Below are 128,594 nucleotides of genomic sequence, written 5' to 3' on the forward strand. Positions count from 1 at the left end.
TTTATTAAAGAACAAACAGCTATACTAAGCAACACCGCCATATGTAAAAAACAAAAACAAGCAAGCGCCTTGTTAAATCTATCTATGCTTGCTAGACACGCTGTGGGATCATCAACCTTGTTGCCTAGAGAGGTCAGAGGCTGGTTAAACAGCTCAAACTCTTTTGGCTCATTCTTTTTGGCTGCTCTTTGGAGGTCATCCGCTGACTTGATGCGTTTCTTATTTCATGAGTGTGATTAGTCATTAAGATCATTTTTATTTAGGTAACATTGGTCAAAAACAAAACACGTGAGTGATAGGCTGTAGGTTTTAACATGTTTAACGTCTGTATAACTCAACCTGACAGTGGTCATAGTTTTATGCCTAATTTGTGGATAGGAAACATGCAATCCCTCCATGTGTCTGTTGTAACCCATGCCAGAAATATATTAGGTCAGTGCCCGTTGAGGATGTTTAATTGTTAAGCAGTTTATGCTTAAGCACAATTTTTAAGGAAAGCAAAATAATAATGGAGGCAATGGGATATCTACTGCCATTAGCCCTCTAATCTGGCACAACCTTACTGTAAGGGTTTACTGAAGACCAAGTTGATTGTTTCTTCACATTCCAGCAAAGGCAGCAGCTCTGGTAAAATGGCATCGTGGGATAATCAGTTGTTAACACCGCCCACAGACTGAGGGCCCTGCTCCTTTTTTTTCTCTGTCTTCTCCAAACCTCCTCAGTCTCCTTAGTGTGGATGCTACCACTGAGTCCTGTCAGATGTGACCTGTTTTAGTAAAAACAATGACAGCCACTGGAGAGGGTGAAGATGAGGTTCAATTTTTACGAACGGTGAGTGACAAACCCTATCACATTTAGTGGAAGCTAACTGCTAATATTAAATAAAGTCAAAGATTAAAGTTAGCAAGTTCAATTATTGAATAGATCTATTAATAGTGAAATAAAGTTATGTATATGTATGTGTTCTGATATTTTAACCTCAGAGCAACATACACAGTTTATTTAAGGTCAAGATGTAGCCTTTTAATTTATTTCCAGGGCTAACAGTTGAAAATTTTCTTTTTTTATAAAAATGGCAATGTTTTCTCCAGTTGTACGTACAAATGATCCCGAATCATCTTGTTTTTTACTGAATGTAAAAATGAAAAAGAAAAGCTTTTTTCTTGGTTGTCCACATAATGGTTGTCCTCTCACACTTCGTAATCTTTACCTGCTGATAATGGCATGTCACAGTGGAAGTGCGGCAAAAACAAATGCAGATAAACTGGAGTAAATTAGTTAAACTGATACTTACTTTTGCTGTCATACAATGACCCTATTCTCAACGAATCTCATCATAAGTTTAGTTTGTAGATATCAATAGAAATCTATTCTGTTGAATTTATGAAATATATTGCTTGGTTAAATATAGGAGCAGAATTGCTGTTTTACTACAGTAAAAATACATTTTTTCATTTCACTTCATGTAAAAAATGTATTTTAGGGTACATGCTATCTTCTTTCATTTTTATCAGAGTAACGTTTTTTTTATTTTTTATTACAAAGTGCCTTATTACAGCATTCCCTGCGATGTGTTCACTGAGCTGTCTTGCCTAATTAATTTTTTGCGACAAAACTTCCAGTTTGGAAAACTTTTCACATTCGATTGAAGCCCTGCTGCATGGTACAGCTGAGCTAAGTCTTCAAGCCATCAGAATGCCCCTTGCCGCCTCAGCTTTGGGCAGTGTGTTCGACTGATTGCAGGCTCCTGCTGATATGAGGAGTGGAAAGATGGTTGAATCATGGGTCAGATAGAGCAGTGCCTTCCTGATATGGTAGTCTGGACCAAGGGTACAGAGAGGTGTTGGTATTCCTGGTCATCTGTGGTGCTTTTCTTGCACTTCTTTAAATAGATAGTAAACTCTAATTGGGTTGACGTGGTGCATGTGGCTATTAAACAGAGATAAGATGAAGGGAAAGCGGTTGAGATTTACTGTACATGCTGTTTCAATTTTATTTATTAATGTTATGACTGTATTACTTTGACATAAAAATAAAACGCATCACCCACATCCATGATCTTTACAGCCTATTTCTTTCAAGTTTTTTTGCTTCTTGTTAGTTGCACACACAGTCATCTGTGTGTGCGTGTGTTTCTGATCTTCATTTTTCTTTCTCAGGGAGATGAGGTGGTTTTGCAGAGCACCTTCACCTCCCATGATGGACATTTGAAGCTCTGTCTTGCTGCTGAAGGATTTGGCAGCAGGCTTTGCAGGCTTGAGCCCACTTCAAACTGCAAGGTATAAAGCTGTACCTCAGTAATTTCCCTTTTCCTCCTCACTGCCAGCGTGCTGCCATTTATCAGCCTTTGTGACACCAGTGGACATGACTGAAATAATGCAAATAGTTTTCTGAAGACCCACAATAAAATGCTGTATACATTTATATGATATAAAATGATTTGGCATTTACTTATAATTTTGAAGCAATATTCCTTTAAAAAAACAGAAGCATAATAAACTGATTTCGATCAGAGGATATTCACATGTCGGACTGGCCTCTGTGAAGTTAAGAACCAAATCCAATTGAAAGAATGTGGTAAGACTAATTAATTTCTGTTCATAGATTCAGCTTAAGCTAGTTTGCAAAAATAAAAGGGGAAAAAAACAAATCTCTATGTGTGGACTGGCAGCTGTAATTGCAGTGAAAGATGTTTCTTCAAAGAATTTACTCTGGTTGGCTGAATACAAATGCACGCCACAATTTTTATATTCTTGTTTGTAGACATTTTTAAAACCATGTATTATTTTGCTTCTACTTCAAAATTATGCCCCACTTTGTGTTGTTTTATTACATAAAATCATTAAAATACAGAGAAGGTCTGTGGGCTTTCATGGCAAAACGTGAAAAGGTAAAATAATATATTTGCAACACACTATCTGTACCTATAGCATCTGTCTGATCATTTACAACAAAATAACAATATATGTACTTCTAAATTATAGATTAATCAGTTTTTGGTATGCACAGAAATAAGTCATTTTTTATTTGATTTGTTGGTACTAATTGTATCGTTGGTCTGTAAAAGTAACAGGCACACATGAAAGTAGCTCAGCAACTCAAAGTTTTGTGTTCTTTAATTTTCTGCCAGAATGTTCCTCCAGACTTGTCTGTATGTGGCTTTGTCCTGGCTCAGTGTCTCTCAGTTCGAGCGCTGCAGGAGATGTTGGCCCACAGTGAACAATTGGCAGCAGAGGTGAGAATCTCCTCAGTGCATCTTAATGAATGGATTTGCTGGCTTACGCTGTTGTGTCATTTTGGTGTCATAATTTACTGTAACTCTAAATGATATAATCAATGTTCAATATAAAATGGAATTAAACCCACCTTTCACGTCATATAAGGAGACATTTCAACTCAGCCTTCAAACGTTTTCACGGCAGTACCTTATACTGAAAGATTTGCACATAAACCATAGAAATTTTATTATTAAATTTAAAGTCAATGAATTTGTTCCAAATGCCTGACTCTATGGTTCAACGTGACAGTCATAGACCAGTGATGACCTTTAGTCTTTTAACATTAACAAATCTGATCAGAACCACCAACAATCATAGTCACCCTTGACACAAAAAGCAGAAAATATCTATATCTTTTATTGATGCAGCATCATCTAACACTGTTTTAGAGAAAAACGAGTAAAATTCCATGTTTTAGAAATAATTAATACATTTTATAATTATCTTTTGCCAAAAGAACAGCACCTGGTCATCTCCTGTTATATTTTAAGGTTCAGTCAAAGAGGGCGATGTTTTGCTGAAATACCCTCTGATGCCTCATTTTCAGTACTGTCACACAGTCAACCAGAAGTTATTTAAAAACTCTTTTTTTTATCATTGGGAAATTTCATGACACCATACACATCATCATAGATCCTCCACCACATTTAACAGCAGGATGAGGCACTTTTTTACAAATCCATTTTTTATTTTACACCAGACCCACTTGGAGTGTTTGTTTCTTTAAAGCTCAGTTTTAGTCTGGTCTGACCAAAGCACTCCTTGTCCATCCTTGCTCGTCAAAGTTCCAGTTGCTTTAAGCATTCTAATTATTGCTGTTATTGAAGATTTGGGCAAGTTTAGACAATTAGCTATTTTCTTGTAGCTATTTTTGGGCCTATTAAAACTAAACATGTGGCTTCCTTGATTTGTATGTTGTCTTCTCTTTCCTATTTTGAAGATAGGCTTGTTGAGCTTTGTATAACTGTATCTTTCTACCCAAGGAACACAGAAAGTCAGGACTTAGACACTGTGATCTATGCTAGGTTTCAATTTAAAGTATAAATAACAAAGCTGGAATTCTTGGAGTTGCCACTAATTACTGTATAGCAATTGTAGTTGTGTTAAAAACAATCCGAGTGAATAAGTATGCTCTAATTAAAGTCAGATTCCTTACATTTGCAGGGTGACATTACGCTACCGCAATAAAATATTTTTTAAAGCTTTTTACACATCTAAGGAGTACATAGATTTCCATCAAAACATGGTAACTTCAGTTCCCAAAAGACAAAACAGAAAAAAAGTCAAAAGATTCAAGACTGTAAAGTTGCAGTAAGTGCCTGACATGGACTTTGTATATGGACTTTGTCTTGTTATTTTAGAGGAATAATGTTAATGTACCAAGCAAAACATATGTTTTAAACAACATTGTAGGCTGAAAGCTTATTTTTTTATTTTCAATACTTTTCAGTGTTTTACCCATTAAATGGATATATTTTTTTAACTTAAGTTGAATATTGTGGATTTACAGCCAGGAGCTGGAGTTGCCCATCGGACTCTACTGTATGGCCAGGCAGTGATGTTCTTACACTCCCTCAGTGGCATGGTGAGTTCAAAATGATCCTTTCAACACACAGTTGAAACCAGATATATACCCACTGTATAAAAATAGACCTTTTTATTACTCTCTAAAGACCCGGCTTTTCCTAAGGTCAGTTAGGGTTACCAAAATTATTTATATTTTCTAAATCCCTTACAATTTAAATGAATGTCTTTAATATGCTGATTTATTATAGTTTGTATTATTTTATTTCCCTTCCAGTATCTTAGCTGCTTGTCTTCATCTCAGACTTCACCTGACAAGCTTGCATTCGACGTGGGTCTGCAAGAGGATGAAGCGGGTAATTAATTAATTTATTTACTGTATTCACTATTTTCTGTTTTATATATTCTAATCCTTTTGTAGCTCTTAGCTGTGAGTGAACTGTTTTTGTTAGAAGTTTCCTCTCATCTAAATTCTGCCCATGGCCCAGGTGAGGCATGTTGGTGGACTGTCCATCCAGCTTCCAGGCAGAGGTCGGAGGGCGAGAAAGTGCGTATTGGAGATGACCTCATACTGGTTAGTGTGTCCTCTGAGAGATATCTGGTGAGTAAAGAAAAAAAAAGTGTTTTTTCCTTCTTGAAATAGGCCAAAGTCATACTGATGGAAATTAAGAATTATTTATATTTATCTTTTATTCTCAAACATTCAAAGAAAAGAAAATACAATAAAAGTATATAAACAGAAAAGAGGAAAAGTGAAAAAAAACACAATTTTAGGAAATGTAACTTTTCTGCAGCATGTCTAAAATAAGCAGAAAGAAAATCTCTTACAGAACTTCGAGAAGGAAACAAAAGCTTATTTGAATTGTACCCCTTCTACATATCAATCACTCTACAATACTGAACCTAAACACACATCAGTGTTCTCATTGTCATTCAACAACACATGGGATCGACAAAATCCAACAATCATTCTGTCTTATTAGTAGTTTTTTGTATTTATATTTTAATTCCTTTAAATTATTACATATTATTGGTTTCTAGTCAAGATTATTTTAAAGTTCTAACGCACTTACAGATGCACATGCTTTTTAAAGTAGTTTTAATGTAGGGTTGTTTGAGTATCAGTTCCCCTCTTAAAACATAAACCCCATCTCTGTTTGTGAACATCTTCTGTATGTTATCAGGTATGACTCTTATTACTCTTTTTTCATACATTTGTTGTAGATTGCCACTTGAGCATAAAATATTCGTGTCATCTGCAAACACAATCAATTTAAGTGTGTCAGACGCTATAACAATATTGTTAATATAAAGATTAAATAATATGGATCCTAAGACTGACGCCTGCGGGACACCACAGATAATGTTTATGCATTCTGATTTATAGTGAACCATCTGTTGTTAATATAGCTTTGATCAAGTTCAAGACTACATCTCAGATCTTGTGCTTGTCCAACCTTTTGAGTAATACATTATGATCTATAGTGTCTTTTTTGAGGTCTATAAAAATTCCTTTTGTGTTTTCCATTTTGTCTTTTCTTGAGGTGATTTCTTCCACAAGTTCCATGAGTGCCATAGAAGTAGATCTAGTGGACTGAAAGTCATACTGGCTGTTCATTACTAGTTTGTCTTTTTCAATAAAGTTATTAAGTCTCGCATTATTTCGTTTTTCAAGAATTTTGAGAACAGAGGCAGCAGAGATATTGGTCTATAGTTTTAGTGAATTGGTGTTTATCTTCATCTTTAAAATTATTGCAGAGAACTCTTGATTAAAAATATGAATTTGTGGCTTGGCAGTACTCTCTATTATGTTCTTTATGAGACACATGTCAAGATTACCCATATCAGTGGAGGTTTTACTCTTGCATTTATTAACAATATCTAATATTTCATGCATTTCATGTTTGTATAGTTTCTAAAATTATTGACTTTATATTTCTCACACCATAGTGGTCCTCCTCAAGTCCTATCTCAGTGTTTTTTATTCCATTTACTATTTGAGGTCCAACAGTCACAAAGAATTTATTAAACACCTTTTCCTGTCCTTGTCATAGAAATGATCTGGGTAATTTTCACTTCCTTTCTTATTCCTAATTAAACTATTTAATGTATTCCATATTTGTTTGATATTATGTGTATTCTTTTCAAATAACTTAGTAAAATAATCCCTTCTGCATGACCTTATGATACTTATTAGTTTATGTTTCCTATATTTTTGCACTGCTTCTTTTGTTTTAACCTGTTATGAATTGCCTATATAAGGTATTATTTTTTTATTTTATTTTAACAGTTATAAGAGTGTAACTGGGAATATGCCTGTTTTGAATGACACATTAAAAATATGACTTAAAGTTAAACATTTAATGTTTGTGTTTACATCTTTACTTTTCTTTTGTCTAACTTGCAGACTTTCTTCATCAGAAACTATAATATTTTAAATTTCCATTGATTTCAAGCAGGAGCTGCCTCACTGTTTTACTGATGAGGTGTTTTGCATAATTGCTTACGATAACAGTTATTTGGCAGAAAAACTTGTGTTTACTTCTGATGAGCCCATTTTTTGTATTTTTTCCCCAGCATCTGTCCTTTGGAACTGTATCTGACAACAAAAGCCTGAGCGACAGTCTGATTGTCAGCGCCTCCTTCCAGCAGACTCTGTGGAGTGTTGCTCCCATCTGCTCTGGAGGTGCCATTGCTCAAGGCAAGTTTCTTGTCTTTTTGCGATCTAAGCATGTCGATAAACAAACCATTCATTCCTTTTGAGTGAAGAAATTCAGCTGAGTGTGTTGAGTTTAAGGAATGCAATTGTTTCAGACTAAACATATAAAGTGCTTTACATTTTTGCAAGGCAAGGCAAGTTTCTTTGTACAACCTTCATAGACAATGTAAATCTTTAGAGAAAACAAAAGTAGTACCAAAAAAAAAAAAAAAAAAGAAATACTGCAGTAAGGGAAGAAATGTTTCTAAGAATTGCAATAAAATGTAAACTTTACATAAAATAAACATAAATATGCAAATTTAAAACAAGTACATTGGACAAAATGAAAACAAGATCATAAAATATTTTTGTCTTTTACTGGAAATTTGCAGTAAACAGTAATGTTTAAGAAGTTATTTTAAAGAAGCCAACATAACCTGCACATCTTAGATTTTAAGGACATTTGCTCCACAGCTGAAGAGCATAGAAACCAAATGTTTAAGATTTTAAAATCTCTCGTTTTACTAACAGGGAGCCAGTGCAGTAATTTAACGACTGGTTTAATATGATTAATTTTCTGGGTATTGGTCAGGAGTCTGGCATCCACATTTTAAATGAGCTGCAGCTGCCTGGTTGATTTTCTTCTTGAAATATAATAACCTACCAAATACTGCACCTAAGCATTCCCTTTTGATTACAGTTTTGCATACACTGATACTGTGATGTGGGCTGCATGGTGATGCAGTGGTTAGCTGTTAACTGTTGCCTTGCAGCAAGAAGATCCTAGGTTCGACTCCCGGCCAGGGGTCTTTCTGCATAGAGTTTGCATGTTCTTGCCGTGCATACGTGGGTTCTCTCTGGGTACTCCGGCTTCCTCCCACGTTCCAAAAACATGACTGTTAGATTAATTGGTGTGAGTGGGTGTCTGGATGGTTGTTTGTCCTGTGTGTCTCTGTGTTGCCCTGCGATGGCCTGGCGACCTGTCCAGGGTGGAACTGCCTCTCGCCCATAGACTGCTGGAGATAGGCACCAGCTCCCCCGTGACCCTGTACGAAAGAAGCGAGTATAGAAAAGGGATGCAATTCAATATATTGGGCTGTTCTAGTCTGAGTCCATAAATACCCACAGGTTTCTTGCATGTTCTGTGGTCTTTAGCCTCATTGAGTTTAGCTTAGAGCTGATCTCTAACCATGTTGATAGCCTCTTAACCCCTGACTGTTTAAGACCTTATTTCAGCTAAATAGAAACTCCAAGTTTAATATTAATGTGATAAATGTAGAAAGATAAAAAAAATAAATAAATCGGCTATTCTAATGTAAAGTATCTGACTCTGCTGTATGTGCCTATAGTGTTTTCTGCTATAAAATTATAACTCTTATAACAAATTCAAAAGAGAAGTTATAAATATGAGTCTAATGTCAATTGTTTAGATATGCTTAAAAGTACTAAAATAAATATTAAATAAAATAATAACTTTGTGAAAAATGCATTATTTGAACTTGTTTATTACATTTTCTCTACATTTCTCCTGTTATGTTAATAAAAAACGTAATCACACAAACTTTAGCTCTTGAGTATTAACTAAATGACCCTTGTTTGCTCAACCTCTCAGTCATTGGTATTTATTTGTTTACATAACCACTCCATCCTACCTGTCTTCTCTTTTAACAAAGAAAAATGGATGCCACAATCTCTGATCAATAGATGTTATACAGTTTGTTGTTCCCAAACTGAACTCAGCAAATAATCATTCCGGTTTCCAGCTCCCAATACTTGGAATCAACTACAAACTGATCTTCAACGTAAAGCTCTGGTGACACTGAATGAGTTTAGAGCTGTGTTGAAATCAGTGCAGTCTGCCACGTTTGTGACCAATGTTTTTGATGTGAATTGTATTTTTTTATCGTTTTTTAGTAATGTAACTGTGCTGCTGTCTTCTTGGTCAGGTCTCTCTTGTAAAATAAATATTTTTATCTCAGTGGAATTAACCTGGTTAAACAAAGGCTGAATACAATCTGATATTCTCATGAACTCAAATTTAACTGAAAATGTTGAAAGAATAACTTTGGTTCAGTCAGTTAATATTTAATGCTAGAGCTGTGTTTAAAAACACTTGCCCATAAACAGCAATTCCTGATACCCTGGTGGCGTAAAATATATATTTTTCTTTTTCCAGGGTATTTAAAGGGGGGTGAAACACTGCGTCTGCTCCACAGCCACAGTGATGCTTGTCTGACTGTTCCTCCTTCAGAGCAGGGAGAGGAGTTCCAAAGGTCTTTTAAAATGACTAAATTCTTCTTACATTAGCTAGACAAAAAACAAAACAATGTTTGCCTCTGACTGCGCCTGTTTTTTCTAATCTAGTGTAATGCATTATGAGATTGGATCAGTGTCTGGTCATGCACGGTCCCTCTGGAGGCTGGAAATTCTGCATGTTGTGTAAGTAAACAGAAGATTTTATAATGTTCCCCTCACCTTTAAAATGCACATTTTGGGGTTTTAATTGTGATGCTATGAGGAAATTGTGTCCATTCTTTATTAATATTCTATAGGTGGAGTAGGAGGCATACATGCTGGGGTGAGCCTTTTAGACTGTGTCATGTAACAACTGGAAGATACCTGGGTTTTACTGAGGGAAAAGGCTTGCACCTAGTAGATCGGGACAAGGCTGATATCAACACAACCTCCTTTTGCTTCAGATCATCAAAGGTCAGCATAATAATGAGAAACACATTGAATTTTTTCAGACTGTTTAATTAGTCTAATTGGTTTTATAACTTGAGTCCCTGCAGCAACCAGATTTTCAAAACACACAGCGTATGCCAGCTATATTTAAAGTGCATATAACTAAAAATTATGTTAATATAGAGCAACTTATATTATATGATTGATTCATTAAAAGGATATTTGCCAGAAGGAGAAACCTGATGCTGGCAAAAACACAAATACTGACGGCATGGGGATCCCAGAAATCAAGTATGGAGACTCCATGTGTTATGTTCAGCACCTAGACTCAGGACTGTGGCTCACCTATCAAGCTGCAGATGCCAAGTGCCACCTGGGTGGACATCTGCGCAAGGTAACATTTTTGATTTTTTAGATTCCTTTTGTTTTGTTTTTGGTGGAGACAGTACCTCTATAAACACCAAAATATAAGGCTAATTTTTTAATGGATTTTCAATGATTACAAAGATGTGTTTTCAGGCCATATTGCACAGCGAGGGTCACATGGACGATGGGCTGACGCTGTCTCGTTCTCAGAGAGAAGAATCTCACACTGCCAGACTCATCCGGCACGCTGTCTCATTGTTTACACACTTTATTAGGTAATTGATGCTTGCTTAAGACATTCAGTTGTTTGAGAATAGAGTATAGGCAGAGTTCTGCTTAAAGAGTCAGAGTTTACCATGTGGTTTACAGATTCAGTTGTTCTTCGAGGAATTTACTGCAGGTTTAGCCTTGAGCATGATTATGTGGTATGGAGATACAGACATGCGACTTGGACCATTTCATTCCTGTCTAAAAATAACTTAAATATATCTTGGAATGAGCATTATGCTATTTTCTGTCATGTCTTCCAACTGTGGCCAACCAAGTCAAAAATATGAGTAAAAAAAGTTTTAAATTTGTATCACCTCCGTATAGTGTTGGTATGTGGAAAACACACATAAAATGAACAGTCAATCGCAGCAATCAAAAAAAAAAATCTCCTACTATAACAAAAAACTTTCAGAAATTAACTTTTGGCTTAGAGACTATTTGGATTTATTTGTGTTTTATATGGCAAGAAGTTCTAACTGCAGAGGAGTCTATGTGCAGGAAAAAAGCAATGCCTCTTGTTAAATCAGGATTTAGCCCTACCAAGAGCCTGTTGAAAACTTACTTAGGAGGTCACAAAAGAACCGAAAACAAAATCTAAAACACTGTAAGCCTCACTTGCCTCCCTTAAGGATAATGACCAGGATACAACAATATGCAAAATAGTGGGAGGAAATGGCAGTTAAAACAAGAACACAAAGACCCGCCCTTACATTTGCCAAAAAACGTCCTGATAATCCTCAAGATTTTTGGGAAGATATTTTACTGACTAATGAGAAAAAATAAGAACTTATTAGATAATGGGTGTCCTATTACATCTGGCGTAAAACGGACAAAGCATTTCAAAAACACAGCATACCTACAGTCAGACATGGTGGTGGAAGTGTGCTGGTCTTGGGCTCCTGCGATTTGTTGAAGATGATGGATGCATGAATTCTGCTCCAGCAGAAATTATACAAGGAGAATGTTCAGGTTCTTAGCAGCAAGACAATGGTCTGACACACACCAGCAAGTTCACCTCTGAGTGGCTCAAACAACAAAATGAAGGTATTTTCGAGTGGCCTAGTTAAAGTCTAGACTTAAATCCAACTGAGATGTTGTTGCATGACCTTTTATGCTGAAAATCCTTCTAATGTGGTTGAATTAACGATTCTAGAAAGAATATTGGATCAGAATTCCTCTACAGGGATGTAAAAGACTGATCAACAGTCATTGTAAATGCTTAATGTTAAAAAAAGTAAAAGTAAAAAAAAACTCAGTTATTACATTTCTGAAGGATTCATTTTTCATATAGGCCCAGGTTGGTTAATTTGATGATCCAAAACATTTAAATGTGACAACAAAGTAAAAACAAACTTTTTTTCGGCACTGTACTTGTTACAGGAAAACATTGTGGGTCCTAAGGCCCTTCATTCAAAATATAGAAAATTAAATTGTGTTCCCTCATTTCTGTTAGTTTCAACCTTTTATTTGTTATAAGGTGGAAGGATGTATCTTTAAAAAACGATGTGTCTCTCCTTTAGGAAACTCGGTGGTTTTTGTCATGAAGGAAACCTCTCCTCAGGCAGCCTGTCAATGAAGACAGTAACAGGCAGCCTCCAGGATCTCATCAAATACTTCCAGGCTCCACTTGAGGGGCAAAGCCATGAAGGCAAACAGAAAAAGATGACTGCTCTTAAGAAATGCCAGAACATGTTTAAAGAAGAGGTAGAAATGGTAGCAATTAAAATGTTTTTGATGTTTTATTTATTTATCAGAAGAACCAAACAAACCTTCTTTGTTCTTCTCAGGGTGTGACGGATCTGATCTTAGATTGCATTGACCATCTGCACCATTACAGTAGTGATCCTGATTTTGCTGAGGCTGCTCAGCATGACGCCAGAGAACGGTGGGAGACCGTCGTCAACCTGTTCTACAAGTTACTGGGTAAGAATAAAAAAAAACAATAATAATAAACATGCAGCTGATCTGTTGTTAATTTTTCAAAGCCACCACCAGGCTCACATTTTTTTCTGCTCAGTACGTACTTATCTTTGAATAATTCATTCCAGTTGTCTGACTGTCTTTTCTTTTTTTAGCTGCTTTGATCCGTGGAAACCGCGTAAACTGTGCTCATTTCTCAAGCTCCGTAGACTGGCTGATAGGCAGACTAGACCATCTAGAAGCATCTTCTGGTTGGTTTGATTGGGGTGTTTTTAATTCTGACCAATTATTCTTATAATAATAATTACCTAATTGTTTTGGCCTTTCCAGCATTAAACTCTTGTCTTTTGTACATTGCTTTTTTCAACAAAGTACTGAAGTTAAAATGGCATTGCTGTTGCCATTACTTTTCATTCCCAGGAGTCTTGGAAGTTCTGCACTGTGTTCTTGTAGAGAGTCCCGAGGCAATTAATGCCATAAAAGATGGACACATTCAGTCTATTATCTCTTTTTTGGAAAAGCATGGACACAACCACAAGGTATAAACCTTTATTTTTTTGTTTGCTTTGAATTTAAGTCTTGAGAGAAACCATGAATGTTTTGGAATAGTCTTATAAAAAAGAACAGTTGTCATACCTTTAAAATCATGTTTTATTGAGGGAGTCTAATTTCGCATAAAAAAAATCCTTTCAGCTGCTATTTTAACCTTTATTTAAGTAAATTGATTTTGTTAGGCTATACATTTTTTCCCCAAAGGTCTGCAGTACACCAGTTAGCGGCAACCCCAACAATTCCTGCAAACTGAAGTAACTAAAGCATTTTTAAATTAAAACTTTGCTTGTTTAAGTCGTTCAGACGTTTAATTGGAAATTTGGCATTATACAGAGGTCTATTTCTCTTAGCTTCTGGCCACTAGGATGAACGATGAGAACGGTAAGGGAGGTAGAACAAGTTTAAACAGATTGTTATAGATCTGCAGCAGAGAATGGTCAACCTGTTGTTCAGGAGTGATACCAGAAAAAAAAAGCATTTTCTGTCTTCTTATAACAAGCATAAATAGTGTAGTTTACTACGCACTACTAAAACCTTAACTGGAAGGGTGTACTTTGGTTAGATGAGGCTAAAATTAAGCTTTTTGGAAACAAAAATTCCAGGTGGGTTTGGTGTAAAATAAAGGATGTGAGAAAAACGTCTCATGCCCACTGTTAAGTACAGTATACTGTTAAGCATGGCACGTCTGGTATACTGTGGGCCTGTTCCTGTTTCAAAAGCCCTGGAAACTCTCTCATCACTAACCTAGAGAGGTTAAATAGAAATTGACCTCTACCTGAAAAGTGAAAATGGATCATTATTGGGTCTTTCAACTTTTAGAATGCTCTAAAACAAAGGTCCAAATCTACCCAGAAGATATTAATAAGGCACAAACTCAACCTTCTCCTATGGCCATCACAGTACCTAGACCTGAATCCCAAAGAAAGCCTGTGGTCTGAGGAGATGAGCCAGGACTCTGGATGATCTACAGAGAATGTGCAAAGAGGAAGGATCAGAGATCCTTCTCCCTGTGAGGTCTAAACCTTTAAATTGTTATAGGAATGTTGTCCTTTTGACAATACAGAGTTTCACAAAAGCACTGGTGCCAAGCTTTGTGGCATCATACATTTTCTTAAAATATTCACTTATTCATGTAGGAGTTTTTTTCTGCACTGAGTAAATGTACTGAAATTGAAGGTTGGATTTTTCTGAAAGTTTTGTGTTATATTATTCTGCTGCAGCAATAGCTTTATTTTATTCTATTAATTTAGGGCTTTTTATAAATGTTTACCTGATGTGCCAATAAGTGTGGAGAGTACTGTGTGTATTGACTGAAGCAGAACAGGTAATCATAAGGTATAAAATGAAAAGAGCTTGTACTGTAATTGTACTGTAATTTCCCAAAGAACGTAAGAGAAAGTTAAAGTATTTGAAAGCAGCTTTAAGTAATGTTAGTGATCTTTGGCCTGAATCACATGTAGCTGTTGTTGGATGAAGTGCTGACGGGTTGTGTTGTAGGTGCTGGAGGTGCTGTGCTCGCTGTGTGTGTGCCATGGTGTGGCGGTGCGATCCAATCAGAACCTCATCTGTGACAGCTTGCTGCCAGACAGAGATTTGCTACTTCAAACACGACTGAATAATCAGGTCACCAGGTACTCCAGAAGGGTTTCCTTTAAATGAGACTTGATTTATTAATTTATTTATGGGTGTTATTTGTCTCTATTTACCCAGCACTTATCTGAATTCCTCTGCTTGTAGATTTAAATGGAGTTTAGTCAGTTTGTATCACTCACAACTCACAAACATGACAAAAAGAGGATGTTTGCTATAACAATTTGTCAGATAGAAATTGTTTTATTCAGAAAACTTTTATTAATAATAGTAATTTGTAGTCTTTAATCTTTTCTTGTTTTTCTCTCAGTAAACTTTAAAGATAATTATCTGTCATTGTGCTTCTTGGCCTTTGCTGAAGATTTCTTCTAATTTCTTTCAATAACTTTTTGTTTTTTGGCTTTATGTTCCACTTTTTTTTTCTGAAAATATCACACTTGGACTTTGAATTCTTTGAAATTTTATTTTAATTAGAATTTTAGCTCCAAACCATAATGAGAACAAGACCAAAAAACAAACATTTTGCTACATTTTGCTTTGCAAGCATACTCCTGTTTTGTTGATAGTGTAGAAAATGCAAATCAATCCCAGTTCAATGAGTAATTGTGTTTAACAGTTGTGACTGTGGTGATTTTTCTTTTATAATCAGGTAACCATAGAACAGTGGTGTTACAGGTGTTAATCCTAACCTATTTTAGTGGGACATTGGTGTTGGTATGTACTGCCTTAGGTGGGATGAATCATCCGGGTTAAACTTTGGACACTTTTTAATCAGTTTCATCATCTTTCATGCTCGTCTTCTTCTTCCTTTGAATTTGTGGCCTGTGCTGTGCCAGTCTGATCTTAAAGGCAGTTTCCATTTTGCAATTTTTTATCTTGCTACACTGGAAAAATGACTTTGCAAGGGAAGATATGTATGTTTGTATGAAAGATGATCTTGTGATTGTGCTTATAATTCTGTTTAGAAGATACCAATGTTGTCAGCTTTTCACCAATCATATTCTAAAAACCCTAATTAAATAAAAGTTTCTGAAATTTTTATAATTTGTTTAATGGATTGCAAATGAAACGAAATCAAACAGCTTTAACGGCCGCTCAGGCTTTTCTTTTTCACTAAATCTTCCACATTTTTTAATTGAAAACATTCTCTGCTTTTTCACCCAGTTTGGGGCAACATAGAGAATTTGAGGAGCAGAGATAGCAGCTTTTCAGAACATGGCTTCAAGCCATCATACATTTATACCGACATGGAGAACCGGCAGAACAAACAGGAACCAGGGTGTAACAAACTACAGAACAGGCAAATGAAAAAAATGTCTTTACATAGCAGCAGATAGTAGCCTCACAAAAAAGTGGTTGAAACAGATACAGTTAAAAGAAACTCTAGGAATATCCCTTTATTTATTTGAGAATATCACTCACTGATATATCCTATTCTGGATTTATTTCCTTTGTTACGAACTGATTTATTTAAGAATAGACATTTACTGATGAAATTTAGGTTCCAGTCCAGATGGCAAAAAATATAAGGAAGAACAATATACTTAAAAACAGCAAGATGCACTAACAATGGAACGTAACCACTCCAAGGTCACGCCAGCAGTATAAACCTAAATAATTATATGTTATGGAACAGGCAAGTGCTACTTATTAAATACGTTTGATTTATTCTTAAGTCGAAAGTGTGAGCACTTCTGCAAAAGACAACGTTTTGTGTGGTCTGGGGATTGCAATCTGTGCATAAGATGATTAAAAAAAAAAAGCTGTGCAAACTGCCCAGCGCCACTCACTGGGGTGAGGCTGGCTGTGCAGTGAAGGAATACTCATTACTCTTTTGTTTCCTTTTTATCACAGCATGAGGCCAAACATCTTCCTGGCCGTGGGAGAGGGCTCAGCTCAGCATCGGAAGTGGTACTACGAGTTGGTCGTTGATCACGTTGACCCGTTTCTCACAGCTGAACCGACACACCTGCGTGTTGGCTGGGCCTTCACCAAAGGCTATATGCTCAGGCCCACAGGAGGAGAAGGATGGGGGGGCAATGGAGTAGGAGATGACCTCTACTCGTTTGGCTTTGATGGGCTACACCTGTGGTCAGGTGAGGAGGAGATCAAACAAGGGACAAAAGTCTTTATGATACATTTGCGGGGAATTGCATAACTTTAGCATGGTTTTGTAATCCCAATTTAGAGTTAAGATTACTGTAGTAAGACTAGAAACTTCTGATCAATTTAGTTTTTCCTGAAAGTTTTATTTTGTGTGTATCTCAGTAGACTAGAATATCATTTGAAAGTTGATTTACTTTAGTAATTAAGTTAAAAGAATGAAATTCATAAATTGCTTCGCCTCACAGAGAAGGCTGTTTTTCATGTTTAAATTTGCTTTCATACTATCTGGGATCTGGATTTTTTAATAACATACTAAATTTACTTTAACTTGCAAAGAGTACTTAATACCTCTAAGCATCAATACAGTCTTTTTCCCTTTAGTCTAGGCAAGACACTTCTAACATTGTTAGTGGTTCAGATGTGGCTTAACACAATGAATGTGACAGTTCTAGCCCAGGTCCTGTGTCCTGTCTGGTGGCTCTTGAGGCACTGACTCCAGCTGCAGTCCACGTTTTGTGAATTTCCCCTCAGACTCTTAAATGGTCTTTGCTTCACAGTTGTCTAGACACAGGTTTCCCTGTTACTTAGACTTTTTTTCTACCAGACCTTTTCCTTCCAGTCAACTTTACATTAATATTCTTACAGCACCCGATACTGCACTCTGTACCCACCTTTTGTGGTTTACCCTCATTTTGGAGGTGTTAATGTCTGTCTGCTGGACCACTTTCCAGTCAGCAGTCTGATTGTGTATACCAAAAATGGTCATGACATGACATTTATCTAACAAAAATCCATTTTCAAAGATCTTATGCAATTTTCAAATTTTCAGAAACTTTTTATTTTGGGTTTTCTTTAGCTGGAACCCAATATCATCTAAATAAACAGAAAAAAACAAAACATTTGAAACATATTACTGTACTCAATTAACTTATGTAAGTTTCACTTTTTAAACTGAATTACTGAAATAATTACCTTTTTAATGACATTCTAATTTATGGAGTTGCACATATAAATCCTAGAATGCAGATGAGGTATAAATGAACAGAAAATGTTAGATTTCAGGATTTCCTAACAAGAAGTGAAACACTTTCCAAAGTGGTAATTGTTAAATTTTTAATGCTAGATGCCTCACTGTGAGAAATTAGAAGTGATTCGAGTAAATTAGGATTCTGAGTACAACTGTGAGGTTTATTCAGAAATGAGGTTTGTTTATGAAACATAATTTGGTCAGGAAATTGAAACTGTGGTGTACTAATGTTCACTGCAAATTCTCATTAATGCTAATGGCACATTAATGGTGTTGCATTTTTAATAAACTGATGTTCTACGTGTCTATATCAGGAGTATGAGAGAAATGCTACATCTTAATTAGCATTTATTTTTTAATCTGGTAATCACTTTTCAATGCAGCTTATTCCTGCCTCTCCTAAATTTCAGGTTGTGTGGGTCGTAAAGTAAGTTCCCCCTTCCCCCACCTGCTGAAAGACAATGATGTAGTTAGTTGCTGTCTCGATCTTATGGTTCCATGCATATCCTTCCGAGTCAACGGTCTGCCGGTGCAAGGCATGTTTGAGAACTTCAGTGCTAATGGACTTCTGTATCCTGTGGTCAGCTTCTCAGCTGGAGTCAGGTCAGCAGTGTTAAAATCCTTTAACTCCTTGCCTGCATTTTGGTTTTAGTTAACATTATGTGTTTTCACTTTGTTTTCATTTTAGCATTCTTCCTTTATAATAATAACAAATAATTTTAAACCTACTTGTAATAAGACATATTTTTGTTTTCTTGAAAACCATAACTGCCTTTTTCGTCCTTTCCCTGAAAATCAGAGTTCGTTTTCTGTTTGGAGGGGGACACGGGGAGTTTCGCTTCCTGCCCCCACCAGGCTATGCTTCATGCTCTGAGGCTCTTCTCCCAAAAGTCAAACTGAAAGTAGAGCCGTGTCAGAAATACATCTCGGACTGTGAAGAGGGGAAAAAGGAGCTCACTGGCCCCTCAGTGCCAGTCACTCCAGTTACTTTCACCCCCACACTAGTAGACATAAGCAAGGTACATTTCAGCACCCACAAGCAGATGTATATCCAGATAAAGCCATAGTTTGCATGTTTTTTTAGTAAAAATGTCATATAAAAAAATAATATTCACACCTAATGTGAAATTGCTAATTTGTGCAGACAGACAGAGCTGGACCATGGGGTTTAACAATACATTTGAGCAGTTCTTTTTTAAGGTGGACTAATTGTATGACATACAACTTCAGCAGTAACTTTTACTTTCAAGGATTGGGTGAATATGTACAGATTTATGTTGGACTTTCCTAAATCCACAGAGGGTCAAAATTATACGTACAGGTTCAAATATATTGAAACACAACTTGCAACCCAATCACATTCTTTGTGTCTTCATCAACAATGTTGTGGCGCAATTCTGGCTGGATATTTGACCTCTCTTCTTATAAGAAAGGGTAGGGTGCATTTTAATTGATTATCCTGGCTTTTAAGCATAGCCCCTAACCTTTGAGGATAATTTAGATCAAAGCAGGTACAAATTTAAGTCATGTGGATTTTGAAGCAAGCACCTTTCAGTCTGTGTTGATGTTAAACTGGCTTCAATGTGAACAGTGACAGTGGTGTCCCAGCATCTTCGGGAATGAACGTGGTCCATGCCAGAAAACCCGTTTAAAGGATTAAATCTGTTTCCGATTAGTACAGTGTTCAAATATCCACCTAGGATTATGCAACGACCTTGTAAAAAAGAACCAGTTAAAGGAGATTTATAGAAAGGTTGGAGGGAATATATGTACAGGGTTTGGACAATGAAACTGAAACACCTGGTTTTAGACCACAATAATTTATTAGTATGGTGTAGGGCCTCCTTTTGCGGCCAGTACAGCGTCAATTCGTCTTGGGAATGACATATTCAAGTCCTGCACAGTGGTCAGAGGGATTTTAAACCATTGTTCTTGCAGGATAGTGGCCAGGTCACTACGTGATACTGGTGGAGGAAAACGTTTCCTGACTCGCTCCTCCAAAACACCCCAAAGTGGCTCAATAATATTTAGATCTGGTGACTGTGCAGGCCATGGGAGATGTTCAACTTCACTTTCATGTTCATCAAACCAATCTTTCACCAGTCTTGCTGTGTGTATGGGTGCATTGTCATCCTGATACACGGCACCGCCTTCAGGATACAATGTTTGAACCGTTGGATGCACATGATCCTCAGGAATGGTTCGGTAGTCCTTGGCAGTGACGCGCCCATCTAGCACAAGTATTGGGCCAAGGGAATGCCATGACATGGCAGCCCAAACCATCCCTGATCCACCCCCATGCTTCACTCTGGGCATGCAACAGTCTGGGTGGTACGCTTCTTTGGGGCTTCTCCACACCGTAACTCTCCTGGATGTGGGGAAAACAGTAAAGGTGGACTCATCAGAGAGCAATACATGTTTCACATTGTCCACAGCCCAAGATTTGCACTCCTTGCACCATTGAAACCGACGTTTGGCATTGGCATGAGTGACCAAAGGTTTGACTATAGCAGCCCGGCCGTGTATATTGACCCTGTGGAGCTCCTGATGGACAGTTCTGGTGGAAACAGGAGAGTTGAGGTGCACATTTAATTCTGCCGTGATTTGGGCAGCCGTGGTTTTGTTTTTTGGATACAATCCGGGTTAGCACCTGAACATCCCTTTCAGAAATCTTCCTCTTGCGTCCACAGTTAATCCTGTTGGATGTGGTTCGTCCTTCTTGGTGGTATGCTGGCATTACCCTGGATATCGTGGCTCTTGATACGTCACAAAGACTTGCTGTCTTGGTCACAGATGCGCCAGCAAGACGTGCACCAACAATTTGTCCTCTTTTGAACTCTGGTATGTCACCCATAATGTTGTGTGCATTTCAATATTTTGAGCAAAACTGTGCTCTTACCCTGCTAATTGAACCTTAACACTCTGCTCTTACTGGTGCAATGTGCAATCAATGAAGACTGGCTACCAGGCTGGTCCAATTTAGCCATGAAACCTCCCACACTAAAATGACAGGTGTTTCAGTTTCATTGTCCAACCCCTGTACATATTTGAAGCTGAATATGTAATATCTACCCTGTATGGAATCAATTAAATTCACAATGTTTTAAAAAAAATTTAAGTCATATTTTTTATTATTAGTTTAGCCTCAAAAAGGACCGTTCAAATAGCTTATTAAAAGCCTGGGATTGATTTGGCATTTATGCCCAGGACAAGTGTATGTGAATTTCTGAATTCTTCTGCAATACTGCATTGACAGACATTGCGTTTATAGGTTGCATTACCTCCACAACTTGAAGACATCCGAGAAAAAATGGCAGAAAATTTACATGAGCTCTGGGTAAAGAACAGAATTGACTTCGGTTGGACAAATGGACCAGTAAGAAAAGTAGTTTTTAGAGTTTAATTAATTAGTCTTTGTGCTTCAGTTCTGTTTGTAGAATGAAAAAAAAAAAAACAGCTGTTTTTATTAATCAGGTAAAAGATGAAGGTAAGCAACACGACCCTTGTCTAGTGGAGTTCTCCAAGCTTCCAGAGCAGGAGAGACACCAGAACCTCCAGATGGCTGAGGACACACTTAAGTGAGCTGCAACAAATGAAACATAATATTATGAACTAAAGCTAAATCAAAGCCTCGCTGAGATTTATCATTGAAATTTTAAATTAAGAATTTGGGCCTGCTCTATTTCTGTGTTTCTGTTCTTAAATTGAAGGACCCTGCTTGCCCTTGGTTTCCACATTGCTTTAGCAGATGACCAGGCTGAGGAACGTATAAAATACATGAGACTACACACAAAGTAATCATTTCAATGTTGTCTTTCATTGTATTTTGAAAGGGACTTACAATATTCTGGTGTCATAACAGTGGAATTAGATTTTTTATAAAACAAGTCTTGATGAAAAATCTTTTTAGATGTGATCTTGATAAACAAATGTTTTTTTTCCTCTATCATTTCAGGTACGAGCTGCCCTGTGGCTACAGGCCTACACCAATAGATTTAAGCCAAATTATTCTCAGTTCAGCAGATGAGGATGTGGTTGCCTTGTTGGCAGAAAATCAACATAATGTATGGGCCAGAGAGCGTATAAAACAGGGATGGACCTATGGATCTCAGCAGGTGTTCTTTTGTGTGGTCTTTTTGCACTGGTTGTATACTGGTTCATCTCAACAGATTATAATGCCATAAAAAATTATATATTTCACAAATTCTATTCAAAAAGTCAAAATCATATTAAAGATAATCATTACATACAGAGGGATATATAGTATTTTAGGGTTAATTTCAGTTGACAATGATGATTATGACTTTCAGCTAATAAAAGTCAAGGGTTCAGTTTCGCAATAAATTGCAAAATTGCATAAGACCAACAAAAAATATTAATAAAGAAATGTAATCAAATGAAGAAGAATATCTATGTACTGTAAAGTATATGCAATGCACTGTCCAGGCTCCTTTAACACATATTACTGTGTCAGTGAGGTCTACGTACATCTGCAGCGTTTCCTCTTGATAAAACCCACAGATTCTCTGTGGGTTTTAGTTTAGTTTTGACACTTGATTCATTACGCAAGACTTCAGTGACACCATGCTTGAGCAGGACATCTATTGATCAATAAAATGAAATGCATTTGAGACATGATGATCAGCACTAAAGAGCGATATCTTACTCTGACACACTCATGCTTACACGTTAAAATTATTTACCTGGCAACCATTGGAATATTGTAGAACCAATTAGATGGTTTGTATAAAATACAAAGCAGTTGAGTACTTCAGACACCACCCAGGTGCTTCAAACCACACACTTATGCACTGTTTTCTGACAGATTTTTTTCTTTCACGTAACTTTCCAATAATACACATTGATACAGCACTCTAACAGCTAGCTTCTTTGACTTTCAAATCAGCAGTCTTCCCTATGATTTTGTAGGCCATAGCATACTGTACCATTTGTGTTTTAAAAATACAAGTAGTCCAGTCTGAGAAACAATTCTGGGTTTTCATCAGTTGTAACCAATAAAATGAACAGAAACTAACTCTTGAAACATACAGTGTCACCTGGCGTGTTTTGAACAATAGTTTTACTTTTTGAATTATTTACTAAAATAAATGTATTTTTCAATGATATTATAATTTCAATGATTACTGTTCTGCAGCGAAACAAGTATAATTTAAAGTTTAAAGTGTGTTTTTATTAAACTCAGATTGTTATGTTAAAAGGATTTCAAGCAAGTCTGTGCAAAGAAGGTATGCATTTTCTCAAGGCTAACATTCTCAAAGATTTTTAGACAACGTTTAGTTACCTGTTTTGTTCTTTCAAATTTGTATTTTCAGGATACAAAAGGGAAGCGGAGCCCTCACCTCGTGCCTTACAGCCTTGTTGATGAAAGGATGAGGAAAGCAAACATAGAGAGTGTGAGAGAGGACATCTGTATCCTGCTGGCATTTGGCTACAGCCTAGAGTCCCAAAGCCAGGAACAGAGTATGAATCAAAGCCCTATTGTTTATCTTGAATGTTTTAGTTTTATTTATTGCACTGCTGTCTATTGTAGACTTCATAAACAATATAGGTGTTGTCAAGGAATAGTTAACTTATAATACCAAATAAAAACTATAAGTTTGAATTTTTAAACTAGGGTTTATTGCTGTGCCATCTGTCAGGGTTAATCTATCTATTTATCTGCAAAAAAACCCAAAAAACAAGAGATTTTTATTTTTTGAGATAACCACATTTGCTCTGTTTATTTTGACTGACAGCTGCTCTATCAAAGCCATGCCTCTTTTCTGTGGAGAAGAGCAGAGTGCTCAGACCAGATAAATCCTATGCGGTGACCATGGGGAAGTGGTATTTTGAATTTGAAGTAGTGACAGCCGGGAATATGAAAGTGGGCTGGGCCCGACCAGGCTGTACTCCAGATAAAGAGCTCGGCTCAGATGACCAGGCTTATGTCTTTGATGGATTTGAGGTGAGGCATTCCAGGTTAACAACGTGTGATTTTTCCAAAGAAACCAAAATCCCATCCGGAAAACACATACTGTGGACTTTGATGTGTCTTGTTTTTTAATCTAATATATGTTTAATGTAAGAACTTGTTCAAGGTTTACCTTTTCTTTCAGTTTTTAAAAATACTTGCACAGCATTAACAAACTATTTATCTGATCTCTAGTAAACACCTGTTTTTCAATCTCGTTTGATTTGTGCAAACATCAGTAATTAGATATGTTTTCCCTTAATGCTCACAAACTAATTTGACAAAATCATTTGCTTTCATATTTCAAGGCTGTTTGTGCTGATTGAATGCAAGCCTCCCTTAAAGAGATACTCTATGTTTTCAAATTATGATCAACAAGACCTTTTATAGCTAAGAAGACCCTGATCTGCAAAGAGTAAAAATCAATGTTATAATTATGTTTATTACTCTTTGGGTGTTGAATTCAGTTTGGTAATTGCTAACCCTTGAGTTATAAATACATGTCAGATCAATCAGTGCCATCCCCATCTTTCACTAGCTTCAATCTAACACAACCTGACATTCAGGTTACAAACATAGCTCTTACCTTGAATTTTCTCACCAGTAAAGGGTTAATGTTTTAGGCACATACCTTCATCTTCTTACTACTTACACATAATCAGAGATAAACAGATTTCCAACATAGGTCTTAAATTCAAAACAAATTACCTTACGCTTTTGTGTTGGATCATTAATTGCTTCTATTGTTATTTTTTATTTATTTATTGTTTTAAGAATTGCATCAGCAGCATTTACTTGTTTCAGAATTTGTGGTTCTGGCTTAGCGATTCATGTCTCTTCAGGCTGTGATAATATTATAAACCTTGTGATGCAAGGATGCAATGAGCCCTGTCGAAACAACTTTATTTCTAGACTTTAAATTTCTAGACTGTTAAAATATAGACAATTAAAATCAAAACCTTCTTGTTCCTATTTCAGCTTCCAGCTCCTTCATTGTGGGAAAACAGTATATTTCATGAAGCTTGGCTTAAACACAAAGCTAGCTGACTACATACTTTTGGAAGGGATTGAAGTCAAGTAACCTTTGTGTAAATGCCCTTAAATTAAATACCACAGCTAAAAAAGTCAATTTAAGATAGAATGGTTTTATTTTACTTGTTTAAGCTTTCAAGTCAATTAAATATAATTTAAGCAAATATATATTATTATTGCAATTTGTATAGTTATAGGTCTTTAATTAAAACCACAATAGTAATAAAAAGTATTAAAGGTTTACACCACTGCTTAACCCACATGGTTTTAATTACGCGTTTGACTTTGTGTTTAATCATTTTAGTCTCAGTGGTTATTTTTGGCATTTACTCCTTTCCCTCAGTACCTCAGCTCCCGGCTCTCCCACAGCTGTTCCTGATCTGGTCAATTAGTCACCTGGTTAACATTCAATTTTCTAAACTACCGCAACATAACAACTCATTGGTTCTCATTCCATTGTCAGATTCTCTGTTACTGCTGTCTGCTGCCAGTCATGTTTTTCTAAGTTGTGTCATTAATAAAATCTTTGTTGATCATGCCCCTCCTGGCCTCATCCCTGAATATGGGTCAACAACTTGTCATGTCAGCAATTTACTAATCAAATCTGTGTCCTTTCGTGTAAGCTTAACTACAAAACAAAGCACTCATAGTGCATCATTTCAGTAAATGAGTAGCATGTAATATACCTGGCACTGCGCTGCTCAATTTGTAAAGCAGGTAAGCCATATGTGGAGGCTATAGTCCTTAGCAAAACTGTTCCAGGGTCCACTGCCAACCCCAATCTGTATCTTCTCCCTTATAATCTGCCACCTTTTCTGTCATTTAAATGTGAAATAAAGTCCCACAAAGTAGCAAAAAAGTGAAATCATCCACAATATTCAAAGAAAACCTAAATCAATAAAACTATTCTTAAATTAAAAGCAGATAATCCCAAATTAATAATAATTTATGTGGTGTCTCAACAAAATAAATTGGTTTTAAGTGAATATTTCAATTAGATTGAAACAGTGTTCACTATGTTTCATTTTTGACAGTAATTATCTAACATGTTACATTAAGTATACAAAAGTTATATAATACACACACAAACTAACTATTTAACTTCAGTACTAAACGTTAATTATTTGTATCATTTGTATGGCTGCTGCATTGGCTTTCCATGTTGCTAGTTAATGTTAAACCAGGTGAATATGGAATGTACAAGTGGTGATTATTTGCAAAAATCAATCAAACAAACTTCAATACAGAACACGACAGAGTTCTGAAGATGGTTATTATCCTTGTCACCATTCACTTCAGCGTCAGCATTAGCATTTGCAACCATCATGGCTTGTGCATTGTTATTTATAGGCAGCATAAAATATATAAGATTGAACCCTTTGCAGCAATCCCTTCACCTGACCTTAATCATATTTGACTCTGGCCATTCATCAGAGTAGATGAAAATGCTTTAGAAACCACCTTGGAATCTGTAGTGTTTACTAAAGCCAACAAATCACCCTGACTCTCAATTCTTTGTGTTGGTATTCACAACTGTTCTCGCTGTCTAGTGTCAGTCCTTGAAATTTGGATTTTTACTATGCAGAAATATTTTAAAAGTATTGTTTACAAATTTGTATTTTGTGTCAAATCCTAGAGTGAAAATTCTGAATGTTTTATCCTGATGTGTTCTTACATTTGTTCATTTGCAGAGAAGTAAATGCACCTCAGGCTATTTGCTTTAAATGCTATTTACCTGTTTGTTTACTTTTACAAATGTCGGGATTTCTGCTTTTATTTATTACTTTGATCCTTCCCTTTTTCTAGGACTTTGATGTTGTATTTCTGAATGTCTATACCTGCTCAAATAATAAAAAGTCTTATTATTTCTTCCAATGCTGTTGCTTTCAGGCTCAGTGGTGCCATCAGGGTTGTGAGCCCTTGGGACGTCCCTGGCTCAGAGGCGATGTGGTGGGTTGCTTGGTGGACATGTTTGAAGGCACCATGATGGTCACACTCAATGGAGAGCTGCTGTTTAATGACAGAGGATCAGAGCTGGCTGCCAAGGATTTGGATATAAGAGATGGTGTGGAAAACTCCCTTGCTGGAGTTTGTATACTGAACACCGATATTGTCTATGGAGAAAATATAGATTATCTGCTGGTAAAAAGTATTTGCCCCCTTACAGGTCCCTTCTTTTTTGCTTTTTTGTTACACTTTTTCCGATCATCAGACACATTTTGATGTTTGGAAAAGATAAACTGAGAAAGTGCAGGTTAAATTATGATTCAAATGATAATTTCATTTATTCAATGGAAAAAAGCTAACAACCAATCTGGTCTTATGTTAAATACCTAATAACTGGTTGTTTCAGCAAGAGCTGGCTATAGGCTTTTGCAGTAACTGGTAATGAGCCATTTACATTATTGTGGATATTTTGGCCCACTCTTCTTTGTAGAATTGTTTTAATTCATCCACATTGGAGAGATTGTCTGTTTAAGGACATGCCAAAGTATCTTGATTAGATTTAAGTTCAGGGCTTTGACTAGACCACACCAAAATCGTCCGTTCAGTGCCTATTCAGAGGTGTTGTTGGTAAGTGTGCTTTTGGCCATCATGGAGCAGCATAACCCAAGTTTGCTTGACCTTATGGTCAGAAACTGATGACCTGCAATTCTCCTTCAGGATTTTCTGGTTCAGAGCACAATTAAGGGTTTCTATCATTTATGGCTGTCATGTTCAAGCTTTGCCTTTTGACCCACCTCCAGAACACCACTCAAAGATGGAACTCGCAAATGACTTCCAGGTGGTTTTGATCTTGAAACTCTCCTTTGGAGGATATGTTTGACCACACACGTTCTGTTTCTTGTATGTAAAGCCTGCACTGCCTCAGATGTTGTTCTGGGTTATTTTGTGACCTTCTGATGGAGTTGTTGATCCGGTCTTAAAATAACTTTGGTACCCTGGCTATTTCCGTGATAATTCATCACTATTTTCTCCATTTCTGCATAATGGCTCTCACTGTGGTTGGTTGGATATCCAAAGCCTTAGAAATGGCTTTGTTACAATTTACAATTGTTCAATTGTTCATCAACTTTGTGTCTACTATGTCCTAGAATTTCTTTAGCTTGAGGTGTTACTTTCTGAGATCTTTTAGCCTACCTCCTGTTGTCAGACAGGTGCTACTTAAGTGAGTTCTTGATTCTACAGTTCTAGCAGTAATCAGGCTTAGGTGTGGCTTGTTACATTTAATTGAAAAAAGTTTTTTTTCTATCACAGTTTATTCCGGATTTAACACGAGGGCAGTAACATTTTAAACAAGGACAGTGTACTTTGTATAAATTTTCCCTTGTTAAATGAAATCATCATTTGAAAATTTAATTCAAGTGTCACATAAAAAAGAAAGAACTGAGGAAATCTGTTAGAGAGTAAACACCACTGTACACAGCACTGTAAATGTTTTAATTCTTGCCTATCTTTCCTATTTTGATGAAGTCCACTCTTGAATAGACATGACTGAATGAAGATTTTTTTTAATCTGTTTTGTTTTAGGCCTGTTGCCTGTGGTCAGTGTTGGCATGAACCAGGTGGGGAGGCTAAATCTCGGCCGCCAGGTGAAATCTCTGCAGTACTTTAATGTGTGTGGTCAGCAAGAGGGTTATAAACCTTTTGCTTTCAATATGACCAGAGACCCATCTCTGTGGATGAGTTGGAAACTGCCCCAGTTTACTTCCATACTGCCTGATGATCACAACCTGCAGGTTAGTGCAATAGTGGAGGCATCCATTTTCACAGCAGCTTAGTTGCTATGCCTTTTCAAGGACATTGGTATCGTACAATAACTTTTGGATAGTTAATATGCAGCCATCTTTGGGACCTAGCATTATATATAGTTCTTTTGATGTTTTGATGCACAGCTTTGATCCCAAAAACAATGTGCAAATCTCATTCAAGGTTACTCGGCTCAGAGGCTCAATGGATTCCTTATCCAGCCTGAGGGTCTCTCAGCGGTTGTTGGCGCAACATGGTGGAGGGAGCGAGATGGGCTTTTACCGGCTCAGCATGCCCATTGAATGCGCTGCCACTTTGAGAAGCCCTGCAGAGGGGGTGCTTCTAGTCCCCTCTAGCTCTCTAACTCCAAGTTCAGGTTTGGATGCATTGCTCAGACAGAGGACGTACACAGATAATATTGAATCTAATGTAACACATAAAAACCAGTGACCCATTGGGTGAAATACTGTAAAGTGTTTATGGGATTCAGCTGCAATTATCCAGATTTATCCCCTGTCTAGATCACTGATATTGTGCCATTATGACCTTGATGGATTGTTCTACTTCAGCTCCCAAGGGCTGTGCTGTAATTAATGCCTGTTGTCTTTCAGTGAGAAAGGAGCTGGAGGACACAGACTCTGACTTTGAGGTTCTGATGAAGTCAGCACACAGCTTTGCTGGCTCAAGAGATGAGCTCAACCACAAGGATCACAGTCATGACAAAACATCTAAATTGAAACAGCGGTAAGTGATGGAGAATCTAAAACTAATAAAACATAGTGAAATCTGAAATATTAGAAACACAATTTCAGTTCAGTTAATTTGTACTCAGTTAATTTATCTAATGTCCAGTAGAACTTAACTCACTATGACTAGCCATTTACTGCGACAGGCTGAAAGTTAAGAGGACAGGAAGGAAAGATGAAAAAACCAAAGGACTGGTCCAGGATTACCTTTTGTGGGAAAGAAAAATGAGTATACGTATTGGGAGCAATAGCTTTTTGAGTAGCTTCGCTCAAGAAAGAAACACAGCTAAACAAAAGAGGATCTAAGCCAGGTGAACCTTTTCTGTGAGAGAAAACAAGTACATACAGTTAATGGCAGCAATAGCTTTATCAGTAGTTCCATTCAAGAAAGGGGAACAGCTAAGGAAAGAACCATGGAGCTAAAAACACTTTCTAATGGAAAGAAAAGAAGAGAATAAATTATAGAAAATTATTGCCATCAATAATGATTAGGAAAGAGACACAGTAAAATACAGCAGAACTGTGCCTGGTGCCCTTTCTATAGAAAAAAAAGACGCTACATAGAGTTAATGATGGGAGAGAGATGCAGGTAAACATACACTAGAAAAACTGACAGCCCCCTGAAGTTAAATGCACTTATTTTATCTCTTAACCTCCACTTGTTGTAATGACTTTTTTTTACACAGAGCGTAAGTGTACACAGAGTATGTGTTTTCTGATGTTTAACATAGTTGTAAACTGTCCTGATTGTTCTTGAGTTTGTCAGTGTCATAGACCATGCAAATCTGAAAGATTACTTTACTCATAGTTTTAAGGCAGCTTTTGAACTGTCAATTCCAAGTTAAGAGATATAAAATTTAAGATGAAATTACAGAGTAGAATCGTGGGGCCAGAACTAATTTCGTCAGGCAAGGAAAAACTAAATAGCAGCAATAGCTCTGTCAATTATTCCATACAGGACAGAGACACAGGTAAATACAGAAAGACTGGGACACGTGTATCTTCTGTGGAGAAAAAGAGAGAGTACAATGTTCATTCTTTCATCTGCTATACCGCTTATTCCATAGTGGGTCACAGGGGAGCTGGTGCCTGTCTCCAGCAGTCTACGGGTGAGAGGCAGGATACATCCTGGACAAGTTGCCAATCCATCGCAGGGGAGAGTACAATGTTAATAGCAGCAAATATGCATAAATGATAAATATGCTAAATGATCAAGCAGTCCTTTTTAACTGTTTCTCTCCATTTATGCATATTTGCTGCTAGAGTACAATGTTAATAGCAGCAAAAATGTGTAAATGGAGAGAAACAGTTAAAAAAGACTGCTAGATTATTTAGTGATCAAGTCCTTTTGCAGCTTAAGCCTACCATAACTCAAGAAGACCTAAGTCACTCTATAAATGTATGCATATGCATGTATTTAATATGCATGACATAAATGTTTATTTAGGCAGGATGATAATGTTTCTCTGCTTTCAAACCATTTCTGTGTCTGCTGTGTGATAACGATAACAACAGCAACCTGGTAATAAATTTGCAGATTGAATAGAAGAGAAAATTAAAAAATTGAATGCAGTCAAAGAAACAATGGTGGGAAACAGACACCATGCATAACAACATTCACATTCTGTTATCTGTAAGGTTCATGATGAAAAGGACTAAACCAGGCTTAATCAGCTGCAACTCCTCTGCACGGCTTCTAGAAGATGTCATTGTTGAAAAGGATAACTACAATCATCTTATCCAGAGCTCCAGAGTAAGATTTGCTCATTATCACATTTCATCACAACCACTTTATTACACAACACATGGATAGTGCTAATTCAAATTTTCTTAGTTTTTTGTAGTGTGCCATTTCTGAAAATATTGCATTGTCAATCTTTTCATCTTAGAGTTGGAAAAATCAAGCAATTTGTTTTACAAAGCTTGTGCACTTGCGGTATGCTGTGGTTCTTTGCCAATTACCAGCCACAATAATACAAAAAAACTCAGAAAGCATTCTTTGAATGTCAAACCGAGACACTAAATGACCTATTTGTTTTAGTATTATTATGCAGTGAGGGTTCTTCCTGGCCAGGAGCCATTCAACGTGTGGATAGGCTGGGTGACCTCTGATTTTCATCAGCATGACACAACGTTTGACACGGACAACGTGGGCACAGTGACTGTCAACCTTGGAGACGAGAGTGGCAAAGTTCAAGAAAGGTTAATGTGCACAAAGACAGTTGCATATTTTTGTGAATACATATGAGTTGTGTCCTTACTTGCTCTTGTCAGATTAAAATCTGCCCAGTTGAATGATCTTAATGTCCTATCTGAAGGTGTTATAATTAAGATGTTGATTTAATGTTTTTCAATCCTTCTGGCACAGTGTGAAGCGATGCAACTGTTTCATGGTTTGCGCTGGAGAGGCAACAGGCCTGTCTCAGAGTCGTCGGAGTGCAGGGTTGGAAATTGGCTGCTTGATTGACTCAGCTACTGGACTGCTCACTTTTACTTCCAATGGCGTTGAAATGTCGACTTTCTTCCAAGTAGGTTGAAAATTGTGGTGTACCTATGTATTCAGCCCCCCTGAGTCAATACTTAGCAAAACCCCATTTTGCTACAACAGGGAGTGACCAGGACGTCACACCGCATTGTATTCTGGGATTGGTGGGGGGAACAGGTCATTTCTGCTAAACAGTAGTCAGTAGGTAGCAAAAAAGAGAACCACAGTTACATAATGAAAATATGGAGAAGAAACTCAAAAGTATGGTTGTATTTATTGTGAGAGAGGCTACAGCCTGTGATCATGAACACATTTAGGTTTAAATGAGATGTATTAACATTGCTCCTAAAGTTTTTAAAAGTCTGTTAACGATCTTCAAATTTGTATTTGTTGTTGTTTGTGTCTTTCCTCTCTGGTTACATGGCGTATACTTATGAACATGAGAACTCAAAACAAGCTATTAAGATAATTCATGGATCCTTTCTATGCACGTTAGTTTGTCTCATTTCAAGTTTAGTCGAGTTTCAGAACACCTGCAGGACATAAAATCAAAAATGTGTTTTCATCATGTCCCAGGCATGTAACTGACAACACACTATTTCCCCCATAAATCAGCTGGAGGCTGGTACCAAGCTGTTTCCGGCTGTTTTTGTCAAGCCCACCACCAGCAACATGTTCCAGTTTGAACTGGAAAGCATCAAGGTAATGAAGCTTTATCAATATAAAATGGTAAGATGTGGATTATTGTTAATCATGTAAAACACGATTTGGTAAGTTTAAGTTTGACGAACTTTGCTGATGCACTTTTTGTCTTCTTCTAGAATGTCATGCCCTTGTCATCAGGTATGCTACGCAGTCAGAGAAGGAATCCAAGTCCTCAGTGCCCTCCAAGGTTTCAGGTCCAGCATCTGAAACCTGTTGCATGGACTAGAGTACCAGACAATGGATTAAAGGTGTTTGTAGATCAACCAGATGAGCACCGTGGCTGGAGAGTCCAATGCTTTGACCCCCAACAAGTGATGACCCTTCAGATTCCTGATGAAAACAGGTTAAGAGAAAAAAAAATCATTTTGTGGTCTTGTTTACAGATTTATATAAACATTTCGTGTGTGCCTTTTCAATTATCTTAGATCTTATCTTCTCACAGCAACTAATGATAAATGATTATCCTTCAGATATTCCCGGTAAAGTTTTAATTAGAGTTTAAGGAAGCAAAACTTCTGAAATTGTCCTTAATTAATCTATGACATTTATGTAGGTGTGTTGACATTTTGGAGCTGTCTGAGCATGATGACCTCCTCACTTTTCATCAAAATATCCTCCTGCTCTACTGCTCGCTATGTGCCCTGGGTAACACCAGAGTTTGCCATGCTCTCTGCAGTCACGTTGACCAGTCGCAGCTTCTTTATGCTATTCAGAATCCCCACCTCCCCGGGCCGCTTCGCATGGCATATTATCAGCTGCTTATTCAGGTACCTGCAGTCTGGATAAAAAAAACAAATGGCAGAACAAAAACAACATATTCGTTACCTTTTTATACTTTTTCACCTGTAGGTCTATCTAAGCAGCCACACCACAGCATGCCTCATGATGAACCATGAATACATCATTCCAATGACTGACCAGACTGGAGAAGCCTCATTTTATGTCAGTACTGCCAATGGAGCTCTTGATGGAGGGAATGGTCAAACACCAGAGGACATTCTCAGCACTGAGAGTAGCGCATGCCTTAAACCACAGAAGCATTTTTCATCTCCTTGTTTTGTCAGATGTGATGGGATGGAAGCAGAAGGTGCTGCTGAAGTAGCCTGCACAGACAGCCCAGAAATCCCCCTGGACACACTGAAGAATTTGACAGTGGCCATGCTGACTTCTGGGGTTTTTGCTGTCGGTCAAGCTGTTAGGGATCCTGTAGGAGGCAGTGTTGAACTTTTGCTTGTTCCCCTTTTAAGAATGTTGTACAACCTTTTGGTCATTGGGGTGTTTGGTGATGAAGACCTTGCAAATGTTCTTAAGCTAATTGAACCAAGTATTATCAATAAAAATGTCAAAACGGTTGAAGAGAAGGAAATGGGAACTAAAGATGGTGAACAAAGAGGAAAAATGATCCACACAGAAGAAGATGATACCATTAAACAAGGGCTTCTTCAAATGAAGCTTCCAGAGGCTGTCCAGCTAGAGGTGATTAAAAACTCATTTTATTCTTTCCAGTAGTTATAATTTTGTTTCATCTGATTGTGATGTTGAGTTGCTCTGAGCAGGTAAAACTTGCAATGTCTTGCAAAGGCTAGACATCCCCCTTAAACAGTTTCACATTTTGTCAACTTAAACCTAAAAATCATAATGGATTTTATTAGGATTTCATGTGACAGACCAAATAAACATAGGACAACATTGTGAAGTGGAAAGGAAATAACACAGAATTTCTCCTCAAGTCTAGCTACACATTCTCAATCGGATCCAGGTCTGGACTTTGACAGTGCTGTGTTATGGATATGATCTGAACCAGTGTTTTTCAAACATCCCATAACAAGTACCACCACAAAAATATTAAGTTTGCCAAGTACCACTGCCTAATTTAAACATTAGCACCAAATGATGCAGTGTAATTATGTGTTCCCAGTTTACAGAGAAGTTACGCTTTTCAGGTTTTAGTTTAAAAAAGTGAAAAAAACAAGTGCCAGAAGTTGGAATTTTGAGTGTCAGACTTTTCCCACCAATTCATCCTCAAGTCCAATATTGCTGCCCTGCATCCCAAACTTTGTGATTGCTATAGTAAAAAAACTGGTGGTACTTGTACCCCAGTTGGGAATTATGGATCTAAACCATTCTGCTGTAGCTCCGGCTTTATCTTTATGGTTGTTGTCCTGCTGGTGAATATCTGCCCCAGTCTCAAGTCTTTTACAGCCTCTTACAGATTTTTCTTGGAATTTCATTTAACACCGTATTACCAATTAAATGAACTTGCCTGATTAAACAAACCCTGCAACATGATGCTACCACCACCATATTCATCTCTGGGGATGCTCTGATTAAGTAGTCTAGAGAGATATTTTGTTCAAAGAGTTCTACTTTGAACAGATCAGTGCAACTTCTTTCATATGTTTGCTGTGTCCCCTACATGATTTATGACAAACTGCAGACAGGTTTTCTTATGGCTTTGTTTGAGCTATGATTTCCTTGTCACTTATCTTCCTTAAAGGTTAGATTTGTGGATTACATGACTAATATTTGTCCTGTCAGCAGATTCTGCAGTTGGTCTTCAGGATGCAGTTTGTTTATTCTAAGATTAAATTATGCACAGGTGCACTCTATTTACTAGTTAGATGATTTCCGAAGAACAGTTTGTGCTTTGGATTTTATTTTGCAGTATTAGAGTAAAAGGAGCTAATTACCAGGCCACACTTTTAGGATTTTTATTTGCAAACAAAGTTGAGAGCCATGCTTCACTTCATTTTCCATCCAGTTCACAATTATTCACTGTTATGTAATTAGTGTTGGTTTTTATAAAAAAAAAATTCCAACATATTGAAGTTCATGGTTTTAACATAACAAAATGTGAAAAAAGTTTAAGGGGTATAAGTTTTCTAGTGACTATAACTATTAAGAAACATTCTCCACAATTTCTCTTTTTAGCTCTGTCATCTGCTGTCCTACCTGTGTGACTGCCAGGTGCGACGCAGAGTTGAAGCTGTGGCTGCATTCTCTGGTAACTTTGTCCATCAGCTACAGGAGAACCAGCTGTTTCGTTACACTCAGGTCATGCAGGCACTCAACATGTCTGCAGCACTGACTGCTCGCAAAACCAAGGAGTTCCGGCTTCCTCCTCAAGAGCAGGTTTAATAGACCTAGATAGATGGTTATAGCAGTATCACTGGACTGCAGAGAAACAGCCCATAGGAGATATTTCAGAATTTTACAAGTGAGCTTCTGTTAGAAGGTGATAAGTAGTTACTATCTTAAGTGCAATACATACTTTTCTTGGGGTCTTCATTTAGTATAAATCACGATTAGTTAATATTGGAGTTTAAAGCTAACAGCTGATCTGACAAGGTGAACTTCGTTCATCTTAAAACATCTCTAAACTCAAAAACATTTTAGCAGTTTATGTGAACACTACTTTATGAACCTTTGAAAGATCCTCATGTTTGCATTGGGTGGTTGTTGACACAGAATCCAATGAATAACTATTATATAAATGGAGGTAGGAGGCAGTACACCATCTATTTTCTTCCTGTGTAAACATTTACCAAGAACAGAATATGTAAAGCATTTCCAGTCTGCAAACTGTCAGATAAACGTAGATGTGGTGAATATAGTAGTAGTTCGAGTGATAAATATTTAATTGACTTTTGCACTCTGGGTTGATACTCTGAACAGAAATGCTTTCTGTTTTCCATTGTTACACAAGAAGATCATTGGAGGCACACACCTTCCTGCTTCCATTTCCTATGTAAAAAATCATCGGCTTCTTTATAATTAACCTTCCAATGCAAATCTAACTACGGTTTAAAAATTCATACAATAGTGTTTACTCAAAATGCTAAAATCTGAAACTGTAGTCATTATAATCATTATTTGTGCTATTCTAACCTGCCTTTTAAGAAAACTAATGATGTACGTCCACATAAACTACCAGTCAAAAGTTTGAAAACACCTTCTCATTCAATGGTTTGTCTTTATTTTTATTCCTACCTCTGGGAACTCCTTCAAACCCATTTCAGTTGAGAGAATGCCAAGTGTGTACACAGTAATACACAAAACATAGGGAACTATTTTAAATAATCTAAAATTTAAACATGTTTTGAGTTATTTCACAATTTTGTGTTTGCTACATAATTATATTTACTTTTACTTCATAGTTTTGATGTCTCCACTATGCAGCTACAACGTAGAAAATAATAAAAATGTAAAAAAGCCATTGAATAACAAAGTTGAGTCCCAACTTTTGACTGGTAGAGTCAATAAAGCCTATTCTGCTTCTTGTAAGATGGTAGAAGTTCAGTTTGGTCTAGGTCTACCTTTTAGCTTCAACTTCAACTTCAAGAAATGTATCTATTGCTGGTAAAATAGTAACTGTCACTTCAAGAATTCTGAACTATTCCTTTAAATAAGACATGCTGAGTCATTATGGTTCTCAGTATTATTGTTCATATTTTTAACAAAATGTCTCACCCTGTGAAAAGATCAATTTGCTGCTAAGCTTCAGAGACGATGAACAACAAGAGAACTGTCCATGTCCAGTTGAACTCCAACAGCTCCTACAGGACTTTCATCACCTCCTTAACACACACTGTGGTACTCGCATTGCTGATCTTTCACATATTAGGACATTGGACTATGAAAGCCTCGTAGAGGGCACTTACTCTAATTGTTTCTCAAATCGTTGAAGTTTCCATGAATTTTCTGTCTTATCCAGGCACTCACATAGTTCTGGACTCAGAGGAGGAAGATTGTGCCAACATGTCTTTAAAAGATCGGTTTTTTGGTCGAGTAGCAAGAGCAGTTGGACTTCAAAAGAAACCCACTGAAGAGGACAAGTATAAATCACCCAGTATCAGTAAGTACACCTTATGTTTTAAGATTTTAAAATTTGAGAGACTCTCCTGCTTTACTTAATCAAATATTTGATATTCTGCATTCCAGTTACCTGTCATCTGTTGCAGGCAAAACATGTGTAATGTTTTGAAATATTTGTCTAGAAACTGAAAGATGCTATCTTAGTATCAGTATTAGCTTTTTCAATTTGAATGCCTTAAGGTTCCACTTCCCAGCTTTTATCAACACTCCACACCTCCTGTCATCTCTGCAGAATCCCTCAGAAGGCTGATTTCTGAGACGATGGTGTACTGGGCTCAGGAGAGAGATATAGAAGACCCTAAACTGGTTAGGGCTATCTTCACTTTGCTATACCGTCAGTATCAGGGCCTCGAGGGCCAAATGGAAGGGTCACTCTCAAAGGCATACACTATCAGCCAGTCTTCCGTGGAGGACACCATGGCACTCTTGTCCTCTCTGGGCCAAATCCGTTCTCTCCTGAGTGTTTGCATGGGGAAAGAAGAAGAGAAGCTGATGATCAGAAGGCTAGGGTAGGGAGAGACTTCGTTGTCTCTTGTGATCCATAATTCTCAATATGTGCTCGGCAGTAACTTTTTTGTATATTTATGTATATACAGAGATATCATGAATAATAAAGTTTTCTACCAACATCCCAATTTAATGAGGGCTTTGGGAATGCATGAGACTGTGATGGAGGTGATGGTTAATGTTCTGGGAGACGGAGAGTCTAAGGTGAGCGACTGATAGTCATAATCAGCTGTTGTTTACACATTCTCTCTTATTATTGTAGAAAAAGGTAAGTTAACCCCCCTTTACTCTTCCTAAATGTTCCTGTTTAAGGAGATTAACTTTCCCAAGATGGTAGCCAGCTGCTGTCGATTCCTCTGTTACTTTTGTCGGATCAGTCGTCACAATCAGGGAGCGCTGTTTGACCGCCTCACCTATTTACTAGAAAACAGCAAAGTTGGGCTAGGTATGTTCTGTTTCTAAACTGATTTGTATCAAGACAGACTTAACAGCTTCAACAGGTTAGGTTTTTAGTAAATTCAATTGTTAAATATAAATTGTCTCTTCTTTGTCTCTTCAGCTTCACCGTCCATGCGTGGCTCCACTCCTCTTGATGTGGCAGCAGCCTCTGTTATGGATAATAATGAGCTGGCATTATCACTAAAGGAACCTGATCTAGAAAAGGTCCAATAATATCATTTAGTTGAACTCTTAGAGAAAACAGCGCATTTTGAGCTTTTTGTTACGTGTGTTTTGTTGTTTTTTAGTTTGTGAGGGATTTTGTGAAATACCACAACAAAAAGTAAACAAAAGCCTGCTATTTCTAATATTATAATCTAATGTACAATCCAGGTGGTTCAGTACCTTGCTGGGTGTGGTCTCTACAGCTGTTCGATGCTAGTGGCAAAAGGCTACACTGACATTGGATGGAACCCTGTGGAGGGAGAACGCTATCTGGATTTTCTGCGGTTTGCTGTCTTCTGCAATGGTACATTTGCACAATTAGAGCATCTAATACTATTTTATAAGCCTTTTTCGTTTCACCTTATTAATTGTCATAGATAGCGATAGTATGATGATGAGTTTGAAACAAGGCAATCGAGGACACGGTCACAGTGTCCTCGATTACCAAGCAAATCTATACTGAGTGGATTTGCTTGGTAAAAACAACCCCATTGGGTTGATTCAACACAACAGTGTTGTACAACTGTATTACAAGTGTGACCCAGTATTGCTCTGATTTTCAACCCTAAACATGGATTGAAGTGACCCATAACAGTTGGGAAAAAATAAATGACCTATCCCATGTTCCATGCCCACTTAATCCTTGTAGGGTCATGTGGGAACAGATGCCTTCCTCCAGCATTTAATGGGCAACACAGAGACACAAAGAACAAACAACATTTAATTATCACATAGAAGAGAGCCAGCAAAGATTAAATCCAACTTTTCCATCATGCACCCAAGATGAATGATTTTAATTTAATGTTCCCTATTACATAGTTAGCAAAATACCCAGCTCACAAGATGAGACAACACACGGGATTGGCATAACAAAAAATAGATCAGGTGAGATTTAACAGTATCTTTGGAAAAACTAATAATACAAATGATGTTATGGCAAGTAGTCTACAGATAGGTTTCATTTCCCTCCAAACGGTTTAGAGATTCTCCAGGTCTCCAGTCCAGGTTTGAGTGGTCTATGTTTTGAATTTTTTATGTTTTCTTTAATCTAAGGTGGTTCTAAAGAGAAAACAGCATTAAAAAAGATATTTCTGTGTTTCACAAAAGTAACAAATGTTTTAGTGTAGAATTATTCTTTTCAAATTTGCCAACTTGAAGTATATTAGGTTTTGAACACCAAAAACAGCTCTAAAGCAGATGCCAAATTTAACGTCATAAGCGGTCAATGGTAAGCCAGTCTTTATTTGTATCTTGTCTTTCTGTCACCATTTATTTTTTTCTATGAAGTGCCCAAAAAGCTGCCACACAATTTAAAAGTGATGACAGAGTGATACTACTGGCTGTATCACGGAGTCTCTGTGATACAGCCAGTCAACAACACAAGAAGGGTCTTACTTCAAAATAAGAGTCCCAAACATTGATACAGGGTAGCAAAATAAAGCACTCATCTTCATGTCCACAGCCCAAAATAATAGCCTGTACTGAAAAAGCAAAAAGAGAGTGCTGGAGACAGACCTTACATTGAGAACAAATGTTTTACCATTTTATTTAAAATTGTTTTGCTAGATTTTCTTCATAGTGCTAGTGGCCTTTATTTTTGTTATTTTATTTGAGTAGGCAGACAGGAAGTGAGGTGGAGAGAGGGTGAAGACATGCAGCATAGGTCTCTGGGGTTGGGACTTGAACCCTGGACGCCTGCGTCGAGGACTGAGTTCTCCATAAATGGGTCATGCTCTCTACCGCCCCGTAACACGCCTGTTTTGACATTTTAATATCATAAGATCTTGTGACACAAGACTTCCTTGTGACACAAGACTACCCCTGCAAAATATTTAAAACTGTGAAGACAAATTACCCTTCTATGTTCACCTTATGAACTATTCTTTGGTCAAAATGTGAATGTTGAGCATAGCTGATGCTAGCTTTTGCTTACCATAGTATAATTTAAAAAATAGTTAGGAATGTTAAGTCTTGTTCAACCCAACAGACTGGGTCACAGGTTTTGACCCACAGTTTGGTTAAAATTATCCCCCTACATCCCAACAGCATAAACCCAGCATTTGGGTTAAATAAATAACTCTGAAAATTTAAAAAGCATAGTACTAATGGAAAAAAAAACAAGCCTTCAGAATCATAGTAGCCTAAACCAAAATACTCAACAGGAATTGAACAGAGACATAGAAACAACAACATAGAATGAATGAAATCAATCAATACTATTTTTATTACAACGACACCTGTCATTATTGAATTCATTTACTTCTAATTCTGAAAGGCATTTAGTATTGCTATTTATGCATTAAATACACTGGATAATAATTGCCTACAGGACCAGAAGGATTTTGCTTCTGAGCAAGGAGCAAAATGCAAAGGCTAAAAGCCACAAAGAGCTGTTTCTTTTTATGTTCCCCATTATCTTCGACATTTGGAACAGAGGTAATTCATTCTGCTATTGATTATCTTTTTTTTTCTGAACCAGTGCCTAAGAGTCATCTCTAGAAATTGCTTGTCTCTCTGTAATTTGAGGTTTCCCCTCTTCCTTAAAGTCTTCAGTTTGTGCTACATCAGTCAGAATTTGATTATGTTATAAATGTCTTATTGCTTCTGTTTATTAATTTTCTGTACAATGAATTCAATGAAATATGCGCACAGTAGAACTGGGGCATGGAGGACAAACATTAAACATACAACCCATAATACTATTACTGTTTGTTTTTTCTTTATCTTCTGTGCTCTCCTTCCCCACAGGTGAGAGTGTAGAGGAGAATGCATATGTGGTTTTGAGGTTATTGATTCGCCGGCCCGAGTGCTTTGGCCCTGCGCTGAGAGGAGATAGGGGAGATGGACTCCTAGCAGCTATGAAGGAAGCCATAAGCATCTCTGAGGACTCGTCTATGGATGGACCTCTCCCCAGTCAGAACTCAAACAGATCAATGTCTGTATCACTAGTGTGCAGACACCTAATAAATCATCTAAAATCAAAATCTCTCTGAAAGGTTCTAAATGTTGTTTTTTTTTTAATGATGTGTTATTGTTTGACATTAAAAATCTTCTGGCTTTTGTGATTGATTTTGGGAAAAGGGATGCTGTCCACAACAATGACAATGACCTTATTCACATGGGGCATGCCATCATGACCTTCTACTCAGCGCTTATTGACTTGCTGGGACGCTGTGCTCCAGAGATGCATGTAAGTGGTTTTGTTTTTTGTACAACAACAAGAAAAATACTGTAAAATAATCTTTTTTGGAGATAGACCCAACAACAAATAACATACATCTAAATGCATTGTGTGAAAAACTGTATATACTGGCATATGTAAAAATCCTCTAAAAACCATGAGGTGCTCTATATTTTTAGCTCTGCTTGTAATTCCTATCTGTAGTTAATAATGAAAACAAATATCTAACATAATTTTTATGTTTTTTATTTTTTGCATTATCAACCTGTATTTTAAAATAACTCATAATCACAATAAGATGAATATTATATCTAACATAAAAGATGACAAATTACTGCATCCTGACAACCAGTATTTTAAATAGCTTTGTTTTTACACAAATATAGTGAATTGCTATTCCGTTATGGAATATGTGGAAAATGCCAATATTGTTTGTCACCACCTAGTTCTAATTGTATTACTTATAATATATCTTGAGCAAAGAATACCTTCTCTGTTTTGAACGATGGTAACAGTAGGCAGTACACCTATTTCTGTGGTGCATATTGGGCTGTTTGGCACAAATAGTGGCCTCTGCAGTTATTGGCACCTTCGGTTAAGATATGTAAAGATGCCTTAAAATAAATGTTTTATTGCCATAACAGATTTTGATGCTAAACAAATGGGGATAATTCTCGTACTTATATTCACTTTGGGGTAAAATAAATCTTGTGTAAATAATTAATTGCTTTTTAGAAGGACTGCACAGTGGGGCAGTTGTTAGCCCTATTGCCTTAATGAAATTTGTAGCTAGTATATCTGCTTTACTTGGGTATTCAGTAAATATGACATGACACTAAGGCACAAATAGTTATTTGAGCCACTCTATAGAATGGGAAAGACAAGAAAACATGCCAGAAGGAAAAAAACAAATATTTAAATTTAAACTTCAGTATTGTAGGACCGCCTGAGGAAATCAAGTTTACATAACAACATTCTTTTAAGCTGTTTACATATGTCTATCTCTGATTTGGCAATAATTGTAAAAGGGGCTTTAAAATTAAATGAGAGTTCAGTCACATTTGCTAAAGTCTTGATCCTACGATAGCCTGCCTGGTGTGCTTTTTTGACTCACAGTAAAAACAAATATAATAAGTCAGTTATAAAACATGTTTTCCTTCTTAATCATTTCTTGACTAGCTGTACACCACACAGGTGAGAGAAAATAATTTGCTAATAAATATTTGAAGGAGATCTTGGGTTGCTTTCAGACTCAGCGAGATTAGGTTCATTTGATATCTTACAGATGAATTATGTAAAAGCAACATGCGCAGATTTCCAAAACAAAATACACATACTTCTGTAATTTAATGCATGAAGTGGACAGGATTTTAACATTAATATATATGCTCAGCACGGTTACAGATTTATTTTGTGTTATAATTTAACTTGGAAAATAACTTACCAGATGTTCTCTTTTCTGAACTGTTGATCAGTTAATTCAGGGTGGAAAAGGAGAAGCCATTCGCATCAGAGCCATCCTGAGATCACTCATATCTGTCCAGGATCTTGAAGGAGTCATCAGCATCTGCTTTCAACTCCCATCAGTGTCTAAAGGTTAAACACGCTGAATTAGACAATTTCAAGCTGCCTTAGTAGTTTGTGTGAACACATTGGTAGCGTTGCCTTGTTTGCTGTTTTTGCATATTAAAGCTTCAGGGTAAAATTCAAAAAATTCAAAACATCTTGGTCTGTATGGAACAAATACAACTTTGACATAAGTCTAAACCATGTTTTTGCATCCTTAACTGAAAAAGCCCTTTTTGTCCTCAGTCCAGCTAAATAAAACCTGTTTAGAGCCTCATGTGTTACAGGAACATTTGAAAAACAAAAACCCAAACTTAGAATTGTTGATAGATATCAAGTTAGTTTGTTGTCATTTTTAAAGAACCATAATTGTATTTCTATTTTTAGTTTTTAAAATAAAGAAAAATATAAAAGTTTTGCAAAAAGTGGAGGGATACATTTTCTTCTATGAGATGTTGACATTTCTGGAAAAAATATTCCGGGTACTTTTTGATTCATTTTGTTTTGGAAAGTCAATTCAAGAAAAAAAAACTGATAAATTGCTTAAATTTAAATTTTTTTTTATTAGATCTACATTTAAAAACATCAGGTGGTTCTTTATAGTTTTAACCAAAGTTATTAGGAGCCATTGTGGTAGCTCCAGAGAGCCATTTGCGGCTCTGGAGCCACAGGTTGCAGACCCTGGTTTAAACCTAGGGACCAATATACTATAAAGATTTAATTTGAGGTACATCATATGCTGGAAAATATCAAATAGAAAGTGATCTAATCTTTTTAAATTTGACTTGCTCGTTGTCTGGTAGAAAATACATTTTTTAATGATTTGTTCAATCTGGTTTGGCTGCTGTGCTGCCTTGAATGATTGTTTTGCTGTTACATTCTTTATTTATTATTATTTATTTATAACTAAAATTTTCCATAGGATTAATGGTGTTTTGGAATTGCATCTGAGTTCAATTGAATCTTTCTTTTTATGGTCTAGATGGTGTACTGGTTGAGCCTGACCTGTCCACAGTGTTCTGTCCAGACCACAAGGCAGCCATGGTTTTGTTCCTGGATCGCGTTTATGGTATTGAGGAACAGAGTTTTCTTCTGCACCTTCTGGAAGTTGCCTTTCTGCCTGACCTTCGGGCAGCTGTTTCTCTTGACACTGTGGGTATTTTATAGCCATTTTTACCTGATTGACATATTTAATGTGGGAGTGAATAGAGAATTAAAAACTGATCCCATAGAAATTTAAACTTTAAATTATATATTAACTGTAAACATGGATTTCTACAAATTGCCTTGTATTTTAGATACATGTATATTGATTTATATTAAATTATGTTTTTCAGTGGTTGTCAGTTGATTTTGCTTCTTTCTTTACTGGACTCCATTAGAGAACTGTCTCTGTTTTTCATTGCAGACTGACCTGGGTTCTACTGACATGGCCCTGGCCCTCAATAGATACTTGTGTACAACTGTTCTTCCCCTGCTCACCAAATGTTCATCCCTTTTTCACGATTTGGAGGATCATGCACTGCTGGTAGATTCTCTTATCCAGGCAATCTACCGGCTCTCAAGGGCTCTGAGCTTGACCGGGGCTCAGAGAAACACGACAGAGGATTGCTTGCTGGCTCTGTGCAGGTAAGGTCTGAAACTTGCAGATGGAAGAAACCTGCTTTAAAGTTGAGTGGCACCAGACAAAAAAATATGGTGCTTTATCTAAAGGCGAATTCACATCCCTCTTTAGTTGTTATAGCATGTTTTATTGTTTTTAAACTTAATTACTCAAAAAAAGAATGTTTTAGTACAAATATAAATCTGAAAGTACATAACTCCTGCTTCTGCCCTACTTTCTGTATTTATTAAAGTGTGTAGTTGTAACGTAGCTAAAATGAAAAAGAAAAGGTATGGATACTTTTGAAAGCAACATGAGCATCATTAACTGTACATGAAGTCTTTTTATCCTTGAACTGGAACATGAGATGTAGCATTATATTAACAAAACCACACTAAACAGTAAAAACGTATTCCATGTCATTATATTTATATATACTGGACATTTTTTTGGGCATTTTACTGGATTTGTGTCATTTGTTCAAGCCTTTTAAAGACTTCCCATATCTGCTGATCCACCCAACCATAAAATGACTCATTATTTTTAATTAGTGACTATGAAGTCTGTTTTTCCCACTTCGTTCCTAATTTACCAAATTAAATCAACATTTAAGATTAATGAACTTCTTGCCCATTTAAATTACATTTAAATTGAGTTACTCCTCTGAGAAAATATACATGTGTATTTGGACTTTCTGTTTGTGTGAATGCGATAAGGATGGATTTAGAGGGTTTCATGTTATTAGTTCTTCACACTTTGGTCTCCTCAGTAAACTGCAGCCATCTATGATGCAGCCTCTCCTTCAAAGGCTTGTCTTTGATGTTCTCCATCTCTCAGATCACAGCAAAATGCCCCTAAAAGTAAGTACATAAATTAATGGTAACTACACTTAATGTGAAAGATATATTAGTTTTATTTTATTTTATTTGTAATTCACAGATGTTAAACAATCATTATGAGCAGAGGTGGATGTATTACTCTCAAGCTGGCAGGCAGGATGACCGAAACTTGGCCTCTGAAGAGGAGCTCCACCTGTCTAGAAAGTTATTTTGGGGTGTGTTTAGGACACTGACAAAAAAGGTAACCAATGGCTAGTACATTTTCCCTAACATTACTATACAATTTTTAAGACCTTAAAATAATATTTTCACAAAGCACTGTGAAAATTATACAAAGTTCTCAGAAAGAGCTTTGTATCATCTTTCAACTTTTATCTTTTCAAGTATTTCACCATCCTCAGTCTATTTTAGGAGAAACAGCAAAATGCATTTCTTATGTTTTTTTGGTGTAGAGAAGAAAAGATCATTTTAGAGAAAGAAGGAGCACACAGGAGATTAATTGTTAATTTTTCATATCCTGGTATGAAACCTCCCAAAACTTGAGCAGACTTTGTGGAGACTTGAAAGAAACACAACCCGTAAATGAAACAAATAGCTATTCTCTCAGCACTGCTGTAAGTATTTTTCTGAGTCATTCTGAACAGAAACATATTAGAGGTATAATTGAATAATGAAGTCATTACTCTGTAGGTACTAAGAATTTTAGCTGCTCTGCGTTTCTGTATTGCCCATGTTGTACGTCTGTTTAAAACTTAGCACTGGGTAAATAAATATTTGGATATGTATTTATTGAAACTTTTATGGTGCAAATAATTGTGGCATAGGGGTCTGCCTACTTTTGCGTTCATTTATTATTCTATTTTTGGAAGAGGAATCAAATTCTGGAAAAAGGTGTCCGTTTGGTTTTCTGATTCGTATGAATCATCAGAATATCCAACTTGAAGAAGATTGAAACAATGAAAAAGTTTCATACAAGCTTTAACTGCAAATAAAAAGAATAGACATCCTCAAATGCAAGTTATGCCTCCTAACACTTTGCTCATTATTAAGTTGTGTGACACTATTTATTATATCTGGGACAGTCCAAATGGGCCCACTAACTGCACAGATCACACTGCACCTGAAATGATAAAGTGACAAATACAGAATAATCAGTACTCAAAATCTATCAATGTAGTATAATTATAAGCACAAAAACGCTCGCAAAATAGAATGTCTTTGTTGTGATTCATGTGCTTGATGCTAAAAGATGGGAGTAATTTGTGATTTTCATTATAATACATATACTGACATTTCCTCTGTGTTGTTCTTTCCTTCGCCTCTATTCTCCCCTTACTTCTCAAACTCCAAAGTCCCTCAATCCTCCTCTGTTTAGGCTGTGTGTGCAGTGCCTTGTTGCAGTGGCCAAAGCCTTGCCTCCTGACTATGTGGAGCCAGGTGGTTTGTCTCAAATGGATAGAATAACCTCAGTGGACACTGATGGATATTTTGACCCCCTACCTGTTGATACATCAAAGTAAGAAACCTTTTCGGAAATGGTCATCATTTAGTGACAAGAATCATCCAAGTGATTTTTGTGTACTTTAAGGCGGACCCATCCTGATTAGTTTGTCTTATTTCTGTCATTGCACTAGTGTCTCTGTGCCTGAGCGGCTGGAGTTTGTAGTTAACAAGTATGCAAAGCACACTCATGAGAAGTGGTCTCTAGAAAAGGTAATTTCACAATAACTGATCCCCTGATCTGGTTAGATTGGTATAAATTAGGGAGCTGATGAAACAGCTCATTAGTCTGGCATTAAGTGTTGCAAGGGTGTTTATAATGTGTGTTTTATTCCCGACAGTTTGCCAGTGGCTGGGTACATGGGGAGCAGCTATGTGAAAACACCAAGGTCCACCCTCTCCTGAAACCATACAGGGCTCTTGCTGAGAAGGTAAAGTCAGCTGTATCTACAAAACATGCCATATAACCATCCCAGTTTGTTCCAAATTATGTAACTCAATGTTAAAATAGTAGTGTTTTGCTCTATAGTAGTGGGTTTCTGAACACTAACAGAAGGGTTTTAAATTACTTTCTAAATTCTTTATTTGTCATTTAATAAACAGGAGAAGGATGCATATCGCTGGCGCATCAAAGAGACAGTAAAGAGCATGTTGGCCTTTGGATGGACCATAGAACGTACAAAAGAAGGAGATGCATTTGGCCTACTTGTCTGTGCTCGCAGGGTCTCTCAGTCCGGTCAGGTGTGTCTACTCACCGACCTTATTGACTTCACAGCTTTAGCCAGTCTGCAGTAAGAAAGCACCCAACCATTTCTTGTCTCTCTTAGCTGTCATTTGAAGGGGCATCCACCTTTAGCCCTAAACCTTTGGACATGAGCAGCATCACATTATCATGGGAACAGTTTGTAAGTCCTAATAATGCTATTTGCCCTATAGAATCACAATAGAATAGAAAGTTACCTTGAGTAGGTTTTAATTTGTGAGAAGTGTTTTAATTCTTTTGACTAACAAAGTATTTAAGTATTTTCTATTATTCCAAACACAACTACAAACTCTTGTGTAATTTTGGGGGGACTTTATGTGATAAACAAACACACCTTTATTTTTAACAAATAAACACGTGTTGCAAGTTTAGAGTCAGTGTCCAGCTGGAGGTTGAACCTGCATCCGCTGGAACCTCTGACTATATTTTTACCAGTATTCCCATCAGCTCTGACCTGTTTCTCTCCAATTGCTGCTGAAAAGCTTCCCCTCATCAGTTGGGATGATGCCTTCAGGGGAATGTGCAGTGTTGGTTTTCGTCCATACATACATGTAGCTTTTTGCTTGTCTGGTAGAAACTTTACTTTTGGTTTGATCTGACCAGAGCAACTTCTTCCACGTTTGCAATGTGCCCTACATGTTCTTGAGGAAGTTTTTAAACAACATAGTTTTCTTCTTGCCACTCTTCCATAATAGCTAAATTTGTAAAATGCAAGACGAAAAGATGTTCTGTCAACAGAGTTTCCCACCTGAGCTTTGGATCAGAGTAGCTCCTCCAAAGTTATTGGTTGCTTCTCTGATAAATGTTCTTGGTGTGGGTGAATGGCCATTCCTTGGTAGGTTTGCAGCTGTGCCTCCTGTGTCTCCTAAGATGTGCCCTCTTCAGATGAATTAAACAGTGGTCTGTGAGATGCTCAAAGCTTGGCTTGAGATGTTCTATAACCTAACAATGTTGTACACTTCTCCACTTCTATCCCCAATCTGTTTGTTGTGTTCACTGGTGTTCATAAAGCCGTTTACTCAGTAATGTCCTCTACCAAATCCCTGAGGTTTTCACAAAACGGATTTATTTATACTGAGATTAAATTATACACAGGTAGACTCTAAATACCTATTAGATGACTTTTTTTGAAAGCATCTGCTTACCCAGGTTTAGAGTGTCACGCTAAAATGGGCTGAAAATATAAGCACATCACACTTTCCAGATTTTTTTACATGTAAAAGTAAAAAAAAAAACGTATTTTTCTTTAACTTCACAGTTATGCACTACTTTGCACTGGTGTATTGCATAAAATCCTCCCCAAAATACATTGAGGTTTATAGGTATAATTGGACAAAATGTAAAAAAGTTGAAAAGGTTTGAATGGTTTTGCATGAAACAGCATTTCTGAACCACGCAATCTTGTTGTCTTCAGGCTATGGCCGAACAGTTGGCTGAAAACTACCATAATGCCTGGGCTAGAACGAAGAAGTTAGAACTTGAGAGCAATGGTACAATGCCATAATTGTAAATCATTTATATTTCTTTTACTCCTGGTTATCAATGTTGCCATGCTTTAAATACATTTCCACTCACAGGAGGAGGAGGTCATTTGATGCTTTTGCCATACGATGCTCTGACTGCCAAGGAGAAGACCAAGTTCAGAGAAAAAGCTCAGGATATACTGAAGTTTTTTTTGCTCCATGGCTACACTGTTCGGAGGTAAGTACCAGCCAGGTTAATTATGACTGGGAAAGAGCAATATGTGTGACTTGAGACTTCTGAACTACACGGTTACTCTTTTTTTTACAACTGCCTGCCATAATAGCTTGAATAGGTCACAAATGTCTTGCCTCTTTCTTTTCCCAGTGAAAGACTGAAATAAAATTCCTAATAAAAAATCTTGCAATAAAACAAGTCATCCAGATTACAAAGTATTAAACAAATGATGTCATTTATAATCGTGTATCATGGCACATCCCCTACAGGGATCGGAAAACTGTGGAAATGGACTTCCTCGCTACTGCAAACTGCTTTGGACACATTTTTCTCCAACGGATGCTGTATTACACTGAGGAGGCTCAGGAGAGCATGTTAAAGCTTGGTAACATATTATTTTATATCAATATGAAGACCAAAAAACTTATTTATGAGCTGAAAATAAAAACACAAAAAAACATTTTCAAGTATTTGCCATTAACTTGTGGCTGTACTGTTTGATACTGTCCTCAGGACCCCCCGTCCTGCATGTTTTGCGTGTCTCTGTTCCAGCACACCTGATTCGAATTTGAGATTGCATGACCTTCTTTGCATGCCATCATGTGCTGCTGCAGCCTAGTAATCACCCAATTATTCAAGTCAGGTGTGTGGCAGCAAGTAGACTCCTAAAACATGCAGGACAGGGGGCCTTGAGGAGCAGGGTTGGGAACCACAGATTTAGATCAGTGTATCACTGCATCTTGTAGGTGAACCCAAATCATTTATGAACAGTAAGGAAATAACATTGTCATGATAGTAATATATACAGTACAGACCAAAGGTTTGGACAAACCTTCTCATTCAAAAAGTTGTCTTTATTTTCATGACTATAAATATTGTAGCTTCACAATGAAGGCATCAAAACTATGAATTAACACATGTGGAATTATGTACTGAACAAAAAAATGTGAAACAACTGAAAATGTCTTATATTCTAGGCTCTTCAAAGTAGCCACCTTTTGCTTTGATTACTGCTCCGCACACTCTTGGCATTCTGTTGATGAGCTTCAAGAGGAAGTCACCTGAAATGGTTTTCACTTCACAGGTGTGCCCTGTCAGGTTTAATAAGTGGTATTTCAAGCCTTATAAGTGGGGTTGGGACCATCAGTTGTGTTGTGCAGGAGGTGGATGCAGTCAGTACACAGCTGATAGTCCTACTGAATAGACTGTTAAAATTTGTATTATGGCAAGAAAAAAGCAGCTAAGTAAAGAAAAACGAGTGGCCATCATTACTTTAAGAAATGAAGGTCAGTCAGTCCAAATAATTGGGAAAACTTTGAAAGTGTCCCCAAGTGCAGTCGCAAAAACCATAAAGCGCTACACAGAAACTGACTCACATGAGGACCGCCCCCATAAAGGAAGACCAAGAGTCACCTCTGCTGCAAACGATAAGTTCATCTGAGTCACCAACCTCAGAAATCGCAGGTTAACAGCAGCTCAGATTAGAGAACAGGTCAATGCCACACAGAGTTCTAGCAGCAAACACATCTCTAGAACAACTGTTAAGAGGAGACTGTGTGAATCAGGCCTTCATGGTAAAATAGCTGCTAGGAAACCACTGCTGAGGACTGGCAACAAGCAGAAGAGACTTGTTTGGGCTAATGAACACAAGGAATGGACATTAGACCAGTGGAAATTTGTGCTTTGGTCTGATGAGTCCAAGTTTGAGATCTTTGGTTTCAACCACCGTGTCTTTGTGCGGCGCAGAAGAGGTGAATGGATGGACTCTACATGCCTGGTTCTCACTGTGAAGCATGGAGGAGGAGGTGTGATGGTGTGGGGGTGCTTTGCTGGTGACACTGTTGGGGATTTATTCAAAATTGAAGGCATACTGAACCAGCATGGCTACCACAGCATCTTGCAGCGGCATGCTATTCCATCCGGTTTGCGTTTAGTTGGACCATCATTTATTTTTCAACAGGACAATGACCCCAAACACACCTCCAGGCTGTGTAAGGGCTATTTGACCAAGAAGGAGAGTGATGGGGGGGATGACCTGGCCTCCACAGTCACCGGACCTGAACCCAATCAAGATGGTTTGGGGTGAGCTGGACCGCAGAGTGAAGGAAAAAGGGCCAACAAGTGCTAAGCATCTCTGGGAACTCCTTCAAGACTGTTGGAAAACCATTTCAGGTGACGACCTCTTGAAGCTCATCAACAGAATGCCAAGAGTGTGTGGAGCAGTAATCAAAGCAAAAGGTGACTACTTTGAAGAACCTATAATATAAGACATATTTTCAGTTGTTTCACACTTTTTTGTTCAGTATATAATTCCACATGTGTTAATTCATAGTTTTGATGCCTTCAGTGTGAAACTACAATATTCAGAGTCATGAAAATAAAGACAACTCTTTGAATGAGTAGGTGTGTCCAAACTTTTGGTCTGTACTGTAGCTCAATCATGAGCTCACAAGCTAAAGATTTAGTTGAAACATAAATTAAAAATAAAACTCACTTAGACACCTGTGAAAGGAGAATTAGCTAGCTATGCTGTGGTTGTATTTCCAGAAGCTAAACTGGAAACATTTTGTGGGAATTATAAAATGTTTTGGGAATTACCAGGAAATTGAGGATAACTGAAACAAACTATTATATTCAAACATACATATAAACATTTTGTCTGGTTCATCCTTGCAAAATAATACAATAAAAAACCATGATAGTTGGCATGAACCAACATATAAATAGTTAGCTTAACCGATTAACTGAAATGGTCATTAAAAATATTTTATAAAGGATGTGAAGAAAAACACCTTGAAGGAGGCAGAGAAACAAGCATTGCATTTGAGGTAGATGGCATCCTCTTAAATGGTCAATAAAATGATGCTAACTGTAGCTTACTTTTAGCATCTGACTTGTCATCAAGCTATCTGCTGTATTAATATATTTCCATGTGATATTTGCAAGTTATACATTAATACCATACATCAAATGACAAAAATGAACCAATAATATCATCAAACATGCTTACTTTTTGTAGTCCATAGTCTTAAATGTTTGACTTGAGTTTGTCAGGGCTGTAGATATCATCACTGAATGTGATGGAGGAATGCACAGTGCATGTAGAGAGCATGGCCTCAATATCCCTGCTAGAAGTGTTGTGCTTTGTGCATGTCAATGAGGAATAACATAGATGCACAAGTGTGCTTGGATGAAATCTGGTTGTTTAAGTTAGAGAGTTATGCTGAAATATATTTTTCCTAACTGTACCATATATTCAAAATGCTGCCAAAACTTTGAAGACCTGGAGAAGTAATGATAAAGACTATTTGAAATTATTATGGGAATGTCTGGCTTCTTGATAAGCAAATTAGAGTATATAGAAATTAGGAGTGACTCAAAAAGGTCTGCACTGTTTTGTATATTTGTCTTCCTGTTTTCTGTATCGCTATTTTAGTTGGATTGTGCCGGACTAATTCATCCTGCTGTGTTTATTTCCAGAGGTGATTCAAGCCAGAGGACAGCTGTCTAAGGGAGAAAGGGCTCAAGATCAGCAGCCAATAGTTTTGTTTCAGAAGGTTTGCCTAATCTCAATTGCAGCTCTAAACATTGGAGATTTTTACCATGTGATAAGAAACCTCTGACATTGAATTAGCCCACTCCCAATTAAATTTTTCAACCGGCCTTTTATTTGTCCTTATTAGTTTTTTTTCTCCTTTCAGTTATGACATCTAATTAGTTTTATTAGATGGTCGCTATGGGCAACCCCTGTAGGCCAAACCCTTTGCGGCTGTGTAATTTGTTTAACCATTTTGGAAATCCATGTGGGCGTTTCGATTGCCATCAGGACATTTATTAAAGCCTTCCACATTGCTCTGCCTCTGAGGGGGCAGCAGTGAAATGGGTTTATTTTTTATTGTTAAGACCCCCTGAGTCAGACCCAGTCAGGTAAAACTGTGAACAGTCATGCCTCTCATCTTTATGCCGAATCTCCCGCTATCCCAAACTGAACATATATACATGCAGGTGGCAAGATGTCTTATGCTGATAAACTGGGAGTTACTTCATAAATTCAAATGTAATAAATACATCATAGATTGTCCTTGCTTGCACGTTTTCAAGTTGAACTGAGCATATAACCTATAGTGATTAATGAAGAGAGTATTTGCTGTTACTCCATATTTTCACAGGTTGTTCTTCCTCTTTTGGAGCAGTATGTAAAAAGCCATCGCCTGTATTTCCTGTCCACTTCTCTAAGCTCAAGTGATAACAGAAGTCACGCCTCAAAAAAGGAAAAAGAGATGGTTTTGTGGTATGTATAACTTGTATCTAAGAAAAAAAAAACACTTGTTCATTATTTTATTAAATATATATTTTCTGCTAGTTTTGCAGAACATTATTATATCTATAATTTCCCAACATATTTTGATGTGCTATAGCTTGTCACTTGTTTTCTCTGTTTTTTTCTCACATCCAGTCTCTTCTGTAAGCTTGCTGCTTTAGTAAGACACAGAATCTCGTTAATTGGTAAGAAGCAATGCTTTTTGAGGCATTCGTTTGTTTCATCATGTCTGTTTTTGTGTGCTTGATATGCTTTTGCTTCCTGATATGCTTTTGCTGGATCCTGTAGAGCTGTCTGACTTTTGTATGGGCTTCTCTAGGTTCTGTTGCTGCACATTGTTGTATTTGCATTTGTAACCATAAACTGTCTTATTTTGACATGATTTGAATGCAACAGTCCTATATGTCTTACCAGGAGATGAAGCCTGTGCTGTTACAAACTGCCTCCGCATTCTGGCTCAGGCTCTTGATGCCAGGTAGCTAGATGCCACCACTGTCACACTGCATTAAATTGACATTCTCGTTCTTCACTTTTTATTAGTGTTGCACCATGTCTGAGGATGAGTTGTCTGGGATAATTAAGCCAGAGATACACTGATGCTATCTAATTTGGGTAGATATCACTTTTATTGCCTACAGACGATGACTCTGTAGCATGGTGTTGGAGCAATTTTTGCTCATGACTAACTAATGTCATTAAGTCTAATGAATAGATTTGCAGCTCTTTTAGTATTTTTAGTTTACAAGCACATGAAATCTCAGCTTAAACTGTTAATTACCTGTAACTATTATTTTTCCTTTTCGATGTCTACAGATGCATCTCAATAATTCCTTTAAAAAATTTAACTCATATAGAATCATTACACATAACATTGTATATTTCAAGTATTTATTTCTATTAACATCAAATGAAAATTCATAATTCAACTTTTTGGAAAATCAGAATTTTACATATGACAAATAAAAAGTATTTTCAACACAGAAATTGTGGTTTACTAAAATGCATACCCCTGTACAGTGCAGAATATGCACTCAATACTTGGTCTGATCGAAGTTGCTGTTGTATGACCTACTGCTTCAATGGAGCATGGCATTAAAAGTAATAGGTCTAGCACTACTAAGATGTTAAGGAAGCCCAGTTTGCTTTAAAAGTGACCTTCAGTTCAGACTTCATCCTCTCAAGGCTGTGGTGGTAATCCATGTTGCTTGTGTATCTCTTTCTTCCATACTTTTTCATTCCATTCAATTTTACGTTACTATGTTTAGATACAATCCTCTAAACAGCCATCGTCTTTAGCTATAACATTTTGAGTTTTACTCTCCTTGCGGGAGGTCTCTGTAACTGTCTGCTGCACAATTGTCAATTTGGCCGTCATCCCTATGAGCGTGCAAGCCATAATATGGTCATAGCACAACAAATCTGTATTAAAAGTACTTTTTTTCTGTCATGGTTTTATGTAGTACTTAAATTTTCTGAGAAACTAAATTTTGGATTATCATTAGCTGTAAACCACTATCATAAAAATTAACTTAAATAAAGGCCTAAAATACATTCCTGTGTCTAATAAACCCATATAATAAATGGGTTCTGTCTTTTATAAAGAATTACTTAAATAATGCGCCATTCCAAAGGAATTTTAATGCAGTGGGCTGTACCACTATTTGTCTAGAGATTAAAACTTATTTTTTCCTTAAAAAGAATTTACTTTATTGATATGTCTGCTTGTTATATTTTGCTCCTCTCTCTCCAACTAGAATATTGATGGCATCAGCTTCAGAGTCCATACAGACTTCTCTGCATTCATTTTTTGAAGCAGCAACATCAGATTTGGAGATGACTTTGGAAAAAATATCCGAGACCTCACCTCAGAGCAGGGGTCAGTTGTCTAGAGGAGTTGTCATCTTCCTTAACTACACAACCTCCATTCTAATCCCAACACTTACCTCCCTCTTTCATCATCTTGGCAATCAAAACTATGGAGTGGATGTCCTGGGTAAGGATTAGTCTTGATGATAAAACGTTTTTCACATTAGCAAACATCATGTTTAGTCAAAAATACTCACTATACAATCTAGTTTATTAGTAACAGTCATTAGTAAAATTAGTGCATATGGAATGTTCTGTTTCTCAACTAGATTAAGTCAGTATGCTTGTTTGAAACTGTTTTGCTATTAATTTAGTTAAGTGCACAGAGCAGTAGGAGCCTATTCCCCCATCTCTGCAACATTTAGAATGTTCACAAATCATTCCTCGCCTGATTTCTAACACTGTCTTCTAGACTAGCTTAGTGTTTCTGGCTGTTTCTGAGAAGTCTGTCAGTTTTAAACATCACATTGTCTTCCCAGTTGGTGGTATCCAAGTGTCATGTTACAAGATTTTAAACAGCCTCTACTCTCTGGGGACCAGTAACAGCATCTACATGGAGGGGTACTGTTTATTCGGTTTATATTTTTTCCACGTTGTTTTATACCTGAACACATGCAGATGATTTATGTGCAGAACTAAGCGTGCAATGCAACGTTCTGTAGTGCAACTTTAAAAAGTGACACAAAAACAAAACATAGAAGGCTCCCAGCTACCTCCAAACTTTGTTATTTGGGAACATTAGGGGTTCATGCAGCTACAGTGGAGAAAGAAAGGTGGACCAAATCAAAACTTCATGTCATCATAAGCATTTTTCAACAGCAATAAGGTACATTGCTCACTCTGCACTTAACTTAATTACTCACCTGGAAGTACTTAAAGTCGAATGTAAATGTCACTGGGAATGGAAAGAAATTTGCTAACGTCCAAATGGGTACCTGTAGCATACAAGCAGTCAGTTTATAAAACAATATCCCAAGCTTTGAGCATCTAAAGAAATGATTCTCAGTACAATATAACACAATCTGCATCTCATTACACTGTACATCATCCTGAACACATCATTCTCACAGTGATACATGGTGGTAGAAGCATCATACTATGTTCAGGGTGTCTTTCAGCAGGAACAGGGAAACTTGTTAGGGTTGATATGAAGATGGATGGAGCTAAATACAGAGCAATCCTAGAAAAATGTGCTGCAAAAGCCTTGAAACTGGGCCAGGGATTCAACCTACAGCAGTGCAACAACCCTAAACATACAACCAGAGCTATAATGGAATGGTTAAGATCAAAGTGTATTAGTGGGTTAGAAATTCTTGTCAAAATTAAGACCTGAGTACAATTAAAGCAGGTGGCAAGACTATAAAATGGCCATAAATGGAGGCTCTACATTCAGTCTAACAGAGCTTGAGTTATTTGGCAAAGAAGAATGGGCAAAAATTGCAGTGTATAAACTGAAGTTTGTATTTGTTATGTGACTAAATTTAAAAAAGGTAAAAATATGTTGTTGCTTATGTGAGGTACTCCAAATGCAGTGGGAATAAAATTAATGTATTCCTTACTTTTCCTCTGCATGTAGTCAGAGGTTGGCAGCAGGTGCATGTGTAGTAGCTCTGACTGGAGCTTTCCCTGTATGCTTCCTGGAGCCAGCTCTAAACCACAACAATCCCCATTCTATCTACAATAGCATGAGTCCTACTGAGATCAAAGGTAAACTATGATCATTTTTGTTCATATATGTCTGTAAATCTTCAGCCCCATTGTGAAAACTCGTTCCTCCATTAGATCAGGGACTACCAGATCAGGTGGAGGACATGTGTTGCTCTATCCCTTCATTGGGAATGGCAATGGAGAAAGTGAAGGAGTTGGCAGGCGCAGGTGCTGTCGCTCATCAGATGCAATACATTCATGTCGCAGAGGTCACTTTGCCCATGTTGTGCAGCTATGTTTCACACTGGTGCCGCTGGGGCCCCGAGGGCCACCCAGACAGCTCTGTCTTCACCTCTGTCATTCCTCATCATGCGAGCGACCTGATAGGCCACATCCTTCGCATCATCCACAACCATGTGGGAGCTAGCAAAGGCGACTGGATAAAACAGCTTGCAGGTATATTGACGCTATTTGACACCTGTGCCCAAATCACCAGTTCTTGCTGTTGACAGCTGTCTCTTATCTAGTTTTTTCTCAGCCGATCATATGCAAAGCCAACAGCGAGATGCTGAAAAGTCACTTTCTCCCCCTGATGGAGAAGCTAAGGAAGCGAACAGAATGTGTCCAGCTAGAAGAGGAGCAGATGAAAGCAGAAGACTGCAGTAGTTCTGAAGCAGAGCTGCAGATACAGGAGAAGTACCGAGTTCTGGTCCAAGATCTCTATGCCTTCTATCCTCTCCTCATTCAGTTTGCTGATTTTAATCGGTAAGCGATTAACAAAAGATGTGTGGAAACCTTTTTCTTGTCTAGAGAGACTGAAGCATTTACACATTTGATTAAAAATGCAACTATTTCCCAGTTTAATGCTAAAAAAGTATATACGTGGTAGAGTTATTATCCTGCATCTTGCAAAGTATCAGTTTTAAATGATGTTGCACATGCTTTACATGGTTTTTATTTAATTTTGAGTAATATGCAAAATATTTACTCAAACAGCCATTGATTATTGTTTATGTTAAATATGTAAAAATACATTATGCCTTAAGCCACAGTACAAATTGTTATTTCAGGCTATATTTAACTTTACAGGAATAACTTCTGTGATGTTAATGCGTTTTGGTCGGTCCCGTTTCAGAGCCAGATGGCTGAAAGAGGCGATCCCTGAGGCTGAGCAGCTGTTCAGCATGGTGGCAGAGGTCTTTGTATTCTGGGCCAAATCTCATGTAGGAAAGACACACAGAATTTTTTTAGGCTTCTACCATGTCAGAATTGATGCATGTGAATCATGTACCTCATAAATACTGCTCACCGTTGTCATCTGTCATTTTTCTGCAACAGCATTTTAAATGGGAAGAGCAGAGTTATGTGGTCCAGAATCAAATCAACAACTTGGCTTTCTTGCTCTCCAGTGACAACATACTGGAGGTCAGCTATATTTCTAATAATGTTTGGTTATGCATGCATCTTTGTGCAAAACTAGAATCTATACCAGCTGTGTACTACAAGTTGTGGGTTTCAGTGCAAAACTGAAACGTATGCATTTTCTTTTTTTTTAACGTATGTTTAGTTTAACCTTACAAAGGGAAGGATGAAGAGGAAGGGGGATCGTTATTCTGCACACACTTCGCTCATAGTGGCAGCCATAAAGAGGCTGGTTCCTGTGGGACTCAGAGTTTGTTTTCCATGTGACCAGAATCTTATCATGCTGGCCAAGAACTGCTACTCCCAGGTAAGTTGGAACTGTGAACATTATTAGTAAGTTCTCCTGTTATTGTTCAGGGGTAAATTTGTTTTACTGAAGAAGGTTGTTATATTATTATTATAATGTTATTTTTTTCTGTACAGAATAACCTTGAAGATGAGATTCGGGCGCATATTTTGAGTTCGCTCAAACATTTTTATGGACAGGTAATGGCTGTTCCTGTAATTTAATTTTTATGCTATAAATATCTTGCAATACACAACAGTGAGCTTTCTTTTCTAAAACTCGCGCAAAAGTTCAAATAAGGGGTTCAATAAATAAATATTAAAAAAAGTGTTGCATAAAAGTGTTTTACACGTGTATTGCTTGTTTTTTGCTTTTGATAGGATAGAATGGGTTTCTGCACCTCAGTTTTAAATAAGAGAGTAGGCTCATATCACCTTACTCTAACAAATTAAGATGGAAAAATAGTATCACATGAAAAAAATGTTCAGTCAACAGAGACCCAAAACAAATGAGTGCATTATCATGGCACAATCTTACACTGAACATAAAAATAAATACAATTCAACCGTCCACCTGAGCACATCAAATTAGTGAGGGGAAAATATTACCCCGAACGACATGTTTTTTTGAAATAAAAAGAAAAACTAAATAATGTTTTGTGAGAAGAAGTTCGGAGTGAGATTTATGACCACAGAGCCAATCTGAATCATTTAAGACTAGAAAATTGGCATTTCAGGTCCTTGTCTGATACTTTATTTAAATCAGGTACTTGTCTATGCAGTAGAATAACACACTACATTTAATTGGCATTGTGTGATAGTAACTGTGATTGTGTAGCACTTAACTTATTCACTAATAAGGTTCAGGACAAATAAGTTTGTTCTACCCCTTTCCTAAAGCAACAGGTATTTTGTCCCAACAGATGTTTTTTCCAGGACAACACAGGCTTAACTAAGCAAGGAAAGCTACGTTAATGTTGTGACAAAACCTGAAATAAACAAAAAAAAGCATTTTATTTTTATAGATATTCTGAGATGACACATGCAGCTACAGCTCTGAGTAAACTCATGTCTGTTGCAGTGGACAGTGTTTTCTGGCAAAGCAATTTGCTGAAGTGCTAAGCTAACGCTAGCATGTTTAATCTATTTTTTTGATTTAATTTCCTGGATTAAAGTTATTTAAGTGATCTCACTTCAATATAGTCTCCTAATATATTTTTTTGTAGTTCCAGTAATGTGACGATCAGATAAAGTACAGGAAAAGTTGTTCAGATTTATGAACAACTACTTGAGAAGAGTGAATATTGCTCTTTGCCTTGAACATCATAAAATACAATGACTAGTGTTTCAGCCACTTTCTGCCAAGACAGCTGGGCATGTCTGAGAACAGCAAAAAACAGGGAATATGACACAGACAGACCAGGATTTGCAAGGGTCTCTTTGAAAAGTAATTGTAAAGAGTGAAAGGGTGTAACAGCTGCACAGCACGGCTGACAAAATCACACCCGCCACACCAACAACAGTAAATTCGTACTGTAAAATCCAAGCTATAGATACAGTGAGAAGAATGAACAAATTTCTATGAGTTACAGTATAATTATTTAGGATCTTTAGCCCACAAAAATATTCAGTGTCAGAAAGGCATTATGCTATACAATTTCTTTAGCTTTAAAAGCTTGTTCATATTTACAATCATAACAGGATATATTTTAGCATTTTGTGTGTGCAACACATTTGCTGTATGAAACAGAAAACCATTCTCATAATTTGTAATATCCAAAATCACAATTTTAATAATCTCTGTCAGTGACTCATTGTGTGTCAAAGAGAGATGAGCCCACCACTCTGTACAATATATGCAGGCATTATTTCTGCATCTATGAGCTAGTGAAAAATATGTTTATTCATGAACCAGTGATGAAACAAATAAGCCTTTTAATTAGGATTGCTCTTTGGGCCAGTAATGCCGTTAATATTTTTGATTTTTCTTAATTCATGTTGGTTGAATGAACTGAATGTGTTCTGCTTTAAATGTTGAGAATTGCACATTTTCACTAAATAAATCAAGTTGTTCTGAATCTTGTTTCTTCTTTTATTTCTAGTCCAAACATGCCATTTATTTTTTGTTGTTCCCCAGTAAAAATGCATGATACTTCAATTTTTAAATCTGAATAAATCCATAAACAGAAACGTTTTATTTGGAACAATAGATATAAATGAATCAATCCTTTTTCACTTCACAGGCATCAAAGAGAGTCAGCCATGGGATTCTGTATGCAGATCTCCCAGCACAGCTTGGGGCCTTAGCTGACACACAAAGAACTGTGGACAGGGTTCTGGAAATAGCTCGAGTGCTTTATTACCTGGATCAGGTGAGCTTTACAATTCTATAAAAAAAATGATTAAGACTCTGAGTAGAGCTTTCTTCCTTTGCCTCTTTGGCCTCTGTAAATACAGTGACATTGAGTGCATCCACTCTTCTCAATCATCAAATTGTGCACAGACAATTGTGTTTGTTCAGTGAAGTGGAGTGAGGTAAGATAAAGGTAGCAGAAAATGTTGTTGAGCTGTCGACCTCATCTTTTGACTGCGACAAGATAATTATATTTTACAGGCACTTGTTGCAATGTTTTCCTGATTTACCTGTATTCTGTTACTAAAGGTTTCATTTTTGATTGTTTTTTTTTTAGTTGTGCGGCTGTTAAGAGCGCCAAAAAATTATTCTTATTTCAATGACAGTCTTAGGCTACATTTATACTGAAAGCAAATGTGATCCATAACAGATGTTTTCATGACAGTTGGAAAGGCCCAATTCCGATTTGTTCAGAATAAAAAATCTGAACTGTGCCACTTCCATATAGTACTAAAAAAATAGGTATTCAACAGTATTTAAAGTGTCAGCAGTCATGTCACATTTCATCCGAGTTTTGCGTCATTATCCTGGCTCTGACTATGCCTCCACACAGACTTCTCTACAGAAGAAGCAGTCAGTCACTGGTCTGTAAAAGGCCATTGTTGATAGTTGTGCTCTCATTTTTCTCGCCTTTTTTTAATCTTATTATGATGTTGTCATAATATTGTCAGCTCCCATTGCTCAACATAGCACAGAGCAGGCATCCATTATTACTTCCGTAAACAGTGAGGTACTGTGTGACTTCCACATTCTCCATCTGCACATGCAAGTCGCTTTGTCGTTGTAAACCGTTCAGACTGAAGTCTGTCACATTTTTCATTGTCCGATGAGCTTACCCCTCCCTCCTACTTCCCCATGTCTAAAGGGATTGTTCAATCCAGCTCTCCATCTAACAGGTCCGGACTTCCCTAAACCTGAAAGATCTTACTAAGCAGGTTTACTGAAAGTTCTGTTTAAGCTGGTGTCGGGAAATGACTCGCCTAGCCTCTGACAGCCTTCATACAAAAGTTTACAACTGGCTCTTGGTATATGGGTTAGGTTGATTTTAGTGGCTCAGCACGAGCCCCAAGGGCGCTGTTTTAACAAACTTGGCTAAGGCAACCTATAAAAACCTCCTAAAATTTCTTAGAACCAGGCAACAAGACTTTTTACCACCAGTGAAAAACCCAAAAATATGGTGACTCAAATAATTGAATGTCCACAATTTAACTAGAATTTTATATGCTTTCTTTAATTAGTAACGCTTTTGCAGGGGTCAGTAACAGCTTAAATTCGGCAACACAAAATAATTTCAATAATAGAAATGAATCAATCAACTCAACCTGTCTTTCCCTGATGCTGAAACTAGTGAGTTTGGAGAGGCTTTGAAGACGGAGGCTCATCCATGCACCTGATAAAGAAGATTCTTCTGGTAACAACGAGTGGTTTCTTGAAGGGAATACGACTTAATCTTCAGTTTTCTTCCTTTAAGTGGCAGGCACTGATGCTCCTGGCTTTGATGGTTAAACAGGATCTTTGTTGTCATATGTCTCCGAAGACAGAGACATATGTCTCCGAGAAACATAGTCCCACCAGTGTATCCTGGGTCTTCCTCTGGGCCTCCTCCCAGTGGGACGTGCCCGGAACACCTCAGCTGGGAGGCGTCCAGTAGGCATCCTAACCAGATGCCCGAGCCACCTCAACTGGCTCCTCTCGACGTGGAGAAGCAGCGGCTCTACTCTGAGTCCCTCCCGGATGACTGAGCTTCTCACCCTATCCCTAAGGGAGAGCCCTGTGCGGAGGAAACTCATTTCGGCCGCTTGTATCCGTGATCTCGTTCTTTCGGTCATGACCCAAAGCTCATGACCATAGATGAGGGTAGGAACCTAGATCGACTGGTAAATCGATAGCTTTGCTTTTCGACTCAGCTCTCTCTTCACCACGACAGACTGGTACAGTGCCAGCATCACTGCTGACGCTGTACCAATCCATCTGTCGATCTCCCACTCCATTTTTCCCCCATTCATGAACAAGACCCCTAGATATTTGAACTCCTCCACTTGAGGCAGGACATAAACCACACTGCTCTTCCTGAATCCGAGGTTCAACTATCCGACGGACCCTCCTCTCCAGATCCCACAAATAGAGCTTGCCAGGGAGGCTTAAGAGTGTGACTCCCCTATAGTTGGAACACATGTCGGTCTGCCAATCCAGTGCTCTAGAATCCAACCACCGACCCACAACGTCCCGATAGCTCCAAAGATCCTTGGGGCACTTGAACCCCTCCATCACGGTAAGGTGGCAGCCCAGGGAGGGGCTAAAAGTGGGCCATATTCCCTTTATAGCAATGTAAAATACTTTATTTCCACCTCCTGCAATTGCTTGATGGTGGTTGTTGCTGCCAAATTAGAAACAACTAGTTAACAGGTTTGAGAAACAGTAATTTTTCACATAGGGACAACACATCTTTCAAAAATGTTTTATTTACTCAAGTTATCTTTTTTCAAATATTAAGATTCTGATATTAAACTTTGATGATTTGAAGCATTTCAAAATGTTGACAGTGTGACCAAAAGGCAAATACATAATAAATGTTTAAGTGAGGTTAATTTTTTTTTTACAAAACAGGTAGATGTTTATGCATGATTCTGGTGCCTTGTTTCTCTTTTCTAGGTAGAGCACCCGCAGAGAAGCAAAAAACCTTCTTGGTATAAGGTTTTATCTAAACAAAGAAAACGTGCAGTGGTGGCTTGCCTAAGGATGACTCCCCTCTACAACTTACCACTGTAAGACTTAACAGTAATTGCAGTTGTTTCCTAAAACATGTCCAATTGTGTCTTTTTTCTGATTTACCTGCAAACATGTTCTTACAATAAATTAACATTCCTGTGTCTTTTATGAACCAATGAAGTTAACTCTTTTTTTCTCTTTCTACCAACTCTTCCTCACTCTTCTTTTTCTTCAGGCACCGAGCTGTCAACCTTTTCCTGCAAGGCTACAATAAATCTTGGATATCAACTCAGGGACTTGGCTTTGACCAGATGCTTGTGGAGGATTTAGCTGTGAGTTCAAAAGAGAAGCTGTACTAACACATTTGAGGGATACAATTGTATTTTACAAAACATATTTCATTTTTTACACAACACAAGAAGTAGTTATGTCTCCATTATGGACAATTTTTTGGTCCATGATACCGATCTGAGTCATTTTATAATAGGCATTGGCTAATACTGACCCCCATCTTGATACTTTACTCAAAACAATAGCTACCTGCAGTGAAATACATTCCATTAGTATTACATGGTCTACTAATAGTACTGTTATTGTGTAGCTTTTAACGCACTCACAAACAATGTTTCGGATTTGGCAGTTTCTGCTCTTTTCTTACAGCCACAGATATTTAAATATTTTGTTTACAGTTCAGTTTTGTTGTGTCAGTTATGATTACTATAAAAGTTATGACTCTATTTATAATTGGTTTTGTAGTCAGGGCCTCACAAAAACACATATTACTCAAATAATTGCATTTTATCATATTTTGACACAACATTTTTTTTAACATCCTATCGAACCAACAGTGGCAAAATAGTTCAGACCGTAAAAGTAACGATCCCAGCTTTTGGACTGCAAGATGGCTACTCTTCCCACTGAGCCGCAGTTGCCTCATTTTACTCTCAATGTTACTCTCTGTCCTGATTTGAATTGATAATTCAGCTGATACTATATTTCAGTGTCGTTCTAGTTAGCACTCTGCTGAAAATAAATATTAAATAAGATTGTTCTCCTGCTTCAACAACTTAGCACTATGCTTTGAATACCATGAGCCATATGTTCTGCACAGAGATCAGGTCGCATGACACAGACAAACCAGAGAAGTAAGCTGACAGCACTTATAATTTGTCTTTATTGTTCACATGAACATTATTACACAATATTCTGTATATTTGCAAAGGAGAAAACCTGGTGTGGTTATTTTCTAGTTGCAAAAGGCTGTGTAATATCATTTAAGAGCACACACTATTTGTCTTGCCCTCTCTCATTGGACTGCAGAAGGGACGAGTGATAAAACCCTGGGAGGGTGACAAAGAGGAAGTAAGGGAGGTGGAAGAAGGCGGCAAGGCAATCGATCCCCTTCAACAGCTCATTATGCTCTTCAGTCGAAGTGCGCTGACAGAAAGCAGGTGTGTGTGTTCGTTAAAAAAAAATTACATGCAGTACAAACTCCTGCCTTTATTACTGCTCAAATGCGTTCTCTAGAGATTGACTACTAGACTGGACTGAGGTGGGATTATTGTTAAATTGTTAATGCCCCATAGCCCTGCACATGCTTTTCTAAAAATCTTAAAACTTGTAACACTTTTAAGATCTGAAGAATGAATGTTTCTGAGCAGTGATGTTTCTCACCACAGGTAATATGATTTGACAAGTTTATCCAAAATTACTGAATTTCTTTTCCTTCCACTATTTTGTCCTCTTTTTCAGTAAGCTTGATAATGACAATCTCTACAAATGTTATGCTGCTATTATGGCCAAGGTAACAGCCAAATGTCTTATTTTTATTGTTATCAAAATGCTTAATGTTTTTATACATTTACAAAAGCATGTGAATGAATTAACTCACTTGATTGTTGAAATTTTGCAAATGTCTTTTAATTACAAAGTCTGACCTTAAACCCTCAATATTACAGGATGCATATTAGAAATAAAACAGATATGCATACATTTAGCTGAAGGCTAGTTTCTCTCCTGCAATTAGTGCACTAAATTACCCAACAATGATGTAAACCATATTGTAGTGGGTTTTTTATGCACTCAGACTTGAGGGGTCTCTGAACACAGGCACATATAAACTCAACTGTTACATCATATTTTGAATGGGTTTTAAGTTACGCTTTGATGTCTCTGTGCATGTCCCATAAAGAATGTACCAAAAAATACCTGTCAGAAAAGAGGTGCAATGCATTTGTAAATAATTTATTGTTGATGCATTGCCTTTTCAATCTGGTTTTACATCATCGGTCCACTTTGTCTGTTTGGTTTTTCCCAGAGCTGCTGCAAAGAGAACAAAGGTGATGAGGAGCAGGAAGTAGAAAGCTTTGAAGTGAGCAAACTGCCTCTCACTTTCAAAATAAAAATTTTTAAGACCTCATTTGATCTAAGTTTATAATCTGATCAGAGATATTGTGAAAAATATGATTTATCTAAATGTTACATATTAAATTCAAATTTAACTATGTTTTTATAATATTGAAAAACTGCAGGAAAAGGAGATGGAGAAACAGAAGTTATTGTACCAACAGGCCAGGTTGCATTGTCGTGGAGCCTCTGAGATGGTACTGCAAGCTATTAGTGCCAGCAATGGTAGGGGAAAATGAAATCAACTATAAATAATTAATTTGCTGCATTGTTGAGAGACTTCCTCGTTCAGCTTCAGATGATACAAAAGATGTAAGATTACTGTTGAATACTGACAGACATATTCTGTTTTTGTATAATTTTAGGCACCATGGGATTCATGACTGGTCCAACTCTGAAACTAGGTATTGCTCTTCTCAGTGGTGGAAATGCAATTGTTCAGCAGGTAATGCTTTGATTGTTAAAAAAACAAAAAGTTGGAATATGCTGTAGGGATCAGGGGAACAGCGCCAGGCTGGTTTAAATCGTATTTGTCTGACAGATTCCAGTTTGTTCATGTAAATGATAAATCATCTTTAAGCTCCAGGGTTAATTGTGGAGTACCACAGGGTTCAGTACTTGGGCCAATTCTCTTTACTATATATATATGCTTCCAATAGCTAAAATTATCAGGCAGCATAGAATAAATTTTCACTGTTATGCTGATGACACTCAGCTTTACTTATCCATAAATCCTGATGAACCCAACCAGTTAGATAGACTACAAGCATGTCTTTAAGACATAAAAACTTGGATGACTTTAAATTTTTTGCTTCTAAATTCAGACAAGACAGAAGCTGTCATCTTTGGACCGGAGTCTTTAAAAAATAAACTGCTTAGTCAATCACTTAACCTGGATGGCATTAAATTGACCTCCGGTAATAAAGTAAAAAACCTTGGTGTTTTGACCAGGGCATGTCATTTAAATCCCATATCAAACAGGTTTCTAGGATTTCCTTCTTTCACCTCCGGAACATTGCCAAAATTAGAAATATCCTATCCAGGAGTGACGCTGAAAAACTAGTTCATGCATTTGTTACTTCAAGGCTGGACTATTGTAATTCTTTACTATCAGGTTGTCCACAAAATGCAGTTAAAATCCTTCACCTGATTCAAAATGCTGCAGCAAGAGTTCTGATGAAAATTAAAAAGAGAGATCATATTTCTCCTATTTTACCTTCCCTTCATTGGCTCCCTGTTAAATCCAGAATATAATTTAAAATTCTCCTCCTCACATATAAAGCCCTTAATGATCTAGCTCCATCATACATCAGAGATCTGATTTTTCCATATGTTCCTAACAGAGCACTTCGTTCTCAGGCTGCAGGTTTACTGGTGGTTCCTAGAGTCTCTAGAAGTAGAATGGGAGGCAGATCCTTTAGTTATCAGGCTCCTCTCTTGTGGAATCAGCTCCCGGTTTTGGTCCGTGAGGCAGACACCCTGTCTACTTTTAAGGCTAGGCTTAAAACGTTCATTTTTGATAAAGCTTATAGTTAGAGTGGCTTTGGTTATCAGGGATGGAGCCTTCCTCCCACCCTGTTGGTTGGAGTAAAGGGGAGTCAGATTTAGCCTAAACCGGCTCAGTTATGGTTGAGGTGCAAACACACCCTCCATTTCTGCTACCTGTATGACCCCTTCTCTTTTCCAATAGTTATAATCAGTCTGACAGAGAGAGCTATTCCGATCCTTGTGGTTTTTAGTATAACAATGGCCATCAGTGGGCTCTAGATGGACAAACTTTATCAGTTTATTATTTTACTTAGTGCCCCTACACGTGGCCCGTTCTGGGGTGGCTGGGCTCTGGTGCTCGGTGGTTTGGTCTGGCCTCCTCGGCGGCCCCTCGCCGTTCCGGACCCTTTGTGGGGTGCCTTGAGACAACATTGTTGTAAATAAACGCTATATAAATAAATAAACTGAAACTTAGACTATCTCTGTAGTTATGCTGCTATAGGCTTAGGCTGCTGGAGGAGATAATGACCACTTTCACCCTCTTCGCTACATTCTCACACTACTCTCCAATTTTGCATTATTTGCTGTTATTTCAGTTTTTAACTTTATGTTCTCTCTCTTTTCTCTTCCTACACCTGGCCTGACTCTGTGTCTACCTGTGACACCTTTCTGGGGAGGGGCATTGTCCAAGCTTCTGCTGGCAGCAACTTAATGCTCACTTTCTATCGATGATCCACATGGCCCTGTCTTTTAGTGTTTAACCCTTTCTCTTTCCTAGATATAGCAATTGACTGAGCTTTTACTGTAACTAATTATTTATGCTCTCTTTCAGACTCTATCCTTGAAAACATGGCTCAAAGTTTGTCTGTTCTTTCTTTCTAGATGAAATGACTAAAGGAGCTACATCCACTAACATTAACTTTTTCTTCCCATAGAAAGGACTCCTGGATCAGTGCTTCTGTGTTCTTTTTGTGTCTCTGCTCTGTTCTCCCAAACCCCCAGTCAGTCGTGGCAGATGGCAGCTCACACTGAGCCTGGTTCTGCTGGAGGTTTCTTCCTGTTAAGAGGGAGTTTTTCCTCTCCACTGTCGCTACATGCATGCTCAGTATGAGGGATTGTTGCAAAGTCAACGCCAGAGACTGTCCACTGTCACTACATGCTCATCCAGAAGGAGGGACTGCTACAAGTCTCTGAGATGCAATCTGCTGGGTTTCCTTAGATAGAAAAACTTTTTATCCAATTTAAATAAATAACTGAATCCGACTGCACTGTTCAATGGTTAGGATTAATTGAAATGTATGTACCTGACTTTTGTGAAGTGCCTTGAGACGACATGTGTGGTGAATTGGCGCTATATAAATAAACGGAATTGAATTGAAATAAAACCATTTAATATACCAAAACATTAATGAATCTAAAATGCTACAACATATTTCCTGTTACAATGCCTTGTTACTGGTCTGGTTGTCCAACCATGACCACTGTTATTAGCACATTTCTGACCACTAGGGGTGTAACGCAACATGAAGTTCAAATGATGAAACACAATATTGAGTGTAAGCATGAGCAGGTTTTAGCAATTTTGGGGGGACATTGCAATTAAAAGCATATTTATTAAAAATATAAATATGAACCAAATGTCAGAACAGAAACCCAGTGTGCAATGGCAATAAGGCAGATAAAAAAACACAGGGCATCCTGGAGGATGCTGTTTGTGTTGTTGTTTTTTTGGCACCTAAAATCTAGTCAACCTTAAAACATTATACATGTTTTAAGGTTTTCTTACCGTAGTTTTATCTAATATAATTTTTAATTATATTGGAAAGATTTGATTTTATTGCCACATGTATGTACTATAGTTTTGTAGGCTCATAGAATGTCAGGGCAAAATGTGTCTTTACAATTCCATCACTGCAACAAGGCAAGAACTGCTTCCGTTCTTACTTCATAATAAGAGTCTCAGACCATCAGGGTGACAATCAGGTGCATACACCTTCATATCCAGACTTCATAATAAAAGCTTTCACTTAATGCACTTGACAAAGTCACATGCTAACAGCAATTTCACAACATTTCATGAGAAAGTAAAATCTGTTACAGGATCTCGGTTCACCCCCACTGACCAGTGATGGAAGTATAATATTACACTAATCATCTGTGCTTTATCAAATCTCGTCTTTGTTGGTTGTGCTTTACAGAAAATGCTGGACTATCTTAGAGAGAAGCGAAGTGTTGGCTTTTTTCAGAGCATGGCTGGACTCATGTTGTCAAGTAGGTGAGTGACTAAGAAAGATGTGTTAAAATCAGAAATGCGGTGGCAGATTAACAATTTGATAAAAATGGTTAAAGTTGAAAGGCTTTACTAACCCCTTTTCTGTGTGTGTGATTTTCTGCTATTAAGTGTTCTGGATCTGAACGCATTTGAGAGGCAGAACAAAGCAGAGGGATTAGGCATCACCACAGATGAGAGCTCAGGTACTGTATTTAAATGGAAAAAAATCCATTATTGTTAATCCAGGTTATGGCAGAGGAGCCAGCTGAAAGATCCCTGATATAGATTCCTTTTTTTAAACATTTTTCTTTACGTTCAGTATTATCGACATCTATTTCACAGTAAGGCCATGATGATTTTAGTATTTTACTATTTTATTTTGTATCTTCCACTTCAAACTGTTCATTATTTTATATTTTGCTGTTATCTTGTTATTCCAAGGAGAGAAGGTGATGCCCGACAAAGACCAGACTTGTGACCTATTCCGTTTCCTGCAGTTGCTCTGTGAAGGACACAATTCAGGTCCTTTCTACTTAATCCTTGTCTTATAATACAATATCAAATGTCATGTATGCTTGTCAGTAATCCATACCAAGAACCATATAGCGTGCTGAAAGTGAAAGACAGTTTAAAAGTCCCTGTTTTGTCATAATATTCACACTAATTATTATTCTAATATTTTTTCATGTTTCAGATTTTCAGAACTATTTAAGAACACAAACTGGGAACAACACTACTGTCAACATTGTTATATCAACTGTTGACTATTTACTAAGGATACAGGTGAGTCTTGGGGGATCATTTCTCTCATGCAATTCTGAATGAAGTAATTAGGTCAAACTACTGTTGGAATATATAGAAAGCAATACACTATATTGCCAAAAGTGTTTGGCAGTCCAGATCACTGAATTCAGGTGCTCCAACCATGTAAGCATGCAGATATCTCTCAGGAGCTCAGTGAATCTCATCATGGTAATGTAATAGGATGTCACCTGTACAGTTAACTGTCAGTGGCATTATAACAAAGCAAAAGCATTTGGGAATGAAAGCAACTCACTAACAAAGTGGTAGGTCCAGTAAAAATCACATAGTGAGGTCAGCAAATGCTGAGGTGCAAAGTGCGCAGAGGTCCGCAACTTTCTGCAGAGTCAATAGCTACAGACATCTAAACCTCATGTGGCCTCCAGATTAGCTCAAGATCAGTGTGTGTATCGGAACCTTACATCTTCAGGTGCAATGCAAATTTTGGAGGCAGTGAAGTGGGGATGTGATCTATGGAATGACAAATCATGCCTCTCTGTCTGGCAATCCAATGAAAGAGTCTGTTTTTGGCAGTTATGAGAAAAATGACACTTGCCTAACTGCATTGTGTCAGTTGTAAGTCTTGGTGTAGAGGGAGTTATGGTGTGGTACTTTTATTTAGGAGTTACTTAATGCTTCCACATATTAGACATGACTGTCTAACACTGCACAAAGCAAGGTCCATAAAGACGTGGATGAGCTAGTTTATTGGTGAGGGACTCTGCACCCAAACGGAATAACCACAGCCTTAAATCGTAGGCAACTGGACTATTGTTCTGTTTTTTCCTGCAAAATGTTTCGACACCCATCCAGAAAATCTTTTGAATTAAGGAATCTTTTATGATCTTAAATCAAAATCCTTTGTGTCATTTAATCCCTCTTTAATGGAAGAAGATTCCTATTCTTTAAAAAGCACGTTTTTATGTGTGCCACACCACAGGAATCGATCAGTGATTTCTACTGGTACTACTCAGGGAAGGACGTTATTGATCCACTGGGCCAACACAACTTCTCCAAGGCCATTGAAGTAACCAAGCAGGTCTTCAACACACTCACCGAGTATATACAGGTTAGTCCGATTGCTTTAGATTGTGTTTGTATTAAATTCTTTTGGCTAAACAATTACCTTTTGGCAAAAATATCTGTACAGCTTGTGTCACAATGTCACTGATGATGCATTTATTAAAGGATTTACAAAAACATTATAAAAGACAGTATAAGTAAATAAAATCATTTGGAAAGCCTCAATCATAGATTGACAAAGTAATGTGATGAAGTAGTTATAATGGGCTACAGCAGTTTTTGCTTAATTTGCTTAATGCATATCTTGAGTTTGTATCTAATACATATTTGTAACGTGTGTTGGGTAAGACAGTAAATAAAAATGTATTTTGACAGCCTAAAACTTTTAAGATTTATTTTTTATTTTGAAACGTTCTACAGTTATTTCTACTTTGTGCAGTATTTGTACTGCCTGTGTATTTATGTGTTCATCCAGGGTCCGTGTAGTGGGAACCAGCAGAGTCTGGCTCACAGTCGTCTTTGGGACGCTGTCGTGGGATTCCTCCATGTCTTTGCTCACATGCAGATGAAGCTCTCTCAAGTATGGCACAGTGATCGAGTTCCATTTAAATAGTTGTTTTATCTCAAATAAAACCAGAAAGTTTATCTTGTAGTTTTTACTTTTTGTAGAATGTTTTACAACTAAAATGTAGTTTTCATTTTAACCTTTCTCAGCCTTATGTATTGACAGTATTTCTATAAGACTTCTACCAGCTATTTCAATGATAACTTATTTTTGGTCTGAGGGTAAACAGCTTTTTTTTCTGCAGGATTCAAGGCAGATAAAACTTCTAAAAGAGCTCATGGACTTACTAAAGGACATGGTTGTGTTTCTTCTTTCCATGTTAGAAGGTAAATAATTAGCAAGGCTTCGCAGTTTATTACAACAAATGGGCTATATACACAGACTTCATATAAAAGGAGGTAGACCAGTCATGGTTTATGAAATTCTGCTTTAAATCACCAAGTTTTGCTTAATGTCAGTGTAAGGGGCCTTAGACACTGAGGCCTTTACAAGAGGAGCACCCAGGTAATGTGCCTTGTAAAGGTTTTTGTGACATTTTAACCAAAAACTTAACAGTATTTCATTGGCTTTTTAAGTGATAGACCCACAGAAAACAGTGGATTTTGGGTTCTGTTTTTGCCAACTTTTCACATTTAGAGATAGAAGGTTTTGCATAATGTTCATTGCAAAATAGCTATGGCTGAGTCAAATTAAATGTAAAGCGGCTGTGAACACCAGTTTTCAAGTCTTGTCAGAGCTTTTCAATTCTCAATTTATTTTAAATTTTTGACTAGCATTTAACTCCATCCATCTTCCTATTAACTCTGACCAGATTCCTTGTCCCTGCTGAAGAAAATAATTCCCTCAGCGTGAAGTTTCCACAATCTTCAGTTTCACAGTGATGCTGTTATACGGGTGGTTTGGAGTGTTAGTTTTACTCCACAATTCATGTTTTGCGTATAAGTTAAAAAGTTCAACTATGGTCATATCTGGCCTGAGTGTCTTTCTCCATTTTCTCTATGTGTCATCTATATGGCTTGTGGCAAACAACAAACACAATTCCTTATGGCTTTCATCTTGCAACTCCTCCATAAAGGCTAGATTTATACCTGATTGAAGTTGGCCTCCCCATCTTCTTCAAATCAAACAAAATAGGTGTCCAACATTTGTGCTACATTTGTGCAGCAAAACCTTTCGTTAATAAATAAAAGCGGCATAAACGAAAGGTTTTGCTGCACAAAAATTTGACAGCAATGTTGTTTTAAGAGAGTGGAAGAGAGTGGGGGTCGTCTGTGTGGCTAGTTGATATTTAGTGACCTCCAGAAACTTTTATTAATGTCTTTAAAATTAAAGCAGCACAAACGAAAACATTTGCTGCACAAACCAGCAGGTAGGGGTGCCAACTTCACTAAGGTCAAATTTGGAGATTGTGAAACTAATAGCTGTCATATTGATATACTCTCCCACCTTAGTTGTAGACCTCTGCTGCTGCTTCAGAGTTACCATGGTCTTCCTTTTTACTTATCTGATTATAATTATCTTTGCCTGGCCTGTCCGTTTAGGTCTTGGTAGGTGTGCAGTTTTGCCATTTTTCCCTTTTTCATATCATAGATTAAACAGTAATCTGTAAGATGTTCAAAGCTTGGAATATTGTATTATAATTTAACCCTTTAACCCTTACCACAACTTTACCTCTGACCTGTGTAGTATGTTTCTGGTGCTCATGGTGCTATTTGTTCAATGTTGTTCTCTATCAGGTGTCTGATATCTTCACAGAACCACTTCTAAGAGGAATTGCTTGCATTTAATTTTATTTAGGGGTCGTAGATTAAAGACAGCAAGATACAGATGGATGTCACAGTTTCATTGTCAATTTACTAAAAACAATTTAAACAATTTGTAATTTTCCTTCCACTTCACAGTTGTGCGGTACTTTTTGTTGGTAGTATGGCAGTCTACTACCTCTACAATCTAAAGCAATTTTTGCTATTTTTCCAGCTAAATAAAATTAATTTAAAGTCAAAAATGTTACATGACCTTTTGAAAAAAAGACAACGTAAAACTTTTGATAAATATCTACTATAGGAAATTTGTTGTAATTTTTTTAAATAAAAACCATTTATTTTTTGTTTTTAGGTTTTGTAGTAGTAAAAAATTATTATATTGCAAAAAGAAAGGGATACATTTTCTTCTATGTGATGTCGATATTTGTAGAAAATGATGTAAAGAAGCATTTGGTTTCCAATTTGAGGTGAAATTTTACTGGTACTTTTTGTTGTGGAAATTCAATGTTATTAGTCTATAAAAGCTGCTAAAACACGCATTTGTTATTATATTAATATTTAAATTCATTAGTTGGATCTTTATTATGTTTAGCCAAAGGGATTGAGAGCCATTGTATAAGGTCCAAAGAGCCACTTGCGACTCCAGAGCTGCAGCTTGCTGCCAGGTCTAGCACACAAAATCCCAATAATACACATTGAACTTTGTGATTGAATACCGATGTTATGTGACAATAAGTTCAATACTTTTGCAAGGCACATTGTATGCCAACTTCTGTGCAGGCCTGGATTTCATTATGTATCTATAATTTATGTTTGAATTATTAATAGTAGTGCTAATTGTCTAATTGTCTTGTTTCTTAAAAGTCAAAGATATTATGTATTTATAACACTTGGGGGTCTGCAAACTGTTATCACAATTGAAAATAGATTGAGTTAAAAATTAAAAATTAGTTAAAAATTGCCTATATGTAAAATCATAATGTCAATGAACAAAACAGGAAACACATTTGTAGAAAGTGTATCAGCTGCTTTATTAGTGAATAATAATGATTATTTAAAACAAGTCTCAGTACCAGATTAGTAGACAGTACTGCAGTAAGCAAGGCCGGAAAAAAAGAAGATTGAAAAACAGAAGTAAAATGATCTTTTACAGAATGGTTTAGTTTCAGAACACATCATCTGATCATTCATTTGTATATTTCTTTGTTGCAGGCAATGTTATCAATGGAACAATTGGAAAGCAGATGGTGGATATGCTGGTAGAATCATCAGGCAATGTGGAGATGATCCTCAAGTTTTTCGACATGTTTCTCAAACTAAAAGACCTGACCTCATCAGAGGGCTTCAGAGATTATGACCCCGAATGTAAGGGCAGCATATGCAGAAAGGACTTCCAGAAAGCCATGGAAAACTTCAAACGCTTCTCACAAGCTGAGGTTCACTTCCTGCTCTTGTGCATTGGAGTAAATGATAGTGAAATCTTGGAATATGAAGCGTTTGTGGATCGCTTCCATGAGCCGGCGAAAGACATCGGCTTCAGTATCACTGTTCTCCTCACCAATTTGTCAGAGCACATGCCGAAAGATTCGAGATTGAAGACCTTCATGGAGCTTGCCAAGTGTGTTCTGGCTTACTTTCAGCCCAGTCTTGGACGCATTGAGATTCTCGGCAGCGGAAGGCGCTTTGAACGAGTCTACTTTGAGATCAGTGAATACAGTCGCACGCAGTGGGAGAAGCCGCAGGTCAAGGAGTCAAAGAGGCAGTTCATTTTTGATGTGGTCAATAAGGGAGGCGAGAAGGAGAAAATGGAAATGTTTGTCAACTTCTGTGAGGACACAATTTTTGAGATGCAGCTTGCAGCCCAGATATCCGGATCCATCTCTGGAGAAAAGTGTACCGATAAAGAAGAGGAGGACAAGAGTGACCTTCAAGAAGATAAAGCTCCAAATTACAAGGAGTTTACTTTCATCTACTACTGGTGGCTGATGCTGACCTGTGTCCTGTCTGTGAAAAACCTGCGAACACTGATGAAGATGACTCTGAAGGATTTCCTCATAACAGCAGTTCGATTCCTCAGATTCATTTGCATGGTCCAGGTCCGCTGCATTTCTGTTGTCATCTGTTGCATTATGCATTTACTGTACATCACATTTATCAACAGTGGTCTCATAGAGGCAGCAAAAAGGATGAAGGTGTCAGACTTGTTTGGCGGTATCCTTGAACCGACTCTTGATGAGGTCATGGAGATGTCGAGCAGTGTGGATCAACTGAGAAAGTACTCTGCTAGTTTCTCATCCCAGAACGAATTAAAGGAGATTGGACACATGGGTTCAGTGACCTTTACTAGAGAGGTGGACATATTATCAGACATATTTGGTCTCAAACTGAAGAAGGAGGGAGGTCAGTACAGACTTGTAACACAAGATCTCTCTGACAGTCTGACTGATTTGTTCAATGCAACTTCCAGAACAACGGTTGATATGAACGTTTCAGAGCAGCACCAGACTTCGGTAGGAGTAATTTATTATTCTTGTATGCTTTATAGGGCTATCACAGGGTGTCTTTGGTTTTTGGAAAGTGTTTTTTAGCTTAATTACTCTTACTGCTTTGAGATTTTGGTAATTAGGAAGGATGTTTTATTTAAATATCAATTTCTCTGCTAGCAGTTTATCGACCACTTGGGCAAAGAGAAAACAGACAATGAGAAAACAGAAGAGTTCCAGAGAAAAGAGTGAGTATCTCTCCTCCCCTTCAAAAAATACAACATCTTTCAAAAGTACTTTTGTCTTATGTCTTTTCACATTTTGCTACATGAAGCCTAATTATTAATGGGATCTTATTTAAAATACTCCTTTACTCTGATACCTCTAAATAACACCCAGTCAATCCCATTGTCTACAGAAGTCACATTTTTAGTAAACAGAGTTCACCTCTTTAATTTAATATTAGCAATTTAATGTCAGGATAAATACTGCCATTCTGTGAAGGCCTCAATAGGTTTTACAGAACATTAGTGAAAAAACAGCACAATGAAGACCAAAGAACACAGCAGTCTAATCAGAGATTAAACTTTTTTTTTCTTTACTTTTAGCATAATAGGAAGTTATTTAGCATTCAATTATGGAGATTGTTGGTTTTCTAAAATTGTGTCCTTTGGAAAAGGTCAAATATCTAGTAACAGTTAAGAGGTTTAGTAATTATATTCAATTCAATTCAATTCAATTTTATTTATATAGCGCCAATTCACAACACATGTCGTCTCAAGGCACTTCACAACAGTCAGGTTCATACATTCCAATTAATCCTAATCATTGAACAGTGCAGTCAGATTCAGTTATTTATTCAAATTGGATAAAAAGTTTTTCTATCTAAGGAAACCCAGCAGATTGCATCCAGTCAGTGACTTGCAGCATTCCCTCCTCCGGAAGAGCATGTAGAGACAGTGGACAGTCACTGGCGTTGACTTTGCAGCAATCCCTCATACTGAGCATGCATGTAGCGACAGCGGAGAAGAAAAACTCCCTTTTAACAGGAAGTAACCTCCAGCAGAACCAGGCTCAGTGTGAGCGGCCATCTGCCACAACCGACAGGGGGTTTGAGAGAAAGAACAGAGCAGAGACACAAAGAGAAGAAAGAAGCACTGATCCAGGAGTCCTTTCTATAATTAGTTACAGTAAAGCTCAGTCAATCGCCATGTCTAGGAGAGAGAAAGGGTTAAACACTAAAAGACAGGGCTATGTGGATCATCGGTAGAGGGTGAGCATTAAGTTGTTGCCAGCAGAAGCTTGGACAATGCCCCTCTCCAGAAAAGTGTTACAGATAGACACAGAGTCAGGCCAGGTGTAGCTTCTAGGAAGAGAAAAGAGAGAACAAAGTTAAAAGCTGAAATAACAGCAAATAATGCAACATTGGAGAGTAGTGTGAGAATGTAGCGAAGAGGGTGAAAGTGGTCCTTATGTCCTCCAGCAGCCTAAGCCTATAGCAGCATAACTACACAGATAGTTTCAGTTCAGATTGTTTAGTTAAACGGCGCCTATTTACAACAATGTCGTCTCAAGGAACCCCACAAAGGGTCCCTCTGATAGTCATTGTTATACTAAAAACCACACGGATTGGGATATCTCTCTCTGTCAGACTGATTATAACCATTGGAAAAGAGATGGGGTCATACAGGTAGCAGAAATGGAGGGTATATTGGCACAGTAAAAGTTTATTTCTAGAGCAATTATCTGTGGATAGATGTAGCAAAACTTTCCTCGGTTTGCTGTCCAGGACAAATTTACAGGACTAGGTTACATTTACCTGGTGCTGAATAGTACAAGCAAAACATGCAGCTGCAGCAGACAGAACACTTGATATCTTCACCATAACATTATTTAGTTCAGCTTATGGATTTATCAGGTAAAGGAGGTTGCAACACACATTTGTATAGCTACAGAATCTACTGTAACATTATTAGGCAGCAATTTAATTTACCAACTATTGTTGAATGTATCAATAGTGACAAAAATAATGTTCTTTACTCTTTCATTCAAAGCTTTGTTGTGCGGTTTACACTACAAATGTGACAATGAGACTGTTTTCTGCAATATGTTTAACATAAAAGACAAGAGAGAAGAAAAGCTTCATCTCATCTTTCTATTCTTTTAAAACCGAAATGCAGTGTTCCCATTTTGTTCCAGTCGCAATTATTTCTATGTAGAAGAAACAAAAAAAGGACATTAAATGACAAAATAACTAAGCAGAGACTCCCATTCTGTCCACATCTAGTAACTCTACATGAATTGAAAGTTAAAATAATTTAACTTTTGGCTTCTTAGGGCAACAAGGGGATGCAAATAATACACTGCTAAAAATAAAAAAAATAAAGGGAACACTTAAACAACACAATATAACTCCAAGTAAATCAAAGATCTGTGGAATCAAACTGTCCACCTAGGAAGCAACACTGATTGACAATCAGTGTCACATGATGTTGTACAAATGGAATAGACAACAGGGGGAAATCTTTGGCGATTAGCAAGACACACTCAATAAAGGAGTGGTTCTGCAGGTGGGGACCACAGACCACTTCTCAGTATCTATGCTTTCTGGCTGATGTTTTGAACGTTGGTGGGGGTTTCACACTCATGGTAGCATGAGACAGACTCTACAACCCACACAAGTGGCTCAGGTAGTGCAGCTCATCCAGGATGGAACATCAATGCAAGCTGTGGTAAGAAGGTTTGCTGTGTCTGTCAGTGTAGTGTCCAGAGCCTGTAGGCGCTACCAGGAGACAGGCCAGTACACCAGGAGACGTGGAGGAGGCCGTAGGAGGGCAACAAGCCAGCAGCAGGACCGCTACCTCCACCTTTGTGCAAGGATGAACAGGAGGAGCACTGCCAAAGCCCTGCAAAATGACCTCCAGCAGGCCACAAATGTGCATGTGTCTGCACAAACGGTTAGAAACCGACTCCATGAGGGTGGTATGAGGGCCCGATGTCCACGAATGGGGGTTGTGCTCACAGCCCAACACCGTGCAGGACGCTTGGCATTTGCCAGAGAACACCAGGATTGGCAAATTCGCCACTGGCGCCCTGTGCTCTTCACAGATCAAAGCAGGTTCACACTGAGCACATGTGACAGACGTGACACCGTGGAGAGCGATCTGCTGCCTGCAACATCCTTCAGCATGACCAGTTTGGCAGTGGGTCAGTAATGGTGTGGGGTGGCATTTCTTTGGAGGGCCGCATGCCCCCCCATGTGCTCGCCAGAGGTAGCCTGACTGCCATTAGGTATCGAGATGAGATCCTCAGACCCCTTGTGAGACCATATGCTGGTTCGGTTGGACGTGGGTTCCTCCTAATGCAGGACAATGCTAGACCTCATGTGGCTGGAGTGTGTCTGCAGTTCCTGCATGATGAACACACTATCAACAGAGTGAAACATGGTGGTTGCAACATCATGCTGTGTTGATGCTTTTCTTCAGCAGATACAGGGAAGCTGGTCAGGGCTGATGAGAGAATAGATGGTGCTAAATATAGGGCAAGCTTGAATGCAAACCTGTTGGGGACCTCAAAAGACTGGAGACTGGGGCAGAGGTTTACCTTCCAGCAGGACAACAACAAAAAAACATACAGCCAGAGCTAAAATGGAATCATTTAGATTGATACATATTTATGTCCTAGGGACCCCAATCAAAGTCCAGATCTTAATCAAATTAAAAATCTGACTTTCCAACTGCTGTTCACAGACACTCATTCATTGCAAAGATGAATGGGCAAAAATGTCAGTCTCTAGATGTGTCAAGCTGGTAGAGACATACCTTAAAATACTTGCAGCAGATTTTCTATGCACTGCTGCTACTTTGAGCTGGTCTATCACATGAAATCCTAATAATTCAATAAAGTCTATAGCTGTAATGTGAAAACGTTCAATGGAAATGTATGCTTTTGCATGCCTGAATGATTTATATTCTGTTTTTAAACTCTATAACATTGTAACTGTGTACCCTGCAGTAAGAAATCAAACAAGTTAAAAATAGTGTATGATGAGCTTGAAAACAGTATATGTGTAGAATTAGGCTACAACTGATGGCACACTACCTCAAAAAACAAAAGGAAATGTTATGTAAAAAAAAATACCTTCTTCATCTTTCTTTCCTAATTAATTTATAGAAGAAAATCTAATAAAAAAAGAAACTCTTGGACTTGTCATCTGTTTGTGTTTGGAATGTTTTCAGAAAGATAAAAACTGAAAAGCAAAGTAAGAATGCAGAAGAAGAGACAAAACACGGAGCCAAAAGATGCTCTAATAGGTCAAAGGAACCACAGAGCCAACATTCTGGTCTCTGGGAGATGATAAGCACGCGTAACAAGACTCTTCTGGTAATGTGCAAGTACAGAAACATGCATACAAAGATAACTATGTATACTTGACATCCCGTTCAGTTTCTCAGTAATAGCAAACAAATATTGAGCTAGAATACATGTTTTTTGTTCTTCCTTGTCCCACTAGAACTACTTTGCAAGACATTTCTATAACATGCGTTTGCTGGCATTATTTGTTGCTTTTGCAATCAACTTCATCCTACTTTTCTACAAGGTAGGAGCAACTTTATAGATGCTATTTCTTTGTCAGATATTGCATGTCAGAGATACTCTCACCATGCATAGGACAGCTGTGGACAATTTTGAATGTAGAAATTACTGCCTCAATGAAATAATGTAAAAGTCATTGAATGTTCATTACAATTGTTTATCTGCTGTCAGCTATACCTTCATGGCCAAACCAAAGTGTGATCAAACCAAATAAAAATGTCAACTCACTCTTTCCAGGTGGCATATTTGCCTGCATCAGAACAAGAAGAACAAGTGATGACATCTGTGTATGGAGAAGAACTGGACTCTGCTTTGAAAAATACCAGCAATGGCAAAGTTTATTTTATGCTTGAAGAAAACAGTGGTTACATGGAGTGGTGCCTCCATTTCCTTTCCATTGCACACACATTCATCTCATTCTGCTGCATTGTTGGTTACTACTGCCTCAAGGTATGCCTATTCAATAATGTTCTTCTACTCCTGTTAAAAGAGTTGCTTTCACTCTTTAAAGGCAGTGTCTTTTCAGCAGACATAAGTAGTGTATGCTTGGTGTATTTTGACATTGTAGACCAACTCAAGATTAAAGCCTTCCGTAATAGATGGAAAATGCAAATCTCATTTGTGAAAACTAACAAAGTAGCACAACTTTCTCATCACTGCACAAATGAAACAAATGATTGGCAGTACATTTTACAGTTATCTGCTTCTGATTATTTATTTTATTTGAGAACCGATGACAAAGTTACTGACCAATTTGTTTATAGGACTTTTACAATGACTTTAAATGTTTTAACATCCACTATATTGCCAAACATTTTCAACCACTTGGGTTGCACGGTGGCGCAGTTGGCCTTGCAGCAAGAAGATCCTGGGTTCGACTCCCGGCTGGGGATCTTTCTGCATGGAGTTTGCATGTTCTCCTCGTGCATGCGTGGGTTCTCACCATGTACTCTGGCTTCCTCCCAAAGTCCAAAAACATGACTGTTAGGTTAACTGGTCTCTCTCTAAATAGGCTTTAGGTGTGAATGAGTGTGTGCATGGTTGTTTGTCCTGTATGTCTCTGTGTTGCCCTGCAATGGATTGGCAACCCTGCCTCTCGCCCGTAGACTGCTAGAGAGAGGCACCAGCTCCCCTGTGACCTACTCTGGAACAAGTGGTATGGAAGATGAATGAATTAATACTCAGTCACTTGCTATTACACACACATGAGCTTTAACGCCATTCCCCTTTTTTAATGCAAATGATTTAATATGATGTTGCATTTATGAGGTCAGAAACTGATGTAGGATGTAAGACATTCTCCTTTCTAATTCATCCCAAAGATACTTTATCAGGTTGAAGTCAGAACTCAGCCTGTCCTTCACAAGACATTTGCTCAATAATAACCTTATGAATCTTGCTTAGTGCTGTCCAAAATGTCTAAAGCTTTAAGAGTTCCTTTCATTGGAACAAGTGGGCCAAGTCCAACTCCATAATGACTTCTGCATCAAACTTTAAGCCTGACACAATGCAATTAGGAAAGTGGGGTTCTCCTGGTAAATGCCAAACCCAGACTTATCTATCGAATTGTTAGACAAAGAGGCATGATTTGCCTCATCTTCACTGCTCCGGTGTCTAGTGGTGGCTTACTTTACGCCATCGTATCTGATGCTTTGCATTGCACTTGGTGATGTAAGGCTTGAAGTCATGACCAATGCACTAATCTTAAGTTGATCTTAAATCCACATGATGTCAAAGGATCTATAGCTATTGACTATTCAAAAAGTTGGCAACCTCTGCGATTACCGACCTCGTGTTGTCTTTTACCTTTCCCTTCACATATTGACAAGTTGCTTTTGCTTTCAAAAACTTCAACTTTGAAATAACACAGCTCAGAGTTGTAAGTAAGATCAGTAAGTCAAACTGTAAATACAACTTTACTTATTAACTTTACATTTTGTAGGGTGAATATTTTTTTCTGGTATTGCTTTGCTGCACAGGTGAGTTTCTCTCACCGTATCACGCTAGAAATCAGAGTTTTTCACAAGCTTTCTTAGAAGCAGTCTGCATGCCTAGGTGCTGAATTTTATGCACCGGTGGCCATGGAAGTGATTCAAACACCTAAATGCAATGATTTAGATGAACTACCCAATACTTTTGTCAACGTGGTGTTAATATGTAGAGAAACACTTTCATTTGCTTATGGCAGCATGTAAATAAGCTGTTATGAGAAAATTGTTAAAAGTTGAACAACCCACTATCCATGCTTCGCTATAGTGAAATATTATTTATATAATGGAAAAGTATTTTTTACCTCTCTGCAAAGAGACAAGGTTTGGCTGAATTGAAGTGAGAATTCAAAACAAGGTTTGTGTCAATCCCTCCTCTAAAATAATATAATAATTTTTTTACTTACTTTTGTTTTTCTGTTTGTGCTGAATATCCTGTTATGTATTATATAAGGTACGCCATCATAGTTAGTTTGTTTTCTATAATTTAAGTATGTGTATGGCCTTGAGTTGTTTATTATTTGCAGAAAAGCAGTTTGAAAAAGGTTTTTTTCAGACCAGTGTAATTGATTGAAAGGTGCCGTTAGTGATCTTCAAACGAGAGAAGGAGGTGGCACGAAGACTGGAGTTTGATGGACATTATGTGACACAGCAGCCTCCTGAGGAAGACATCAAAGGGCAATGGGACCGCCTGGTCATCAATACACAGTATAATTATGTTCTTATTTAAAGGCAGATTAACATCTTTTCTGATATTATCTAATAAAAATATCTATTTAGAATTAAAGACATGTAATTCAAATTATTTGTAATCATGCAACATCATGATGTAGTATGCTATACTATTTCTTTCTTTTCAGCTCGTTTCCGAGTAATTACTGGGATAAATTTGTGAAGAGAAAGGTAAGATCTTCCAAATGGATATTCTTAGTTATACTAATTTTAATCTAAAAGTGCCCAGACATGTGTGTAATTATATGCAGATTGCATGCAGTGACAGTGCATTAAGGAATCAACTGATCTGTGATGAAAGATTTAATGGCAGCTGTAATTATTCCACTATGAATTACATATAATTTTATCATCTTCAGAGACAGTTAAACACTGTGAGCCTTCTGTTTTAGATAACTGTTTTCAGCTTTCTCTCTCTCTCTCTAAATATATTTATATATATATATATATTTTTATATATATATATACTCGTACTCGTCGTCTTCCGCTTATCCGGGACCGGGTCGCGGGGGCAGCAGACTCAACAAAGACGCCCAGACGTCCCTCTCTCCAGACACCTCCTCCAGTTCCTCCAGGGGCAGCCCAAGACGTTCCCAGGCCAGCCGAGAGACATAGTCCCTCCAGCGTGTCCTGGGCCGTCCCCTGGGCCTCCTCCCGGTGGGACGTGCCTGGAACACCTCCCGAGGAAGGCGTCCAGGAGGCATCCGGTATAGATGCCCGAGCCACCTCAACTGGCTCCTCTCGATGTGGAGGAGCAGCGGCTCTACTCCGAGCCCCTCCCGGATGGCCGAGCTCCTCACCCTATCTCTAAAGGAGTGCCCGGCCACCCTACGGAGGAAGCTCATTTCAGCCGCTTGTATCCGGGATCTCATTCTTTCGGTCATGACCCAAAGTTCATGGCCATAAGTGAGGGTAGGAACGTAGACCGACCAGTAAATTGAGAGCTTTGCTTTTCGGCTCAGCTCTCTCTTCACCACAACGGACCGGCACAGCGCCCCCATTACTGTGGCAGCCGCACCGATCCGTCTGTCGATCTCCTGCTCCATTCTTCCCTCACTTGTGAACAAGACCCCGAGATACTTACAGGTCCTTCTCAAAAAATTAGCATATTGTGATAAAGTTCATTATTTTCCATAATGTCATGATGAAAATTTAACATTCATATATTTTAGATTCATTGCACACTAACTGAAATATTTCAGGTCTTTTATTGTCTTAATACAGATGATTTTGGCATACAGCTCATGAAAACCCAAAATTCCTATCTCACAAAATTAGCATATTATTAAAAGGGTCTCTAAACGAGCTATGAACCTAATCATCTGAATCAACGAGTTAACTCTAAACACCTGCAGAAGATTTCTGAGGCCTTTAAAACTCCCAGCCTGGTTTATCACTAAAAACCCCAATCATGGGTAAGACTGCCGACCTGACTGCTGTCCAGAAGGCCACTATTGACACCCTCAAGCAAGAGGGTAAGACACAGAAAGAAATTTCTGAATGAATAGGCTGTTCCCAGAGTGCTGTATCAAGGCACCTCAGTGGGAAGTCTGTGGGAAGGAAAAAGTGTGGCAGAAAACGCTGCACAACGAGAAGAGGTGACCGGACCCTGAGGAAGATTGTGGAGAAGGGCCGATTCCAGACCTTGGGGGACCTGCGGAAGCAGTGGACTGAGTCTGGAGTAGAAACATCCAGAGCCACCGTGCACAGGCGTGTGCAGGAAATGGGCTACAGGTGCCGCATTCCCCGGACCTGGGCTACAGAGAAGCAGCACTGGACTGTTGCTCAGTGGTCCAAAGTACTTTTTTCGGATGAAAGCAAATTCTGCATGTCATTCGGAAATCAAGGTGCCAGAGTCTGGAGGAAGACTGGGGAGAAGGAAATGCCAAAATGCCAGAAGTCCAGTGTCAAGTACCCACAGTCAGTGATGGTCTGGGGTGCCGTGTCAGCTGCTGGTGTTGGTCCACTGTGTTTTATCAAGGGCAGGGTCAATGCAGCTAGCTATCAGGAGATTGTGGAGCACTTCATGCCTCCATCTGCTGAAAAGCTTTATGGGGATGAAGATTTCATTTTTCAGCACGACCTGGCACCTGCTCACAGTGCCAAAACCACTGGTAAATAGTTTACTGACCATGGTATCACTGTGCTTAATTGGTCTGCCAACTCTCCTGACCTGAACCCCATAGAGAATCTGTGGGATATTGTGAAGAGAACGTTGAGAGACTCAAGACCCAACACTCTGGATGAGTTAAAGGCCGCTATTGAAGCATCCTGGGCCTCCTTAAGACCTCAGCAGTGCTACAGGCTGATTTCCTCCATGCCACGCCGCATTGAAGCAGTCATTTCTGCAAAAGGATTCCCGACCAAGTATTGAGTGCATAACTGTACATGATTATTTGAAGGTTGACGTTGTTTGTATTAAAAACACTTTTCTTTTATTGGTCGGATGAAATATGCTAATTTTGTGAGATAGGAATTTTGGGTTTTCATGAGCTGTATGCCAAAATCATCCATATTAAGACAATAAAAGACCTGAAATATTTCAGTTAGTGTGCGATGAATCTAAAATATATGAATGTTAAATTTTCATCATTACATTATAGAAAATAATTAACCTTATCACAATATGCTAATTTTTTGAGAAGGACCTGTAAACTCCTCCACTTGAGGCGGGAACTCCCCTCCAACCTGAAGAGGACAAGCCACCTTTTCCGGTCGAGTACCATGGCCTCGGACTTGGAGGAGCTGATCCTCATCCCAGCCACTTCACACTCGGCTGCGAACCGCCACAACGCATGCTGTAGGTCTTGGCTAGAGGGGGCCAGCAGGACCACGTCATCTGCAAAAAGAAGAGACGAAATCCACTGGTCCCCAAACCCGACCCCCTCCGGCCCTTGGCTGCGTCTAGAAATCCTGTCCATAAAAGTTATGAACAGGACCGGTGGCAAAGGGCAGCCCTGCCGGAATCCAACATGCACCGGGAACAGGTCCAACTTAGTGCCGGCAATGCTAACCAAATCCCTGCTCCGCTCGTACAGAGACCGGATGGCCCCTAATAAAGGGCCCCCGATTCCAGACTCCTGGAGCACCCCCCACAGGGCATCACGAGGGACACAGTCGAATGCCTTCTCCAGGTCCACAAAACACATGTGAACCGGTTGGGCAAACTCCCATGAACCCTCGAGCACCTTGTAGAGGGTATAGAGCTGGTCCAGTGTTCCACGGCCGGGACGAAAACCACACTGCTCCTCCTGAAGCCGAGGTTCGACTATCGGTCGGACTCTCCTCTCCAATACCCTGGCGTAGGCCTTACCAGGGAGGCTGAGGAGTGTGATCCCCCTGTAGTTGGAACACACCCTCTGGGTGACCACCACCCCAGTCTGCCAGTCCAGAGGCACTGTCCCCGACCGCCACGCAATGTTGAAGAGACGTGTCAACTATGACAGCCCTACAACATCCAGAGATTTATATATATATATATATATATATAAAGGTTTTAGACACGCTTTCTCATTTAAAGGTTTTCTTTATTTTTACGACTGTTTACATTGTACGAAGATTCACAGAAGGCATCAAAACTGTGAATGAACACATGGAATTATTTAGCAAACGAAAAATTCTAAAATAACTTTAAATACGTTTTTTTTTATTTTAGATTCAGTAGCCACCGTTTGTTGTGATGACTTCATTATTGACCTTTGGCCATCTCTCAATGGACCACTGGGAAGTACTTTTAAGACTCTTTGGAAAATCATTTCAGGTGACCACCTTATGAACCTCATGAAGCGAATGCCAAGAGAGCAAAACAGTCATCAAAGCAAAGGGTGGCTATTTTGAAGAATCTAAAATCTAAAAATTTTATTTCATACTTTTTTTTACCATATATTTACATGTGGGTTTATTCACAGTTTTATTGCCTTTGGTGAGAATCTACAATGTAAATAGTCATGAAAATAAGGAGACATTAAGTGAGAAAGTGTATCTAAAACCTTTGACCGGTCCTGTAGGAAAACAGAAAATTGGAAGTTGCAAGTTGTAAAATCCCAAATGTTCAAACCAAATATTTGCATACACTGTATGAAAACACACCAGCTTATTAAGAGAGAACATTTTAGAAAAATCTCTTCTTACTCACTTGTAGGTCAGAGGTTTACATACATGAGATTATGACAGATGATGCCATTGTGGCTTTGTTAACTTTTGTCTTGTGTGACATAAGGGAATAATCAAAAGAACTTAACAAAGGTATCACAAGAGTATTGTAGACTACCATAAGTCTGGCTCATCCTTTGGTAAGTTTTTGAAGCCTGAAATGCTTAACTTTTAAAGAATTATATAGAAGTGCACACAGCAGGGAATGTCCAGCCACTATACTGTTCACGAAGGAGACGGGTTCTGTTTCACCCGTGTTTTGGTGTGAAAGCTGTGAATAAACCAAAGAACAAAAGCAGAAGTTTATGTAAAGATGATGGCTGAAGCTGGTGAGAGAGTGTTCACAGTATCCACCATAAATCAGGTTCTGTACCAATACAGGCTGAAAGGCCATTTAACAAGAAAAAATACATTAATCTAAAAGCAACATTAAAAACCAGATTACAGTTTAAAGAGCACTCGAGGACAAATACCTTAATATTTTGAGACATGCCCTGTGGTCTGATGAAACTAAAACAAAAGTGTTTGGCTATAATAACTACACGTCTGAGAACATCGTCCCAACTGTAAAGTGGATGGCTGGCCTCATGTTATAAGGGTGTTTTGCTGCAGGAGGGTCTGGTGCACTTGAAAAAATAACTGACATCATGAGGAAAGTAAATTATGTGGAATGCCTCGGTTAAAGCAGTGTCTCAAGACAGCGATCAAGACAATGAAGTTTGGGCACAAACTGGTCTTCCAACGGGACAAAGCTAAACAGGCCTATGCCAGCAAAATACTTTTTTTTTTTTTTTTTTCCTGAGGTAAAAATAATGGCCATTCTTATCCATTAGACACTGAGTAGTTATAATCCCTGAATGTTGTTCTGTACTACTGTCAAACAAATCCAATTTATTTATAAAGGACATTTAGAATTCAGCAAGTTTGCCCAATGTGCTGTGCAAAACAAAGATAAATAAAAGAGATAAAACCAAAACATAAAAAGAAATGTTAAAACACACATAAATTTGAACAGAGACGATACAAACAAGATGTCAACTCACACCAGGCCAAATGCTATTAAAAAAAGATGTTTTTAAATGCGTTAAAACACACTAAAACAAGGTTTTACTGTGATTATGTATTAAGATATTTTCTAAAAATGGTTTACATGATAACAAAAAAAAATCGGAAAAACATTGCTCGGAAGAATGTTTTGGAATTTCTTGGCAGTAGAAATTTTGTAAAAAGGCAGCTAACCAAGGAGGGACTCCAGAGCTGATTAACAAGGACTGAGGTTATAATCCTGTTAGGCATAATCTGTTTTAACTAAAATACTTTTCATTATAAAAACAGCCCCATAATATAGAGTTGAGACAATGAGTTGGCAAATGATGGCCCCTGGAAGAAGGACTTTAACTTTGAATTTTAATTAAGTTGCCATTAAAGTAACTTGGCTTTTTGCCTCCATCTTGAACACTTAGGATATATAAAACATTTGTATCACTAACACCCCACATTTAATACCTCCTACTCCATCATCTGTATGTGCCATATGTATATGTAGATATAACAATGTTTTTTATGTCTCTTTGATAATTTATGTATTCAATTTACCCTACTTTATGTAAGTAAGGATTTTGTGTGGGGTAACACATTAAAAGCTAATTCTGGTTGGCTTCTTTATGCATTTCTTATTTAAGAGATATCAGGTTTTATAGAGCTAAGATGGCTCAATACAAATCCATGCATCTCTCAGCAGGTGAAATTAAGAAAAGTGTTTCCAGATCAGAAAAAACGCCATATTGGATAACAGAAAAAAAAATGCTTTACAAAGGCTTATACACCAATCGAAAATATTAACGTTTTTTCCCCACATTAAAACCATTACCTACAATATAATTGATTGGGATTTTATGTAATAAACCAAAAAAATGTAGCACACAATTCTGAAGTGGTAGAAAAATGACACTTGGCTTTCAAAATTATTTATAAATAAAAATCCTAAAACTGTGAAGGATATTTGTATTTGGCCCTCATGATTCAGTAGAAGAACCTTTTGCTGCAGTTACAGCAGCAACTCTTTATGTGCTGTTTGTTCACCAATGTTCTTTAACAAACCTCTGACACATTCACAGAACAGCTCTGTTTACTTAATTAGGGGATGTCTAAAAGCAATTGGTTCGACTCAGTTGTATTTATGTTCTTCTTTGTGTTGGTCTTTCACATAAAACCTTAATAAAACATAGATTTTTGTGGTTGTGATGTGCAGAAAGGTTTGAGGGGCATAAATACTTTTTGAAGCGCTGTACTGTAACACCACAACTAACTGCATTGATTTTACTCAGCTGAGGCATTCTGGATGCATCTCCAGGATGGGTATCTAAAACCCTTTATGTTCACTAATCATTTCTGCGGAAGCAGCACCAACATCTTGTCGGCAGAACTAAGCTGCCATCTTATTATGATTCATTCAGAGCAGACAATGTGGCTAATTATCCTCTGCTTTCTCCTGTCATGCCTTATTCAAACCAAGATACACTCAAGAAGCTATTGTTTCAACCTGTCTTTCGCCCCTGTCAGGTGATGGATAAGTATGGAGACTTTTATGGCTGTAAGAAGATCAGTGAACTGTTAGGTCTGGACCAAGCTGCTTTAGACTTCAGCACTGAGAGAACAGAACAGAAGAGGCTCAGAAGAGACAGTGCCTGGAGTGCCCTGTGAGTAGAAAGAAAATGTAAAAAATGTCCAGGTCTTTGCAATTCTTCCTTCTGAGAAAGATAGAGATCAAACTGTAGTGATCTGGTCTAGCATTCATTTTGTACAGTTTTTGGTTGCGGGCAAAATGATGGAGGTTTCATTTTAATGAAGAACAAATGACAGATTTTTTTATTAAATCAGGAATCATACATTGCATATGCACGTTTGTCTCAAAAAAGGTGGATTCAACTTAGTTTGCTAGCTTGCAGTAGTGTTAGCAATGTTTGCACAATGAGCTAGCATGCACACAACTGGTATTAATCTAAAAACATCATCCACATAATTAAATCAATACTTCCATTTCTGTTGTACATTCCTGTATAGCACTAAATGGCCTTTTTTAATATATATACCCACTTTGGTCTTCTTTATGCTTTTATTCAGCTCCTTTGTGTCCTGTTTAGTAACAACATCAATTACCAGTTAAGACCATTAACCTTTTTTTATTACTGTTTCCAATAACCATATCTGTGAGGATGTGTGTACCTCAGTGCTTTACCTAATGCGTGGCCTGACAAAAGAAGGTCCTAAAAGCATTATCTTGTACTTGAGGAAGAACAGGACATTCTGAGATGTCATCACATAACAGACACTCTCTGTTAAAGAACACAATGTAGCTCAAGGGTATGATTTTAGCCCTGGACATTTTGACCTCATTTTCCTGGTTCCTCGTGTTTTTTATGTATTGTTGCGGTGGTGCTGTTTGTTCCAGATTTAACTCCCTTGACACAAAGTACCAGGTCTGGAAGCTAGGAGTGGTGTTCACTGACAACGTAAGTTTGGTTGTGTCCATCAACATATGGCCCTTACTGGATTTGTTTTTGCATGCTTGCTCTGCCCAAAGAAAGAAAAACATGTCACTTTGTGGGGTTATGGCTACCTAATAATAAGTTATGACATAACATTGTGTGCAAAACATTCAATGTTTGATGATTAAATCAATATTTTATCTCATACAACAGCACATGTTTCAAAGGTGATGGCAATATCCTGTCATCCCACTTGTCTAAAACACACATTTGTCTTGCTGTTCTTGTAATCTAATTTTTGGTGTTTTATGTCAACTTGTGTGTGTATGTGTGTTTTAGTCTTTCCTGTACTTGACGTGGTACATGACCATGTCGGTTTTGGGTCATTATAACAACTTCTTCTTTGCTGCCCACCTTTTGGACATCGCCATGGGTTTTAAGACACTCCGTACCATCCTCTCCTCTGTTACACACAATGGAAAACAGGTGTGTGCGTGTGTATCTGGTTCAAGGATGTGTTCAAAGATACAGCAGATGTGATGTTTGCTTTAAAGGTGTCGTCTTAATTGGAGCAATTCCGAGATGACATAACCTGCCTCTATCTCTCCTTTTGCTATCAGCTGGTGCTGACCGTGGGATTGTTGGCAGTTGTGGTATATCTTTACACCGTCGTAGCTTTCAACTTCTTCAGGAAGTTTTACAACCAGAGCCATGACAAGGAAACTGAAGATATGAAGTGCAATGACATGCTTACCGTAAGTTCAATATGCAAATTAGCACATAATTTCTCTGATCTCTTCACTTTCATTTTTGGTGCACCATATTAAAATGAAAGTATTCTCAAAAAATATTAATTTTAATAATTCAGTTCATGAAGTGAAACTCATGTAATGAAACTTTTATATTATATACTAGATGGCTTACACACTTAGTGATTTATTTTAAGTGATCATTTATGTTAGCGTAAAGCAAAAAAACCCAAAAAACCTATAGTTAAGTTTTTTTGAGAAATCAGAAAATATTTTTAATACATAAATGTCAGTCTTTTCACATTAATAGGAAAGACTGCTGATTTAACAGTTTTCCCACAGACAGCCATTGACACCCTCCACAAAAAGGGTAAGCCACAAATGGTCATTGATCTCGGTAAACTAAATGACTGTTCACAGAGAGCTATCCCAAAGCATGTTAACTGAAAGTTGAGTGAAAGGAAGAAAGTGTGACTATAAAAAGGGATGGGAGGGATTGCCACAACCTTGAGAGGAATGTAAATCAAAGCTATTTCAAGAGTTTGGAGGAGATCCAGCATGTCAAAGTGTTGACTTCAGCTGGTGTCAGGACTGAAGAAGCCACAGAAGGATGTATCCAGGATATGAGCGACAACTGTAGCATTCCCTGTCTTAAGCCACTCCTGAACGAGAGACATCATACATGTCTTATCTGGGTTAAGGACAAGAAGGGCTGGACTGTTGCTGAGTGGTCCAAAGACCTCTTTTCAGATTTCATTGGGAAACCAAGGTCCCAAAGTCTGAAGGAAGAATTGAGACACAAAATCCCAATGGCTTTTGGTCCAGTATGACATATCCATAGTAAGTAAAAATTTGGGGAGTCAATTAATTAGCTGGTGTTGGTCCACTGTGTGTTATCAAGTCCAAAGTCAATCCAGCCAACTATCAGGACATTTTAGAGCACTTCAGGCTTTCCTCTGCGACAAACTTTATAAATATGCTTATTTTCCAGCAGGACTTGGGACCTGCCCACACTACAAAAAATACTAATGCCCTCTTAAATTACCATAGTATCACTGTGCTTGATTGGCAAGTAAACATTCCTGACCTGAACCCCACAGATAATCTATGGCATATTGTCAAGAAGAAGATGAGATACCTGTCTTAACAATGTTGATGAGCTGAAGACCAGCCAGGGGTTCCTTAAAACTTCAGCAGAGCCACAGGCTCCAAGAAGACTTGATCAAGTATTGAGTAGTTTGACATTACTCTATAGAAAGTTATTTCATTGGTAATAATTTCAGAGAAACTGAATTGTGGGTTTTCATTAGCTATAAGCCATAGTCATCAAAATGAACAGAAGAAAACACTTGAAATATTGCACACTGTATTAAATCTTTAAAAAAAAACATAACTTTTGGAAAAGATCATACTTTATTGAGATGCACGTCTTTTCAAAAACCTCTGATTCTTTTCAGCGTGGCCCCTCACTTTATTTTTAAGACCTAGTTTAAAAAGCAAAGGCAGCATTTGAGTGTGGGGTCCATATCTAACGTAAAAACAGACCTTTTGTGCTCGTCCCTCCAGAATATGATAGACACGGGGGAAAAAAAGCAGCCCCAAAGCCTTAGAATGCCTCTTTGTTTGCTCGTTCACGACGCTAACACCCAAACGCCTGATCTATTCTAATGTGGACTCCACTGTCAGTCACATATGCAGGCAGATGGGTAGCGATAGCATTAGAATGAACCCTGCTATTATGGGAGGTGGGGGATATTACACTGAATCGTCAGCCACATCCACTGTGTTGGTGTTTATTGTGCTAAAATAACAGTAATCTGAAATCATTTACCAGGTGAAAACCACAACATTTTTAATCCTGTGGTCATTCAGGAAAATAAAAATGTACCCAAGTTTTGGACTAAGTCAGTTTTTGTTTTTATTCCATTTCTTTTTGATGAAACGCATAACAGATGTTGTTGGACAATATGTAAAGTTATTTCTGGCCATGATACTGGCTAGAATGAAAGGGTTCTGCACCAATTTGAATTTGTACAAGAATCCTGCTTCCTCCAAAATGTTCTCATAAAGCAGCCACCATGGAGGGAGGCATGAAAGTACTTTAAATATGTCATTGTCTTTACCAGCATGAATTTTCACTATACGGTGTTATCTTGGCTGAAAATAATCTTTCATTATTTCACACCCTTTTGAAAAACAATTGGAGAAAGAAATGACAATAAAAATCACCATAGGTGGTAATTTGAAAGAAAAACATGCATTTTCCACAAATAATATTCATCTATATCATAACTGATTATGTGTTTTTGTCTTAGTGTTACATGTTCCACATGTACGTGGGAGTGCGAGCAGGTGGCGGGATTGGTGACGAGATCGAGGATCCTGCTGGAGACGAGTTTGAAGTTGAACGCATCATCTTTGATATTACGTTCTTTTTTTTTGTCATCGTCATTCTCCTAGCCATCATCCAGGGTGAGTCCCACGCTGGAATATTTTTTCCACATGTATGCAAACAAACTGCCCACATGCATTGACAGGTGCAGCATGCTGCAGGTTTTTAGCTGCAACATACCATACAGCTCACAAAAATATATTTTCTTCACACTGCTTTGAGTGAATCGTGTCATGAATCTTTCAAGTGGGAGTGGAAAGTCGGCCGTGTATCTCTTCATCCCTAAGTGCAAACTGTTATTCACATGAAATGACAAGAGTTTTCAATGCGCAGTAACTCAAATGTGTCCCTCTCTTAGGCTTAATAATTGATGCCTTTGGAGAGCTTCGAGACCAGCAGGAACAGGTGAAGGAGGACATGGAGGTAAGGGTTAACAAAAATACCTTCTACACATGCACATTTGACCTGAGATAGAATGTCAATGTCTTTAAACAAAACAAAACCCTGAAACAACCTTATCAGAATTGTGTATAATTAAAGGATAAGATCTTGTAATCACACAATCCTCAGAAACATATCAAACCCACAGATAATATAAAGTCAACATTTGGAAGATCCATCTTATCTCCTGACTAATTGAACCATGGCCTTTATCATACGCTTCATTTGATGAGTTCCATCCATCCATCCATCCATCCAGTCCATGGTTCTTCCACTGCAGAAAATGTATTTTTAAGACTGAGGATTCTAGAATATTAAACTTTGACATACAATTGTGTAGAAACCATGCTTAACACATGGACATCATTAGTATAAATGAGAGGATACCAACTATCATTATGGCATCAAATGTAATTTGTGTATAATCATGATTTTTATATTATTTAATTATTGATCAGGCTCAGGTTTTTTTTAACCAATGTGTGTAGTCTTGTCGTCATAATCTTGTCATCAGAATCAGAATTTGAGAACAGTAAACAAAAGCTGTATTTAGTAAAATACATTAAAAAAAAAAATGTTTTCGACTCTTTTCAAGTTCCATCTAAAAATCTCATTGCTGGCAGTTGTTAAACCACATTTGCATACTAGGAGTATTCTAATGGAGCATCAGGACTACATGGTCACAAGAGACAGCCATCTTCAGCCAGACACCGCCAAGAAGACGAGCATAGTTGAAAGAGAGAGGCAGGCCGACTTTCAATAACAGCTACAGTTTGTAGTGGGAACACTCCAGCAAAAACAATGACAAGCAAGTCACTGAATACGGCTTTGATTACTTGACTGAGGAAACAAGTTGCACACATGCTCTGAAAAACCAAGCATAAAGGATAGTTTTATATCACTGAATGTGGAACAGTTCTGACCACTGATATTTGGTGATCCTGTTGTAGTCATCATTTGCAACATAGTATTCACGGAGACAACAAAGTAATGAAAAATAGTTCAGAGCACCCAAAAAAAAGCTGATTAAAGAGCAATTCAAGCAGGAGCAAAATGTTTTATGGACAGCTGAGGGTTTTAACGAACAAAACCACACTGACACTTTCAATTGTTTATGAGCATTACATGAACATATTGGTTAAGATTTCTGAATGTTTTTATGGCATTAGTATTTAATTTGTATTGTCATATAGTCTCATACAGTCTCTTTCCCAGTTATTATGATTTTACACCTTTTCCCAGTTGTTACATTTTGGCAGCACTCAGTATTAATAAATGCAGTTCAGCTGGTACTTTCAACCTCCCATAATTTGTTGTATTTAATATTTGTGACCTAACACACATATTGCTTTAAGCCCCAAAACAAACATTTTACCATTGTTGCTTTTCTGTGAACATGTCTGCAATACCTGTTTAGTAATCTACAATTTTTTAACATTTTAGCTAAAAATCCTCAATGGTGAAGGGAAGAATAGGTTAAAACATTGAAAATATGACTGCTAGCAAAATATGTCCAACATTTTAGTCACAGAGCCTTGAGGTTTCTGGTCTTATGGTTAAGATTTAAAAATGATCTTTGATGTTCTTTATTTTACTCTTTTTCTGTGTTGAATGAGTCATGAGTTCTTACTTCTTCCCTCTGCAGACCAAATGTTTTATATGTGGAATAGGAAGTGAGTACTTTGACAAGATCCCTCACGGCTTTGAGACTCACACTCTCCAGGAGCACAACTTGGCAAACTATCTGTGAGTTGTTTTATGCTGGCTACTGATATGTTTCATTCGTCTAAATCTAGAAATGTATCAGTCATATAATGAGCATTACAAATTCTACTCAAAAGTGCTGCATGTTTATGTTGACTTACACAAAAAAAGTGAACAGCTTACAAAATATTTAATTTAAACAACAAAGAATGTTAAAGTTCCAATTTTCCCACATTATGATTTATTTGTTGCTCATATCATTTTTCATTTTAACATTTACTATAATTGGATCTTGATGTAGAATTCTTAGAGCTGCTCTGCATATAAATCTTCTAACAGACAGATCTGTGTCTGCTGATAAAAACATGCACAAGTATAACAAGTATGAAAAGCACGAAGCTAACAGAGATTCTGATTCAGATCCTTCATTGTCATTCAGAGAGTATGTCAAAGATGCAGTGCAGAACTAAATTACATTGTACTGAGCCATGCTAAAAACAGGTAGACAAAAGCAGTGTAAGAAAATTATATCAGGTTAAAAATAATCATTAGAAATATATAAAAAATAAACCAGGGTATAAACATATCATGCATGTATCTGTATAAATATAATAAAACACTCATGTAGTAAGAAAATGTGTTGGGATAAGGTGCTAGTTTACGTATTACGCTGTGTTGCTGCATGTTGAAAAGATATATAATTAAGATCCACTCAGTTTATTAGACATGTGATGTAAATTGTATAAAGCACTGTATGTCTGAGCTCAGACATATCCCTGAATCATTAAAAAAAACCCTGTTCTGCTCTTATTTTTCTTACATAGTTCAAATGAATCTATTTTACATTTTAGAAGAACAGCAAACATGCACCATGTTAATTTTTTATAAAAGAACAGTCATAGTTAATAAATTGGAATATTAATATAAAAATGCATTTATTTCAGTATCTCAGCTCACTAAGTGAAACACATTATATAGATTAATCACACACAGGCTGGTTTTCAAGCATTATTTCTGTTAATTATGATCACTTACAGCTAATGAAAACATAACATTTAATTTTAGAATATTAAATCATAACAATAATAGAAAAAATGTAATACAGAAATGTGGGCATAATGAAAAGTATGTTCAAAACTTGCTTAAAGGCTGTTATTTTCAAAAGATACTTTTCATCTGTCAAAATAGCCTCATTGGAACACATAATCTAACGTATTGAATATGACTGTACATTAAAATAGGTGCAATCAAAATAAATGATCAAATAACAAAACTAAGTCAACAAACTATATGTTAGTAGTTGAAAAACAACAGAACTAAGGCTGTTTCAGTCAGGATTAGTTTGTGCCGATACTGATCCGAGGCTTTAAGAATAGGCAAATGCCAAAATACCAAGTCTCAGTTTGATACTTTATTAAATCAAAGCCATGCAAATGCTTGAAATCTCAGTAGCATTAAAGTGCAGTGAAATGATACATCACATTTCATCAGTTTTACATGATCTGCAGTTGCACCTATAATGACTAAACCCCCACTGCCTGGAAGATTTACTGGAGAAAGCTTGCAAACAAGCAGCTGTTTGTAATTAACAAATTATATGACAAAACAATTAAATAGCTCATAGCAACGAACATTACAATTGTTCTTTTTTTTTTCAAATTGAACAAAAGTGACACTTTTAATGACTACTCTGACCTCAAAACTATTAATTTTGATGTTGGCCATTAAACCTAAATTGAAGTGGGGACTGAATAATGATTTGATTGTCTCCAGCCTAACTCACTCGCCAATGTCATTCAGAGCACTGTAAAGTCCATTTTTTCAACAGCAACATGTTTTTTGTCCCAACAAGAGTTTCTGCAGGACAGCCTCAACACATAGTTAGTCTTTAGGAAGTTTCATGTCTTGCTACAGCTTCTCATGTTTTCATACAGAGCAGTTTGGTCAAGTGCTCGGCTGCTTTTACGCTCTGTTTTAATATCATTCAATGATCTTTTTTGGCTTGCAACCTATTTCAAACCAGTTCCACTCGTGTGGACAAAACGTACAGAAAAAAGTGTTTTCATGCATTATAAACTTAGAGCTTTGCTTTCAACATCATAAGATTTAGTAACTAGTCTTTTAGATGATCTAAAAGGGCAGAGCAGGTCACATGACAAACAAAGACAGATCTGCAGCAGAATTTCATTGTAAAGGGTGAAAATACTGAGAATGTTAATGTATATATTCCATAGTGGAGTTTTGTAATCTGTGCACCCAAAAATAGGCCATCATTTTTAGAAATTGGCTGCGAACACTGCAGCAGCTTTCTTTGGGCTGCAGTTGACATAAAGTCACATACAGTATGGAAAAACCAGGTACTTGTAATTGAATTTAGCTAGGGACTCGGATACCAAATGTGTAAAAAATGCTTTGATAATTGAAATTGGCTCAGGACTAAATATTGAATAGAATTATTTCTTGTGGTGAATGCAGGAAAGCCCCAGTTAAAACACGTTAGCATTCTATGATAAAAAAGAGAAATAAAAAGCATCTCTTTCACAGATTTTACAATGGTAATTTTGCATGTTGCAGAGTTGCTTTTTTGACTAATAACCACCACCAAAAGCTACACAGTGGATTGCTCAATATGCTGTTGCAGCCTTTGACTGACTGACTTTTTACTTATCATAAATACACATATATTGTAGTGCTTCCTTTGACATTTTGACCCACCTGAGAAAAAAAAAAACCAAACATCTTTGATAAACACAATGATCAGTTGTTTTTGATATTCACCAACCAAGTCACTGATCTAATAATATAATATAATTATAATAACATAAGTATTTAACCTTTCATTTGTTTTCTCTAATTGTATTTCTGCTGGAAATGCATGTCAAGTAGATTAATAATCATCATAGCCTAACACAATATTTGTATGCACAAATATTTTCTTATCTATGAAAATCTTTAGAAAGTCATAACAGTTTACCCATCATCTGTGCCCTTGCAGATTTTTCCTGATGTATCTTATTAACAAAGATGAAACTGAACACACGGGACAGGTATGATAATTATTTCTTTTTTTAAAGTGCAGTGTACAACCAAAGATGGAATTAGGTGGGCACTTTAAAGGCCCCAGACAGTTTAACTGTCATTGAAAGATCACATATCTCTTAATTTATTCATCAACAACACTCTGCCCCCACTTACAAGTACCCCCATGTCTCGGTGACCTATTAATTCCAGCATTTGCTATGATAATGACAATCTGTAGTATAACCTTTAGGAGTAAGATTGAATTTGCCATGTGAAGCCATACTGTATCAACCTAGGTGTGTACCATTTATGATAATAATCCATTCCATGCCAGATAGGTTCCCTGTGATGTTTCTTCTGACTCATGTTGTAGCTTTGCATTAAGTCTATGCTATAAAGAGGGGACTTTAGATTTTAAACCTAATATTATTTCATCTAACATTTATTTTCTATTATTTGTAACATACATGACCTGTTGGACAGATCAACATGCTTTATTTTTCTTTCACTTCTTTTGCTTTTAAAGTGATCTTGCTTTTATGTTTTTCTATTACTGGTTGTGTCTTAATCTATGAAAAGATTGTGCATTAGGGAGAAATGAGAACTTCTTAGTTTTCATTGGCAAAGATTGTTAAATCAGTTCTCAATTTGTTTTATTACATTAGAACTTAGATTTTGGCACATAATGCCTCCAATATACTGCTGTGCAATCAATCAAAAGGAGGACATTTTTATCCTTGTGAAACCGTTTAACATTTAGGTGATATTTCCAAACTGAACTGAGTGTTGAGACATATTTCTAAATAAAAAGGAGTATGCATTATTATTAGTGAAATGTTTTCTTTACAATTGTGTTCAGGCTTCTAGCTCACTGTAAAGCTACAAATTTTCATAACCATAATCAAGAAATATATTTAAAAAAATGTGGGCAGAAACTTGTGCCATCAGAAACTGAATTTTAATTGCTCAGACTGAATCGGTATTTGCGTAATTTGAAATTAAATGCATTGGTTTATAAATTAATTTCACTACATTGAAACTGAATTTAAAGTTTGATGACATTTCATTTGAAATGCCAAACGTGGGCATCAGTGTATAAAACTATGTTCAATTAAGCCAAAAAAAAGTGATAGCAAAGTTTCCAGTTTGAGTTCATAAACTGAACATTAATATGCCGATTTATCCAGTGAGGGGAAGGAAGTCAGGAAAAATGTTGTCTGAGAGCAGTAGCTTGGAGACGTAACAAACCAACACCATTACAAGGAATTTAAAAGTGCTCCATATTGAGCCCAGTCTGCTTGTAATTCATCACAGTGGCAAATAACTGATTGTGTTTAAAACAGTAATCAGTAAAATTCTGGCATAATTTTCGAAAGATGTTGTAATTTCTTGCTCCTGCTATGAATAGTGTTGTTACTCTGATGTGCACAAGCAAGCTACAGCAAACTCCTCTCAACAACTTTGTCAACAGAATAATCTACTTTATATTGTGTCCCATGCAGCGGTTCTGTACGTTGCTCTTGCCTTCTACATATTCAGTCCGTGTTTAGCCACACTCATGTAGCTATCAAAAGATTATACTGTCATGCCACCTAAATGCCATTAGTATGTTTGCAGTTTCCTCACAAGATGTTATTATGCCCTAAAAAGACACTTTAGGCTAATGCCACACGTGATAGATGAAAGAAAAATTGAAATACTGATATACAATCTGATGGCAACTGCGGTCAGACGCTCTCCCCATTATTTTGCTTAGACACAGAAAGAAAGAAGAAAAAGTAAGGAGAAATCTTCTTCCTTCACTTTTTTGCTTCCAAGAAGCTCCATGTACATTTCTTGCGATACAAAAGATTACATAGTCACATTACAAGTTTTATTTTTGTTAGGATGGTCCATCAGACACTACTGATCCAGATGGCAGGTGATCATCCATAAATGATACCGACTGCCTGTGAGAGCAGCATGGCTAAAAAAGCTTTTATAGTTTCAAAATATATAGCTTTTTATTTCTCTAAAATGTTATTTTGGCTCTTTAAAATGTTTCTTTGGTGTGCTCAACATAAAAAAGAAAAACCTTCAGTCACACTCTCCCTCCACACTGTGTAAACTGTTATCTTCTTGATTCAGTGCGTTTATTGCCCAAAGATGTATACATTAGATGCAACTTTGTGATAAATGAGGACTATGTTGACTTTTCAGGAATCCTATGTGTGGAAAATGTACCAGGAGCGTTGCTGGGAGTTCTTTCCTGTGGGAGACTGTTTTCGTAAGCAGTATGAGGATCAACTCAACTGACAGAACATCCAAGAGGTCAAAAGCCTCCCAAGATAGTGTTATTGCACGGAAGCCACATTGCTTGTTGCCTTTTGACTTACTAAATTACCTTAATTTTGCATGTTTATGTTAATCTGATATTAGCTTTTGGAGTGATTTATTTTTCCCCAAACAACAGTACTCCGATCTGACATTGAATAAATGACTTGGAATCAAAAGAATGACAACTGCTTGTTTATGTTCTGATCTAAAATAATGTGATTTTGTTTGGACAGTCTTGTGGGCTGGAACCTACTCATTTCAGATGTTTATGTCTGCAGATGAATTCAGAGCGATGTGACTGGACTGTTTTATAAATGGTTTTTTCACACACCCAAATCTGGCATTCCAAATTCATGGCCAGGGCAAGTTTTCTGGCTTAAAGCATCTCATGTTTTCTGAATAAATTGTTTTGTCTTAACACGGTTTGATAACCATTCCCTCCATGGGTCATTCACATAAACAATTCTCCTTCTGGCATTTACTGTTTTTATCCTACACTGTTCTGCAAGTGTCTCTCCTGTCTCTTCAGGATCCCTCTGCTCCTCCTGTGATCACTGCTAAGCCTTTCCCCCCTTCCACTCCTGCTCTTTCCTCATAATTCAAATTCACCTCTTTTACCATCTCATTACTAGGTACATTGACAGTTGCTGTCAGATATCCCAGTGCTCAGGTCAAAGCGCTGTCATGGAAATAGAACTTTGGACTCAATGATGAGTTTGACAGCTCTCTCTAATGACCAAAAAAGAGACGAAAAACGTTTGTGAATTGTATGGGTGTAACCCATTGACTAAAATAGCGTTATAGAATTTGTTAAATAGCTGCAACACATAGAGTTCAAAGGCAAGATGACAGTGCCGGTAGGGCCTCCCACAGACATTGTCCTCATTATGCAAGTGTCAAACGCCAAGACTACAACATTACACATACTAATATGGGATACTTTTAAGTTTATGACCTGCAACAGTTACTCACAGACTGACCAGGAAATTGGCTGAGCAAAACAATAAGCTTTCTATTTGCAGCTAAATAATTTCTTTATAACTCATTGTAATCAACTTGCACCTGTACCAAGAAAGAATATAACACTATAATATTAAAAAAATTACAAAAACAGTATTAAAGGTTATTGGAGTATATTAAACAATTTTATTATATAATATTATCTACAAGATTTTATTGTGGATAGTACAAACTAGGGTTGTCACAATACTAAAATTTCAAACTTGATGCCCATACGAAGAAAAATACTCAATAATCGATATCATTTTCCATACTGTGGTAAAAGTTTTAAAAGGCACAGTTCTTTCTAGTTAAGGGGAAAAATACGATAAGCAATATGATCATATTTTAACTTACTTCATTAGGGCAAAACCAATAGTAGGGAACAACTCAGCCATTATTAAGAAACAATGTGTGTATTAGGCCCTATTAGGCAAAACAGTAAACAAGATAACAGTATCTAGGCTAAGTGTTAATATCCTTTATGGAAGTGTGTACCTTTGATTCAGTCATGGAATTATTTTATTATAATGGTTTATCTTTAGTGTGCCCCTGTTTGCTTCCGATTTCCTGTCAATTTGCTGTTGATACAAATAAATTTTACTACCAAGGGACAAATAAAGAATGATACTAAATGATACTAATATAAATTGTGTTCGAAAACAAATATGCACCTGGCGCATACAAAACATATTTTTTACACTATAAACAAGGATCTGGTTCATGCAAATGTATGCAGCAGCAATCTTGTACACTCTCTGTCTTTCATTCTGGTAATTTTACATAATATTTTCTAAGGTGATGAACTACAATTCAAAGGTTGTGCTACATAAGCTACAGACTTGATTAACAGCCTCATCAACTTTAGGCCAGAAGGTGAGGAAGAGGAGGAAACCTCTCATCGCAAGCTTAGTGGACACAGAAATGTAGCCCCTTCTTGTGTACGTAAAAATCAATCATACCATCATACCTTCGAACCCACAGAAATCCAACCACTATTTCCAGTTCTCACTGGTGAAACAGGATACAGTTTTGGAAGTAACCTACCAGCAACTAATTTTCTCAAACAACATGTGCTTTTGAAGCAGTGGACCTCACATCTCCTGAAACAAACCCAAATAAAATATACTGAGTGTTGAAACTCTAATTGCCACATTTGGTGGATCAAAAGATATTGTGGACAAAATGGATGTCCTGTTGTCCCTGGCAGATTTCCTCTTCTATCTCCTTCTTGATCTTTTCTTTCAGCAGTTAAATAATGCCAAGGCCTGAATGCTGTTTAGGTTGTGGTGTATAACTCATTTTGGGAATTTATGCTGTCAGTTTACCAGACAAGCCCAAGTTTAAAGCCATAATATTACTTAAATGACATGTTATATAATATAGATGCACTTCAACTTTGGGCCTTCGCTGTAAATTGTCTGGAAAAGCAGCAGGGGCCCTTATGTACAGATCATGTATGCACTCAAAAATATTGTGCATGCTCTTTTCCACAAAGAACTTTAGATGTATCAATAATGCCAATTCTTCACAGGTCTATTTACAATTCTGCAGTACTTGACCTACTGGCAACAATTAAAAGGAAGAAAACCATTAATTATGGGAAAACTAGTTCACAGCAGAAACATGATGAAGATTTAATATAACCATGTGCAAGTTAAAACATAGTGGATACTTAGACATGCACAAAGTGATGTCAAAAATGTACTTAACAACAATGGGTTTAACCTTGTTTAAACATTTACAAATGGTCCAGTGAGAAGAGAGTGTGTATTAATTAATCAAGAGTATATTCTGTTGACAAGTTGACAACTGGCTAATTAGTCATTTGCGGTTTTCAAGCTTGATACTTTTGAAAGTGTCCTCAAAGCGTTGGCCAGTTTTGGAGTGCAACATGACAGGGGGCTGTGTGCTGCTCGTACCCATGCAGCTACTGACCACACTGGGGTCCTACCAACAGAGGCAATTTATCGGGAGCTGGCACACAGACCAGGAAGGTGCCAGTCACGGCAAATGGTGAAATCTCCAACATAAACTCCATAAACCTCCTGCTGTTCTTGCATGTACCCATGATTTTGATCATGCAAAGGAGAATCACACATACTAGCATATTTATATAGAGGCGTGTCAATAGTTATCTGGTATTCCATGGTGTGTGTTCAATTTAATGTTGACAGGGAAGCAAAAGGAAACATGCTTGGATTTTGTTTTATGCATCCAAGCTAGCTTCAACAGAAAATCCACACAAGTCTTTATACACAAGGCCCCAGATGGCTCAGTTTGTCAGGCAGGTCAGACAGCTTCTTCTGTGTTTCCTGCTTACGTATGAGCCAGATAACTGAACACACATGCACATAAGTTGTTTTCATCTAAAATTGTTTAGAAATTTAAGTGTTAACTTGAAGAAAGACCCACTCTATTACCATGCTGATATACAGGGGTTTGCACTCTATAAAAGGGCAATTATGAATGAATTGTAGGTACCATCTAATTACTATAACAACAAAATCAGACATTGCCTTAAATGGCGTTGCTCTGTGCAGGACACAGAGTTTATATCTTGCCATTTTACATGGAGTGTAACTGCACAGAATATACTAATGGTATGTGGCCTTGTTCTGTGTCATGGTTCGTCAGTGCAGCAGAGAAAAAAAAACATAAAATATTTAATTTCCACTCATTAAAAATGAAAACAAGGAAAGTCTGCTAGATTGTTCCTACAGCGGTTAAAGCACTTAGATGGAGCATGCTGATAATAAAAGTGTTTTGCTGTAAGTAAAAAAAAAACCACCTAAACATGTCTTTGAGAAGGCTTGCAGTATGCATGTATTAATCTGAGCTCCAACTGTCTTAACATTGAAACTTTTTAGCCAACAGTTATGTCATTCTTTATATGATAACATCTAGAAAAGATGTTTGAAATGGATGGACAATGCTGTTGTCTGTGCTATCAGTCTAATTCTGTTTTCAAACCATATTGTGTAGTTTGTTTTGCTCCGACCCCAGAAAAAACACATATTTTTCCTTCTGTATGTTTATCTAACACATAACTCTTCTGATTATGAAAACATGAATATTTAGTTTAAATGCTATATTTGAAAAGAAATAATTTTTATTTTAACTTCAAATAATCAGTAACTAGCTTACTAATGTGTGTTTGACACTCAACAATATCCATAACCTTTATTAACCTTATTGTCTCAAGTGTTTTCATAAGTAATCTCTTTTATACTGATTTTTGCCACCTGGAAAAACAAATGATTTTCACTGAACAATCGGATTTGAACAATTTGTTTGTCCATACCTCTTATCCACCGTTAGAAATAAGTTTCTAAAATTATCTTTTAATTGTCTTCTTCTGGTCTATTAGCCCTGTTGGAATACATGCTTTATTCTGAGCTGTTCCACCTGCCACACCTATTGTCTGTCAGAATACTCAATATTCTTCTCTATTCTGCCACCAACATTCAATGTTTTCCTAAAAATTCATATTTCTTTTATGTCAAGCTTTATGAAGATTTCAAAGGAGAAATGCAACATTTGTTTTTTATTGTACTTTTCTGACTTTAAATATAAAAGAGGAATAATAGTGTTTCCTGTTCTGTTTAGTCAATTGTAGCTGGTAAAACTAGCTGCTCTATTGGACAAAAGTTAACTACTAATTGCAATTTAATAAAGTTGAAAATTACATATTTTAAATTTTTAGTTAACCTTTGGCTAAGTCTTGTTCAGCTGAAGATGACATACGGGTTTGGTTATTTCATTAACGTGGGATGAACCATGTACAATGGTTGGGAAAGAAATTAACAGAATGTGCCTGGTGTCAGACACAAATGCACAAAGAAGAAACAGGAGCAACATACAGGGCCGAGAATGCATTTTATCCAAAATACCCTTAAAAATCAAACTCTTGTTTGTCACCTCATCAAAAGTTTAATATCGTGAGCCAAAAAAACTGAATTGCTGGTGTCAGAAAAGGACTCAGGAATAAATTGCTCCAACATTCTTGTTGATTAGGTCATTTGTTTTAGACATGCTCGATGTGAGTATGTCCACTACAGTGGTGGGAAAGTTGCGCACTGTGATAAATATTACTTCACATGGGGGCATCCGTTTTCTGGAACTGACATGCCGTGGTTTTCGTAAGCCTCGATTGCCATTTCTTCCTAAATGTTTTCAATGCTATTTAAATGAGTGGATAATGCGGGAAAATCCATCAAAACATTGATGAGCGAGTTTGGTGTGGAACAACCTGACTGTCCTGCACAGATCCCTAACCTCAGCTTGAAAGAACACCACTGGGATGAGTTAGAGCAGTGATTGTGAGCCAGATGTTCTCAACCAACATCAGTGTCTGACCTGACAAATGCGCTTCTGGAAAAATGATCAGGTAAAACTGTTATAGCTCCAAGGGGTGAGCTGACATCACATTAAGCCCAGTGTATTAAAATTTGGATGTCACTTAAATTAATGTGTGTGAAGACAGATATGCTTTTTCCATGAGTAACTAAAGCAAGAGGAATTCTTGGACTCATAATAAAAAGTTATGCAACATGTACCTATGAAGTAATGTGTCATACTCTTTGGAAGATAAGTATCGTTTTCATACCCAACAATAGGTGATCCATAAGGTATGAACATCAGCAGTTAGCCATGCATATATGGCACCGTGAAATAACTGGATAGCAGTCGCTGGAACATTTTGAATGCTGCCTCAGATGCTTCCTTGGGTGGTAATGAGTATGCATCCAAATACAATATTTCATGGAGATATAATCCGAGTCACAAATCATTGAGTTGTTGAAGGCAAAAGAAAGTATGTGTGCTAAAAGGTATATAGTACACACACACACACACACACACACAAGCTATGAGGACGTTTTTGTGTAGCACAAACGTGTCACCATTTCTACACACAAAATGTATAATTGCGTAGCTGTTATTTATTGGATTCTATTTAAACACAATTTCTTTTTTTCCTGTAATGAAATAAATTTGCCAAATTTTGAGTCCTCGGATAAAAATTTTGTTTCATTTTAGGCATGCAATAACTTGAACACATGATCAAGGGTTAAATATTGTGTGTGTTTATAGAAAAATGTTCATGCTGCCTTCCCTGGACATTATTTCAAAAGTTGTTTTTTTCTGTCCCTTTTTCTGACCTGTCAGAAATAACTTGATCCCTGTCTGCCAGCCTCAGTTGTATCTAGGCTTAAGGGAATTTAAATCTTGTCCATGCATTAAAAATAAGGCAAATTCTTCCATATTTTAAGCCAGAAGTTGTTTTACGGATGGGAATTCTCAGAGGCTCAATCGCAGCCTAATCCACCTAATGCTAATTTACGACACAGTTATTTCTCCTCGATGCCACTCAGCTCTTTCAGACAGCACTGTTTCAGACATTTATGTGTTATTTTTTCAACTATGTGTCATTCTTGTTTTATTTTTAGTAGTTACCCCACAGTTTATTAAGTATTTAAAGTTTTGTGAAATTATTAATATGGCTTTGAAATTTAACAGTGCTGCAGAACTACCCCCTAACGCCAACTGGAACAAAGAAAGAATAATGAAGACGCCCATTTACTTTATTTCTGTGGCACTGAATCTGGACTATTGTGGAGTAGTCCCAGTTTATGTGACCAAATTGGGTTTAAACACAGCTGCAATTAAAATCAACCTCAGTAATCCTTTAAGTTAAAATCAGTTATAGCAACACCTAATTACCTTTGTACCCACGAAATCCTGTTGTGATTGAAGCTGATGAATTACTTGGAGCAACCATTTTGTGTCTAATTAAAAACAATTTCCTTTGGCCCTTAAAGGCGGCTTCATTTATCCCTACTTTAGCAGTTTGAAGTTTTACTAAGCATCCATTTAAATACATAATGAATCCAGATATTGAGCATGAGAAACCATTCATTGCATCTAAATTTATGTCATACAGTTCTAGTCAGAAGTCTGTTCTTTTTTTCTATGGTGGAATGATCTTACATCCACAATAATTTTAAAAACCATGAACTGGGTGCAAATGTTCCAATTTATTTATTTAATTTTATTCCACACAGGTTTGAAATCATAAAATACAGGTTCCAATATATACACTTACAATGACATTTGAGTGATGTTCTTTAGCGAGTTGCGGAGAACCTTCATAACCATCAACAGGCTGGATATTTGAACCCTCTTACTAAAAGAAAAGGTGGAATTCATTTAATTTGGTTGATGTCCTGCAAAAGACTTGGCTTTTAAGCATAGTATATACATTCTCTGTTGGGTTGGAGAAGATCCAAGATAGCCTGCCTTATCTAATCCAAATCCAGTTTTATGTGTGCTTGGAAACATTGTCCGGACATTGTGTCCAATTTTAAACAATTTTGTTGTTGAACTGAGGTGAAATTACAGAATCTAAATGTAGTCATTTTCATGATTCCACCTACTTTATGCAATAGAGCAGTAACACTGGCAGTAAAATAGATCCACAGCATGATGCAACATATGCCATGCTTGACAGCTGGTAGAGTGTTTTATTATTGTCCAAGATTTTGTGCACAAACAAGGAATGTGACTTTGGTTCCGAGGGCTCACAGCATGCAGACGTACAGATATATAAAATTTAGAGGAAACAAAGGATAAGGCCGGTTTTGGTGGTGCAAATATGCCTTTTTTGTTTCACAGCAGAGTAGCAGACTACTCAGGTTGTAAGGTATTCATTGTGTTCATCAGGTAGACAACATGGGGGAAGAAGCTGTCTCTGGGTGTGGTGGCTGGTTTTGCAAATATCACTCTGTAGCACTGACCTGAAGGTAACAGTCTAAACAGTTCAGGATGTCCATGATGTGTGGGGTCTGCAGAGATATTAATTGCCATTTTGCTGACCCTAGATCTAAACAAGTCCTGGATGGAGAGAAAGTGAACCCCAATAATCCTCTTTGTGGACCTGATTCTTTATTACAGTCTGGACCTACTTTGTGTATGAGTCAAACAAGACAGTGATTGATGTGCACAGGACAGATTAAATAATGGCAGTGTGGAAGATGACCAGTAGTTCCTGTGGGAGGTTCTATTTTTCTGGTTGCGACAGGAAGTACAGCCTTCTTTTGAACAGTGTCTATGTGTGAAGACAATCGTAGGTCCCGCGAATGGGTATTTTCTATAAACTTTAAGTGATCTTCTTTAGACACAATGTCATTGAGGATGGTGAAAGGAGGGAGTCTGGGAGTGTTCTTCGTAAGTCCACCATCATCTCCACTGTCTTGAGAGGGTTAAGCTCCAGGTGGTTCTGACTAAACCGGTGGACAAGCCGATCCACCTCTTGTCTGTAGACTGAGTTATCATTGTCCTGGATCAGACCAATGACAGTGGCGTCATTTGCAACTTCTGGAGTTTTACAAACTGATCTGCTGACGTGCAGGCATAAGTGTATGGAGAGAAGAGGAGTGGGGAGAGAACATACCCCTGGGTGGCGCTCGTGCTTATGGTTCTTGTGCTGTTCGCCAGGGAGCAGACATTCACCAGGTTGATAGACTTGAGAGAAGTGCCTAGTCCCCATTGGCAGAGCTTGACAAGTGCATGTTTCCAGTGTCTGTATTTCTGGTAAATCTCACAGAGAACTGTTTAATTTCCAATCAATATCTCGGAAAAACTCTCTGACTTGATAAAAAACTAGAGAAAAACTCTTCAGAGTGGGCTGCTTGATGCTTAGAAGTGGCTCTCTGGTTTAAGTCACTATAGTATACCAGCAAGGTCCAATGCAAATGCAGAAAAAACATAAAGTACAAGCGAACGTAGTATTGAGGTGGCCATTCACAGCAGCATCTTGAATGTATTTATCTGAACATACTTCTAGTCATTGTGGCCAAATAGCAAAATCTTTGTCTTCTTTTATGATAAAACGTTTCTCCAGTTGGCATTTGGCGTATCCATGTGTGCAGCAGCAAGTAGTTGCAGATCCTCTTTCTTGGTTGGCACGCTCCATGTCATCTGTTACCAATTTCTAATAAGCATTAGCTTTAGGGATGCCTAAGTTCTGCCTAACCAATTTTCTTTCATCTGAGAATGACAGTTTGTGCTAAAACTTGTACAGGTCCTTCTCAAAAAATTAGCGTATTGTGATAAAGTTCATTATTTTCCATAATGTAATGATGAAAATTTAACATTCATATATTTTAGATTCATTGCACACTAACTGAAATATTTCAGGTCTTTCATTGTCTTAATACGGATGATTTTGGCATACAGCTCATGAAAACCCAAAATTCCTATCTCACAAAATTAGCATATCATTAAAAGGGTCTCTAAACGAGCTATGAACCTAATCATCTGAATCAACGAGTTAACTCTAAACACCTGCAAAAGATTCCTGAGGCCTTTAAAACTCCCAGCCTGGTTCATCACTCAAAACCCCAATCATGGGTAAGACTGCCGACCTGACTGCTGTCCAGAAGGCCACTATTGACACCCTCAAGCAAGAGGGTAAGACACAGAAAGAAATTTCTGAACGAATAGGCTGTTCCCAGAGTGCTGTATCAAGGCACCTCAGTGGGAAGTCTGTGGGAAGGAAAAAGTGTGGCAGAAAACGCTGCACAACGAGAAGAGGTGACCGGACCCTGAGGAAGATTGTGGAGAAGGGCCGATTCCAGACCTTGGGGGACCTGCGGAAGCAGTGGACTGAGTCTGGAGTAGAAACATCCAGAGCCACCGTGCACAGGCGTGTGCAGGAAATAGGCTACAGGTGCCGCATTCCCCAGGTCAAGCCACTTTTGAACCAGAAACAGCGGCAGAAGCGCCTGACCTGGGCTACAGAGAAGCAGCACTGGACTGTTGCTCAGTGGTCCAAAGTACTTTTTTCGGATGAAAGCAAATTCTGCATGTCATTCGGAAATCAAGGTGCCAGAGTCTGGAGGAAGACTGGGGAGAAGGAAATGCCAAAATGCCAGAAGTCCAGTGTCAAGTACCCACAGTCAGTGATGGTCTGGGGTGCCGTGTCAGCTGCTGGTGTTGGTCCACTGTGTTTTATCAAGGGCAGGGTCAATGCAGCTAGCTATCAGGAGATTTTGGAGCACTTCATGCTTCCATCTGCTGAAAAGCTTTATGGAGATGAAGATTTCATTTTTCAGCACGACCTGGCACCTGCTCACAGTGCCAAAACCACTGGTAAATGGTTTACTGACCATGGTATCACTGTGCTCAATTGGCCTGCCAACTCTCCTGACCTGAACCCCATAGAGAATCTGTGGGATATTGTGAAGAGAACGTTGAGAGACTCAAGACCCAACACTCTGCATGAGCTAAAGGCCGCTATCGAAGCATCCTGGGCCTCCATAAGACCTCAGCAGTGCCACAGGCTGATTGCCTCCATGCCACGCCGCATTGAAGCAGTCATTTCTGCAAAAGGATTCCCGACCAAGTATTGAGTGCATAACTGTACATGATTATTTGAAGGTTGATGTTTTTTGTATTAAAAACACTTTTCTTTTATTGGTCGGATGAAATATGCTAATTTTGTGAGATAGGAATTTTGGGTTTTCATGAGCTGTATGCCAAAATCATCTGTATTAAGACAATAAAAGACCTGAAATATTTCAGTTAGTGTGCAATGGATCTAAAATATATGAATGTTAAATTTTCATCATGACATTATGGAAAATAGTGAACTTTATCACAATATGCTAATATTTTGAGAAGGACCTATATACCTAATTATTGTTTTAGAAGTTGTTTCAGTTGTATGCTGCATAATCATTCAACCCTGGGAAAAGAATAGTTCAAATGCCTCATTAAAAGACAAAACTTCTAAGCAGAAATGTAAATAGGAATACAAATTATCTTCTGTTTAGACACTTTGTCCATCCTATGCTTTTGGTGCTGTCCTAAAACAAGGATTGGGGTGACCCATTAGGGTCATAGAAAAAAAGAATTAGGAGTAACATTGAAAACAATCCAATATGTACGTGTCTTTGTTGTCAGTGTGCAATGATTAAACTATTAAGCTATCCTTAAATCTTTTCTGTAAAGTGTTCACGAGATTGAAAGATTGAAGAAATTGAATTCGTTTCCTGTATGCTTGTCATTGTTGGCAGCTTTAAAGGTCCCTTTCTTCTTCCAATGCCTATTTAGAGGGCAGCTAGGCACCTTGGACTGGTCACATCTATCAGCTAATAGAAAGAGAATGGAAATGTATACCCCTGGACTCCCCAACACTTGGCTTGCATGTGTTTGCAATGTAGACTGAAAGTGAAACATTTTGAAAAAACACAGATAAGCAGAGAAAAAAACAGCAGAAATCTTGCACAACAGGTGTTTCACTGACAAATATAAATAACTGAAAAACATATGTGCTTATTCCCACTTTATTGTCCCTGTCTGTTGTTGTAAAAGCTGTGCAATATGTTTCTTATCAAATTAAGTGCCCTAGACCAGATTCCTACATGTATTGTCTTAATGACAGTTTGACAGACTCCTGCTTTCTTATTGCAAGTCTTATTTTCATATTGAGAAAGAGCCGTCCAGTAAACGGACACCACTGATCATTCAAAATTACCATTTAGATTGGGCAACCTTATGCCAAGAGCAAACCAATTACTCAATGACACTGTGGTAGGGACAAAGGATGGACGAGGGCTGGAGATGAGTGTATGTCTCAGTCGACGTCTGCTTGTATCACTACTCTTTGAGCGCTGTACCACACAAACTATTTTATACCTGTGGTTTAACTTTCAGATCTGCAGATGAAGTGGTTTTTTGCCTCTGCAGGGCTGTTCGCACACTTATCTGAGATGCTAAAATTTGAAAGGAGACAGGTACTGCCTTTTCATAATTGAAACTGGCAAATTGGCTCTTTCAAAGGTAAGCTCAAGCAATACAGGGAATGACCCATTTTCCATACGGGTGGAATTTTCTGCTTTTCAAAAACCCACGTTTGAGACATCCAAGGTTATTGGCATGGATTATCAGAAATTTTACATCAGTTTAGTTATTGCTGCTGCTGCTGCTGTATATAAACAGGATGTTAAATGTGAGACCAAATAAGTAAAAAGGAATATTTTCATTATATATTATTATATCAAATTTTAAATGATTGTGGTCCTGACTGTCACACTCCGCTCAAAAGGAGATCTGGCTTTTTGAGCCTACCTGGTTCAAAAGAAAGAGTAATCAAAGGTGTGATGTGAATCAGCAGATGTCTGGACACCTGCATGCTCAGCTGTTATCCAGCCTGTGTGGGTGGATAACAGAGTTTGAGTTGAGGTCAGGGTTAAAGGGTTGGGTGCACTTCACCCTCATGAGATAAGCAAGATAAATCTTATGTTGGGTAGTTTTCATTAAAGTGAATCTCCAGAAAATCAATATTTACAGTGCTATTCAGACTTTTACCAACACAAAGTTAGTCAGTGCCTTCCAGCCTTATTGGCAATCTGGTCAAGATGCCCAAAAAGCCTTAGAATTATACAATCTTTTTGGGAATTAGCAATCATTGTCCCTTGCTATGAATATTCTAATTATATTGAAATTATTGTCTATTTTACAAATAGTGTATTGTAAAAAGCTTTCACATGTACCGACTTCTTTGCTTCTTCTAGTTCAAGATGACTAAGATTCAATTCTTGCCAATCATTCAATAATTCCATTGTAGCTCTGGATGTCTATTAAAATTGTTGCCCTGTTGGAACTTGAATGTCCACCCCAGTCTCAAGTATTTCTGCCTTTAACAGATTTTCCTCCAGAATACTTTTATGTAACTCCATCCATCATCCCACCATCATGTTTCACTGTGAGTATTTTTATTTCAGGGTGATTTCAGGGTTTCCATTTGCCTCTTGGCTGCTTCTCTGATAAATTCTGTCATTGCTCAGCCTGTCAATTAAGATAGACAACCATGTCATGGTAGGTTTGCTATTGTGCCATACTCTTTGCAGTTTTAGATAGTATATTAAACAATGCTTAGATGAATGTTCACAGCTTGCAATCTTCATCAAACCACTGCCACAACTTTCTCCCTGACCTGACTGCTGTGTTCCTTCATATTGATAATGCTGTTTGTTTACTAATGTTGTCTAACAAACCTCGGAGGAGTAAAGGGGGCTTGCACTCCATATTTTTCAGACTTATGTGTCAAAAAATTTGATGACCTTGTATTATATTCCTTTAACTTCACAATTATGCGTTTGTGTTGGGCTTTTACATGATACTCTAATAACATACAGTGAAGTTTGTGGTTGTAATGTGAAAAAATTTGATAACATTTTGCAAGGTATAAATGCAGTTATTTGAAAACATTTTACATAACATGCTTCTTATTAGATGCTTGCATGTAAAGTCATCATGCAACATCAATAATTAAAGTTTTGATAAATATTTAAAAAGTGTTTTGTCTTCATGTGCACATAGACTACATGTTCAGATTCCTTAGTCTTTCTTTTTGATCTGTTTACTTTTCACTCTCTGCTGTATTGTGATTTGTTTTTCTTCACTGGTTTTAATTTTCTTTTGAGCTCAAAACCATCCATCCCTACATTCCCTTATAAGATAATCTTTTTAAAGTTCAGACTTTTGTATATTCTAGAATCTGTTGGAGGGGAAAAAGGTACAATAACCCAGCTGCATTATTGTGCACACCTTTAAACTAATACTTTCCTAAAGCACCTTTTTTGTTTAATTTCAGCATTCAGCCTTGTTGTGAAATTATGATTATTTAATTATGAATATTTATTAAAAAAATTAATTTAACAATCGTATGTAAAAATTTTGAATTCCTAACCAAAATTATCCACAACATTTAGGTATTCAAAATATACTCTGAAATTGGGAATGGTGGTCTACTAGCAGCTAACAATCGTAATTATTAATTGGAATGATTAATTAATAACTATTAATAAAAATCACCAAACCTAACTGTATTATCAGACAGTTAACAAAAAAGGGATGACACAAGCATTGGCCTTGAGACAGCAAATAATTTTTAGTTTATATACACAACAAGCCTAAGGCACAACCGTGCAACAATCATGCTGTTTAATCAGCATCTTGTTATGCCTCACCTGCGAGGTGGGATGGATTATTTATCTGAAGAAGTGCTCACTATCACAGATTTAGACAGATTTGTGAATAACATGAGATAAATTATTATTTTGTGTATATAGACAATGTGTTAGATCTTTGAGTTCAGCTCATGAAAACTGGGAGCAAAAACAAAAGTGTTGCATTTATATTTTTGTGTATGTGTGAATTTATTAACTGAAATATTTCAGCTTTATAGTCAAATATGTCAGCTAATGAAATTCTCCACCTAAAACTAGTAACACTCACTAAATTACTGAACAAAGGAAATATATATACAATAATAATAGTAAAATAGAAGATTAATCAGTTGCTGAGTGATGGACAACTGGAAAATATGGAATAATCCAAGCTATGGATCAAACGACAATATGAGGAACCATGATGAACATCAGTGCAAGAAAACACACTTTAGCATGACATAATTAATCAATTACAGAAAAGTATTTATGAATGGAAAAATTTTGGGAGTTTTGCATCAAATGAGAATAAGAGAAGCAACAATGATCATTATTGGATATGTGTGTATGTGGGTCTTTCCACAGTAGGACCCAGCTAGCAAAAAACCCACAGCCAGGCTATGCTAGCAGGCCAAATAGCATATAGTGTGGCAAGGTGTTAGCTTTGTTCACTAGCTGTTTGCCTTGTGGTTCGGACAATGGAATGAAACCACACGGGGGAAACAAGTGTGGGGAAAGTAAGAAAACACAAGAATGAACCACAAACCTAATCTACAATGAATGAACTAGTATAACAGTCACTAAAGAACATAAACAGGGAAGTACAGAGAAACTGACAAAGAGATATCTCATTGCTTAAACACATAACACAGGTGAATTATGACATCCTTCTTTTGTTGACTTAAATGAATGCTTGGATGTACAATGATGCAGACACCTTAAGGTTTTGGGTCACAAATTGACTGAAATTATTCATGATTTTATTCACCTTGATAAAACTCCAGTTCCATCTGAAGAAAAGTAACCCCTTAGCATGATACTGCCACCACCACCATGTTTTACTGTGGGCACGGTCTTCTCAGTTCTGTTTTGGTATGCCCTAGAAATTTAAGTTTAATGTTTAATTTCATCGGACCATAACACATTCTTAAACATTGTTCTGGGAGATTTTAGGGAGGTTTTAATGTTTTCTTTTGAAGTAAAAGCTTTTTTCTTACAACTTTGCTCTTTAGCTATGAACAATACAGGAAATGTTTGTCACAAGTAGAACACAAACAATTCTTGTAATTTCCTGCAGCTCTTCAGTGTTCATGTTGGCCTCTTGGCGGACTCCCTGACCAGTTTCTGTCTTACCTTTTCATCAATTTGGAGCAATGTCCAGTTTTTGGCATTTCACCATAATCCCAGTCATTGATAATCTCATTATTGTGACACTGTATATCTTTAAAATGTCTTTGCATTTTTTTTATCCTCCTCCTGACTGATTCGTTTATTAATTTAATTATATGCTATCTGCCAGAAATCAATCCTAACATGTTCTTCACTCCCAGTTTAGCTTTGTAGGTCATATTTTGACAGCATACACACTAAAAAGCTAGCTGGTAAAACGACATTGGTTCATCACAATCCAGTTGTTAAAACATGATACAATATCAATGTTGCTGGATACTAAATGGGACTTTCAAATGGTGCTGACAGTGATGGAGGGTGCAGACACACTGTAGCACTGCTACATTTAAATGCGAGGCAGCAGCTGCTGCCTGATAACACACATGGTTGCAGAAGTCATCCTGTTCATTATGTCCAGAGCATCAGTTTTGCATAGTAATGTGAATCCTCACATCCAACCTCCCCTTACACCACTGTGTCTGAATAAATGAACCTTTTTGCTAGTGTCATTGTAAACAACAGAGATATTGCACACTATGTTTGATGCTGCACAAAAATGTTAGCAAGAAGGAAATATAAAAATAAGTTTTCTTGCAGTCTGGAAATAAATGATAAACCTGCATCAGTTGAGCACTGCCTGGCCAGGGCACAAAGTAGGTTGGCAGATGGCTTTGACAGCCTTTCATGGCACACAGTTAAATGAGAGTAAGTGTGTTGAGTGTGAATTGCCGCACTGTCTTGGTAAATGACCAGGATGTTGCCAAGGGGGAGCCACATGTGCACCCAGTTAAAATTAAGATTTGGGTTACAATAACACACAGTTGCACTAGCACAGGAGGCCTTTCAGGATAAAAAGGAGGCCTTTTTATCCTGAAAAGAGCCAATTAGACACACAGAACAGATTTGATCATATAAAAATACTATCCACTTTTTATAGTGTTTGCCATAGATGGGCTCAGAGCAACCCATGTAATTCATAAATGCTCAAAAATTTGTTTTGTAAGTAACAGTCAATATTGACTCACCCAAGCCAGCATAGTTTTTCAGTTTGGGTTTCTTTCATCGTGTAGCTGTTGGCTGGAAAAAAAACAGCTGTGGGTGATTTCTTCAAATCAGAAAAGCAACATTCTTAAAGCCTTTGCATTCAGGGAGAAACAGAATGTGTCTGCACTGCTGGTAAGGTCACAGAAAGAGTCTTTTAGTCTGGCTGCAGATTTTTAAAGGAATATTTTCATCCTTTATGGAACTTGGTCACGTATTGATCCTGTAATGTAAATAAGGGTATGTTTGATTTGTTGTTACCACTTTTATTTTCTAATCCTAAAATATTTAGTATTCATAGTGATTTAATGTGGCTTCCAATATCTACCTACGTAACTTTGTACAGCCTGTTGATCACAGATGCAGGTGTAAATAAATATCATACATATTTTGGTTTAATTAATTCTGTTCAAAAAGCAAAGCTTGTATAATATACAGTCATTACACAAACATATTTCAAGCCTTAATTTCTGTTAAATTTCGATGATTATGTCTTACTACAGATGAAAACCTAAAATTAAGTTCCTCAAAACATTTGAATCACATGTTATCAATACCACTAATATAAATAGAGGCATATGAAACACAGAAATGTTATGTTGTGGCCTACACAAACGTGGGATGGCTGATTTGACAGGTTGTCCTGCAGATAATCACTGTCACCCTCCACAATGAGTGAAAGCTACAAAAGGTTATTGTAAAGAAGCTAGCTGTTCACAGCCTTTAGTATCCAGAGTACTAATGAAACGTTGTGTGAAAGGAAAAACTGTTGTAGAACAAGGTGCCAAAGCAACAGGGATAATATCAGCCTGGATAGGACTTTAAAGCAAGGTCCATTCAAAGACTGACAAAGTATGGATTTACAAGGCATGGACTGCAGCTGAAATCAGTGCTTCAAGAGCCAACACACACAGACGTATCCCCAACATGGACTTCAACTTTTATTAATCGTGTTAGACCAATCCTGAAGCAGAAATGACAAACGATTCTTACCTAGGCCTAGGCGAAAAATGACTGCACTGTTTCTCAGTGGTACACTGACCTCTTTACATTTAAAAGTAAATACTGGATTTCATTTGGAAACCAAGGTCCAAGAAACTAGAGCAAGAGGGGCAGAATAAGGCAGATTGAGGTTGACTGGGATGAATACACAATCAGTAATTATTCAGGGAGCCATGTCATTTACTGCTGGTTGTCCATGGTGTTTTATCAAATACAAAGTCAGCAGAGGTGTTGTCCAGGAAAGGCTTAAGAGGCGTCCCACTGCTGGTAGGCTTTATAGTTTCCAGCAGCACTTTGGTACCTGCCGACATTGCCAAAAGTACCGAAACCTGGTTTACTGAATGGTGTCATTCACTTGATTGTTCAGCACACTCATCTGACCTAAACCCAATAGAGAATTTAAGGGGTATTCTCAAGAGAAAGATTAGAGACACATGAGCCAACAATGCAGATTAGATGCAGGCCACTATTTAAGCAACCATGGCTTTCATTACACCTCAGCAGAGCCACAGACTGTTTGTTTCTAAGCCACGCTGCATTGATCCAGTAATTTATGCAAAAGGAACCCCAACCAAGAATGCATATATTGTACAATACATTAACATACCATTCAAACCCAGAGATCTGCCTTAAAACACCTTTTTATTAGTTTTATGTAATATTAAATTTTTAAAAGAAATGTGATTTTATTTATTAGCTGTAAGCTATAATGATCATAATTACAGAGATTCATGTAAATGCTTGAAATGAATGTGCAGTAAATTATGCAATATGCAATTTTAACATTTTTAAGTCAATTGCTTAAATAAATTCACTTTTTGTTGATATTGTAGTTTATTGAGATGGACCTGTAGCTGCTTAATCGGTCATACTAAGCTTTTGCCATCACTTCTAGGTCTAACATCTGTACAACACACTGAACCTAAGTCGTTGCCACAGTCAAAGTCAACTTCACACGTCTCAAAGTTCTGCAATCAAATCTGCGCCTTGATTAAGCTTTGTGTTCGTTAATATCCGGCCTGGGGAGGTTTATGAATTCAAATTCAGCCTTGTTGTTTGGCCATATAATTTGTCTGAATGATGACTGCTACTCCTCTCTGTCCTTGTCACTGCTCTATATTGTTAAATTTATATAATTAAGCAGCTTCCTTTTGTAGCAGTGACTTGCAAAAGTATTTTTGTCAGTAATTTTCTACCGCTTATTCCATAGTGGGTCGCGGGGAAGCTGGTGCCTATCTCCAGCAGTCTATGGGCAAGAGGCAGGGTACACCCTGGACAGGTCACCAGTCTATCGCAGGGCAACACACAATCAACCATGCACACACTCATTCATTCACCTAAGGTCAATTTAGAGTGACCAATTAACCTAACAGGCATGTCTTTGGACTGTGCGAGGAAGCCGGAGTACCCGGTGAGAATATATTTAGTACAACCACAACCTCCAGTGTATTTTATCTGGCTGTTATGCAATAGACCAACAAATAGTAGTATTTGTGTACTTTTCAGTACTTGTGTACTGAAAATTTAAAGCTTGCATGCTTTTTTTTTTTTTTTTTTTTTTTTTACAAATAGAAATCTGGTGGTACATATGTGGTATGCATTTCTTTTCAGCTCCCTCCCAGCTTTTGTCTTAGAGGGAAAATGTTGTTGTTGTCGGCTCTGTTCTGTATCAATTGTCCAATGTTTATCCCTGAAAAAGGCAGGGTTTCTCTTTCATTCACTTTTAAATAGAGCACTGTTAAATTACATCAAGATGAGCCACTCTGCCTTATGTTTTCCTCTACAAAGCACAGTATCATTCTCTTAAAAAAGTTCAAAACAGTAAGCTCTAGAGCTCTACTCAAATGAACAGGTTCATGCATAACAATGCTCCAGTTCATATTCTTCCTCTTACCCCTTTCACCTTTCTTTAAATGGCATTGGTATTGTATTTAAGATGATTGTGGCATCTTCAACATGCTCCTCCACAACCACTGGCTGTCACACATATACTGTGGTGTGAAAAAGTGTTTGCTTGAAAAGGACCTGTCTGACAAAGTGAAGTAGACCAAAAGGTCCTCAAAAGACAGATATCATGCTGAGATAAAAAGAAATTCATGAACAAATGACCAGTTAAGGTGTGCATCAGTGTGCAGGTGTTCATAAGAATGATAAACAAATGGCCTGCAGGGCTCACATTCAAGATGAAAACCATTGCTAAGCAACAAGAACGTCAAGGCTTGTCTCAATTTTTTCAAAAAACATCTTGATGATTCCCAAGACTTTTGGGAAAATACTGTGGGCTGATGAGACTAAAGTTGAACTTTTGGAAGGTGTGTGTGTCCCACTACTGGCTTGAAAGTAGCACCACATATCAGAAAAAGAACATTATACCAACGGTAAAATAAGGTGGTGTTAGTGTGATGGTCTGTTCGTGACCACAACCTGAAACGAACTTGGTTTTCGCAGCAGGACAAGGATACAAAACACACCAGCAACTTCCCTTCTGAATGGCTGAAGAAAAACAAAATGAAAACTTTGAAGTGGCCAGGTCAAAGTCCTGACCTGAATCCTATTGAGATGTTATATCATGACCATAAAAAGGCTTTATGCTCGAAAACCCCCCAATGTGGCTGAATTACAACAATTCTGCAAAGACGAGTGGGCCAAAATTCCTCCACAGCACTGTAAAATAATCATTTTAAGTCACTGCAAACATTTGATTGCAGTTGTAGCTGCCAAGGGTGGCCCAACCAGTTATTAGGTTTAGGGGGCAATCACTTGTTCACACAGGGCCATGTAGATTTTTTTTCTCCATTAATATTAAAAACCTTTATTTAAAAACTGCATTTTGCATTTACTTGTGTTGCCTTTGAATAATATTTAAATTTGTTTGATGATCTCAAACTCTTGAGTCTGACAAACATGCAAAAAATAAGAAATCAGGAAGGGGGCAAACATTTTTTCACTCCATTGTAGGTCATCAGTCAATCCAGACTCAGCAGTATTTCTTATCACAGTGCAATGTTTGCCAGTTTGCTGATCTTACTCTTTGGTAGCAGGTGAATTCCTTAGCTGACAATTTACGTAGTTAATTCCCACATTATCATTTTGCCTAGACAAACCTAATTGTTCCTTAAATGTATCCCTAAGCTAGGCCAATTGTTTATCCTTCAGTTTTTAACCTATATTCCCACTCTCTAGCTGCCATACACATTCGAGACCTCCAAAACCTGCTGATCAGCTTCTTTTTCCTTTATTCTAAAAAAAAATCTGAAAGAAAAAGCTCCATAAATTGCACATCGTATCTTTTCTCCTGCCCAGCCCCCTGTTTTGCACTTACACCATGGGAATAAATAGCTGGAGACAGAGAAACATATAATGCAGCCCTGTCAGATGCACACCTTGTCACATCTTTGTTTGTAAAAACCTCACTTAAAGATAAATGCATTATGGTGCACTCTGCACTGACATACAAAATATAACTGTAGGAGGTTGACGGAGGCTGACAGTAACTGATAAATGCTTGTTTATTTGCACAGAACAGATCTGAAACAAGATGCAAAGGTCTTCGTAACGAGATGAGCACTTTCCTTCTTTTTTTATTGTGCAACCCAACATTTGAAGAATATGCTTTCACAGACATATTTTAGTGTTTCAAAAAAAGCTAGCCTTCGGACATGTGAGTGCTTAACTCAATATCCCTGAGATGCGTCTTTTCAATATTTCTACCTCTTGAGGGATTTATGGTTATGAAGGGTAAGACTGCAGCTCTATATTACTAATACAGTTCGAAGAAGGTTGGGAAAGAAAGTTTCAATATTTTCTCCAAGTGGATTCTTTTCAGGAATAATATGTGATGTGCAATGTGGAGAACATTGTGTGGCTATGATAAGAATGTTTTGTCATCACTGGACACAGTGTCCCTACATAATGTAGCAGTTAGCACAGTCCATCATTCAGTCTCCACAGAGCGAGGTGTTGCCTTCAGTCAGCATCGGGGGAAAATAGTTTTTCATAGAGATACATACTGAGTGCTGCTGTCTGGGAATATGGACTCCAGTTTTACTTTCAACATGACACACAGGACCGTTTAAATCCCTTAGAGTTGCTTTAGCCATTGTTTTCTTATTTTTATTATGATAGAAGCGAAATAGCTTTTCCTAACCAGAGCCAGGTTTTAGTGGCTTAAACTAATCAAACATGAACAGACAGTAAAACACATTTTCATTATTTGATTCACAACAGGTTCCAAAGGTTTAAATACATGTGGAAGTCAGTCTACTAGTCAAACTCAAATACTGTAATTAATCAAGCTGTACTTTCAGTTTGAGCTGAATAGTTATATCTGTATCATCAAAATATTAAAAACATGGTTTCTGACAGGCTGAATCCTTGGTCCTTGAACCCTGTGATATTGCCAATACTAAATTTCATATGACATTTCACCCCTTTAAGAGAAATGAATAAAAAGCAACAGCCTTTATCCATTTAATGACAACCTTTTTGTCTTAAAAGAAGTGGTCTTTTCCATGAAGACTTGTTATTGAAGAAAGTCATTAAATTTCACATTGCAGTTGCATCTATGCAATTAAAATAAATGTATTGACCTAAGAGTGTGATTTGAAGTTGTGCATGAAGGTCCAGAATATGGTCTGTATTTAGCTCCATCTATCCTCCAATCAACTCTGACCAGCTTCTCTATCCCAGCTGAAGAAAAGCATCCCCATAGCATGATACTCCCGCCACCACCATCATGTTTCACCATGGGGATGGTGCGTTCAGGGTGATGTGCAGTGTTAGTTTTCTGGTTAATTCAATATTTTGCTTTTGGGCCAGACAGTTCAATTTTGGTCTCATCTTATTGGTGAACATTTTAATTTTACTTTTCCATGGCCCTGTATGTAGCACCTAGACTATATTGGACAATATGGGGTTAAGTTGGCTCAAGTTCAATTTGACATGTGTTAGGAATTTGAATGCAGCTGCTTGGCCATGGAAAACTATTCCATAAAGCTCTCTATGCACTATTTTTGAGCTAATCTGAAAGCCACATGAAGATAGGAGGTCTGCAGCAATTGACTCTGCAGAAAGTCAGCGACCTCTGCACACTATGACGTCAGCATCCTCTGTCCCCGCACCATCAATTTACATGGCCTTCCACTTTGTGGCTGAGTTGCTGTCGTTCCCAATCACTTTCACTTGTACCACGCTGGAATTGACTGGGCTTCTGAGAGCGACCCATCCTTTCACAAATGTTTCACGAATGTTAGAAGCAGTCTGCATGCCTAGGTGCTTCACTTCATACACCTGTAGCCAGGTGTGTCTGAATACCTGAGGGTGCAACATATCACTTTTGCCTTTCTGTTTAGACTGTGTTTTGTTATAAGTTTAAAGTAACATACATTTTCCATTGCTTTATCTTGTTACTCTTCTGTTCTTAACTTTTTCCAAGAAACATGATGAGAAACGTTATGATATAACGTTTTTTTTTTATTATTGCACACATTATTACAGTATTTTACCACCTGCTGGACAGGAGTATTATTGGTATTAGTGTTGAAATAAATCAGTTGTCTCTAAATGACACAAATCCAACATTGCGGTGTTAAATTTGATTTTTGGAAATAGCGGCAATATTAACAATATGGCTTTTCTTTTGAATAACCTGCTGAGATCCCATTTGGCTTCAGTATCTTAAAAATGAATAACATGACATTTGGGATGATGACTTTTTAGTCTGGCAATGACTTTTATTAGCAATTGTGTATTTGTAATTATCTATCTATTCTAATGTACACAAAGAGGAGCTGATGTTTGAATCAGAGTAGTAGTCAGTTGGTCAGCTAGCTGGGTTGGCCTTTCAGATAATGATTTTTAATCTCTCTGTGGCTCTTCTCCTCCAACATTCAGACATCTATCGATCGCTTTTATTATCTGTCCTGAGTGTTTGCCTTTCATTGTTCGCTTTTCCTGCTAATACGATCTGTTCTCTCATTGCTCCCTGCCTTTCTCAGCTCGAAAAACTCTTCCTCCTATACACTTTACTGTGTGTCTTATCTGGAGACTTTCTTCAGTTACCCTGACCTTTGAATGCACATCTCTAAAGCAATCATTCTGGATTCAGTTGTGATTTTCTCAACAGTGTATCCTTCCTTACACTCTGTTTCCGCCACGGTTTGCACAAGTGAATGGAGCAAGGACTCCTGTCAATGAGTGGTAGAGATAAAGGTTTGTTTATTTGTTTCATTTTTAAAGAAACAATCACCTAATGTGGGATTAAGAAAAGAAGTGAACTTAACCTAGTTTTAGATCTTTGTTATATTATTGCCTCAACAAATCTGACTTAATTTGTGAGCTAAAATTGTATTATGATGATTGGCACAGGAGGAGATGGGAATTTGAACTGTTCTATGCAGCACTAATTGCTTCCTTACAGTCTAATTTAGAGCAAGCAGCTAGCATGTCACAACCCTTCATCGTTCCTCTAATAGGGAAAACAAACAAATCACCCTGCCTGCTTATGGCATTTTATTTACTTAAGGCAAAGGCACAAACATACAGCTATTTTGTAATTCTTTCATTAAGGAACTCCGTAATTAATCTTTTTTTAAATGTAGGCTTTCATCATAAAAAAGATAGTGATTTTAAATCTTCAATAGATGGAGACTTTTTCTCACTCTTATTAGTGATATTAGTGGTTTCATGTAGGTTTAATTGGAAATGGAGGTGAAAAAATAGAAAAGTTCTAAAGTGTATGTAATACACTTTCATGATACAATCCAGGGAAATAATCTAGGTTTATTGACAGAGGTAGAGACCCATCAATGCAGCAATCTAAACACGGCTGCTGGGGATGTGAAGTCTGAGAAATTCCTGAAACAAACACTCTGACCCAGCCAATAAATACAAAATAGGGCTGCAAGGTAGAACAGTTGTTAGCACTGTAACCTGAAACCAAGAAGGTATTGGTTCAATTCCTGGCCTGGGGTCTTTCTGCACATGCTCTATCTGAGAATGGCAAATTTTTTTCCAAGTATTCAGATGTTCTCCCACAGTCCAAAATTTAAAAACGTTCTAAACACGTTTTAAAAACAATCTAAACACATTTTAGATCGTTTGGTGTCATAAATAGTGAGGTTGTTGCAGGACCAAACTGCTGACAGTAAGTCAGAAGACTCATGTTGAGTATAAAGTTTTAATAATGATTAAAAATAAACAACTTACAACATGCAGGCCAACAGGATTGAAACTAGAAACACAAAATAACCCAAACCAAGCAAGTGGAGAAGCCTTTGGAAGGAAGGCTTAAAACAACAAGCAAAAAACAACAACCAGAGTAGGTGGGGACTGAGATGTCGTCCTTAGGAGGTACAGCGTTCAGGAGAGCGACTGTAAGGTCATGCTAAGAAGCGCATTGATCCGGAAGGTGCTGACATAGGACGTCAGATGGTCAGAAGTGGCAGAGACTAAGCCTAGGAGGCAAGCAACGGAGGTCTTGAGGTTGTCAGAGACACTTGGAGAACCCACATACACTCGTGTCTGGAGGACAGCCAAGGAACTGGGAGGACCCATGAAGCGTCTTGTCTTGAGGTCAAGCGGGACACGAGGAGGACCCTCAGAGAACCCCTTTGGGAGATCGGCCATGACGCATGGAGGACCCATAGAGGGCCCCATCAGGAGAGGGGCAGGGAGACGTGGAGAGTCAAGGGTAAAGTTTGGGAGATTAGGACCCACAAAGGAGCTCTGAAGACTGGGACCTATGAAAGAGCTCTGAAGACGGGGACCCATAAAGGACTTCTGAAGTCATATCCATGGGACACTGGAAACCATGGAGGAGTTGTGGAGATGGGAACCCATGGAGAAGCTCTCCCAGCTTCCACAGCAGCATGGAAGCCAGGAGAACCCTCGACAGAACTCTGGAGAGCGGCGTGGAAGCCAGGACAACTTTCAACAGAACTCAGGAAATGCCGGGTGGATCTTATTTTAGAGAAACAGCATAACCCGAGGGTTATTTTTAATGCTATTGATTCAGCTCTTTGGGTCCCTCAGTCTCACTTTGAGGATTCTCTTGCCGTTTGTGAAGATTTTCTTCACTTGTTAATTAATGAAGTAGCTTTTATAAGGGTCATTTTTATTCACTTTACATGTGACCCCTCTGTTTGCATGTCTTCCCCTGCCACCTTTGATCAATTTAAAGCAATTATCTTACCCTGGCTGTAGAA

General features: G+C 37.6%; 1 protein-coding gene across 1 annotated transcript; it reads left to right on the plus strand.

Annotated features, from left to right (window-relative positions):
• Positions 1-783: 783 nt before the first annotated feature.
• Positions 784-103,125, plus strand: ryr2b (ryanodine receptor 2b (cardiac)). The gene is made up of 104 exons (XM_047352549.1): positions 784-831; positions 2,160-2,279; positions 3,131-3,235; positions 4,789-4,863; positions 5,080-5,158; positions 5,291-5,403; positions 7,380-7,503; positions 9,677-9,773; positions 9,865-9,939; positions 10,053-10,209; positions 10,418-10,579; positions 10,705-10,826; positions 12,342-12,525; positions 12,609-12,744; positions 12,897-12,992; positions 13,162-13,280; positions 14,791-14,924; positions 16,738-16,979; positions 18,427-18,619; positions 18,816-19,035; positions 21,288-21,392; positions 21,491-21,594; positions 21,727-21,810; positions 21,972-22,131; positions 23,350-23,497; positions 23,773-23,981; positions 26,910-27,084; positions 28,551-28,759; positions 28,953-29,145; positions 29,381-29,513; positions 31,154-31,268; positions 31,557-31,717; positions 31,884-32,043; positions 32,616-32,702; positions 32,822-33,048; positions 33,259-33,472; positions 33,555-34,181; positions 35,637-35,837; positions 37,187-37,298; positions 37,420-37,560; positions 37,813-38,089; positions 38,177-38,291; positions 38,400-38,532; positions 38,647-38,750; positions 38,919-39,054; positions 41,499-41,685; positions 41,832-41,940; positions 43,407-43,527; positions 44,480-44,649; positions 44,906-45,126; positions 45,870-45,960; positions 46,040-46,180; positions 47,292-47,455; positions 47,574-47,652; positions 47,781-47,870; positions 48,043-48,180; positions 48,267-48,344; positions 49,617-49,692; positions 49,783-49,903; positions 50,170-50,285; positions 53,381-53,457; positions 54,070-54,191; positions 54,357-54,406; positions 54,636-54,696; positions 55,976-56,214; positions 56,567-56,648; positions 57,664-57,794; positions 57,870-58,190; positions 58,262-58,499; positions 58,870-58,957; positions 59,073-59,159; positions 59,302-59,463; positions 59,580-59,642; positions 61,685-61,813; positions 64,507-64,619; positions 64,799-64,895; positions 65,884-66,014; positions 66,316-66,367; positions 66,881-66,934; positions 67,095-67,194; positions 67,335-67,414; positions 70,656-70,732; positions 70,859-70,932; positions 71,171-71,251; positions 71,424-71,512; positions 72,471-72,599; positions 73,029-73,133; positions 73,363-73,444; positions 76,094-77,391; positions 77,545-77,612; positions 81,603-81,747; positions 81,878-81,964; positions 82,198-82,410; positions 84,526-84,656; positions 84,809-84,851; positions 91,395-91,533; positions 92,268-92,344; positions 92,660-92,806; positions 92,941-93,075; positions 95,385-95,541; positions 95,820-95,884; positions 97,548-97,648; positions 100,602-100,653; positions 102,827-103,125. Exons 1-104 carry the CDS (start codon positions 784-786, stop codon positions 102,920-102,922), a joined length of 14,901 nt encoding a protein of 4,966 aa, XP_047208505.1. The 3' UTR covers positions 102,923-103,125.
• The last annotated feature ends 25,469 nt before the right edge of the window (positions 103,126-128,594 follow it).

Source organism: Girardinichthys multiradiatus, chromosome 22 (genome assembly GCF_021462225.1).
Source record: "Girardinichthys multiradiatus isolate DD_20200921_A chromosome 22, DD_fGirMul_XY1, whole genome shotgun sequence".
Classification (NCBI taxonomy): domain Eukaryota; kingdom Metazoa; phylum Chordata; class Actinopteri; order Cyprinodontiformes; family Goodeidae; genus Girardinichthys; species Girardinichthys multiradiatus.

What these genes read in the sequence shown, in the direction of transcription:
- ryr2b (XM_047352549.1), top strand. Translation starts at nt 784, where the DNA reads ATGACAGCCACTGGAGAGGGTGAAGATGAGGTTCAATTTTTACGAACG. An exon ending in GAGTCCTACTGAGATCAAAG is followed by an intron (nt 57,795 to 57,869) that starts GTAAACTATGAT and finishes TTCCTCCATTAG; the next exon opens with ATCAGGGACTACCAGATCAG. An exon ending in AGGAAGTAGAAAGCTTTGAA is followed by an intron (nt 66,935 to 67,094) that starts GTGAGCAAACTG and finishes GAAAAACTGCAG; the next exon opens with GAAAAGGAGATGGAGAAACA.